We start from the raw sequence: 132,434 nt of genomic DNA, 5'->3' as shown, positions 1-132,434 counted from the left end.
TCAGGAATGTGCTGCCTGTCCACGGTGTGCCAGCTGTGTGTCAGACTGATTGAAAACCGTGCTGGCTGCCGATTGAAACAGTTGCGCCCTTTTAATCAGAGCGCGATCTTTGTGCTTTCCAGTTCGTTTACTAAACAAACAACCCACACAAAAGGCTGTTTACGGCTTGAACATGCACACTCTCTGGTCACGGAGGCCTTCTCTTTTGAGAGACGGAAAGTGAAACACAGCAGCAAAAGGTCCCAGGGGATGTAGGACTACAACAGAACAAAAGACTCTCTTTCACGGGTACCGCTATTCATCCATTCGAACACAGAAACTGTAAGAGACCTTTTATGTGGGGGTTGCTTCTAAAGTATCCTGTGATGAAACACTTGCATCATCTTCTGTAGATGAGAAGGAGGAGGCCTCTCAAACCTGAAGGGCTGTCAACTGAAAAATGAAATAGGTTCCCGACGATACAGCACCTATATAACTGCGTCGGTCGGTGATGTCACAAGGACCTCTGCGTGACCAACTGGGACACAGTTACCTGCTTCATCGTCTGGATGACGTATGTAGCAAATGAGAGGAAGCAGACAGCGCTTCCGGCTTCGGAGAGCAGATCCTACTCCATAATATCGGGTGCAGAAACCACCCTCAGAGACCCAGATGTCTTCAGAACGTGGCAGTTTCCTGTCATTTCCCCTAGAAAAATCATTTATTCCTTCGTCTTCTACCTCCTCTTGTAGGCGTGAAGCTTCGTTCTGCTGCAGCGGATGAGTTGTGTCAGTGACGCTCCGGCTGTCAAGAGTTCTGGAAGCAGTGCTGCTGCCGCGTGTCAGCACAACCACAAGGGTTACCGAAAGAATTACAACGAGGGCAGTTGCAAGGAGAGAAAGCACAATTTTCCCGAAGCGATTCATCTTCGAGAGACAGCTCCTGCCTGATTCCCGCTTCTGGCGGGGAACGATGCCTGCTCCGAATGGCAGCGAAAGAGCTGGTCACATGTGGGGAAGGGGAAGCGATTTCCGTGTTTCAAGTGTGTCTGGTATATAAGAACCGGGTTTGTGAGATTGCGCCTTCAAGACCCACCGTTGCTGCCATACACGTCTTGCATGGACTCGTTCCCTGGGGCAAACATTTCTTTTCTCTACGGTCACCCGAAGAGGAAATTCTTAGTGGACCGCGAAGCAGAGGAACAAAAGCATTCTCTGCTGGTATCACCGAAGGGGAAGTTAGAGGAGGGACCTGTCGAGGAATAAAAAGCGGTCCCAATTGCTGGCAAAAAAGCGAGGGTCTCATCCCGAAAAAATGAACGGGGAATATTTCCGACAAACCGTCTCCGTAGGACTTCGCTTGAACAGATTTGTAGAATTGCCAGGAGATACTGTCTTTTGAATAGAGTTTTACGGGACCGCGCTATTATGAATTTCACTGGACGCCATAAGCAGCAGTAGAAAGCATACAGATGAACACAAGCGGCCGTTAGCATCAAGGGATTCACGTATCAGCAGATCGACGCGTTGTTCAGCGAGGGTGGTCGTCGACCGTTTTTACTTTCACAGTCCTTCTGCCTTGAAGTACTGTTGCAACATGAGCAGGAACACAAGCAGACACACGTTACCGAGTGCAAAGTGCCAAGAAACCAACCGCCGGTGAAAGTGAAATTGTCTCCTGTGTGCCACATGGATCACCGTTCAAAATAAGGGAACTGAGACTGGGAATCGCACAATTTCGTCCTCTACTAGTTGCAGCTGGGAAGAGAATTAAACTAGTAGAGCATGGTACGAGCAAGCGGGGTAAAGTGGGAACGTCACATTAAATTTCCCAACCTCTGTTTAGAAAACGGTTGGTTCTTGGCACCGTTCTTAGGTTTGAACAGTCAGGGTCAAGCAGAGGAATACAGTACCTGCTTTTCTTTTAGATGAACACTGTTCGGTTGCTTCACCCGAAACTACAGCAAAAAAAGCCATCTTCGCCCGTAGCAGGCTGCTGAAGCATTTCTGTTGCTTCTTTTTCCCACTGGCGGATGTCCTTTTTTGGTGTGGCTTGTAGCGCGAGTGTGCTATCTGTTTCTGAGTGCGCACAAAACGCGTATGTTTAGCTGGGGATTTAGCCACCCTGGAGTTGAGGTACGAGGTACGTGCAAACATATGTCTTCTGAAAAAAGAGTTTTGTTGAACAGGAGTTTTAGGTAGACAACAGCTTTCCTTCTCGTTCACACACGGACTCACCATGGAACAACGTTAATATCAGCTACGCGATTGTGTGAGGGGCTAGGCGTTTGATAGCCATGACGCCAGACTCGTTGTGTTGAAAAATTTCGTTGTAAAACAGCATGAAAGGAGCGGGGACTTTCTGAGTGTGAAATCCGTGTACCTGATCACACACGTCAGTATTGTACTTGTATTTGCCTTGACGGTCTCATCTACGTTTGCTTCACGTCACAAGTAGCAATGAGTAGTCAGTATAGATGAATCGACGGATTTTGAGAGCACGATGTATCAGTTTCATAACTACAATCAGAAATGGTGTTGTAGGAGTAAAACACAGCAAAGAGCTTCACGCATCTTCAGTTGAACGAAATGAGTACCCGATAGGCAGCGGGAACGAACGAAAGCTGCTTTGTTGCCAAGCCCCGTGCAACACTACAACCTGCACTTGTGACCTCCAATGAACGGATGCGTTTCAAAGAAGACATTCGCATCAACTTTTCCGGTTCAATACCAAGAACTAGTCTGCATGTTTTAGGCCGCTCTTCGAAGTTCACTTGCCTTTCGTATGACCACTTCTTCTAGACGGTTCTCTAACGGTTTGCCCAGGTATCTGTCGGCAGAGAGAGCGGTGGCTACATGACGACACATCTTTAACAGAATTCGGTTGCAAGCTATCTGTGGTTCTCAGCTTTGACTAACGTAACTATCAGGAGTGTCCAGTGCTTGGAAGACACTACAGTATCACGGAATCGAAGGCAGCTGGCCCCATACTGCAGCTTCTTCAATGTGCACCAGAAGCTCAGGAACTGACAGCGGGACGGTATCTTGTATGCCAGTGTGCTTCCGACACAGATGCCCTCTCTGATTAGACGAGGTACTTCGGGCGGTTCATTCCGAACACAGGCTGGAGAATGTCGAGGCTTCTATCGCGGGTTCCGCAACTGAAGATCTAGATCGACCAGTCACCTGCCCCCAAAACCGACTTCTCGGCCATCGAAACGGAAGTGACTCGCACACTGTGCGAGCATCACATCACGGTGACATCGTTCGCTACAACTTCCCTGAATTTTCCCATTGATTTGTTTCAGATGTAGTCATCGAGTCAATCCGCAGGCTGTGTAAAAAGATTTTAAGCTTGCCTCTATCTCCAGGCGAAAACGGCCCCACGAACAAGCACGCATGCGCATTTTCCTGTCTCGGTGGGGAAGAGTGTTGTGAAGCTGGGGAACGCTTTGATTCTGAGCATCCAATTTCGGAGGCTTCCTTAGAGGAATGCCTGTTTGGGAAGAAAATGGAGCTCTGTTGTGGAGCTGGTTCTCAGTGAGCGTTGAGAAGCATTGCCATGGGGTCGGAGAAAACTATACATTCTCTCCCTTTCTGATGTGTAGCTTTCTTCGTATCAACAGAACGTTTCGTGAAGACGAGGCCGTCACAACAAAACGTGAGATACCAGAACAGTCGCTCACAGCACTGAAAGAAACAACAGCTTGGAGGGCTTTCTCAAAACAGCCATTTGCTCTAGGATTTGCAGAAAGTAGCGCAACACAGTCTCCATACGATACGGAATTGATTCTGTTTGAAATGAAGTCACTCTACTAGGTCAGATAGTTTGTCCCTCCAGTTCGCACCACGTTCCAAATTTTGAAAGCCGCAGAGCCAGAGGACCCCGGCAGCCCTCGTGTTTGCTAGAGTCGCCGCCTGACGGTCCAGGTCTCCCTCTAGTGCCTCGCGGTGTAAAAGAAGGTACTGAAAGCCATCAAAGAACTTCTACAGATTGATATCAGCGATTAGTCTTGTCGAAATACAACGCATGTTTCTTACGCAACATGCAGTGCACCGTTCGCCATGGAAACTTGTCAGATTGGAGACTCGGGTCGCCTCTCAGAGGATGATTCCTCTAGAGACATCACCACGTCGCATGGCTTTGTTACATCTGATTCTGGAAGCCGTCATGCAGACCCCCATCGCCTTGACTTACAGGATCTGACCACCGTCGCGCCTAACAGTGTTGACAGTGGCGGTGAGGTCTCCGGCAGGCCGGAGGAGAGTGAGAGCGCGACAGGAGCTGCAGAGAGACCTCAGTCGATTGCGGCAGCCGAGCCATCGTTGCCAGGTGCTAACCTTCCACATGTATACGCGCCGAAGATAAGCGTTGGGGCAGCCTACGATGGCATGGTCTGTCGCATGAGACAAACCGTCCTGACTGACGAGCAGGTGAGCGAAAAAACAGGATTTTGCGAGGGTCGTTCGATATAGGTCTATCAACAAAAAATGTCTGACTCAGCTGCTGCGCCCGTGCATCGTGATCACCTTTTCCGACAGGATCGGCTCTTTGGCATCTACGTTTCAGGTGGCCTCTACGCGTGCCCTTTTCAATGAGATTGATGTAGAAGCAAAAGGTCTGCTCGACCCGAACCAGATTTGTGCTCTGCTTAATACACTCGGGTGAGTCAACTGCAAGGCACCGACTGGATCGCACAAAGAAGACAACCGTAGAGAGGGGCGGGGTGGCCTCCCGTGACTGTTCAGAAATGATTGCGAACCACACTGCTAATGAGAGTGAATCCTGGAATTACGTGTGAGGAAACAGCTTGTATGGATACATAAAGTTCCTTCACACATGTCACAGACTACTTTTGTACGTGACCCCACGTACCAATAGGTAGGCAAACAGATAAAATCGTGGATATTTGGGTTCGCAGATATCTGAAACGATACGCCAAAGTAGTGCCACGCAGCAATTCCCAACGTAAGAGCTCATCTAGGAGAAAAAAGTGCGCGAGGTGTGTGTGTCACAACAGGAGCAGTATCGGAGTTCTTTGTAGTCCGATTCAGGAGAGGCATGGAAAAGACAAGGGCTCTGGATCCAAACGTGACACTTTTCACACCACTCCATCCACTCTCTACTGGTTACGCTTCACTCCTCCCATAAATGTTTCTACCAGATCCCATAGGGACTGGGAACAAGCACCTTTCAACTGCCATTCCTTTTTATAGGTTCCACAGATGGCTCCAGAGCCGCGCAAGCGGTTGTCGGTTCAGTCTTCCGTTTTCAAAGTGTTTCCCAAAGAAGCGACCGCTTGGTAAACGGTTTGTTCTTCGGTCAGGCACAAGAATTCCCCGATGAAGTTGCGGCTTCTTTGAGAATTATTCTGTTAGGTACCACCTCACGGAAGAAGAACTTCAACAAGCAATGGATGACTATGATGTCGACTATAAAAACGGTCTCAACGAGGACGACCTTATTCAGCTCGTCGAGGTACGTCGGAAGACTTTTTTGTCTGGAAAGCACGAACTGCTCTTCACACACAGGGAATGTATATCAGCACGTGAAAAAGTCTTCACGATTTGGACCAAACAACTGATCCTCTCAAGAGAATATATTTTCGACCGGGAATCTGTTTCTCCTGTTTCGACACCAACGGAGCAAGCAGTTAACTGTCTCTGGCTGTCAAGTTCGCTCGCAAGACCCGTTGCAACATCTCATAGAGATCCTGAGCCTTCTTTGCCCGTCCAGAGGCGGCAGGCAGCTCCGATCAAACAGTTGTGGTCACCACGGTGCCAGTGTCGCAGTCTGTTTGCACAATGTACATTTTTCTATTTTTTATACAATTACTTGAACTAAGTGGCACCGCAACCCCACCACCGAACAGCAGCTTGTGACTGTTCTTGCAGCTGCATGGTGTCATCGACACCGGTTTTGAGATTTGACAGTCCCCATTTGCATTATTATGTCTTTTGTCAGGAAGTGGAAGCTAGTACTGTGCAGAAAAGAAAAGTTGTTGAGGCCTTTGCTTTGATGGACGTGGACAGTAGCGGCATCGTTGATGTTGCCCGGCTACAGGCGTTGTTGTGTGGTACCGAGGGGGGAGGAGCTGAAGATGTACCTGACCCCCTGTCAGAGTCTGAGTTCGCGTACTTCATGCTCGAGGCACGAGCGATGAAAGACGGTAGATTTGACTACCGGAAGTTTGTCAACGACCTTCTGTTCTCCAAAGTACCAATTGAGCCCGTCGGAGGCAAGAAAAAACGCAAAGGGAAAAAGAAAAAGTGAGCAAAGCCGCGACGGCGTTTATCACAAACAGACGTCGAAGGGCGACTGTGACGCTGATCCTCCCCAGTCTCTCACGAAATACACAACTGGTTCCGCTTTCTGACGACCCCCTACGTCGCGATTACAGTTTCGTGAATCAGACGCCGCTCTGGAAGCAGCGCCTCACTCAAAGGCTTTTTAGCCTTCGTTCTCGTGTTGAGTCGATGGGACGGTGCATCCAAACATATTGCCAACATTTATGCGCCTGTTTTTAACTCTCTGGTTGCTTGAATCGGAGGTCGCAAGCGGTTGGCCGAGAGCCGTAAGTGATTAAGTCACCATCACTGTGGGTACTTGCGCTGGTCACTTGATTTGTGGCCGCACGGCACGGGCTGCTCGTCCACTAAACTAGCGCCCAGTGACAATACAACACCACCCCAAGCCTCAGATGTGTTGCTAGTTGCACAATTTTACCCTGATATGTGTTTCGTGTCCGCCCTCCTATTGAGATACATTATCGTAGAAGCCCTATCTCGTGCTGACCAACATGTCCATCGTACGCAATGTGCGCTGCTGTTTTACGGCAGTTTGCAAAGAATGGCCAAGTGCCATTTGGAAGTACGGCTCCACGCGTCATCACGGGCCGCCGTTTGCCTTCCTGTGAGGCGATGCTTGCAACAAACACCCTCCGGTCGCGGCCTTTGCTCCGCAGTTTTGTTGGTTTACCATGCAAGATTACTGTAGTTTGAAGAATGCTCTGTCATGCACCGCCAAGCGCACAAGCAAGGCATTGCGCCATTATCTCTGCTCGGCTTCGCCCGCAGCTAAGACTGTGAGGCATTCCCTAGCACGGAGCTGCGGCACATGGGGAAACAGGCACAAGCCTGCTGGGCTCTCGCTGTCTGTTGAGGAGTGTCTGCTCGGAACTTGGGCCACATCGGAAGACACCTACCGGCAAACAACGCAACTTCGATTCCCCTGGCACTCGACACTTGTACTTCACTCATACGTACCACGCTTGCCGATTCCGCAATGGGCTGAACCATGTGGCTCCAGACAGTTTTGGGCAACGGAGCTACACTCCCCCTAAGACAAGCGAGAAAAACTCTTCAGGTTTAATGCACAGATTCACACGTAAGACGTCTGGTGATTTTGACAGTAGAGCGGGCATCTGGCATGCGCCGGTTTAAGTAAACGTAGACCATCGGGGTGTTTTTCCTGACATCTACATCGTAATAGATAAACTTCACAGAGCACCGAGGAATGCGGCCCATCATCACTCTCACACACGGTCCTGTCTCCGGGGTGGTCAAGCGTGCTCGTCAGGCCCTCGATGGCGCAGACGAAACATGTGTAACTGACATGCATCTTCAATCCTAAATTGTGGCATCTCGGACCGCCAACCCCTCCCTTGAGATTGGCTGGATGAACTGTCTCAGACCTGTAGTGCGATGTTTCCTGCCCCACAAGAGGTTCTGTTTCGGGGGCACCGAAAAGCAGCAGGCTGCCACGGCGCCCGCCTTAGAGCTGGTTCAAGTGCAAAGTTGCCAGCCTATGCGGATTGTAGGCACGAAACTGCGAGAGCCTCGGGCTAAAAAAGACGATATTCTTTGCGGACATGGCGTGAGACACGCTCAGAAACGGCAATGGAGACGAGAACGAAGTCGGTGCCATTCTTCCTGTTCTCTGTGCATGTTTGCTCGTTGTCTTCACCTCGAAGACGACGATAAAGGCGGTTGGTGCTCGGCCACGAGTTTTTGGCTGTCGGGCGTTTCACTACGGCGTTGGCTGCTATATCTGCGCCCAATTGGGTCCAACAAGTTGTTTCCGCGTGCGGGTTAGGCTGCTGTTTCCACACACACTCGACTTCTCATTTAGTCTAGTCCAGCCGGGTTTCCCCGTCTCGGTCCCGCCACTCCAACGCCGATAGCCGGCTGTCTGCCTTGTGAGGCCCATCGCTACCGTAGGCTGCGGTCTCAGTTCGCTTTTCCGCGTTTTGTGTTTCTGTGTTTTTGAGCAGGGCGAACTCGGAGTGAAATTTGAATCTTTCACCCGTTGTGTTTGCCCAGGCTAGCCGGCGGTGCCGTTGTCCGTACCCTGACACGTCGCACCAGCAACCGCAACGGAAACGCGCAGTCGATCTTTCCGCCTCTAACTCCATGTTTTCTTTCCAGCCACCTTTTCTCTAACTGCACCGGCAACTGCTACCACCGGAGACAATTTGCCGTGCTGGAGAGAAACGGAAGCGCTTTTCGGGTGTTGGCTCGCCGCCGCAGACCCCGAGTTTGTGTGGCAAGAACCGTCGGGGGTTGTGGGGAGCCATGCAGCCTATTTCCCAAAAGAAAGGTGAACGCCTTCGCTTGCTTACTGCGTATTTTCCCATTGTCGCTTATCTACATCCGTAGCGGAGTGTTTGTTGTTCGCCGCCGGGCACAACGCACGAGGTGTCTCGTCGCACCGCCGCCTTGTTAGTACTCGCACAATCGCAGCAGCGAAAATTCTGGAGTTTTCACCGTTCAGCTCTCGATTCGCGATGGCACTTCTCACAGAAATCGCCGCCCTATGGGTGCGCGATTTGCTCCGAAGGACCCTAGGAGGGAGGCCCGAGCAGACAGCTTGGCTGCACCTGGGGTACTGGGAAGACCCCAGGCGCAGCTCCCAAGTCGCAGCATTCTGCTCTCGCTATCTCTGGGCAGGCGCTGTTGTCTACCTTGCAACTTTGGTCTCTCTTTCCCTTCTCTTCAAGTCTGCGAAACGGATGAAGAATGCTCACGGACAACAGGCTCACGCCGACGGCAAACGCGACAGCAAAAGGTGCTCGGCGCCGGGTTCCACCCCCTCTCTGGTCTACATGATCTGGAACGCCGTCGTTAGCTTCGTCGCTTTCCTGGCACTCTCCGCTCTGGTATGTTCCCCGACCTTCGAGACACCCCAAGGGGAAGGCAGAACGGAACAGCGCGTGCTACTGAGATGAAGATACACAAAGGAATCGCGAAGGAGGGCTAGCTGTCGACCCGCGCCTTCTCGAGCAGTTGTTGTTTGTGTGTGGACAGAGTGGCGTACTTCTATCACGCTAAAGCGCAGGACAGGCCGTCGTGTGCCTCATATTTGCAACAGGCGAGGGAAAGGGCAGAAAAAAACCAGACGAACGCATGCAGAGATCGACAGAGGGGTAATGCGTAGCTCAGTGCTTTAGATCCAGTACACAGAGCAAGCTAATCAAAGGAAGAAGTAAAAACTGTCGTGAAACGCAGGCAAAAACACCTGGAGAGGCATCCTCATTTCTCTGAAATTGGGTTTCGCGTTTCCCAGCTTGCAACACTAAGCTAGGATAGGCGAGGCAACCGTTCTTCAGCGATTATCTCAAACATGCATATCCCAGTCTATGTGTGTGCCTGATTTTCCTATTTCGATGTTTCTTCTCAGGTTAAAGAGGACGCGTCGACGTTCCTGTCGCCACTCTTTCGCCTGCCGTCCAATTACAGGCCTGTGACTCGGGCCGTGGTGTCTTTGGTGGCCCCGGGAACTTTCGCGTTCTTTTTCGCAGACACGCTTCTGTGTCTGGCTTTGGAGCGTTCACGTCTCACGTTCACCCACGTTGCAGGTCATCTGTATTTTCCGCTTTTCCTCAACTACTGTGTCGAGACGGGTCTGTCGGCAGTCCACACACTCGTGCTCCTCCATCTCGCAGGCCTCGCTCTTGGACGCGCCTTGGCTGTGTCCTCAGCTGCGGCCTTCTTCGTGGCTGCGCCATTTGCGCGTCGTGAAGGAGAGCCTCGCTCTGCTGCAAAGGGCGTCCTCGCCGAGCAAAGAAACCGCGCCTCAGAGTCGACCCACAAACACCAGAGAGGCGAGAGCAAACGCGCCTGTGAAGAGCGTGCAAGCTCGGAGAAGGGAGAAGTCAGCAGCGCTGCAGAAAAAGAACGAGAGACGTAAGCGGAGCGGAGAAAAACGACTGCCCGCCGAGAAAAGACCAGATGGCTGCAGCACACAGGACCCGAAGCTGCAGTTGATGCACTGTTTCTGCCCTATTATATTCGCAATTCCTTTTCGCAGGCAACTTGTAAATCCATTTATATAGTGGCTATTTAAATATGTGTGTGTGCAGATGTGCAGGTGGGGTATGTGTCTCAGCTGAAGTTATGTTCAGTTTCCAGATGCTGCAGTCTCTGTGTTCGACCTGAGTTTTCCAGTTTGTCATTGCGGAGCACTCGCCCGTTGAGACAAGATCTTTCTCTGTCTCACGTCATGGTGCTTCTCCATGTGTGACACTGTGTTTTCCGAATGACGTCAGAGATGAGAGCGGCTTGTGGGCCTTTTTCACATGGTGCGAACGCGTCCTGGAGGTCATGCAGTCGTGGGTCACTGCTGCCGTTTGCTGCTGTGCCTTGTACGATCCGACGACGGGTCTTCTCGCTGGAGCTTCTTCGATGTGGACTGCATGCAAATGGTAGGTCACCCGCCACACGCTCCTTCTTCGTTGCACATTCGCGTCTCCTCGTTAGAAGGGAATCCATCGCGCGATATCTGCATGTGTGATGTTCTTATTGATACGTCCGGGAGATCCCTCGGAGACGGTCCACTTTTGAATCTCGAGCTGTCTGGGTGTTGCCTTCACACTTTCAGCTTGCTGCAAAGTCCTGTTTCGAGCGCATATACAAATCTGTTTTTAGATGTGACCCTTGTTTGTACACTCTGTCTTCTCTTCGACTGCCTGTCTTCTTCTCTTCCTGAGTTTCGTTTCTTGGCTTTCGTGTCGTGGCTTCGGCGTCTCCACAGTTCTTGCTTCTCTGCCAGTGGAACGAGTGTCGTCGGTGCTCTCGGGATACACTCGCAGATATCCTGAGCACTGTCGAAACGACGCTAACCGAAGAGAACGTGAATCCGGCAAAACAGCGATTTCTCGATCCACACCAGTAGTCCAGCTCGTGGTATAGACTCCTGCGAAAGCAAGGTCGTTCATCGAAACGTGAGAGTCGCGTTCTTCATGGTGTAGCAGGGAAAATCTCGCTTTTCACATCTTCGGCGTGCCTCCTTTTTCTGCGAGGAGCTTCCCATCCACGACTGTCTCTCGTTTTCTGCTGTCCTGCGTTCAGGGGCGTCAGCATGGAGACTCTTCTCTCCTACTACTCCATCAGCATGTACTTGAGTCACTACCACAAGGAACTCCGGGCCTTCATGTTCACCTTCCTGGTGTACTTCCACATGTTTGCCTTCGTCGGCGTTCTCATGCTTCTGAGTCATCGATCAGCGTGGCATCTCTTCTTCGAAGTAGGCTCTCTGGAATTCGGTGAAGTCAAAGGAGGCTCGTATGTCGCATGGGGGAACGCTTTGACCCTGCGATAGATACATCCTGGAGGGTCGTGCACTAGCGGCGAAATGCCAGTCGCATGCGAAGTCTCGGACCCCGTAAACTGGAAGAGGAGGCCGAAAAGGAGATAACTCGCGACGAGACAGGGGGACGCGAACAAAGAACACCCCGCGCGAAACGGGAGGAGAGCCCCCACGCACAGGAGAGAGCGAGACACAGAGGAACAGGAGAGGGAGACACAGAGAAAGTGGAGAGCGAGAGAGAGAGGAACGAAGCGGATTGAAGAAGGGAGAAACATGGAGTAGACAGGGACGACTAAGAGGGAGTGAACAAGTGAGGTTCGCACGCGCCTCTCAAGTGTGTGATGGGTTCGAAGGAAAGCCAATGTCGGGACTTCTGCCGAGGAAAGCAGGAAACGGAGGCCTCTCCCCTTTCCAGATTTTCTATTTGTTCACATGTAGAAAATAGGAGTTTCCTCTCAAGCGTCTCCACTTGACCGTGACATTAAAATGCTCTCCTCTAATTTTGCCTAGAGGGACTTTCCAAAAGATGCCTGCGGAGTTCGCAGTCTCTCGCCGCCAACACGATGGACCGAAAAGTAAATGGAATACTTCAAAGCGAATACGTCTTTACCAAATTTCCAACACCCGAGGGATGAACGAACGAGCCTGCGTGTCTTGCGGTACTCCGTCTCTTGCCAGGTTATCGGATTCTACATGGTCGGTGGCCTGGGCATCACTTGCGGCGCTCATCGCTTGTGGGCGCACCGATCGTACAAGGCAGCCTTGCCGTGGCGAATCTCCATGTTGATTCTCAACTCCTTCGCCAACCAAGGCTCCATCTACCACTGGGTGAGAGGCGCTCACAAGGCCTGTTTCCACCTTCCTCCACTCTTCCTGTCACCTCTCGAAGTCCTCATATATACGTACATATATATACATATATATACCTACATATATATACATATATATACCTACATATATATATATATATATATGCACGCGCATGTGTTATGCATGTTCATATATATATATATATATATATATGTATGTATGCATAATTGCCTGTGTGGTGAGGTTTTAAAGCAGGCTTTAATACGGTGCTTTAGGCTAGGCGTCATCTGGCATGGAGTCTGTCTGGGTCTGAATACGGATGCAGCCCCGACTTAAATGCCGGCAACCTCCTTCTCTCTATGCAGACGGCTGTATGTTGCTGTTGGTCAGCGAAGGGAGCGTGTGTGCAAGTGTTTGCGTCTGTACATGTTTGAATGCCGAGTGGACGCGCGTCTTCGAGACGAAGAGAGATTGGGACTTCGCTCTGCTTCTCCTCTGTCCTTGCAGTCTCGCGACCACCGTGTCCACCACAAGAATTCAGACACAGCAAGCGATCCGTACGACTCGTCAAAGGGATTCTTCTACTGCCATATGGGTTGGCTGCTGTACAAGAAGCCCCAAGAAGTTCTAATTGCGGGTGAGCGACGCTGTGACGGTCTTGCCGCCTTCCTCTCGCTCTTTCGCTGCCTTCGTCGTCGAAGCTCCACATTTGTCACTTGTCAAGGGGATGCAAAGGCTTTGCGGGACCTTCGTGGCTTTCAACAGGATGCTCTCCGAGTTCTCTCAGGTTCTCACGCGCAACCCTTGCGGGGGAATGGAGCCGTGCGATTCGCATCTTTTCGCCAGTCGACGAAACCCAGAAACCTCTCTGTGTCCGTTTTTATCGTGGCTTACTCCTTGGTGCCTCAACAGCCTACTTCCTTGAAACCTGACATGTGTGGCCAGCATACACACTCCCTCTTCACATGCGTACCTATATATATATATATATATATATATATAACTCTATAAGTGTATTTGTATGCTTATATATGTGTATATGTAGGCATGCAGGAGAGAGAGAGACGCGACTGTGTGGTTCCCCTGGGCGGACTGTATTCCTTCGTGTGCGTATACATATATATATATACATATATATATATATATATATACATATGGAACTACATTTATTAATCCTTGTAGATATGTGTGCATGTGGGGACTTGCACTTCTGTGATGCTTTGTCTTGTTTAGGGAAAGACATTGACTGCAGCGACTTGTTGGAAGACCCGTGTGTCGTGATCCAGAGAAAACTCGATCCGTGGTGGAACCAGTTCTTCTGTTTCGTTCTCCCGGGGATCTACGGCTACTACGTCTACAACAGCTTCTGGCTCGGCTTCTTTGTCCACGGTAAGTGAAGATACTACTGGAATCTAGAAGAATCTCTTTTACAGTCTTTCAACACCCACGTAGATGCATGCAACGAGTTTCTTTCACCGTTGCCTTCGTCCAGCGTGAAGTGTGTCTGCTATACAGATACACGTCATATATATATATATATATATATATATATATATGCTTATACATGCATATATGTATGTGTTTGCATGTGTGTATGTGAACTTGTTTTATGTATACAAGACACAAGAATGAATGGTTTCAGAGCGGCAGTGGATGGGGTTGGACTGCAGGGACAGAACGTTGAGTCCTGGTGATTCATAGCTTCCAAAAGAACCTTTTTTTCGGTCTGCAAATGTGCACATGTCCTCACGTTTTCAGGAGCTCTTCGCTGGTGCATGACACTGCATGCAACTTGGACGGTGAACAGCGTCGCACACTTTTGGGGAGACCGGCCGTACGCTCCCAAGACGCGTCCCAGTGAATCGATTTTTACGTCCTTCGTTGCCGTCGGGGAAGGCTGGCACAACTGGCACCACATGTACCCCTATGACTACGCAGCTGCCGAGGGTGGCGTCTTCGAAAACTACAACCCGTCCAAACTGGTCAGGGGACAACCTCGATGGATCCACACGTTTTTCTTCTCGTCTCTTGGCTATCTGCACCATATGTCTGTATCGATTCTTGTATATCCATTCCTCTGTATCTCCATCTTTATATCTATCTATATATCTACCTTTCAATATCTATCCAAATATATATGTATATATATATATATGTGTATATATATATATATATATATATGTCAATCTACATCTCTCCATCTATATCTCTATCTATCTGTGTCTATCTGTATCTGTTTACACATATACAGTATTATATGTATATATATACGTATGGGGTTGAGTAGGAATGGAGCAGGAGCTTGGACAAGGATTTAGAGAGAGGTCTAGAGGAGACAGTTGTGGGGAGAGACACTTCAAGGAAGAACATCAGCATGTGTCGGGAGTTGCATGCGACCCTTTTTTTCTGCAGTGGCGCCACCACGCGTTCCCTGAGGCGCATAGAAAGAAAGGCATGTACTTGACACACTGGGATTTACCTCAAGTTTTTGAGCGAAGTCTTTTAACGGCAGTAGCGTTAAGCCTTTCGGCGGGGGGTGTGGCGTCCAGGGAGAAGGGAGAAGGTGAACTTGAAGTATTTCATGCGCTTTTACTGCGCCACAGTTGCATGTGTGTGTGTGTTAAAAAAAAGTGGAAGGTATGTGGGCAGGCCAACGCGCGGAGAACAGAATCGGTGCGTGGTAGACCCACTCGGAGCGCAAAAGCGCCGTCGATGAAAAAGACTGTCCAGACTTTTTTTCGAAGCGGCTGCTGTGCGCTGCAGGTCATCGATGCGGGAGCGCTTCTGGGGCTCGTGTGGAACCGGAGAAGAGCGACGACGGCCTGGCAGAGGGCGAGGGAAAGGCGGGATGAGATGAAGAGACAAGATGAGGAGAAGCTGCTGCAGCGAGCCGGTTCAGACAGGCAAATCATTTACATGGAGTCGATCAAACAGATGTTTCCGGCTCGCGTGTACCGCATCCACACTTTCGCGAACCTCGTAAGTGCAGGCGTGTGTCACGCGCTTGCCTTTTTCCATCTGCACTTGGTAGTTTTTTCCGATCTGCGTGGGCTTCGCCCGGTCTCGACAACCTGGATCGTTCTCTGTGGAAACAGCTGCGCGCCTGCGTGTTCCCGTCCTGTTTTCCGTACGCAGTTTCACCAGTTCTTCTGCCCACTCACTGCCTGTGGGCGCCCCTCCGACCTACCTCGAACGTCTCTCTAACGTCTCTCGACCGTCTCTCGACCGTCTCTCGTCTTCCTCTTTGTCTCTGCGGTCGTGCGTTGTCTGGGGTCTTCCCAGCCTGCTTCTGGTCTTTCTGGGTCTCGTTGCTCGTCGGTCTCACTTTTCCCTGGGCTCAAACTGCGCTTGCGCTTCAGGCTCTGCTTGCGCGAGATCTTCTTCTCCTCGTCGGCCTCTCGTTTGCCGCCTACCGCCTTTTGGGCATCGAGGCACTTCTCGACCGCCTCGACGTTCCTGCGCCGCCTTCGGCCTCGCCGCTGCTGCGGGCGAGTCTGTTCACGCTGCTCGTGGCTCTCGCTGTCGCCTACGCAGTCGGCTCCGGGACGCTGTGGTTCGCTCTCTTTGTACACGCGACGGAGGCGGCGAATGGAAAGTTTTCTGGAGCGTCTCTGCTCAATCATGCCGTCGCGTCTGTCCTCCAAGCTGCCATGCTCATCCCGTACAAACCTCGGCGCGCCGGGGCGCCCTACGAAGTCCCCGCCATCAGGCAAGTCACAACGCGAGGAGGAGGAAGCGCACACGAAACAACGTAGAACGAGGGAGAGAGAAGTAGACAAGACTGAGGAAGAAAGGAACGAACTGGAAAGGAAAGAAGCAAGCAGTGAGGTGGTGAACAAAGTGGAGGAAACGAAAACACGGAAGGAATGACATCGTGTTTTTTCCTTGCGTTTTCTTTCTTTGCTGAACCTTCTGTCCTCTGTATCTTCCTGGGACTTGTTGGCCTTCCCCGTTGACATGTTTGGACTGGTCGGTCGCTCTCGAGCAGACCCGTTCGCTCGGTTCTTCTCTCCTGCCTCGTGTTCAACCTGCAAAAGAAGCCGCGTTAGGAGGAGTATCATGCACAGACGCGGTGGCTGTTCTTAGTGTACACGCCTTGCCTTATTCATCCAGGACTCCTGTCTGCGATTCGAGACTTGAAGAAAGCGCTGAGAACCTCCTTCCTGTCTCCCGACTTTGCTGTCCCCACTGTACACCTCAGACCGTGCCTCTTCGACAGCTGCTTCCGCTTCGCGCACCTTGCAGGCGCGAACTGCTGGCAGACGAGTTTCTTTGCATGCATAGGCGTTTTTGCCTTCCTGGCCTGGCTAGCTGGGTCGTGTGGCTACAGTAGCCAGGTCTTGATCTTCTACGTCGGTCCCTACCTTGTCTGCAACGCGTGGATGGCGTACTACTACGGCCTTCTGGAGGGGGGTGGGCCGCGTAAGTGGAGACGAAGAAAACAGGACACAAATGGTGTTCACGACTCTTCTCCCCCAGTGCCTGCCTTCCGTATCGACTTTTGTCCTTCCACGTCAACATCTTCTGACTCAAAACATATCTATATATATATATATATATCTATATATATATATATATATATAAATATAAATGTAGATGCATGCAAATGTGTGTACACGTATATATATATATATGTATATATATTTGTATGAGGAGTGGAGTTTGTGAGTGCAGACACGCGCGACGGAGGCGGGGGGGGGTGTTGGTGGAGAGGGGGTCGAGGAGAGAGTCGTTTTAGGGTGTTAGGTGAGCCGGTGTGCTGAGGACGCGGAATGTTTTGAGCGGTATTCGTGGAAGGTGAGGAGTCGCTCGAGCGTGCAGAGATTCGCCTGTCTGCTTCTTCTCAGACGATGTGACAAACGAAGAAAACAACATGAACTTCGACTTTGCGGCGCCCTCGGCTCTCCAGTGGATGCGCAGTGTCAGCGAGGAGCGACGACGAGGACGCAAAGTCCATCGCGGCGGTCTCTTGTGGTCGTGGATCGACCGACTCCACCACGAGCTCCCCAAGAAACATCTCATGCAGGCTCTCACATACGAGTAAGACTTCTGGCACTCTTTTCCCTTGCATGCGCAAGACGCAAATACATCCACAGACATATATATATATATATATATATACAGATTGATAGATGTGTATGCGTGTTTGTGTAACCTGGGGAGGGGGAGGGGGCGGGAGTGACAGGCGGTTGCTGAGTTTCCTCTGCCGTCCTTGTAGGTGGTTCTGTCTCTGCTTCCATCCTTCACAAAAACGATTATGCCGGAAGAGCTCGACTCCATCCTCGTTCTCATGAGATCCAGCTCTTTCGAACATGACTTTTCTTTCGCGCCTCCTCAAACCTCTTTTCCGGTGCCTACCAAGCGAAAGCAGTCCTCTACAAATATATATATATATATATATATATATATATATATAGGTAGGGGTTTGTATCTGTCTCCAGGCGTCTGTGTTTAGGAATCCAAATATATATATGTATATATATATATATATGTCATTTTTTGGATGTAATTGTGTGGATGTAATTTGTGCAGTGTGTCTCGTCAAGGATTGGGAGAAGCGTCGCGAATTCTTCATCAGCGACTTGCAGTGGCTCCCGAGTTTTCGAGAGACTCTGAGACAGAGCTCGATCCAGACGCGACGCGTGCGTCGGTGCTGGAGGAAGAGCTTCTGTTAGGTCAGGACCAGAAGGGCAACGAGAATGTCTCTATGAAAACTGGAGAAGCCATCAAAAGAAAAACTCCTGTCCTCGCTCCCAGCGAGGAACTTAGGCGACGCGAAGCAGCCGCCGCCGCTCGCGCGTGTGGATGTTAAGAAGACGACAGGAGACACTAAAGGAGACAGAGAAGGGGACATCAAACGAGACGGGGAAGACGAGAGATGCCATGTCAAGGCGGAGGCCGGTGGAGGACACGAAGGGAGTCGAAGATGCTGAAAAAGAAGAAATCCGTTCTCGTAAAGAGACGCGGTTGGTGTCGCGTGTAAAAGACATTCGTGTGCATGTAAAAGACTCACTGGCAGGTGTTTTGTGTCCGTGTTGTCGCTTCTCCTCCCTCTTCTCGGATCTAGAAAGAACGGGTCTGAGGAAACAGAGGTGACAAGAATTTCGAGAGATGAACTGTTCTTCGAGTTGTTTCTCCGGAGTCCTTGAAGAGTGGAGCATGCTCCTGCTGGTGGCGAACCGCGAGAGCCGACGCTTCTGACTGCTGCCGGCCGGCCTCCCAGGGCGAGGTGCTTTGTGCAGCGAGCGTTTTCTGCTCTGGGAAGAGTTGTGTTTTTTGTGACCCAAGTCTTCGCAGGGTCCAGAGGCGGCTGTCTCCGAGCATGCAAATTTTGAGTTCGCCGCCTCGCGTGTGTCTCCTCGACAAATGGTCTTCAAGTGGACGCGAGGGAGTTGCCAGGGTGTCTCGACACCGCACAGCTGCACAGCTCTCGACGGCGATTGACCCAGTTCTTCTCGTTTGCCTGACGGCGGCGAGAGTCTCCGAGTTTTTCTCGAATGGATCCGCATGCGTTTTATCGGAACAATTCCTCGAGACTCTCTCCGGGATTCTTTTCTTTCGCGGGCAAACTCACGCGAAACGGATAGGGACGCAGAGGAGATGATGCACGGAGGCGGCGGGGTGGAGTTTGTTCCACCCACCTGAATTTCCACTTTATGCATTATTTTCGACTTCTTTAAAGAAAAGGGACAGACACAAGATGCATGTGAAGGTCCTGTGTTCATGTACGTGTATATAAATATATATGTATATATATATATATATATATATGTATATATAATATACATGTGTACACACGACGACATGCGCTGTGTGTGTCTCTGCATACGCGCGCACATATGTATATCTACGTGTATTTCTTTGGGGATCTGAGAGAGGGTAACGCGGAGTACGCTTCCCTGCTTATTTCCCCCTTCGGGACTTGTTGACAGAGAAAGTGTGATGCGCTCCCTCGTTGGGTTGACAGTCGGCGAAGCGTCGCTGTTGTCTCTGATGGAGATTGTTCTAGTTCGTGCAATTCCTGGGGAGGTTTGAAGGCGAGGACTTGACAGGAGCTAGAAGAAAAAGTTATGAAACGCGAAATTGTTGAGGGAGAAGACGCATTTTCAGCGTTTCTTTACGCGACAAATGCACGGCGAGGTCGCCCACGTTGCCGCTTGCTGCTTCGTGTGGGTCTCGTCCTGGCGTGTTGAGACGCCGCGTTTGTGTCGGGGAAAAAGGAATTTTTTCCAAAGTGAAGCGCCTGCAGTGGCGACAGAAGGCCACTGCCACGGGATGGGGGGTCCGCGACGCAAAGCTTCACCAATGTGTACATTCTTCCGTGTGTACATTATTTTTTGCGCCCGTCTGCTCTCTGCAGGCATGGGAAAGCAAGTTATTTTTCTGCGTTTGCAGAGTCTTGTTGCGTGGAAAAGAATCGGGTGGTGAAAAAAGCGTGGCAGCTCCGCACCTCAGTGCAACTCACTCGCCGGTCGCGCACCCGTGTCGTGCGTCTAGACAAAAAGACCTAGGATTCCTGCCTGTTCGCAGAGTTTATTTTTCCGGTGCGTTTCGATGCAAGCGCGCGCGCGTACCTTTGCACCTGGAGGCGAGCGAGTCGTCGCCTTCCGCCTACATGCAGTTTCTGTCTGTGCACTCTTCGTTTGAGTCTGCGCGCGTTTTCGACGAAACGGTGTGCCTTTTCTCAGGTTCCCAGTAGTGTAAGAAGAGTGCAGTCGCACATTCAAGGCATGTCGGTGCGTGCGTGGCTGCACCTACGAAGACGGCGACTGTTGCCGGTCTAGGCTTTGGAACTGACAGGCAGCGAAAGAGTACGATTCGGTTCTTCATATGCGTATGCACATATATATATGTCTGCATATAGTGTATATGCATATGTTTGTGTACATTCCGGCGTGCATGTGTTTGTGTTGCGAGGGGACGCGATAGGAGAGGGAGACGGGGGCGCGTCCAAACGTGCGGCTTCGCCCCCTCAGTCTTTGTTCGAAATGGGGTTTCGAACTCCAAAGACTTTCTGTCTTCCCGCCTCGCTTTCCCGATGGGTGTTGTTCTCCTCTCGTGCGAGAAAAGGCCTTCTTCACACACAAAGCGTCTGCAGGTGCAGGAGCTGTCACCTTCGTTTCTTCGTCGCCACTTCATCAGCTTGTCCCACACAAGTCGCCAAGAAAAACTCCACATGGTTGTCTACAGCGTCGGTGCAGAGAAGGCTGCAAGTCGAAGATACCATGACTTTCCCTTCCGAACATAATATAAACAAATATATATATATATATATATATAGGTTACAAGGATAGATCGTGCGACATATAGAGCGACATGGACGTAGCATGCAAGTCGCTTTCTGGAAGTCGTGCCTCATACGTTTTTCTTCGCCCATCCCTCATGATTCGTTTCTCTCTGCTTCCACGCCTCCGAGTTCAGCACCTCAGTTTCCTCTAGGAGCCTCAAGCTCCTGAGAGTGAAGGAGGCGGTGTTCGCTCCTTAACGAGCAGAAAAGGTTTTTCGTTTCTCTGCTTTGCAAGAGTGCGAGACGCTTCGACAGAAGCACCCGTTCTCAAGTGGCTGTTATACGGAGCACGTTGGAGAGTCTTCGGCAGGATGAAATCCGCGCAGCCTCAGAGAGCAAGAGGTGCAGGAAGTTCTGTAGAATAGTCCAAACTCCTTTTCTGGTAAACTGTTCTGTCTGTTGACGTGAATACAGACAATCACGAGCTGTAGGATTGCTTTCATTGTGCAGTCCCAATCAAATCATTGCACGTCCACTGCCGGTCACTCCTTATATAGAGTGGGACTTCTTGGCCGCTCGAAAGGACTTCTTCTGCGGGGGACGCAAAACTCAATGACAGCTGGAACCCACGGTTGTGTGGCAGTTCCTTGTGTCTACTTCCGAAATGCAGAAAGGTACTCTGGGTTTTCCTTCGATCTCGCCGGGCAGAAAGGTGTTTTCTTCATCGTCATGATTGATCTGCGCACAGCTCCCCACCTCGAAAGAAGTCATTTCGATATATATATATATATATATATACATATATTATACAATATTTAGGGTTTAGGGTATATATATATATAAATATATATATATATATATATAAATATATATGGGGGTGTATATGGTTTCATAACACAGGCGGGTGACTCGAGAAGAGAGAACCGAGTAAGCTGGCTTTCTAGAATGATTGTGCCGTTTGACACATGGGTCCTCGGTCGCCGCGTCCAGAAACGTGCGACGTTAAAAACAGTTGGAAACCGGTAGAGCGAAAACAGACCTTGAAGATATCAACAAGTAGTGGGTCCACCACCTCGTCTTCGAGACACTCTCCGCACACCGAGACGTGCAAGCAGAGAGGCCATTCATCCCACACCGAGGAAAACGAAACAAAAGGCGACAACACCCGGCTTGGCCCTCGCGCAGAAAGAGACTGTTTCGACTCGAGTCCCATGTCAAACTGTGACGACTTTGGCGTTTTTTCAGGACTCGCTGGGTGGCTGCCAGTCCTGAGGGTGTCTCTGCGGAGACCACGGACTCAGCGCCCCGGTGAGGAGGGACAGAAGACGCGCGAGAAGAAAAGGAAGAACTGGCTCTCTCTATATATATACGCGAGCGAGAGAGACACAAGAAAGCGAGAGGAAGAGAATCAGACAGAGCCTACCGGATAGAGGAGACAGAAGCGACGACAACGCCAGGAGAGAAGCTCGACGTAAACAGATCACACGATACGGGGCGGAAGCACTCGAGATGAGGAGAGAGGAAGAAATGAGGGGGAATGAGACAACGAAAGAGAAAAGAGTCGAGAAGGAGACGGAGGTAGCGAAGAGGAGAAATCGAAAAAGGGAGAAGGGCAACAGACAACAGAAAAGGAAAAGTGGAGAAGAAAAACGAGGACGCCAGCGGTCTCCCTGTGCACGTCGAGTCCCCATACAAGACCCCTGCCCTTCTGAAAAATCCCGCGAAAAATGTTTCTTCACGTTCAAGCCGCAGATTCTCCAGCCGGGGAGGCGGTAGCTGTACAAATATCATGATCCTCACTTTGGTAGTCTCCTTCCTAATGTTCCTCTGTACGGACTGCGCGGATCGGATTGTTGCTGGCCTGGTACCTGTTCAGTAGCTGGGTGCATGCTTTTTACGCCTTTTGGACTTTCCCGTCCGCAGGTGAGAGAGACACGCGACGCATGCATTCATCGAAAGAAGGCAACGTCAAACCGACCTCCTCGAAGCTCGAACGCAGCATGTCATACACAAGTTCCTGCACGACGAAAGTCCGGAAGGAAAAACGCAATCAAGGCTTTAATGGTTCAACCGAGCGATGAAAGACATGCCCGCCGACTCTTCATGAGAGTCACGGAAACGATAGAAAACATGAGATGAACATCCACATCAGTACCTATAGAGAGATACGTACATATGTCTAGACATATAGACATAGATCGATGAATATAGATATAGATAGGTGCGTAGGTAGATATAGGTAGATATAGATAGATAGAGGCATGTAGATAGACATATGTAGGTAGGTGGGTATAAAGATATAGGTAGACAGCTGCAGAATGATGTAGGTAGATATCACTGGATAGAGAGTTACACGCCAGCATGTCTGGGGAGAAAGCTGGAAGTTACAAAAAGATATCTCGTCTGCAGAAGCAAGGATCGAGAAGGTCACTGAAGTGTAGACACGTTGTCTCCGGAAGCTCAAGGTGGGGGTCCTTGAAGAAATTAACAGCCAGTCTATCAGCGAAGGCCGGTCTTTCGGGACTGGAGAGAAAGACCTGGCACCTGCCTGCATCAGAACGTCCCCACGATGAGCAGGTCGGTTGTAAGTTGGCAGTGAAACGCATCCTGTGTGAAGTTTGACCGCGGAGGAGTTGAATCTTCTGTGCATGGGGGGTAGGGGTATCCAGCGAATCTCTGCGAAACCTACACTTGAATACACGTTCAACAAACGCCGAATCTTCACTTAGGTGTTCCCGTCTTACATAAAAAGTCGTGGTCGGCTCCCAGCCCAGCAGTTTCTTCGCTTTGCTAGCGTCGCCAAGGAGACTCTCGACTTCTGCCGGGCGGAAGTAAACTGGAGAAACAGAGATAAGTTCCTTCCCTGTCTCCTTGTCCACACCCTTCTCATTCAAGCCTTCGCCCTCCCACCTGAAAGCAAACACAGAAATTATCTGCCAGTTACTGATGTGCACATACACATATGTACAGATGCATGTATACATATACATGCATATATATATATATATATATGTACGTGTAACTGGTCTTGGTCTGCCTCTGTCTATTATCTGTATAGAGTCATGCGGGTACAACAGGCAGAATCTGCATGAGCTTTTTCACCTACACAACGCACAAACTGTAGAGTTCGATGCATGCAGTCCTTTTGAACGTGTCACACGTCAGCCAGGTGCTCTCAACTTGTACGTTTGTCCATCGCGGAAAAACGAAACCAGGCAAGTGCGAAGACACACAGGGATGATACGAGAGTGTTTTTTCGCTCGTCGATCCTTCCGTCCTCAATTCACAAGACTCGAATGTTTTGCAGAACTGGAGTTTCAGTTCTTTTCTTTGCGTACCGCTTGAATCTCGAGTTTCGTTTTATATTTCGTTACTCTATCCACTGCCTTCGTAGGACGCGTCCTTGCACGCAGGGACGAATGCGTTTCTGAACTACGTCAAAGCCTAGGGCATTCACAGGTGAGAAGACGAGCCTGACACGAGCGAAGAAAGAAACTCCCTCGTTCCTTACGTAAAACGGCGAAGAGAAGCCTGGATATTCACATGGAATGGACTTACACACTCTCCAAACACACCTTTACCAGAAAAAAAACTGTTCGTTTCCCCTGTTTCTCTCACTTGATGTGGCGGCCGGCAAACGCGAAGGCGATCTCGCAGAATTCCCTGACGGAGTGCTGCTCCCCTGGATTTTCAAGAAAGCAAAGGGTGCACAAAGCGACCACAACCGCAAACTCGGTGGTGATCTGTGTTGGGCAGTGGACTCTCCGACTAGAAGTAGGTGGGGTATGGGCTCGTGAACTTCATCTCACAATTTCCGTTTCTCAGGCGGTACATACATGCAACAGAACTCCACCGTTCACACTCAGGGATTCAGTGTCCACGCCTGCTCGGTCAGACTCAGTATCCTACGTTAACACCGCAGCAAAGATGATCGAGATGAACTACGACTGTCCATCGCACTCACGAAAAAGAGTTCTAGGACAGACTGAACTGGCGCCAGGCGAACACGCATCCGATTCGGCGCAAACAAGCGACCAGCGTCACAGAAACAAACACACCAGGGGGGCCGTGTATCTACACCTGCATCCACGCATCTCACCGTAGGCATATACATATAAATATACATATATATATATATATATATATATATATGTAGGAAGAACTTGGGATGCACGCGATATGTGCAGGAGACAGAAAGTAGATACAGGTGGGTACATATATATATATACAAATGAAGAGGAGTAAAATGTTAAGTGAGGCAACAAGAGATTTACCTGTGGCGATAACGAAATCTTGAGGCGACTCTTGCTGAAGCATCATCCACATGACTTTCACGTAATCCTTTGCGTGACCCCAATCTCTCCAGCTGTCGAGGTGACCCAGGACGAGGCTATCTTGAACACCCTGGAGAAGAGCCAAGAAAAAGAAATCGAGAATTGTTCCTCACGCAGACTCGCTAGCATCATCTCTACGCTCTCATGTTGCCTCTGTCTTCTCGCTGTCCCGTTTTCTCATTCTCCGTTTCCTCTTCCCCCCTCTCAATTCGCTCTTTTACTTTTGCTTTATCTCTGCTTTTTCTTTCCGCTCCTCGCTCTCTCGTGCGTCGCCTCCATTCACAGCCGGCCTCCAGCTCCTAAAACACACATTCGTCGTCTGTGACCGAGAGTCCAGCTTCAGTTGTTTCGCGTTGCCCATTGAAATGTGGAGCGTTTCGTCCTCGTTCCTCAGGTGCACGGCTCCCTCACCTTGACGATCTGTGCGACGGCTCTTGTAATTTTTCTGGTGACGAACGTTTTGCCTCTTCGTGGACTTTCGTGGTTGAAGAGAATTCCATTGACGCAGAACATGCCGTAGCTCTCTCTGTAGTTCACAACCGTCCAGTACGCATACAGCTTCGCTATGCCTGTCAGAGAAACGCAACATAAAAACGCGCGTCTTTCAACGGAAGAAACACTGCCTGGCTGCCCTCCTTTGTGGCGAGCGCGAATGCTGTGGCTCTCAGACATCCAAATTGCTTGCTGGCGTACACAAAAAGACAGATGAGCCGAAGTCGAGAGAGACACAGAGCAACTGGTGTGAGCACGTAGCGAGATAGAGCGGTAAAGGTAGAAAGACAGAGAGAGACGCCTATGTGTTTGCCGGAGTGGATAGAGAGGGAAGTACAAAGAGGCACCCGGCAATCAACTCCCGTCGACAGGAATGTCTTCAAATGCGAAGGAAGAGAAATGTCTTGTGGGCGTTTTTGGCGCGACGTTCTGAGTCTTCGGTGCTAACAAGGGATAGACAACGCGGACTTCTACCGGCTTGCCGCCTGTCTGCGCCTCATGCTGCAAAGTCCTTTGCGTCCTCGAGGCTGTCTCCCAAGATGACAAGAAGAAACAGAGCATCCAGGCTGCTTTTCCCTGACTTGAAAGCACGCAGCTGGCAAGAACTCACCGTAGGGAGAGCGAGGATAGAAAGGAGTCGTCTCGGACTGGGGGCTCTCTTGGACGCGTCCAAACAGCTCTGAGGTCGAGGCTTGGTAGCTGCACAGAGGAAGAGGGACAAGCGTTCTTCCGTCTGTCCAGCCGCAAGCGGAGAGAAAAAGGAAACTGGCGTCTCTGTTCTCTCCTCAGATCCAGAGCAGCGCTTGAATCTGCATCTGCAAGTGGGTCTGCGAGACCCTATATCGCATCAAAAAGCCGATGCCTACACGGCGTCGCATGCATTTCACGGAAAACTGGGAAGGCACAGAGACGTTTTTGTGCGCCCGCAACACACCCAAATGCCTCTGCGCAGATTTCCACGCAGGGCCGTGTGTAAAAACCGCTCCAGAGACCGGCCACAAGGCAAGCAGCCGGTGCAGTGCGCTTCTGGCAGGACACCCAGACCTATCCTGATGTACGCAGAGACATAGAGAGAGCCAGGCGCGAACAAGACGCGTCGAGAGACACCGAGGCACCTCCAGAGGGAGGAAAGTCCCTATGGCCCTGCCTGAACTGAGGCGTTCTCCGTCGCTCTCAGATGACCGAGACATGGCACTGGCTCTGGCTGAGCACGATTCAGCGTTCCAAGCACTCGACAGAAAAAGAGAAAGAAGAAGCCTCTTCAAATGTCCGCTGCATTTCCACCCTCTCGTGGGCGATGGCCTCAAACGCGAGTCGTGTGGGACGCGGCGGAGCGATTGCGTCACATGTTGTCTTTTTCCAGGAAAAAACAAAGTCGTCGGAGGTAGAGGCTCGGACTCACATGCGCGTCTCCTTCGTAAGACCAGCAGAGCGCACTGCTTCCAAGAGTCGCAGGGTGCCCAAGCCTGTCACCTTGGAAGTGTATTCCGGCATCTCAAAGGAGACCTTCACATGGCTCTGCAGACATCCACACTCTCGGACAACGCCTCCCTTCAACACACAAAAGAACCGTACACACGGATGCATGCACTCAAACTCAAACACGCATGCATAAACACACACATACACATGTATGTATATACGCATATATATATATATATATTTATATATTTATATATATATTTATATATATTGGTATGTATGTGTGTGGAGGTGGAGGTGGGAGACTTCGAACGATGCATTGACGCAGGGGTCCAGATGCCTGTATTTCTTTCCACAGTGGACCGGCTCATGTGTGGTGCTCATTGAAAGAGAAAAAGCGTAAAGAGTTAGGGAGATTTACATGTATTTGCCTGTCAAGATGCGTACTTGGACCTTCGACTCTTCACATGTGTGTGTGTGTCTGTCTCCCCACAAAAACGAAAAACTCATGGTTTGACAACATGACTGCTCTTCCAAAGACCTCTTCACACGGCCACCGGTGTCTCCCTGTTTCGTTTGTCTTTCTTCCACGGGCGCGTTTCTGAATTTGTGCAGACACCATGGGTCGAAGTCGTCTTTCCTTGAAGAGTAGAATACTTTTGTCTGTGAAAGTCTGCTGTTCCCCTTTCAGTTTTACGCGTTCTTCGTTCTTTTAGCGGTGCGTCTCGAAGCGTCCAGCTAGCCACACGGGCATGGCAGGCGAGAACGCGGAAGACGAATACCTCCAGAGACAGATCACCTCGTCCGGTTCAAGTTTCTTGCTGTGCTGTTCTCGCCAGCCATGTTAAGCGCATGAAGTCTACTGGTCTCCAGCGTCTATCGACAATAACGACGTACTCCGGAGTGTGACCGAGCAACTTCTTCAGAGGCACCACCCAAAACTGGCGGTGATCCTCGCGCATGCAAGACTGTTTTCCATCGCATGAGGAGGTCGGACTCTTCTCGAAAAAAACAAGACCGGCGGGAGACTCAACAGAACACGCACCTGAGCCGCGAGGTTGTAGATCTCGTGGGGGCGAACTGACGCGATGATGTTGCAAAGGCAGGAGCTGTCCAGCAAGTCTCCGTGATGGAGTTTCAGCTCTGAGCGACACAAGACAAGTGCAGACATCGCAGGTGCAGCACAGCGCCAGACGGAAGTGGACCTTTCCTGAGGTCCACTGCCTGAACGCGAAACGCCGTCCCCCAAGTTGACAGAGAAGAAGGAAACGAATACGCGAAACAGCCAAAGAAACAAATATCTCCGTGGACGAAGCGGGGTAAAGCCGCAAAGATCCAGTGAAATACTTCCGAGCTCTTGTCCACATTGAAGCTACGCAAATGCATGCATATATATATATATATATGTATATATATATATGTATATGTATATATATATATATATATATATGTGAATGTGTGATTACGAGGCTACGTAGGACTATCCTTTGATTTAGGCAGCAATCGTGTATGTGGTGTGTGTAAAGTGAGTGGCGGGAGGTCAGTGAATCTGCGTCTCGTAGGTCTTTCGTCACGTTTCTCCAGGTCTTCCTGTGCACGCAGGCGTTTGGTGCGCGCGTGTCTTTGGGCGCATCGCCTCGCTTGCGAAACTGTCGAGACCGAGCGAGGATCAAAGGTCTGCGTTTTCTGCCCTCGGCGCAAGCCTGACGTAGCTTCCGGACTGGAAGAACCTTCTTCGGCCCCGCCTCTACTCCTGGACGCTATGGAACGCGATAGCTCCTCTGTGGTCACATTCTCCAGGCATTTCAAGGATTCTGTAAGAGAATCCGAGTTACCGAGTGTCTTCTAACTGCGTGTGCTCTCCAGCGAGAGCGTTCTCCACTAGATGCGACTGGGAAAACCCATGGCATGGAGATCTGAACGAAGAAGTCGAAATCCCGCGCCGTTGAAAACAGTCAAGACAGCCATTTGACCGGCGCCTGAGTCGCCTCGTCGAGCCTCCGCGCTCCGCCTACTGTCAAAAATGTGATCGATTCTCTCCGTGTTAAAGGTGCTGCATCGCCGCAAAATGCCATGAACTTCGTAGCCTTTTTCAAGGAGAAACTCGCTGAGGTACCTGAACATGACGAACACAAAAGAAACCGTGGAACACAGCGTCAGCAGCCGGCACCAACTCTCCAAAAAAAAGAGCGACAACGCATGCACTCACATCTCCACGCCTCCACAGACACCTACTCATACGTATCTGATCTCATATACATACATACAAACATACATACACGCATGCACATATAAATATATATATATATATATACATATGGATATGTCTGTGTAGGTACTTATAAGACATATATACACGCGTGCTTGAATGCCTACTGAATACGCCGTGCAAATAGAGATATGAGAAGATGGAGAGACGTACAGAGATATTGGTGAACGCAGAGATACAAACATTTAGAGAGGCCTACAGTCTGACTCGAGACCAACAGTGAATCTGCCTTCGTCCTTTTGCCAGAGAAAGAATTTTACTCACGATCCATCCTGGCCGGTGATTCCTGTAATAAGGGCGCGTCTGGGTTCGTTTTCGCCTTCCATTTTCTTCGTCGACCTCAATGCAGCTGTCCCCCGACTTTCTCTTCTCTCAGGCTTGCTCTGCAGCCTCTGTCTCTGCTTCTCCTCAGCTTTCTCAGAGACGGATTTGAAAGTGAAGTTTCCTGCTCTTCCCTCGTCCTCTGCCTCTCGACTCTCTGGACGGCGCAGCACACGGTCATTGCGCGACGGAGGTGGAAAAGGAGCAGCCGAGGAAGACTCAGCAGAGGAAAGTTCAGAAAAAAAGGCGAAGGGAAGGCAGGGTTCTCCCTCTGGGGGCGCTGCACACACGCCGAGACACGCAGCCCAAAAAACACAAGCACAAACATACATACATATATATACATATATACATATATATATATATATATATATATATATGTACATATGCGTAGATCTATACATATGTATATTTGTGCAGATGCCATATGTGTACGTGTGCATGTATCCAATCTATGAGAATATATATATATCTTCATTTATTCATGATTACCAAGTTAATGTGAGTCGAAAAAGGAGTTCTCTCAATGCGGAAAGTCGGCTGTTTGGATGTGAGAAGAGAATTCAGCTTTTGTCTCTGTCGAAGCAGTGGCATTCTTTTCTGTGTCTGTCTGTTGCCTGTTCTGTCAGTGCATGCATTTTGCTTCCTCCCTATGTTTGTCCTTTCTCACCTCTGTTCAAAAGAATGGGGAGCTTCCGAAACGTCGACTAGACAGATGGGAGAAAATGTGGGTGTGGATGTCTCTTGGGGGGCGCCACCATCCTGTGCTAAATCTCTTCCTTTTCTGTCTCCTTAGTGTGTCTGTCTTTCCCCCTTCTTGTCCTTTTCTCTGCTTTTCTTTTTCCTGTCTCTCGTCTTTCTTCATCCCCCTCCTTGTCCTCTCCACCCTCTCCGTCATCCGCCGGCTGTCTCTGTTGGCTATTCTCCGCAGGTACTTCTTCTTTCCTTCCTCCTGCGTCTCCCTTTTCGCGCTCGTCTCGATTCTCTTTCTCCCCACTTGCTGATTCCCTTTCTTCTCTCTTCAACGTTCTCTTTCTTCTCTCTTCTTTCTCCCTTCTTTTTCGCGTTCGTTTCTCCCTTCTGTTTCGTCGCTTCCGCGTAGAAGACCTCAGCAGACTGCGTGTCTGCAGAAGCACCGTCGAGAAACGTTTCCTTTTCCGAGAGGGAAGCAAGCTGAAGGCAGGTTTCCGTGTGAAGAGGCGAAGAACCTGGACAGAACTATCAAAAGTTTTTGCGCAGCAAAAGCTCTTGAAGAAACTTTCTCCCAAGCGCATGACACTCTCCTGCACACCGTTGATTCGCGGCGATCCTTCAGATGGAGGAACTTCGCCTCCGTTGCGATATCGAGGGGCGATTCAAAAGGCAGCAAACCCCGAAAAGAAGAAGGAGCAGGTGGGACGAGAAAGAGACAATTTGCGAAAGAAACGCCGGAGAAAGGGTGATACGTTACACAGCGATGTCTTGCACGGTGTGCCGCGAGCACACGGGGATCTCAAACAGAGAAAAAAAGTGGAATGACGTGGGCAGAAAGCCGCGCCTTTTAGTTTTTGCAAACATGGGAGAAGAAGTGTCAAATTTTCTCCTGGCTTTTCAGAACAGGAAAGAAATGCGGAGCGGCGTGTGCTGCCGAGTTTGCATGCAACGCTCCCGGTCAAGACACACACCGTGGAGAGAGCTTGCCGTGCTCGGAAAACGAAGGAACGCGATCCATTTGCGAGGCGAAAATGGAGACAACGACAAGGGAGAATTCATGTTTTTCGTGGAACAAACAACTGCCTCCGGCTATTTGTTTAGCCGTGGCGAGACTTAGAAAACGGAGTCAAGAGAAGGAACTGCTTTTTCGTGGAAAACCTTTTCTTTTGCTTGTGCATGCTCTAAAAATGGATGAAGAACCTCTTTCGTCATCTAGAGAAAGACAGAGAGACTTTAAGAGGCGCGTTTCGTCCAAGTTGCGGTTTCTCGCTCAGAACACCAGCAATGTGAAATATCCTCAGTGCGGCAGCACAGTGAACTCCTACACTTTTAGCGCTCGACAGCGGGCTCCACAGCCGAGCACACGCAAGGAAAGCGGAACAGTGGACGCTTCCTCGCAGGCGCTCTCTTCTTTTCCTTCTTTTCTCTGTTCGCCTCAAAGGCAAAGAAACGCCCAGCAGGCCTCAAGAGACGAGGCTCTGAAAAGGATTGCAACGACATGAGTCTTGCCGGCAACAGCGGCGCGGTGGCGTCAACAGAGCTCGAGGGAAAGCTGAGAGGTAAACGAACAAGAGAGGTGAGAGAGAGCAGACGGGGACCTAGTTCTTCAGCTGATTCTTTTTCTGTGTCGCTTCCGAATGAGTTTTTCTTCGCATCTGCTCGTTGTCTGCTGCGTGCAAGATGAAGAAGGCAAAGACGACGAACAGAGTGGGCGGCCGACGCGGACAGACGCGACCGTCCAGGAAGCCGGGAAGGACAGGTCGAGGCAACAGGACGCAGAGAGATGAACCGATGGAGAGAAAGCGGTCTGAAATCGCGTCGACTTCTCCACCAACGCAGAAGGCAAGAGGCAGTCCACAGGCTTCTTCAGCATCTGCGTGTCTCCCCCTTTTTCCTTGTTCTAGCTACTTTCGCGTGCTTCTTCTGGGCGTCTTTGACCGGCCGGTAGTTGATTTGCCTCCGCTCTTCGGAGCCCTTCACGACTCCTTGGGCGTTGCCTCAGAGACAGAGAGGGGAGAGAAAACGACAGAGAGTGGAATGAAAGAGCGAAACGAAGACGCGCAAACGGCAGGTGAAGAGTGTGTGCGAGGGGACGAGACACGAAGCGTGGAAGAGCCAGGCGCAGGATGGGAGGCAGAGACGAAGAAGCAACGCAGAGCAGCTCCTCTCTTCACTGACGCTGACGGCGATCTCGTGCTCGTCCGGAGACCCGTCGCTCGGTTGAGGGAGAGGAACGCAATGCAGGAGAAGGCGAAGAAAGCCAGGAGTTTCTCGACTGCATCTGGGAAGAAGAAGGCTGAGAAGATCGACGAGAGACTCGCCGGCGCTGACACAGAAGGCGCCAAGCTGCGAAGCCTGTCTCCGTCCCCGAGACAGACCCAGACAGGGGGAGAAGAAGGCGAGGAGACACGCGCGATGAGGGGACAGAGAGGCGAGATCGAGGAGAAGGAAGAGAGAGGGGAAAGATGCAGAGAAGCGATAAAAGAAGCGGAGACCACACCAGCACTCGAGGGAAGCAAACACGACGGACGTCTCTTTTCAAGGTCTTCTCTCTCGTCGCCGCCATCTGTAACAACCTCTTCTTCCCCGCCGTCTGCATCGCTTGCGCTGGTTTCCAGTCGTCCGTCTGGGTCTCCAAGGTTCTCCTGCTCTTCCCCTCAGTTGGTGGCAATGCCCTTCGCTGTGTGTCAGTGTGAGTCCCCCACAGCTGTCTCTCTCGTGGGGCGCCAGCTGTGGACGGGCGGCCTTCTTCTCGTGAATTTTCTCTTGGACCTTTTGCTGTCTGGAGCTGTCTCTTCCTGCTCGTCTCTCCTGACCCTGCCTGCCTCTGACCTCCCGGCGCGTCTCTCCGGGGCGCAGACACGCAGGCGGCTCGCTACGGGAGAAGAGACCTCTCGGTCGTCTCCCCTCTCGGTTCCTGTGAGGCTTCACGCAGGCGCCTGTGTCTCCACTCTGCAGTCCAAGAACGCAGAAGCAAGGCGGCACAGTCCATCATCCCGGCAGGGAGCGCCTGCGAAATGGAGACCTTCCAGAAGAGAAGAGGGGGAAGACATCCAGCGAGACAGAGGCGAAGGAGAGAAAGAAGATGGCGAAGAGGGGCAAGAGCGACAAGAAACAAAAGAGAGACAGGTGGCGAAAGGCGACGATCTTGTCGAGCGTGGAAGATCTTTGACGATACTGGAACTCGGCTGTGGCGTCGGTTTGCTCGGGGGTGCTTTACCCTCGATTCTTGAAGCCGTCGACCATCTGCGGTGGGCCAGCAAACAGCGTCAGCCGTGTACTGAGGAAACAGAGAAAGGTAAACAAAGCCTGGATCGTTCGGCCCGTTGTTCTGCTCGAGTCTTTTCTTCACTGTCTCCCCTCCATCCTCCCCTCTCCGTGGTTTCACTTCTGGGTCCTACAGTGCGACACTCCTCTGATTGCCCTCCTCTTCCGGCGGGTGGAGTCCGTCGTCTCCTCCCTCTTGCTCTCCTTTATAGACTTCTTCGTGGACTTCTTCCTCTCATTCTTGTTCTGTTGGATCCATTCGTTCTTGTTTCTCGGTTTCATTCCTCCTTCCCTTTCTGTGTCTTCCTCGCTGCCTTCTTACTCGGTTTCTTCGTCTCTTTTCTCTGTTGGTCCCTGTGTTTTTCTTCGCACCTGTCGCCTGCAGCTCCAGCTTCTTCTCATTCTCCATCTTCGCCTGCGTCCGAGTCTCGGTCGCCTTCTTCGGGTCCCTCCTCCGGCTTTGCCTCTGCGCCGCAGCCCCTCTGTTCTCCAGTTTCTGCTGATCCGTCGAGAAGCTGCTGCTCGCTGTGCGCTGTGAGTCCAGCACGCTGTTGCCGCGATGCCCCGACTGGAAACGAAACGCGAGGGGAGGAAGAAAGAAGGCCTGAAAAACAGGACAGACAGAGGTGTCTTGACGCAGTGAATCTCCTCCTGACCGACGCTGACGAAGGAGCCCTCGCTTTCGCGGCCGCCACGGTGTGTCTAAATGGCGGGAAGCTCTCGACTGCGGCAAGTGCAAAGGCCGAGGCTTCGGACGAGGAGGAGGACGACTCAGGCAAGAGAGGGGAAGGCAGACGAGACCAGGGAGAACGCGAGCAAAAGCACGAAGAAGGCAGGGAAGACGAGGACGGCAAGAGCGGGGTAGGGGAAGCTGACGAGGAACGAGGCGTCAGGAAACCTTCTCTTTCGTTGTGGCGATCGAGACATGGAATAGACAGATATTCAGAGGGGAGGCAGACGTCCACGTTGTCTCCGAGTTCGACCGACCGGGAGGGTGACACTCAGCAGGTGATTGAGAAGCTGCTTTCGCGTCCAAGGTTGTGGGGCGTTCCAACGTTCTCCTTCGGGGCCTCCGAGCGAAACAGAAGACTGAAGGTCACAGTGCGCAAGCTCGTGTGGGGATCCGGGCACAAGTCTGCAGCTTTTTCAGAAAGGCCAAAAGAGAGGCCCACAGTGACCACAAAGAGAAAAAAAGGAAATGCGCGCTGCCCAAGTACAGATGTGGCTGAGACGCGACAAGGGAGTCTGACTTCGTTGACGGAGTTAAAAGAAGGTAAGGAAAAGAGGGAGGACAAGAAAAAAGCTGAGAGGAGCTGAAGGTGTGCCTCCAGCGCGAACGGCGAAAGAAAAAAGGCAAGCGAAGGCGAGGGTCAGGGGCTGTCGAGAAAGAGGACCGGGGACGGGGAAGATTCGAGACACGCCAGAAAATGGGGGAGACGAGATTTCGAGGAGGAAAAGAGTGCGAAGCAGCGCTCAGAAGGACAGCACAGTCTGTGTCCTTTCTCTTCTCTCTTCGCTTCTGTAGAAGAAATCTCTACGCAGGCCTCGAGGCGTCTGCAGGCGCGGAGGCAAACGCCGGCAGATAACCAAGGCGAGACAGCATCGGGCGAAGACATGCGTGTCCAGAAGACAGAAGGGCAATTTTCGGAAGTCGCTTTTGCGGAGAAAGGGAATTTGCTGATTCTGGCTGCCGATGGTGAGCGAGAAGGTCCATCTCTGAATTCTCTTTTCTTGGGTGTAACCACCATGCCCTCTCCCCAGTTGTCCCAGTGTGCTTTGTCCTGCAGTTCTGCTCTCAGTTTTTCTCGTGACGAATTGTCTCTGCGCAGCGGTCATGTGTGCTGCTATTTTGGGTCGCTGCAGAGAGGCGGTGGAAGCATTCATCTGGTGCGATATTGGGGGTCCTTTGTTTACAGCTTGCATCGGTACATCCAGGAGCACACACCGTTATATTCGGTGATCGTGTTTTCACATTGATTCCAGAGCACAGATCTCTCTGAAACGTTTGCAGATCATCAAAGCCCTGTTTCCAGGGTAGACTCTTCTGTTCTGTTTTGTTGTTTTGTGCTTCACGGATTCCCTCTTTCTTCCTACTCTCTTTATGCGGTCTCGTGTCTTAGCTCCTCGGGCACACGGGGGACTTTGCAAAATAGATCTTCAGATAACTCTTGTGAAGATGATGGGTGTGCTTCCATTTCTCCTTGGCGTTCAGCTCTCTACGACTACAAGTCTTGTGACGGGTTTGCTGTTGAAGTGGCGTCTCTTTTGCGGAAGCACAGGCCAGTTCGCAAAGGGCGCATCCTTCGTTCTTCTTCTGGAGCATCTTGTGGTCGTTCCCCTTACCACTTAGTCGAATCCCCTCACCTCAGTTCGCCATCCAGATGGTCATATGGGGTCAAGAGTCGCGGTGCTTTTCTGTCCTCGCGAGAACAGCCAAGTGGCGCCGAGAAAAGGGCCAGAACGCTCTCGGCAGGCGACCAGCAACCGGGGAAAACACGAGCAGAGAAAACCAACAGATTTCAACAAGTAAGGTGTTTTCTCTGCCACACACGGCGTGTGGGCATCTCCTGCCCTACGAGCACCGTCCCCGTTGATGTCTTTGCAGAATATTTCCGCGAACGGTTTGTAAGAAATGTAGTTATCGCTGGCGAGGTGCGAGAGGGGGAAGTAGACGAAGGCGACGAAAAAGGTGATGCAGCTGGCGAAAGGGAAGAGAGGGGCAGGTGCAGGAGAAAGGAGGAGGAAACAGCATGCGAAACAAGAAGAGGAGGAGACTTCCGCGGAGACACGGAGATGAAGAGAAGAGGAAAGCCTCCAGAAGCGGGGGGGAGCGACCGAGACGAAATAGCGGAAGAAGAACGAGATGCCGGTTCAGCTTCTGATACGAGTGAAAACAGCAGATCGAAGATCCGAAAGCAGAGAGCCATCACGGATACGAATCCCAGTAGCGAACCAGAAGAACAAAATGTCCTTAGAAAACGCAGGGAGACGGTGAGACTCACAGACAAATTAGCTAGGTGTAGGAGACGCGATGGGAGCCCACAGAACCTCATAGCCAAAGCAGAAATAGAGCTGGGACCGCCTCCGTGGTTCGACCTGGTTCTTCATAAGCGCCCTCCTATTCGGATAGTGCCTCTAACTTCCGTCCTTCTCCCTCGAGGAGACAACGTAAGCACTTGCGTGCTTCAGCCCTGTTCTCAGACGAAGCTTTGCACCGCGCCGGAGAGCTGCTGCCGCCGGTCTCTATCACGAAAAGGGAGTAAGGGTGGGGGTCCGAAGAACGAACCAGCACAAGGGGCGGCAGAAAGGCAGAGTGGTCAGCAAACCAGAAGAAGTAAGAGAGAAAAAAGTGAAGAGGAATCTGGATGGAGGATATCTCAACACGACAAGGAAGAACACAGGAGAGGAGCGGAAATGAGGAGCCGCACAGTCTCTACTAACCAAAATTCTACCCAAACGGAAGGAACGTTTCAGAAAAGAAGCCACTCTTATCTTGGCAGAATCGCACGGAGACACCGTGAAACAGCAGTAGATGGTACTCAGCGCGTCGATTCGTTCGTTCCAGGTGACATACGGACATGCAGTGCGTCCGTCGAAACTCAACTACATATGACTCGGGATGGTGACCGCAAGAAAGTAGACGGCACTGCCGGCCGGAATGTGTCTTCTGATCTCGGCCAGTTCCTTCACGCAAATGAGTTGACGCTGCCCCAAATCGACAAGACACTTTTGTCAATGTTGCCATGCACATTGAAAGAGCTTCTGGACTCACAGTGGAAAAGAGTTACGCGTGTCTCTGTCAGCGTGGCGGGCACAGAGGGATACAGGAAAGAAGAGGATTGCTCTAACAATGACGTCAATCATCGCAGCACATCGATGGAACACATAGCTCAACACTCTGTGTTGGCTCGGGTCTTTGACAAGGATGAAGATGAAACTTCAGAATTTTGGTTGTTTCGCGAAGAGGAGAGCTGTTTGGAGAACAGGCATGACACCGAACACAGTAGTCAAGTGACGAGACATGTGAAAACGTCTTTTGATGAAAGTAGGGGCCTGTTGCAGTTCTCGCATATTGATCAGAACTGTGCAGATACCACAGGAGTGGTCTCTTCGTTTCTGGGGACGAAGGAAGACTTTGGAGGGTCACCCCGGGATTTGTCCACCAGTTCTGTTCAAATTGGACAGCCAAACAGGCTACAGGGATCTGACAGCGGCATGCCGCCAACGACATGGAGAAGTGCTAGCTGGTTGTCTGAGGCACTGAAAATGGCGGAAGTATGGGAACTCCGACTGTGTGAGGATAAGCGGTGAAAGGGGGGGGGGACAAAGTTACAGTGTTAAGTACGGAAGAAAGCCTGTAACAAATTCATCTCACTGCAGGAAGAGATCGAGTGAAATCAGTGAATTCCATCGTGGTAACGAACTGATTTCCTCCATTAAACTCGATGCTGTCTTCGAAAAATGCCGTGTGACCTCATGGGCCACGTTGTGTTTTTTCTCTGCCTCGGAGATTCGCAGGGTGGCAGAAACTGCGGTAGAGTTTTATCGCTGCATCAGTGATCTATCTGTGTTTCAGCATTATCCGCTCCCTGCTGTTTTTGCGTAAACAGTCGGAGCTGCTCTGAATCATAGCCGTCGTTGTAGGTGGTCGACTGCTCAGCACTGCCGTCCACTATTAAGCTTATAACCAAGAACTGGGCATCATAAAAAGTGAACGGCTCCATACCTAACCGCTTGATCCGGAAGCAAGGCTGAGACGCACTCAGCAAAAGCATCCGACTAATACTATGGGACAGGCAAGAATAACTCTGCAAAGCGAAGTTGCCAGAGGGGCAGCGGCCCCGTGTGGCACTTGTAATCTCCACAACCCACTTGCGTTCATCAAATGAGCCTTGCACATGCTCGAGGAAATGCAGCCACGAGCAGGACGTCCTGAGAAAAGTATCAGTCCCGGCCACGTGCACCACGTTGGGTTGACCACAGTCAGACATTGAGTATGATGTGCAAACTACCTAGAATCATGATTTGTGCATCTATCGTTTTCCTGTAGCGACTCTGTGTGCAGACGGGAAGATACGACGAAGGTGCCTAGAAGGGGCATTCTCCACTGATACACATATGTGAGCTCCTAGCTTTACATGCCCACGTGCGGCCACTCATCTGAGCCATTTTGTTTTTGCCTGGGCGGCTCGCACCTCTCTTTTGTGAGTGTTAAAATCCTGCAGGTAAGCTGCCATTCCGACATCCAATGGGGTCTTCCGGCTTCAGTCTCTTGTCGCTCATCACACTTTTGAAGAGAGGATAAACAATGGAAACAAGGCACAGGATCTTCGTCAGTTCTGTTCCACAGGAGTTGGGAAGCCCTGAAACCAGTTCCTTCAAATAACTGCAACATGCCTGGAACCTTGGGAGAAGGTCGACCGAAGGAAGACCCGTTTGACTCTCCAATGAAAAAGCCGTTGAACTCTTATTTTACGCGGCGAACTCGCTCGTCACCAGCTTTGTGAATCGAGTTTGTGTGTGTTTGCGTGACCGGCGGCCATGTATAACAACAAAAGGCGTCTTTCGATACGCGTATCCGGCGATGTGTTTGGTCTCAACAACTCAGAAAAACAGCTCGTTGCCCAGTGGCGAGCCTGTAAGAGCGGTGAGGTTCTTGAGAGCATCGCCAATCGGAAGTAGTCTACCAAACAATCCTGCAGTTGCTTCGGTAGAACCCGAACTCGCTCCAGCACGTCCGGCCAAGAAGCTCCCGCTGGTAGCAGCATTGGCGGCTGCAGCTGCCCTTTCAGTCAGATTTCCAACAAAAGCTGTGGCCCCCCCGCTAGGTCGGATTTTGTCTAATCCAGTCAGGGATAGCCACTCTCCGGAGACCGGGAGAAGCGTAACGGCTCCTCCTGGAAGACCGTTCGCCGAAAGAAGCTGGGGAAGTTGCCCTTGCCCCCCCGATATGCCTGCGGTGGCTCGGGCAATGTCGGGGATATCTAGTTTCAGAGGCATTGAAGTATGGTTAGCGAGAGACTCAAGAACAGGACGAAGACCCAGTGCATCACCCAGAGGATGTGCGAGGAGAGACGTCGCCGCTTCGCCTCCGGCAAGCACACTGCCAAGGGGCAGGTCGAGGATCTCCCGTCCCACGACCCCGTTACCGTCGACAAGCTGCGAGAGCGGTATGTGAAGCAGCTGGGGCGGTAGGAGGGCATTCATCTGAAGGTCTCCGACCGTCCGTGCCAGCAAACTGCTCCCGTCCTCGAAGAGCGTGCTCGGGAGGTCCAGCCCCATTGAAGCGGCGGCCGAACGAGCTCCTGGTAGAAGTTCGCCGAGGGGGAGGGCTTTCAACTGAGAAGCAGCAGCGTGGACGTCGAGCAGCTCTGGCAGTGTTCGCCCCGCAAAGTCAGCTGGTATAATCCCGGAAGAAGCCCACTGGCTGAGAGGAACGTTCAGCAACTGACCCGGGAACACTCCCGTCCGCAGAAGGTCGACCGTAGGAAAAGCCAGCGCTGGAAAGGACAGGGAGTTGTTGGCAAACAAGTCCTCGACGAGTGGAGACAAGGAAAAGAGTGGACGAGCCTGTTTGGAATGAAACATAACGACACAACGGTGACTGCTAAGAAAGACAAGACGTTGACCTTCGGTCCATGCGTCCATTTTTTATTGAAATGCAACGGACTCAACAGAAAACGAGCTGTGTTTTTTCGCTACAAAAAAGACTCCAGCATGGTCGCACCCCGGACTGAAGCCTCCCCCGTGTTCCGCCTCTTCGCTGAAAACTATGACTGATGAGGTGTTGTTGGCAACTCTTCTACTCTGAAGGTATCCTTAATAGCTTGGTTCTGTTTTGGAAAAAAAGAATGGATTACCTCTCCTGATCCATCGTCCAGTCCGTGAGTTGCCCGAGAAAGTACGTCCTTCAGGGCACCCCGAAGACCCGCACCATCTACACCACGCAGAGTATTGAGTAGGCTGCCAAAAAACAGAGGATCCACTAATACTAAGCCATCCTCTCTCGGCGCCAATGCTCCAAGGCCAGCTGACAACGCTGTCGGCGTCTGTCCTGTGGCTTGTAATCTGCGTCGTCGGACGTTGATGGTTGTCGCTTGCTGCTGCTCACTCTGCTGCGGCTCCTGCTCCCCCGCTGTAACCTTCAGTAGCTGGTTGTATACACTCCGAGGGACTGCGAGAAGGGGACTCCCTTCAATATTTGCGATGAAGGACCGCAACTGCGGTGAAGAACCACCAGATCCTCCTTGCTTGAGGAGATTTGCTGCGGAAGCTCCGAGGTCTTCAAGCAGAGCGCCATTCCTCAATCCGTCTTCGGCATGAGCACTGAATAGCTTCAGAGCCTTCACCTCCTTTTTAGTGAATTGGAGGGCAGCGTTCATAGTATTAGCCAGCTTCACAGTGGCGTCCATGGCCTGTCGGAGAGCCGCAGCGTCTTTGGTCTCCTCTTTTTTCTCTGTGGCTGGCTGACCTTGTACAGAGGGCTCGGTGACGGCTAGGGTGCGCATGATACGATCTTGCAGCTGTTCCACTGCTATCCGCAATTGCTCGGAGAGAGTCTCAACTCTCGAATACATGGTGTCGAGGCCCTCTTCGCCAAAAGGTGTTCCAAGAGGCAGTGTTGAAAAGCTTGGGAAGTTAAGAGGGCAAGAAGCTCCAGCTTCCCCTGTAGAAGCTTCACCGCAACGGGTGTTCAAGTTCTTCAACGATATGAAGAGGCCCGGAAGACTATCTCGGGGAATCGCTGTGAGGAAGCAGTTGCACACCATAAAAAGTTCCCAGAAACAATGTTTGTAAGCTGCGACCAGCACAGGAGAGTGGATAAGCTGAGTGTACAACGACGGTCGCATCCGGTGGCGGCCACGTCTGCTCCGTAACAGCGCAACCAGAAACATTGTCGACCATGGCGGCCCGCCACCAGTTCAGATAAAGTCGGTCCTCTATATCTCTTTTATGATAGATGAAGTATCCGGGTGGAGCCGTGTGCTCTGCTGACAGAGCCACATGAGCTGAGCGTGCCTGGAAGCCTGGAATAAGTTCTCTTCCCTCAACAGTAACCATTGCCTGCCACCGTTCCTTTGATGCTCGTCTACCCCCTGGGCGACGAACTTACGGAGGACATATTGTGTTTATCCGTGGTGACAGCCACTTATGTGTACCTCTCTTTCCTTACCGACGAAAGGCAGCTTCATGTCGAAGAAATCAAACATATTGTTCGATTCTGTGCCGTTGTTTGGTCTCAGAAAGGCTTCCACCGGTGACACGACTGACTCTTGCAGACGAGTGGCTCGATTCACGAACAGGTCCTTCAGTCCGTCATCGACTGCCACTCCGGATTCCAACGCCTCCATCACAGAAGATAGGAGATCAGCCGGGTTGCCTAGTGCTGGCAAGAAGTCCGCGTACAAAGCACCGACAATACCATAATCTTGACGCATGAGATTAGTCAGCTCTTCCTATGCGAAGTCGCTCTTCAGAGCGTGAGATGGCAGTACCAGGAACGCCTTTCCCCCCTCCTTGAGAGTGGATACCATTGAGCTCAAAAATTGAAACGCAGCTTACACGAGCTAAGGTTTAGAATGAAACGGAGCGCACACTCACACTGACAAGGAGTAAGCAGTCGAGTGGGTGGAAGACAGGTATGACGGGAAGCAATGTGCATGAGGCGGCATTCTAATGAGGAACCGTCTTACTTGAATTGAGCTTAAGAGGCATGGTAGAATCCGAGAGCCTTTGTATAAGTGGGGAAGAGGCCAGCTGCAATTTGGGAAGACTGTTGAGATTCAGCACAGGTCCAACAAGGAACGGTGCGTCGCCGTTGAGAACTGCCATTCTGGAAAGCATTGTCCCCTTCACGGAGCTCCACAGGGATGCCACTGAACCCAGCTGAAGCAAAATAATGTACAGGGATACAGCAGAACATGACGAAACTACGGTTCTGCTCACGCTTCGACATATTTCCAGAATCCCACAAGGTTATATCAACTGGATTCAGATTTTTGGTAATATACAAATAATCTAGTTACAGCAAGTTCAATTCTTGTCGTTTATCAAAAAATAAATGATACAGTTCATTTAGGTACAATAGATAATTGTCAATTCTTGAATTCACAGTTCGAATCTGGGTATCATTTTTAGAGTTTGTGTCTCAAGCAATGTGACCTTTAGTCTCGTTCTTGTTTCGCGATATCGCTGTTAGGCGGCCAACTTGCCCTGACAAAAACATCTATATGAGGGTAAGACTACGTCGAAGCGAACATCACAACGCACGAGTCCATGGTGTCGGTGCACTTTTCACTATTTTCAGCCCTCCTAATAAACGACTGCTAACCTCTTTGTTTTCAAGGGTGGCCAACGGTAAAATGTCGAGACTGTCAGGCAACTGGAAGTCCGGAAGGGCATCCTTCAGAGTCGCGTACAGCAAGCTGCCATCAGCTTGAGAAAGCGGGACCATAAGATCTTCCAGTCGCACACGCAGCGCTGAGAGTCCGTCGAAGTCCTTGATCTGCCACCCTGGCAGCGAACTTTCACCATCTTGTGATGATCGTGTGAGGACTGGCAGGAGCAGCTCGAGACGCTGTCGGCTAACTGGCCATGCCAGTTCCGATGGGACTGCAAAGATCTGGGAGATATGGTTTGTGTTGAGAAGGTCTAACTTTGGCAAGAGCCCAAAAGCATCTTCAACAGGATGCAGAGATGGAGAAGGATTTACATCGTCACCCTGAGATCCATGACGCAGAGGGAGTGCAGCGGCGAACTCCTTCAGAAGCAGGGGCAGGTTCCCTTGCACGTCGCCACTGAAGAACAACGGAAGTGAACTTCCTTTGTCGCTTCCCGCACTTTGCGTCAGGCTGCTGAGTATGTCACGTAGAGACGAAGTCCGATTGGAGATTTCTGCAGTGGTATTTGAGACTGCATCTCCAAGAGGAAAACGTTCTCGAATGCTCTTCGTCCACGCTTGGAGCTGGTTGAGCTCGGACGTCGTTGAAGAAGCAAATTTGGGGAGCGCCCATTGATTCGGAAGAGCCTCTAGAAATGCTTCTCGAAGAGAGGAGTCCTTCAAAGAGGCAACAAGCTGATCAAGCGTTACGAACCCAATCACATGGAGACCTTCAGCGCCTTCCAGTGATGCAGCAGGTGTTTTGAGCAACTCGGACGCTCCAAATGACAGCAAAGGGGAGATGAACAGAACGGCGGCCAGAGCAATCGAGGCTGCCGGCCGCCAGGGACAACCGAACGATATCATTTTATTGGGGCGACACACTGACACTCAAAGACGTTCAAGGAAAGAAAGAACTGAATTGGTTGTTGCTGTTGACCCACGAAGATGTCACTTTAACAGCGTAGACTCCTGTGCAGTGCTGAGACTCGTCTTTCACTGGCCAGCTTCACCACTGGTATTCCGTTTGAAAGGCAATGAAGATGACCTTCCTGCATAAAACGATGGAGCTGTCCTGGCTGTAGGACAACCTGTAGCCCTTTCAAAGGCTGTTGTCCTTGCAAAAAGTCTTCTGGATGAAACAGGGCAGCAGAGAACGCTAACTCTTGGCAGGGCGCACAGAAGTTAACATCGATGACACATGATTCCTGTTCAACCCTTATTACGGATGCTTTCCGTTTTGCATGGCAAAAAATGTGTTTTAGAGTGCTTTTCCTGGAGACGAGAAAATGGGTTTCACATACTATGCCACTGCAGTCTCTTGGTTCGCTGAAAACCTTTCGCGATACGACACCTGAGCCACACCCGTAGAACGGCTGACGGAGAGATGCGGGACCTGAGCGGTTCGGAAAAGTGCGTGCCTATCCTTGCTCCGCTATGGGCCCGCCCGGCCGCCTGAATATCCTTGTCGCGCCTCGCGAACAGCACACGTTAATGTTGATCTATCGAAATTAGGACGTTTTCCGTCACTTTTTGAACATCAGCGGTCGCATGTTGTGGGAACCTGACGCGCTCATCCCGTCGTATGTCACTCAATTATAAAGACATGAACGTAAAGTTATTCGATTCCGAACTGAGTGCCACGACTGGTGCTTCCAGAGACTCATGTGGACAGATTTTTACCCTCAAGGGGCCACGAGTCTTTTGGCTTCTTCTTGAACAGCGAAGGTTGTACAGTGAAGACAAACAGTCTCCTCGCCGAGTACTCCATTCGGGTCAGTTCCGTAACCTAGATCAACCAACGGAAGCTGGACGAGTGCTAAAGAAAAGATCGAATCGCCATGTACTCTCGCGTGGTTAGATCCGTTAAAGATTAGCTAATTCAAGCTGGGCCGGTGCTAGCGTGTGAATATGGACTTTTCTTCGAGTCTCTGGCTCGCAGTAACCGTAGGAACAACGTTTCTTCGAATTCATGATCTATCATACCCCATCACACGTAGCACTGGCATCTGAAAAGAAAGCACAAGGGTCACCGGGTACAGTTCTTCAGGATCTACTGCAAACTTTCACAGAAAAGTTCACTGTGGCCTGTCCACCTGCGTGGCCACAATCCGACTGTAACAACGAAAAGCAAGGCTCATAACAGAACCTCGTTCGGCGGATCAAACTGGGTCGTTCGCTCGAGCCACAGTGGAACGAAGTTCAAGAACGCTTCTGGGGATAGAAAAATCACGTAATTCCAGTCTTTGTACATGCCTCAGTTAACAAAATCATAAGGTTGGAAGGACCACCGTCAGTTGCCGCCCATACCAGTATCGACTCGACGCGCTTCCTTCAGCGTTACAGTCAGCGGTGAAGAAAATTCTGCCGTAGATACTCAACAAATCTAACAAATTTAGCATGGGGGCCCAGTTGGTTCCAGGGAGTAAGAGACAAAAGTAATATAGTCCGTTGTACGTGCCTGCAGGATGTGTAGACATCGATCAAGTAATATCGAGGAGAACTGGGAAATTGAAGACTGGAGCTCATCCGAATGACGGCTTTCCCCCCTCATTTCGGTGCCCCGTTCCGATAACCTCTGCAGTTTTTCGACTTTCTCGTGTACCCTGTTTTTTCCTGGGTGCCCTCCCTCTGCAACTATTGTTGGACAGAGCTCTGCCCCCCGCGGCGAGGCATATTAGCATGGCACACTGCACACCATTATAACGTCACGTTTCTTCCTTCGTTTACGACTAGAATGTTTACATATAGGTCTGGTGCCTGTGTGGGTCGCCTACCCACTGCTGCCTTGTGCAAACCTCACCAAGCCCTACAGACTCTCCAACTTGTGAAGGGGACACACCGGCGAGTGGACCACAGAAACAGAAGATGAACCGTCCAAACAGAGTTTCAGAAATCACCTAGCAACTCGGTACGTATGACTGGCCTTTGCTTATCAGCCTCTAGCATGGCACTGTACGCGTACACGCAACAGCATGCATATGAGCCTTCCTCACGACAGGAGCCAAGTGACGACGGTATCGTTTGCCAAGAGAAGTGTCGGCCTACCCCATCGATGGATACATAGTCAGGCCTGCAGAGGTATCGAAAATATCAAAAGACAAGCACACAAACCCCGTATACCCCCCTAAAGGACGGGTCCATAAGTTATCCTTGCACAGAGCGGTACTCTAGTACGCTGTGAGCCCGTAGTGGTCGTGATTTCCATCGCTAGATGGAAGCCTAACGCTCGGAGGGTGATACTTCGAGGCTAAGCAGGGCTTTTTCTGCTTGCTGTGACAATTTCACAACCGGGGCGGAGTTCGCCCCAAATTGTTCTCTGCCGGCTGGACGACACGTGAGACGTGACATCGATGTTGACGTCATTTCCCCTGACACGTGCACCGAGCGTTTCTGTCCAGTATTCGAGATAGTCACGCTACTCGATATAATATTAGGTACTGTGAGCGCCCCTGGTAACTCCAATCGACGATCTCCACACAGACACAGAACTTGCCACCTTCCATTTGCTACACTTATTCTCCCACACTAGAACAACTTTTCTGAAAGTCCGTTCGCCGCAAAACGCTGCCAACGTCCACCGCTATGGAACTTCTGCGTCCAACGACTGACGGATTGGCGCGTTGCCAGACGCGTGGCCATTACGCGAGGAGCGGAAAGACAGTGCCTGCGTACTGGTTTGTCTAAGAGGGGCGCACTCTTCTCGACTCCATATCTTCAGGAGGAAGCTTATCTCCTTCGCTCTGCGAATATGTGAAAAGTTTCGAGCTAGAAGAAGTATAATACCTGCCGTGTGACTGGTGTCTGCGAGACAGCATGTTTTCGAGTCGACTGTGCTCGCAGGACACAAAGCCAACAGGACACCCGCCAGCGTGCACGGACAGCCGGAGGCGGGATGCTGGTAAGGAGGATTGGCCGCTGACCCGCAAGACGACAAAGTTCCCATTATTTACGAAATGATAAATTTGCCGTCTAAAATACAAGCATTAGTTCGCAAATGAGTCACTTTCCCACTTTTTACGCACGATCCCTCATGATTTGGAGCCGCACCGCGGTGCAGTGGCTGGCCGTGAGGCAGTGTCTGAAGGCAGCGGAGAGCTTTTCCTTTCTGGTACATTTCACACCTCCTGGTGTTATATTTGAAAGACAACGCCGCGCATTTTTATCTCGTTCTTTGTTTTCAACAAGACAAGGCGTTTGACCCGCTTTCTTGGGCCCTGGGTCTCCGTCAACCGAACGACACCCGCACTGCCTCGGCAGGGCTGGCACAGGTCAAGTTCCGCTCACTGAGGCGTGCCTCTCCAAACTCGATATATATATGTACTTGCCCGTGTTTTTCTTCTGTATGACTTCGATTTTCTTCAGACACTGAACGAACAATCTTATGTCATCGCTGTTTTCCGTGGAGCTTCATAGAGTTGTCTGGCGGTGGGATGTGTAACATAGTCGGAAACCACACCTTTTGTGTTATTATCTGAAGATCTGGTAGTGTTTGGCTTGATGATGGATGTTCAGTCGTTTATCAGCGGGCTCGCTGGGGGTGTCCAGAAGCCCATTCCCACCCAAGAGATGCGATTGTTTATGCAGCAGCAACGCGCTGCGGGACCACCGGCAGCTGCGACCGTTCTCCAGGAACCGCGGGTATGGGCTCAGCAACACCACACGCAGGCCCAGAATTCCCTGCCCTTCCATGGTTGCACAAACGGAGCCGGGAGTTTTCAGCCCTTTTACCCGCAACATTCTGGTCTCTCGGGTGACCACGCATCATTTCACCTGAACCGCCAACCGGCGACGGCCATCGGTGTGCCCTGGATGTCTCAATGCGGCATGCCAAACGGCCAACGGGCAAACGGTTATTGCTTGCCCAACCACTACAATAATCCAATCGCTGATTCCAAACCTGCTGTTTCAAACGAGTGTAGACCGACACCACTTCCCGCGCCAGCTACCACGACGTCGCCGTGCGTTCAAGCGCGGTCAGTTGCCGGAGCAGGCGGTTCTCAAAGTTTTGAAGGACGGAAGAGCACAAGTCTCGAAAAGTGAGCCAAGGGACACACTCAGAGCCTCCGGAAATAGTTTTATTCGAAGTGCCTATTTCTCGTAATCCTTCCCCAACGATGTCTGCGTGTGCTGTCTTTCAGCCCTTGGCAAGACGCTCCCCGCACCACAAGTCAAATCCAGCGCGAGGCTTCGCCCTCTTTCCGCCACTTCGACTTGAAGGAACCCATGGCGATGATGGATGCGAATCAACCCTGTCAAGTGTACGCTTCGCAAAGCAGTACTCCTCCGTCGGTTACGCACATACGGCATGGTACGATTCCACGGGGGACTCCAGAGTATCAGGACCGGGAGGTGCAGTACCGGGAAGAACCGCATCAGCAGTTTCAGTACCCACATCCCTATCAGGCGCGGCCTCAGACAGGACAGCACCAGCAGTATCAGTACCTTCCCTCCTATCATATGCAAAACCAGCAGCTACGGTATCTTCCGTCGTATGAGATGCGTCCCGCGGATCAGATGCGGCATCACAGTCAGTTGCCTCACCAGAAGATTCACTATTTTCCCGCGTATCGGGTGCAACACCAGGCAGAGCAGTTTAGGCACCAGAATCAGACTCAACAACAGACAGGACAACCCCAACAGTTTCAGTATCAGCACCTGGCAGAGCAACATCAGACAGCTCAGAATCTGCATCAGACACTGAGGCATCGAAAGACTCAGAATACGCCTATGAATCAGACGCGATATCAGGCAGCGCAGCACCAGAATAAGAAACAGGCAGTGATGCGAGAACAGTTCCAGCTTCAGCGTCAATATCAGATGCAGCGCGGGCAGACAGCTGCCCCGCAAAGCTACCATGGGGTAATTCGCGGCGTTGTACCGATAGAATTGAGTCAGCTGCGGTGCCCGGCTGGCGTTCAAGGTCAGCATAGACAGGACACCCGGAAACCGAGAGGTACGCCTGTCAACAGGGCCCTTAAATAGTTACGGAGAGGGAGAAGGCTCAGGTTGGGGACGGGAAGCCACAGCAACGCACATTTAAATTGCAAACAATGTTTTCCCTGTCGTGTTACCTACAGAAGCAGATCCTGTGAACATGTCGTCTGTCGTGATCTGCAAGCCGACTCTGGCCGCTGACCGAACTCTGCCAAGAGCCCAACGAATTCCTGGAGTGCTCAATCAAACGGAATGTGGCAGGCCACAAGCACCAGACACCACGCCTCATAGAAGACTTCGGTCGTCTTCGGCTCTCCCTCTGCAGTCTTCAGGCTCGCCTGACACTCCGAATTCCGTTTTGGGAGCCAGTCGTCGTTCTCTGTCCTCTTCTGGGGCGAGAACGCGCATGAACCAAAACGATGGGTCGGACTGGACGGCCGCTCAGGGCGACGACAGTGTAAAGACGGCTGAGCAGGCGCCTAGCGGGCATGGCCGTCTAATAGAGTCGGCTGTCGAGACCTTGCCCAGTGTGAATCCTCCGCGACCGAACTTGTCGAGCAGTACACGACTACAATCATATGAACAGTGTGTCTCTGAAGAATCTGCAGGGGCTCTTGCAGCCGACACATCGGGAGTTACGGCCGGCAGTCGCAAGCCTACGATGAACGCACAGAGAATTGCCGGAAGTCGCCGGCCAGCCCCACGCACTTGTGCATCTGTGGGAACAATAAACCCGCGCAACGTGTCAAACATTGGAGAAAAGTACAAGGATCGACTTTTGAGCAGCAACGCGGAAAGAAAATGTTCTCGGCCCGAGATGCGAAAGTCGCTGTGGGAGGCGAACACCAAGACAAGGGTGTGTCCGACTACGTCTGCCTTGCCTCGCTCTGATATTGCAGCCCCGGTGACTGCCAACCCAACTCACAAGTCGAAAGCCTCACCGAATTCGACCGTCCGTGGTAGTGCTCTGAGTGGAGGCCGTTCCCGAGGAAATCGTGGCCTGAACGTCCGCTCAAGCTCTAAGGAGTCGGAGGCTTCTGACACCAAAATGTTGGGAGAGGTCAAACCCCCGACGGCGGGTGCTTTGAGTACAGATCAGAGTCGCCTGGCAGCGCTCTCACGGGCAGCAGTCGCCCCTGGCAAAGCCCTTCCTAGAGGGGTCCAAAAGAATCCTAGTAATCCACTACTTACCAGTGACAGTGGACGGGAAACTGCTCTGACGGAAAAAATTCCCCCGTCCCGGCGGGGCATTCCGACGCTGACCCGACTAGAGCTTGGAAAGCACAGTCGCAGCACCGACAGACGTCACAGTGATCTGTCAGCTAGCCACGGTCGCCTCCCGCCACTCAGTGGAAAGGTTGACGGAGACGAATGTGACATTGGTGAGTCGTACGCGCGCCGGCGCCGATACTCGATGCTTCGTCGTGGAACTGTCTCATCACCTGTATCGCGACTCGTCTCAGCTGAAGGGAACAGCCGCACCGCCGCCCGCTCTGGAACTGGCACTCGACCCCGACCAGAAACCGTGGCCGAGAGAGCTCCCAGACGTCCTGGCCTCAATTCCATTCTTCGCAACAGCAACGGAACAGACTCTCTGAAAACTCGCACATTTGGCGCCAGAAGTGGTGTATTGAGGGCAGCGGCATCTCGGAAACAGTCAGCCGGTGTTCCTTCAGGAAATGTGGAGGGAAACAGGTCACGCGAAATTTCAAGTACCGTGGGAGGACGCCGGCTCGAATCAGGAGATAGTAAAAGCACTGGAGGGACTTCGAGGTCGACATCTTCCCTCGAATCTGCCGTCCTCCCGGAAGTGTCACTGCCTCAAGATGACGACACGCACTCTGATCTTTGTGGGAAAGTTCGCGACGCACTTCTTCAGGGGTCTGGCATGGAGGAAAGCAGACTGGAAAACAGTGTTCGCTTTTCCAGGTTTGAGTCTGGGCTGGATGAGGAACCCAACATCGATGAGGACGAAGTGGTTCTCTCGGGACACAGTGACGTGACTACGGGACCGTTTTTGGGGATCGAAGTGCTTCACGAAGATCGCCGACATAGCAAACCTGCAAGTGACTCGCAAACAACGTGTCTGCATCCCGATTACAGAAGGACCCGAAGTCTCCCAGGCGAGGAGGAGATGAAAGGGGGGGCAGCGTTAAATGAGACGCGAATGATGCAGGCTTGTGGAACGGTGATGCCTCCAAACAGAAAGACTCAGAACTCCACCATGCCCGCCGTTATGAAAGATGAAACGACCGTCCAGAGCACGACACCGTCGGAAGGCGCGGCGATGTCGGAGAGATCCACATCTGTATCGCGGGGCGGATGCAGCACTCCTCCCCGAAGCGTCAGCGACGTCAGCGGTCCTCAAACTTGGGAAGTGAGCAGTGCCGCAGTCACACCTGTGGTTGAAGATGTGGTGCTCGACGACGCGTCGGTGACTGTTGTTCCCGGACGAACAGGGGCAGCTGCTGGCGTGGGTATCACCAAGCAGGGACTTCTGCGGGAAGCGCCTTTGGTCAGTGACCACGAGGCGATTTCCCAACCGGAGAGGGACTCTGCAACGATGAGTCTCGACAGAGAAGCGGCAGAATTCACGACAGGGGAACGACGCAGAGAGACTGTCTCTGCTGTCACTGAAGCAGCGCATATACTAACGAGCAACTCGTGTCACGTTCCGGGGCGAGAGAGTCGCGGAAAAATAAACCAAGCGGCCGGCAATCCGTGCCGCCCCGGGGCTGTGACACATCAGCAGCCAGGAGTCGAAGAATCAGCATATTACAGCCAGGCTCAATCAGATGTGTTGATTGCAAGCGGCGCACACCATTTAAGTGCTCCGCGAGAACAGATGTCGCTGCCGGTTGAGCAAAACACCGCAGAAATCACTGACCAGGCCTGTGCCAAAAGAAGCAAGACACCGAATGAGAAGGGCGAAGTCCGGCCTTCCACTTTGAGTGTCGAACCTTCTGCTGAATGTGCCAAGGACCAGCAGAATCCGGGCATCTTCCCACAGGCAGCTTCCAAAGCGCCTACAGGAGCATGCGTCTCACCGTTGGAAGCCTCAGCTTCCATCCCAGACAGTGCGTCCGCAGCAGCGCAACACGCACAAGCGGAGGAGCAGCTTCGGCAGCAAGTGCGAGCCAAAATCGAGCACAAATTTAGGCAACTGCAGGATGAACAGCTCCGTCAACATTGCCTAGCGCAACAGCAGCAACAATTATTGCAGCAAGTGAATCTGCGAAAGAAAGAGGCCCTCCAGCAGGCGGAGCAAAGGGCTCAGATGGTGCAACAACAAATTCATACGCAAAAATTGGGTCAAGGACTCGTGAAGGTCAGCCAAGTTCAACCAGGCACTTCAGTGACCGTGCCGGGTCCCGTCAATCACCAACACCCCAATCTCCAGCGACCTGCCGTTCACCACCTAGCTGGAATAGCCCAACCACAAGGGATAGGGGAAAGTGCCAAAAGTCTCACAGGATACCCCAATTTACGCCAACTTAGTGGAGTCCACCAGGAACCGCAGCAGCGAGTCGTTCTGCGCCCAGCCGTTAGTGAGCAGCAACTTCGCCGACCGACTCTGTCACATTCCCCTGCCCGGAGAGCGGTTCCGGAGCAAGAACGGCGTGTCGGTGGCGAAACACAGCAGAGTAATATCGCGTCCCACGAGGCCGCTGCCGGACAGGCGAGGGCTGCGGAACTTCAGCGACGTCTTGAGATCGTTCGTGAAACGAATATCTTGCGAGCTTTCTACTCCAGCGCCGAGGTTCGAACGCCGGCCTTCGCCGTCGCGGCAATGGAGGAAACACACCTCGACTGCCATGGTGACCGTGATCCACACCGTAAGTGCGAATTATGGTACTGCCGAGCAAAATTTTATGTTTCATGCGGCATTGTGGCTTCTAAGTGGTGTGCCAAGGCCTGTAGGTGACAAAAGGCTTCTTTTTGTTCCTTGGATGCGTTTGCCTCTCCCTTCAGGCCCTCTTCGTGCTCCATCAGCCAAGGGGGAACCTCTGTCGGCGTTGGCGAGGCGATATCTTCACTCTCAGAGGTACAGTTCGACTTAGAAATTCACGAGAATAGGAGACCAAAGTTGAATATGGTGTATTTTCGCTCGCCTTTCACCGTGGACAGAAACACAATGTAGGTAACTCATTCCGGCTGCACCAGAAACAGAGTTGCGAGCTGAGAGCCCTGGCGAGATACCACTTCATGATATATCGCTTCACTGTCCTGCTTCCCGTTGCGTTGTGTATGCTCTGTTTTTTAGCCTCACCGCGTCTGCTTGCCACCCAACTGGTAGACAGGAACACGAGGCGTTTGTTCGGGAGCTCTGGTCGGAGAAGCACCGCACCCAGCAAGACGAGCTGCGGCGCAATCTCGCCTTGTACCAGCAGGGCCGTCCAAACGGTCTGGCTGCTGCTGGAATCGACCCAGCCGCCGCATTCAACGCCCTCCGAGTGAGCGAGACTGCATTCCAGCAACCTACTGCAGTCTCATTCGTTGGTCCCTGTCCCACTGCTGGTGCACCCCTGCCGATGACCGGAGCCGGTTCAATTGAAGAACCGTTCCCCCTCGTGGCTCCGTCAAGCTTGGCGAGACCTGGACCATCTCCGCTTTCTGCGGGCATGTGCCACTTGCCTATGGGAGACAAAGGACGTGCAGATGTGTCTCCCATGGCAAATTTATCCCGTTTTGTACGGGAGCGACATGTGGTTGCTCATCCGGTTGTTGCGGTTGGGAACCACGTGCCTATGTGAGTCTCCGTTGTGCGTGCGTTCGAGCGAAGATTTCACCAAGAGGCAGGGGCGCCTGGGTACATCGAAGGGCCAGGGCCTCGTTCTGTCTATGCCTCACACCTTACCATGGCGGGGTAGCGAAGGCACCCCCCGAAACTTTTGGCTGCGTTGGTGAACACTCCTTCCGCTGAGGCTTTAATTCCTGAAAACCGATGACCTTTGCTGACGACAACCCGACAACGTAGATGACTGAACCGTCTGAATCGATACACGCACTTGCCCTCTTGCTCCTCCTCTGGGAGAGACACGATAGCGAAGGCCACTCGCTTATACATGAGTATGATTGACAGTCCAGCTCATGATCTTTACCGCCTAAAACAGACAATAGTCAGAAGAGAGCTTTCCTAGCTGGTCCGCACACAAATTCTGATAAAACACAAAGCTGTCGCGCGACACCCACATATATTCAGTGTAGGGCAGTAGGGACGACGAGTAACTGGAAGGTTGCATAGCCTGGCTGCAGAGTGACGCTGATTTGTCTGCATATCAGCTTTCGTCTCCTAGGTGATATGCCCTAGACACAGGTGACGCTATTATCCTGTCAGCAGATATCGAGTGCTGTCTGTGTGTTTCGCACTCTACACTGTACCTCGGAAACCCGTGGAGACTACATTCGAACATCTCAACAGTAGCTTCCTCGCCGACTGTGGTGCACAGAAATCGATGCTACGAACGATGATGGCACCGCTGCGGTGACAGCTGCATTTCTGCGTGTCAATACTTTCGCTTTTCTTGTCAGCTGTCTCTGGTGACAATGACACTCAACGAATCTTCACGTAGACCTAACTAGATTGTGGAGGGGCAACTGCTGATGCTGGATCGTTGCTCATCTGACGCATTCCTTGGGCTGAAGCGGAAGAGTCTATCAGTTCCTCTCTTTTTTCCTTCACTGTTTTTGCTTAGGCATCCAGCACGTTTGAGAAAACCCTACCAAACGCAATCAAGCTTGCTCCGCTTCGAGGTGACAAGAGAAACACGAAGGCAGCACCTTTTGCTTGTACGCAACCTGAACAATGGAGTATCCTCCCCGATCAAAAACTGCTCCTTCTCATTCCTCGATCCCCTGATTCACTGCCTAAATTGCTTGGACTATCTGCGTAACGGTTAGAAATGATCACCTTTCTCCGAACCCGCTGGACGCCGATTCGCCAGGCGGAAAAGACGCTTCTACCTGCTTTTCGACGCCAGGCTCAGACCTGTCCAATTTTTTCTCAATGTTTCTTCTTCCTCTGCTTGGCAAACTTAGCTTCCTTCGTCTTCGTAGGAGACAGGGATATTCTCTCGTCTTCCTCTACCTCTGTCTCTTCTTTCTCCTCCCTCATTCCGTGTTTATTATTTTATACCCTGAGTAACATTGCGCCATTTCTAGCTCTGCCCGCACGCGATGCTTGATCACTCGTTCTTCTCTTCCTACAAACTCTTCCTTCTTTGCTTCGGTGGTGGAACACAACTCGTGGTAACGGGAGGGGCATAAAACTCATCATACACGTTCTTCGTGCTTTCGTTTCTTCTTTAGCTGCTTCACCTTCTCCTTATCTCTTTCTGTTCCCTCTGCAGGGCTATTGGACGCGGCAGACGTATCCTGGTCCGCGACCGTAGCTGGTGTCCCTTCTTGAACTGCCCCTGTTTCCTCTCTCTTCCTCTTCTTTTTATTCTTCTTTTTCTGTTTCTCATTCATAATTGTTTCTTCCTCTAAAACCGGCGATGTTTCATAAGCCATCGGCGTGGCGTCCACTTCTTCGGCCGCCAGTTCTTGCGCCTTTGCTTCCTCGCCTGCCTCCATCAACGCTAGGCGAACTTTCTTCTTCTTCTTCTTCTTGCCGCTTTCGCCCTCACCGTGCAGAAGCTCTGAATTGGACTCCGCTTGCCTGCGGTCGTGTTCGGTTCCTCTTCTTTCTTCATCTAGTGTCACCTTTCCTCGCGCCGCCTCTTGGTTCGTGTAGGCAGCAGTTGTGCTCCCTTCACCACAGATTTCGGCGAATCGTCTCGCTTGAATTTTTCGTCCTTCTTTCCCACCCCCCTTTTGCTCTCCTCCCGTCTCGGTCGAGGCTCCTTCTCCTTCCTCCGCTTCACCAGACTGGCCGTTGTTCTGTCCGGCAACAGCTTTCTCCGCGTGTGTTCGTTTTCTCTTGGTCTTCGCTTTCTTCTCTCCGTCTTCCCCTTCCGGTTCTTCCTCTTCTCGTACTTCTCGTTTCTTTTTCTTCTTCCGTTTCTTCTTTCCTTCCTCGACGCCTGTGCAGCCTGACTCCGTCTCTCCTGCGGTTTCTTGTTCACCGCCAGCATCGAGAACCTCTTCCTCTCGCGAACGCGCCTCACCAGCGACGCGTGGCGCATTTCCTGCTTCTTCCTGCTTCTTGCCCTTGGATTTCTTCTTCTTCCGTTCCACACTCTCCTCTCCAATTCCTGTTGCTGAATCTACAGTCTGTCCCGTTCCTCTGAAATACACTTCTTCACTGGCCAAGGCAAGTTCCTCTGTTCTACAAACGGCAGACGCGGAGTCTTCGCCGGCAGGATCGCCTGCCACCTCCTCGACCTTTCCTTTCTTCTTTCTCTTCTTCTTCTCCGTCGCATTCTCTGACGTCGGCACGCCATGTGATGTTTCGACGACAGGGGCTGTCTCGTCTGTAACGTCGGGTCGATCTTCAGGGGGGGATCCCGGAGCTGTCTCCGTTGCCTGTTCTCCAGCAACCGCATCCTCCCGGAGGCATTTTGGTTTCCTTTTCCTTTTCTTCTTCCGTTCTGTTCCTTCTTCATTCGCCGACTCAAGGCCTCGGAGAGCATCGCGCAGCTCCAGTGTTCCTGCGGACGAATGGCCTTTTGCTTCGCTCGCCAATTTCCGCCCCTTCTGCTTCTTTTCCCCGGTTCTCCACTCTTCCTGTTCCAACAGAACCGGTCTGCTCTCTGGTGACACGCCTCTCTCGCTTCCAGATTCTGCCCTCTCAGCGATAGCCTCCACATTCTTGGACGAAGCTTTTCCCTCTTTCTCCTTCTTTTTCCGATATTTCTTCAAATCTTCTTCGGCCGCGTCTACCTGCTCATCCCCTGATCGTCTCTGTTCGCCTTCTGCTCGCTTTTTCCTGAGCTTCGGTTCCACTGGTTCTCCCGCCCCTATCTCAGCCAAATTGCCTCCGCTTACGCTTCCTTTTATCGCTTCTTCTTCCAAGTGCTCCCTCTCTTTCTTCTTCGACGTCTTCTTCTTTCCTCGTTCTGCAGTACCCGGCTGATCCACCGACGCGGTGGAGAGAACATGACCGTCGTTGTCGCTTGGCGCCTCACCTGTCTGTTTCTGTCCTGCACCGCGACAAACCGTCTTCTTTGACGCGCCGCCTGAAGCAGGCGATTCGCCCTCTCTTTCCTCTTCTTCCTCCGCCGCAGGCTCCACCTTTTTCAGGCCACTCTCGGAGACGCTCGGCTCTTCAGACTGGCGCCGCAAGTCCGTCTCCACATCGCTGTCCCCCTGCGTCTTGGCTGCTTCCTGTCTGCGTCTCTCCTTCTTCTTTCTGCGTTCCTCGCGTTTCTGTTTCTCGTGGAGAAGCATCTTCATCAGCGCCTCCTGCGTGCGCTGGACTTCCGCTTGCTGTGCCTTCAGCTGTTCTTCTCTCTCTCGCAGGGAATGCAGCACACGGTCAAGCTGGGAGACTTTCCGGTCTTCTGACCCCAAAGAGAACGGCGAGTCGCCACCCAGTTGCGTTCCTTGGACTCCACACTCTGAGCGATATGCCGTCGGGGAGGCCGAAGGGCGGGGAGGCTGGAGGTACGAAGAAGCGCTGAGCAAAGACGGAGAAAGAGCGGAGGGGGAGAACGACAGGGGAGACTGTGAGGAAGTCCCAGACGACGAGGAAACCGAAGAAGAACCCGGAGACGAGCTTCCGCCAGTTTCGCGGAGACACGGAAGGACACAGATGGACGGCAGTCTCTCCTCAACTTCCCTTTGCCCTGCCGAAGAAGAAGGAGCCATTTTCTGCTTGTGACCTGTTGTCGCTTTGCCGGCATCGCTCTTGTCTGCCGCTGGATGTGGGTGCTCCGCTTCTTCCGGTGCTTCTTGTTCGTGGTGCTCTGCGTCCCTGGCGCGCTTCTCCAACCCCTTCTCTGCTTTGTCTTTCTCTCCCTTTTTCTTTCGTCTCTTCTCTCCTTCGTTCTTTCCACGTTTCTCTCCTGTCACCGCAGCTGTTTGGTCCACTTCCGTCTCGTCGCTCTGATGCGTTCCTGCGTATCCACCGGCTTCCGTCTCCCTTTCGGCCTCTGCTTCGCCTCTGTCCCGCACCAGACATGCTTCTTCCTCTTCTGCGTCGCGGCTTGCTTCTCGCTCACTCGCCTCGCCTGAGGCTTCTGGACCGCCCTCCGGGCTTCTCGAAGGGCAAGTCCCTGAAGCCGCGACCTCAGCAAGCGCTTTCTTCTCCGGTTTCTCCCCGCTTGGCATGCCACGAATCCCGGAGGGTGGCCGAGAAGGAAACCCTGCGAAAGCGTCGACAGTGTGTCTTCGTTTCAAGCGAGTTTTAGTGACTTCTGTTTCCTGGCGAGTTGCTTCTCTCGCTTCTTCGCCATCCACGCTCTCGTCGACTGCATCTGCGCTTCTTCGCCTCCCATTCCTTTTCCCCGATTTCTCTCTGTCGCGAAAGCACTGAGCTTCCTCTGTCTCACCCTTCTCGCTCTCCTCGATCTTCTCGTTCGCGTCGTCCGCCCCCGCCTCGCCGTCGTGTTCCTGGATGACTCCGAGGGACAGCGATGGCATCGAGGTCGAGACGATGAGCAGGGAGGCGTCTGCGCCGCCTGTCCCTCGCTCCTCCGACCGAGCAGAACTCAGCTGCCGCTTCCATCTCTCTTCGCAGCCGTCAACGACCCTGTTCGCTTCGCTCTCCACTTCTGTGCCCTTGAATCCCGCACTCGAAAACGCGACAGACGGCGACACGAAGGAAGCCGCAGGTGTGAGAACAAAGTTAACTGGCACTGGCTCGGTAGGCTCGCCCACAATTGCGAGCGTCGGTGGGGACGCGAGAGGGTCGCGCTGTCTCTCCTGCGGCTTGGCCAGGTCCGTCAGAGGCGGAGACTGACTCGGCATCAAGAACGGAGACGCCGCTGCCGAGACAACCGGCGAAGCAGGCGCGGGCCGATACGCTTGAGAAGACAAGAAAATGTCGAGCATCGACGCCCGACTTAGACACGACTGGTGACGAAGAAGACAAAGATTCGATTGGGAGAGAGCTTCATCCTGAAAAAAAAAGACACAGCACTTCCGTGCCCATACATGTTGCCCATATATATATATATATATATATATGTATATATGTATATTTGTATATATGTGTGTGTGTATATGTTTATGTGTGTATATGTTTATCTGTGCATGTGCATGTCTCCGTCTGCTTGGCGTGCTTTCACTTTGCTCAAAACAGCGCAGCCTGTGAGCGTCTCGTCGTCCGTCGTGGGTGGCTCTGCCACAGCCACGCCATTTTTTGTGCATGCAATTAGAAGTGCATTTCTTCTCAGGTATTATCCCCAAACGCGTCAAAACGCTTTTTCGTGGAAGGACTCGGCCCTCCCTTCAGCACCCGAGAGGCTCGCGCATACATCTCAAAACGCCTGAAGTCTCTCATTTTGTCTCCTTGGATGTGTGCCGTTCCTCCTTCCCCGCATTTGCGCCGACGGCGCAGTTCTGTGTGTCCAGATCCAGATCGCTTCGGAGACTCGAGGCGAGTTCGCCTTTTCCTTTCCTGCTCTTTTCCTTACCCCGACTGCATCCACCTCCAGCTCGAGCTGGTCAGCTATGCTGGCAGCGACCCGCGGCGCCAGAAAGGAGAACTCGCGTTTGGCCTCTCGGACTCTGGAACGCCGCAGGGAAGGGCCGACGTTTTTTGGGATTTGTCCGGGACATGTTGACGAGGAGTCGCAGGACGACTGCGCATGAAGGTGTCTCCTTGCCTGCGTCTCTTGGTCGCCCGCTTCGTCCGCGGTCATGGTTTCTGGGTCTTCTCGCTCGGAAGACGGCACCGGCAAGGCTCGCTCAGTGCGACCGTCACTCTCTTCTTCTCTGTCTTCTTGGAAGTCTCTCTCCTCCAATTCGCGTTCTTCGTCTGAAAAAAGCGCCGAGAGACTGTCCCACTTGCCGTCTCCCCAGCCTTCGTCATCGCTCTCGTTTCCGATGCATCTTTCGTCGTCTCCTTCTTCCTCTTCGCCTTCTTCCTCTGCGTCTCCCCGTTCTCGCTCGCGGCCTTCACCGCAGCCCCCTTCTTCGCCCGTTGCCACAGCCGCTTCCCCAAGCTCTGGTGACCCAGAGGCGAAGACGCCGTCGCCTTCGTCTGTCCTGCCTGTCTCTGCTTCTTCGTCAAAGCCCTGTCTCTTCTTTTCGCGCACACCTGCCAGTGTCGCTCTGCGTTCTTCTCGGAGCTTCGCTGCGCCACTCGACGAGCCTGCGCGCTGTCGAACTTTCGCCTGCGTGAGACGAGAGAGCCGGGCAGAGGAAATCGAGGAACCCAAGTGAAAACCCACGGAGTGCCAAAGAGGACGGCAAGCAGCAGACAAAGCGCGGCAGCAACACAAGAGCAAACGAAATTAAAGGGGAGGAAAAAGATGTAACGCAGACAGCCACTACGTACACGCACAAGAGAAAACGTTGTGTCCTCTCTCGCGTCCTCTGTTCTAAAGCCCGATGACGCAGGATTGGCGCTCGACTTTGTCAGTCGCCTGGACGAGGGAACGGGACCCCGAGGCTGAAAAAACATTCTCTCGCTGTTCTCTCTTGTTCGCTTTCCCTCCTGTTCTCGGCTCCCTTCACCTGCCGACATGGCTGATTCCTAAGCTCCAAGGCTTACTTCCAGTTCTCTGCTGACGCTCGCGAAGCCGAGAGAATCCTGAACGAGCTGCTGGAGGGCACCCATCTCCGAGGTGGCAAGCTGCAGAAAAACAGAGACAGGGGCGGTAGCAGACAAGAACGGAAAAGGACTGGAGATTCTAGCGGGAGAGAGACTCACAGAGACGCCCAGGAAGAGACACGACTGCCGAAGCAATAACGCAGAGAAGTGAAGAAAACAGACGCAGAAGAGAGGGAGGAACGACGCGCCCATCAAAGTAGAACATCGCGAGGAAACGCACACACACACACACACACAAGCGAGAACCAATCCACGAAGGCACTCCGTGGGGGAGGTCACCAAGAAGTCCCCGAGAAAAAGCCGAGGCATGCAGAGTGTAGAAAAACGCACAACCTGGGGCTTGAAGTGGCAGGAAACCCAAACAAAAAACGAAGAACGTTCCACTGGATCCAGACGAACCTCGCGGCTCAAATTGTGCTGGGGCTGTTGTGTCACAATCGGAGGAGTGTGGTTTGCGGACTTCTCCGCAGTCAACGAGGGAGTTGGGTTTTCATCGTCCAGCTCGCCTTTCTCCTTCGTGCCGCTCGCCGCGTCTTCATCTCCACCTGCCGCGCATGAGGCTCCGGCGCCCTGCGTTTTCTTGTCCTCTGCTCCTGCGGGGACTGCAGGACCTGTTGCTTTCTCTCCTTGGTTTGCCTCCTCTTTTTCCGCGTCCGAGTCTGTGCCTTCCTCGTCAACGGTCAGGAACAGGACGCCTGCGTCGTCAAGATCCTCTTGTCCGTTTTCCTCCCCTTGAGAGCGACGCGAGGGTGCCTCTTCGTTCCTTAACTGCGCTTCCTCAGCCCTCCTCAGTTTTTCTCCCAAGTTCTGGGCGGCCGCTGTAGGCTCCAGAGACGGACTGCTCACACTGCGTGCGTCCTGTCTTTCCTCCTGGTCGGCAGGCGACTTCGCCGCACTCAGGCCTCTTTGTTTCTCTCTGTCTGGCTCTGCGCCTTTGTCGGTCTCGCCGTCGGGGTCTCTGCTGTCCGGGCCGTCGGTGCCCTTCTTCTTCTCTTCCTCGCGCTGCATGACGAAGGCGACGACGGCGCTCCAGTCCCGATATTTGTTGGCGATGAATCTCCCGGAGTGGCGAAGCAGGTAGCGGTCGAAGGGGAAGAAGGCGTCCAGAGGGTCGAAGAGCCACAGAACGTCGCTTAGAAGGTCGTTTGAGGACACCGCGTCAACCTGGGAGATGCGCTTCCCCCTCTCTTTTTCGTCTTCTCCTCTCTCAGCTTCTCTCTCTTCGCGTCCCTCCTCTTCCTCCTCGTTCTCTCCAGCGCTGGACCGGTAGCACGACGACGGCGGCGGGTCTCGTAGCTGAACTTCCTTCAAAGCGTTTTCGAAGTCGCTGCTCGAATCTAGACTTCCCACGCGTCTGCATGCAGCCACGAACTCGCGTGCAATACCGCGCTTGATGTGCATCAGGGGCCGCAGCGGGGAGGTCAGCAGAGCAGCCACCGACGTATTCCTCTCCTTCAGAAACGCCAGAGAGGGCGCCGACTTCGCCAGAGCATCCAGATGGTAACACAGGATGTAGCAGCAGCTCTGGCAAACCGTGTAAAACAGCGCCAAAGGCGACTCAGGGTTGTCTGGGGAACACAGGGGAGAGGACAGTCGCAAGAAAACACCTGTCTCAGTCGTGCAACGTTTCATCAACAAACAATGCGTCCCGACAGCTCTCCCCAAAACGCTCACAAACATATACACAGACGTGGTTACGTCTGCTTGTCCAAAGAACTGTTCATCTCTACACACAGAGCTATTCGTTCACTGGCTTCTCCAGCGACCTCTCAATGTACCTAGTCATACCTGTCGATATATCTGCTTCAAAGTCACGCCTCTCTCTGTGTCTACATATCCCCCTACGTACACATCTGTCGATGGATATATACACACAGAAAGTAACTTCTCTCTCTCTCAATATATATATATATATGTATACATGCGCAAACTTAGGATGTGAGAACGTTGTGTCGCCTTACAGACGGTTTGGTGTTGGGCTCTTAGAAGGCCAAGAAGTCTTTGTTGTTGTCTGGGTGCGTTCGGCGTTCCAGTCATGAGGAAGCCCCGATGAAGGAGCTGGAGAAAGTGGTGGAGAGCGAGACGGACGAAGCGCGGCGGAACGAGGAGCGCTCGACAGAGGAAGGAGGAAATGTACACCGCCGAAATGCGTCTCTGAGAAGAAGAGAAAGGAGCCAAGGCAAACGCGCAGCGCACCGGCACCGACATTGAAACGCGTTGCACCAGCGAACAAAGAAGAACCGTCAGGGGAGTTCGAGGAAGCGAGACAGGACAGAACAAAAGAATAGTCTGCGAGGCAGCTGCCTTCCTGCCAAGGTGTCGGCTCCCGCCGAACGTTGCCAACAGCAGGGAAACAACAAGCACGACTGTGCCAGCTTCTTTTTCGATCTGTTCTTTGTCTTGCCCAGGCAAAAGCACCTCACCAGGAGAAGAGCAGAAGGAGAGAGAAAGAAACCAAACTGAAAAGACGTCCGGTCACGCTTTCACGGCCGTTCCCTCCGGGTCCCGTCTGCACTGCGCGGTCTCTCTGTTCGGCGGGATTCGAAAAGCCGTTTTCTCTTTACCAGCAGCATGTGTTGTTGTCGGTCGAAGAGCATGCGGAAGAGAAGCGACATGAGGCGACCGGCCCACTCGACTCGCAGGTTGGCGAGGTAGAATACGAGGAACTGGACGTATTTGCACTTGTGGACAGGGAGCACGACTTCGACGAAGACATCCATCAACTCGTAGACGAGGACGTCTGCTTCAGTCAGCGGTTTCTTGTCCCTGCGAGTCTCGCGACTACGGTCGCGGAGCCCTGGTGGGCCTCGGGCCGCGTCCGGGGGCCATGCCGGCGCCGGAGACAGCGCCGGAGACAGGAGCCTCCGCGGATCTCTCGGCGCGAGCGTCGTGTGTCTGCTCGCTGGGAAAGCCGACGGTCCACCTCGAGGCGACGTTGACGCGAGCTGAGGAGACGTCACTGCCGGCTGGGGAGACAGAATGCTTTGTGGGGAGAAGGGCGAGGGACTGTCTCTGCGTTCCTCGCTGCAGCTGCGCCGCTCGGAGTCGCCCCGGGGGTCCTTCTCGCTCGTGCCTGTTCGCTTCTTCTCCTCCTTCGGCTCGTCATCGACACAGGGCGAGTAGTCCGCCACGGAGGAGCGCGAAGAAGGCGACCCCACACTCTCCCGCTCGTCTTCCTCCTCTCGATAAGCGCCCGGAGGCGCAGGCTTCCCTGAAAGCTGTGGAATGAAGCACTGCAGAAAGGAGAAGGAGACGCGCATGAGGCCGTCCAGCTTCGCCGCCATGATGTCGATGTCCTCTTCACTTCGGACCTTCTCGTACATCAAACAGAACCACTGCGGCTCACCCAAAATGCTCTGAACGACGCTTGGCGCAACTGCGCCCTTCTCCAGTTGACGTGCAAGAAGCGCCAACTGTTCGCGCTGAAAAAAGCACGCAACATATCCGGAAGCGAGCATTGCGCGGGGCCAGGCACTTCAACAAGGGTACCCGTGACACGCACATGCATACATATATATATATATATATGTATACATATATATATATATATATATTTATATATTTACATACGTGGAGAGACACATATGCGTATATCTACATGGGTGCGCGTATGTTAATGCAAACATATTCAGCTACGCATATAGGAAGTTGCCGAATGGAATTTCCCGGCAGGATGGAAGGGACGAAAAGCGAAGAAACACTCTGTCTGCTTCTCTCTTTCAGCAGCGGCGTATTGCCCATCCCTCCACGTATGAGAACAAACATGCAGACACCCCTAATCATACATGTATGTGTGTGCATCCACTCTTGCGGATGACACCTAGGGTCGTAGAAAGCTATCTCTCTTATCCGGTAAAAGCACAAGACATAGCAGCTATGAGCTATGAGTGCTTGCCTACCCATATATATATATATATATATGTATATATAGATATATACATACTAAGTCTACTCTGAAGAGCGAGAGAGGAACGGAGACACGCTTCAGTGTGTAGATTTCGCGTGCTTCCTCACCTTCCAGACTTGCATTTGTTCGAGGTCGATCGAGTTCGGGTCTGCCAGTTTAATTTCGACATCGATGCTCGTCATTTTGCTCACCAGCAGCTTCCACAGCAACGCTCGAATCTGTCGAAAACCGCAACCCAACACCACTCGAGAAAGGAAAAGCACAACTGAGAGACGAAAAATCCTGACCGCCATCTCAAGGCCGGCGCATGCAGAAAAACATGTTGTATTCTAGGGGAAAGATGGACTTGCCCACGACTATTGAACTAGACGTACACCTCTCCATCGATACGTCTCGACATCTGCACTTACCCATATATATATATATATATATATATCCCTATAGTTAGTTGTATCTCACCATCTCCATATACCTGTGCTCATCTATGTCTATCCCTACCGCCATATATATACGCATATATATGCATAAATATACATGTATATCTGCCAGTGTTCTGCTTTTCTGAGGGGTTATAGGTTCACACTGGGGAAACAGACAGGTAGGGATTCTGTGAGATCCTTGTTTGTGTCTCGATAAGAGTGGTAAATGAAGAGAGGACTCACACACGACACCCCAACCAAAAACAGAGAGACATGCCATCCACTAAGAGAACAACAGCGGAGATATCCGGGTACACCGAAAAATGGCCGTTTCTGTCATTTTTTAAAGCACACAAGACGCTCCGTCTCTCCCGAGGGTTCTCCTTTCGTTCCTGGCAAAGTGTTCAGGAACAGCCAAGATTGTGCAAGAACAAAGCGAAGAGAGAGCGCGGCTGACCTGTGGAACATGCTGGGAAATCCATAGAAGATTCTTTGTGTAGGCGACAAGGGCGTCGACTGAGAAACGCAACGGCGGAAAGTTGCGACGCAGCGCTTCGTGCAAATGGGCGACGCATCCTGGAAACGCCTCCGCGAGCTGAAGACATCGAACAACATCCACAGAGACACTGAGAAACATCGAGATATCCACACAGTTTCTTTCCACCTTGCATGCACACTCCCATACATGTAGAAGGACATATTCATTAATAGGCCATTGTGCCGACAGCAAGACGGAGCAGAGAGGATTCCAATGTCGGCAAATCGTAGAAAGAATTCAACCCCAAAACGCGGAAATCCTCCCCCAAAACAGAGCCACCAGCGACACGGCAACCACACACATGCATACACACATCCATGTATATATATATATATATAAATATAAATATACATACGTGCAGACATTGGTATTTGAGCACCTGCGTCTCTGCGCACTGTGTCTCGTTGTGTCTACATGCCTTTGTGTGGTTATGTCTACATGAATTCTTATGCGGTATTTGTTGCCGAGACGAGTATTTACCCCTCAGCACATATGCTGGAACCACACCCGTCCACGGGGATGCACACAAACACACATACACATACATGAATGCATGTGGAGGGTCTGTTCTCCTGTTTATGGATGAGGAGACTTGCCTTCAGTCCTTCAGTCTGCTCTCACCTGCTTCAGAATATGGCAGATAAGGCGATCAGCCTGCGAATCATCTTCCAGCATATTATCCACGCATCGCACGTAGCTGAAATCCTCGCATTCCTCTTGGACGTCTGTCTGTTCCTCTGCCTTGGTCTGCCCTTCTTCCCGTTCCTCTTGTTCTTCCCTCTTCTCGCCTGGCTTCTGATCGGATCCAGCCAGCGCCGCGGCTGCTCGCTCTCCCGCGTTCTCGTCTGCGGTCGCTACGCCCTCTGGGGTGACAGTCCCTGGGGGGGGAGACGCGGAAGACGAGGAGGAAGACGAGGAGGAAGACGAGGAGGGCGAAGCGTGGATTGTCCGCCGAATGAAGAAGCACCGTGTGGCGCGAAACTTCGGATTCGGGTGGGTGGAGACGAAGAGCCCAGAGAGGTCTGAAGGAAACAGGACAGCGAGAAAAAGACATGATCCGAGAACGAAGAGACACAAGAAACAGGCGTATGGCATGTAGCAGGGAGAGCGGGGAAGGAAAGCCACTCGAACCCCAGGGAGGCGAAACGGAAGCGAGGCACTACGCGAACGCTCTCCTCTTCTGCCGAGAGCTTCTCTCGCGAGAACAGCCGGCGAGGAAAAGCACAATCGCACTTTAAATCCAGGAAAGACAGACACGCAGGATCTAAGCCAGCAGGCCAGTAGCCGCGCCCCCCCCCCCGATCTTCCCTTGAGACAGTTCCAATGCCTCTGTCCGGTGCCGCACTCTTCTCTCATCTCTCTCCAACTCCAGGGGCGTACTTTGCATTTTTCGCTTCGCCTTTGGGTGGAATTCGAGGACGCCCTTCACCAGCTCGAAGTCGTCTCCACGCAGTTCTTCTTCGTCGTCTGCACCAATCACACAGTGAGCCAAAGTGTCTCCTTTCGAGGTGTGCATGCAGAACAAGGGGGAATTCCACGCAGTGCATGCAGCGACATCGACGTGGCGAGACACAGAGTTCGAGGCACCGGCAACGCTCGCCTTCCAAAAACAGAGACACCAAAAGAGAGACGCGGGGCACCAACAGACGCTGTGGACGCAGATTGGCTTAGGAGCCCAGCGGGAGGAGAGGGGACAGTTCGCCAGGCCGCAAAGACCGAGAAAACCGACGAAGGCCAACGCAGCAGAGCGACCTATTTAGGAAGCGGAAAAGAAGAAGCGAAACGAATGACACGCTTGTGGAAGGAGAGAGCCGCAAATGTGCAGAAGAAAGGGACAGGAAACGACACCATGGGAGAGAGGAACCACCACAAGTGAGGAAGCAGCGGCTTCCCAAAAGAACAGACTGACAAATCGGAGTAGACGAACAAATCAACGTCGACAATATTATTCACTCCAGAAACGTATCCACAGTTCACCCCTCTTCTCCAATCTATTTTCCCTCTCTTTTCTTTCTTCCCTCTGTTTCACTCTGTCTTCGACTTCTGTCCTCGTACCACATGCTTGCAAGATTTGGCGGAGACGAGACTTGAGGGCAACTTTGTCGGCGAAGAAAAACTTTTCGCCGATTCGTATTCCCCCTGTCGTGCCTCCTGCAGGCTCGCCGCCTCCCTCCTCTCCGGCGGCTTTGTGACGGTGAGGTCTGGCAGAAACAATCATCCGAAAAGCTACCACCAAATGCACTCGACTACATCAGCAGACAAGAAAGTAGACACCTTCACGTCTGCGCAGCGCTACTCCACATGCATACCTAGATGTACACAGATACATTCCCCCACGCATGCACGCACATATAATATATATATATATATATATAGATATAGATATAGAGATATCCACGCAGATGCGCCTGGAGAGACACAAACTCGAGGTTCGAGACACATGTATGTTCACGATCATCATAAGCATTCACGGATATATCTATATCTATATCTATCTATATATCTATATATATATGTATATATATATTTTGTGTCTGACCGCTTCCAGAGCTGTATATGGGTGTTTGGTGTGCCGTGTGTTTGTGCTGTTTACTTTTCTCGGAGTTGTCCGACGAGGATGTCGACGGAAGTGTCGACTCCGTTTCCGCCTCGTAGGCTGAGAATGTCCAGAAGGGTGGTTTCGAATTCCTCGAGTTGGTCGGTCTGCCCCTTCCTTTCCCGGTCCTCTTCTCGCTTGCCCGTACGCGTTTGTTCGCTTTTCTCGTCGGTGTGTCTCCCGACTGGACGGAAGAACGAGACTTCGCCTTCTTCGTCTTCGCCCAGTCGGAGATCTCTCTGGATCTGCTGGTCCTGCTGGATTCGCCTGGAAACTTTTCCCGCTGCGAGGAAGTCAAAGTGCAGCAGAAAACTCTCGAGAAGGGGAGTGAAGCGGTCGTCGTCGAGGCCTGGGCGCTCAGCTAGCCAGGCGCCCAGCCGCAGGACAGAGGCGTTTCCGCCGAATGGCGAAGGAGGCGGCGGGAAGAAGAAGGACGACGCCGCTGGCTTCTCCTGTCGCGTCGGACCTGACGTGAAGAGCTGCGGCGCATCGGAGACGCCTCTCGAGCTCCCAGACCTGTCGCCTTGGCCTCCTAGGCGGCCTCCAGGCGGCTTCTCGCTCTCTTTCAACAGAGGCGGGAGCGGACTGTACGGAGACAGAAGGTCCGGAGGCGGAGACAGCACGTCCGTGCATGCACTCGGCGGCGAGAAGGGGACAGAGCCTCGGCGTCCGGACCTGCGCTCCGCGGCCATGGGCGGAGACAGCAGGGAAAACGCGGGTGGGCGCTCCGCGCCCTTCAGACGCGGCGAAGGCCCACACGCCGGAGACAGCACGAGGTCTGGAGGCGGAGACAAAACGTCTGACGCTGTATTGGGAGGCGAGAAAGGCAGCAGCGAAGAGGCGCCTCGCGGCCGCTCCAGTGCAGAGACCGGCGGAGACGCCCCAGGAAACGAAGGGTGGACAGAGATCGCTCGCGTACGTCGCAGACCCACCGCCGGCCCCAGCGGATAAGAAGAAGAGAAGGGAGTCGAAGAAGGAAAAGCAGACGACGGCGGGTCTGCGGTTGGGCGCAAGAGAGGCGTCCCGCTGGTCTCGCCGGGAGGAGAGAGAGGGGGAGAAGAGCGCGAACAAGCCGAAGAAGAGAAGAGGCGCGCGTCGCCCACGGAGGCGCGAGAACGGGATGCGCTGGTAGAAGAGCAAGAAAGAGTGCGTCGTGCGAAGGGCAACTGCGTGTCAGGGGACCGACTCCGACGAGATGCTAACGAAGGCGAAGACGCCCGCGAAACGGTGAATCGAGCACCGGGAGAGCTGGGCGGATCTGGGAAAGACAACGCGGTGTCGTCGTCTTTCGGGGAGTCCTTCACCGTCGTTCGTCTCTCTCGAGAGGCCGCCGAAGCTCTCGACACTTTGGCGTCCTCTTCGTGAAAATCCACGTTCGGCGAATCTGCGCCTTGCTCTGGAATGGAAGAGACCGACATGTGCGACCTCGCGGCCTCCAGAGACCCCCGCCTTTGTTCGTCTTGTCCTTCGCAAGCAGATGCTAAACTGCCTGCTCCTCTTTCTCCCTCCTCGACCCCTTGCTTCTTTTGCAAGGGTACCGAGCTGCGGTCTGCGAGCGACTCAAGAGACGCTGGCCGAGGTGCAGAAGGGAGAGAAGAAGGAAGAGAAAAAAGGAGAGCAGAGAGGCGAGACTGAGAAGAAGAGAGCTGTGGAGAAGCAGGGAGAGAAGGACACATTCGACCCTGTGCGCTGTCTGCGGGTCCAGTGACAGGAGAGGGTGGGAAGAGGGAAAACGAGGAATCCAAAACTGTTTCGTTATCGCTACTCCGACGAGAGCGTCGCCCCCCGCGATCCTGCAGAAGAGTTCCCAAGGACTGCCGCGGCGCCCCCTCCATCTTGGCCGAGGAAGAAGACAAGAGACATGGAAGCACGAGATACGGAAGTAAGAAAAAGGAAAGGAGGAACTGACAACGAGAGGTCACGACGACGGGGACGACGAGGGTAAAGAGTAGGAAGGAAGGTTTGACGAAGAGAAGAGTCGGGACTGAGGACGGCAAGGAAGGACAAAAGGTGAGTCCTCAAAAGGGAGAAAAAGAAAAGAAAGGTTAAGAGAAAGGGTTATGGTGCCAACGAGGAAGCGGGAGAGTCTTGGACACTAGAAGGCTCTTTTTCTACCTCGCGCCCACCGTCCATCAAGGCGTCACTGTTGCACCACAGGGAACCGGCGAAGCCACGAGACAGAAGAGGAGAAAAACGCAGGAGAAGGGCAGAAGAAATCAAGGAGATACGAACGCTCGAGCACGCTGGACTGAGGAGCGTTGAGGGGAGCCGCAGCAAGGTACACTTTCTTTCAAGAGCCGACGAAGCAGCGAAAAGTCGCGGGAAAGGCAAGCAGGCGAGCAGACCGGCAGACGCGGGATGGACGACAGAGGAGCGAGAGAATCAGCGGAAAGGAAGGAGAGAAGTGGCGTGGAGATCAGGGCATCAGATCGAGAGCAAGCGAAGGAAGCAGGGAAACCTAAGATCTAAGACTATCGAGAAGTAAAAGCCAGAAAAGAAACTCAGGCCGTCCCACGAGGTGTCTCGATGGGGGGCCAGCGTCGGCATGCACGCGTAGGCTGGCAACAGGCGACGGGAGACACGAAGAAGAACAGGGGGAAGAAATTCACAGTTTCAATCTCCTGGCCTCTCTGGACTTCCCAAGGAGACATCGTCTCGCGAGTTAAGACGAAACAGTCGCGGAAAAGGTGACAGAACAGGGGAGACTTCGCTCTACACAGCCGCCTCGAAAAGCCGTCTCTCTGCATCTCGAAAAGCTCCCTCCATCTGCTAGGTCTGTTTTTCGACCCGACCATTTCCCTGCTCTCCGTGTGGCTGGGCGCGAGGCAGTCTCATTCACTTTCTCTCTACTTCTTGCAGAGCGCTTCGGCTTTCTGTCGGCGTTTCTCAGAGCTTCTATTTACTTTCGTTGGGTTTCCCCGCGGACCTCTTCTTCCTGCCACTGCACGCCTCGAGAGTTTCTCCCGTCTCTTTCCTCTCGGGTTCGTGCAGTGAGTTTCAGAGAGAAAGTAAGAGACGAAGAAGGAAAGCGCAAGGTGGGGAACAGAAGGGAAACAATTTTTGCCGGTTCCTCATCTGCACTTTGGGCGTGTCTATGGGCATCTTCTTCCTGTCTCATAGTCGATTACGGGGTGACCCTTAGTGTCTTTCTTCGTTCTTGCTGACGCACTCGGCTTTTGAGAGAGTTTGCAGAAAATAAGGGAAGGAAAGAACGGAGAACGCAAACCTGGACGGTCTCCGTTTAGGTTCCCCTCTTACTGTCTTCACCTCTGCCCCGACAATGAAAACAGAGAAGACAGCGCAACGTCTCTACCTGGCTGCGTGTACCTGGAAGAGAACCGGGAGGTCAAGCGTAGCGAAGAAGAGACAAGAGAAAGAGAAGACAAAGAGCTGTGCAGAGAGAGAGAAAAAAACAGAAAAACGGGGTAGAGGAGGGAAACCACCAGCGACAGGAGAAGAGAGACGAGAATTTGAGGGAAATGTCCACAGGCGCCAATGAAACGGCACTGTCGACGCGATCGAGATGTTAAAAAAGAGAGGAAAGCGGCAAATGACGCCGAAGAGGCAGCACGAGAAAAAGAAAGGGTTCAGACGAAGTGGAGACATCGACTGAAGGAGACAGACAAGAAGAGTCGCTGCGAGAGACTGGCACAGAATGCTGCTCCGCAAGACACGGAGTGGCAGATACAGAAAAGAGAGGAAAAAGAGAAGGCACAGACGCAGAGAACACGAGGAAGAACAACACAGGTTTATACAGAGCGAGATCAAAAGGGATATCAACGCAGGTGAACAGACAGAAACCAAGAGAGAGAATAAGAAAGAACTCACGAGAGTGGAACACGACAGAGAACGAAGACATCAAGAGGACGATCAAGAGACTGAGTGCAACGAAAAGACCAAGAGGGAGGTCACAAGAGAGAACAGGCGAGATACGCGAATGCACCGCGGGATTTTTCGATTTGAGCTAAAATAGTTTGTTTCGCATATGCCAGAATATTCGTGGCTTTGCCTACTTATACACATATACAAATACACCTTTGCAAGTATAAAGAGAAGTGGAACACGACTAAAGCCTGGCTTAGTTTCTGTTTGGATCTCGTCTCTCGATAAACTTCCTACATTAACGCTGACTTCTGCAGACTAACGGACTGCAACCAATACGTCATGTTCCAGCGAGCAACGCCTATATATATATATATATGTATATATATATATATATATGTAATTCCCAACACATAGGAACGCATATGTCTCTGCACGCAGACATGCATGTGTGTGAGTTGGTGTATCCGTGTAAACGCTACTTCTGGTCTACAGTATAAATGGTTTGAAAGGCGACACAGCGTGTGTCTTGCGCGTGAGCTTTGCCATTTTTCTTAAAACTGGAGAAGTAGGTAGGACCTGTAGACCGGCTCTCTCGGGGAGTCTTCCAGAGAACGAGGAAACTTGCAGCCTCAACTGACACAAAACCGCGAGAACAACCCGGTGCAGAAAAATGTACACACTCAGGGACAGACACCACTTAAAAAGCTCTTGCGACGCGCGGGTACAGACCGCGAGATAGAAGCTGGACACCAGATGACACGGAATCTACGAATCTGATCAAAGGAGTTCATCTTGTATATATGCATATATATTTGTATACATTTCTACATCTTTAAATGGTAGTTGGAGAGCCAGCTATCTAGGCAGAGGCGAGTCACATGGGAGGAGAGGCCGAGGACGTATGCGTCGGGACGGCAGGAGCAGGCCGGGGAAGAGCTGGAATGAGGTAGTTGTCATACGGGTTCTCCGGATTGAACATGAAGCCAGCAAGGGAGGAAATCATCAAGCTGTGTGTTGCCTCTGCTCTTCGCCTGCAAAGAAAACGAAGCGCACACGAGAGATCTCGAGACGCAAAAAACTTTAAAAACGGCACACCTTAAAATGGGAACTTACAAAGAGGTGTCTGTTTCAGCGCCTTGCCTGGGCACCGAGGCACTGCACTGTAGGTTTGTCAAAAATGTATTCGAAGGAGGAAAGCCGCACGCATGTAACTGCGACACAACGAATCCTCGGGATCCAATTCCAAGAACTGGAGAAAACAATTTAGACACAAGAGTATCAAGTCAGGTTGACCCATGCACTGCGGACGCTTGGAGAAAAAAAACCAGAGAACGCAAGATAATTCAAACCGAGTAAACAAAGACTTGACAGTACCTCTAAGGAAGTAGCTAATCTACCATAGACGATGTACAACAGAGTGGGTCGTGCAGTATCCGGATCCGTTAAACGACGACCTTCAAGCAAGAGTTTAAGAGATGCCGCTACGACGAAAGGACTTTCCCTGTGTCTATGCAGGGCAGTAGTCAGGCTGGAACTACGAGGACGCACGAATCCCTTTCGTTCGTGAATCTGTCTTCCCTCTCACTCTACGCTATCCGTCGCGACCTCTTTCCCCCTAAAGGTTTTTCTTTAGTGCCTCTCACCGTGTGAAGGCCTTTTCAGCCGAGAGCCTCGCAGCTTTCGTGTTTTCGTCTTCCTGGGCGCCGTCTTCGCCGTCGCGGTCGGCCCTCAGCGTCTCTCCCAAGCGCCCTGCCTCGTCCCTCGCCCGCGCAAACGTTTTTTCGTGGAAACCGAAGGCGCCACCTGTCTCGCCGAGCGCCCCAGCTCGCCGCGGGTCCGACACAAGAGAGCCGGATCTCCAGCCTTCTGTTTGTTTCAGCTGATCTGCAACCAAGGCCCCGGAAAGCAGATCTCTGAGGGGACTGTCGGTCCTTCTCCCTTCTCTCTCGCTCGTCCCCGTGTCGCCAGAAGCGGCTCTTTGTCTCTCTGCCTTCTCGTCTCTCTGCACGCTTCTCCTGTCGGTCCCGTGTCCCCCTCCAGAAGGGATAGAACTCCGACTGTCGAAGAACGCATCGCGCTCTGCCGGGGGTTCTTCCACGCTCGAGTCGTCCGCAATGCGCCCATGTGTAGGGTGTTTCTCTCGCCCTCTGTCTCCGCCAGAAACGCGTTCGCTGTCTTCCGCAAACAGCGACTGGGAGTGTGCCCCTGGCCGCGTGGCTAGGCCTCCCCTGCCTCGTTTTTGATCTTCCGACAGTCGGCTGTCGCCAGCTCGACCCGGCGCTTCCTGCTCCTTCTCGCTCTTCTCGCCCCCGCGCAGACGCTGCAGAGTGCCTTCGCTGTGGAGGAGCTGCATGGCGCGGGCGTTGCCTCGGAGCGCAGAAAGCTTGATTTTGTCTTCGCGGCTGAGCTGCAGGGGGTGGCTCCACGCAGTGTCTCCTGGGGCGGCAGAAAGAGCGTTGAACTCGTCGCTTCTTCTCTCAGCCTTCTTCGCCTCGCTTTCGCGCTCTTCTTCCCCGCCGCGACGCTCCAGGGGCAAGCCCTGAGCCTTCAGGCACCGCAGGGCATCTTGGAGATGTCGGAAACGAATCAGCAGCCGTTTGTCGCGCCGGTCACTTGGGAACGCGAGGCCGTCGCCAGGCCCGTGCAAGCTCCCAAAGCGCGAGAAAAACTCGACAATTTCTGGCCGCGAAAGGTGACTGGGCGTCCGCTGCGAGATCACCGTCGCCGAAGACAGCAGCAGCAGCCGGCGATCCGCAGCCGACAGAGCAAACGGCGCACTGGACGCGGCCGAAGCGGTCGGAGACACAGAAGGTCTCTCCTCTGAAGACGAAGGCCGCATCGTGGAGGAAGGAGAACAGAAAAGGGGAACGACGTACGCAACCGAGGCGAGAGAGAGACAGTGGAAGGAGGGCGCGCGAGCAAGGCGGCTGTGTGGGAGGAAAGTACGTGAAAGTACCACTGGTGTCCCCTGTGCCTTCTTGCTGTCCCTCCCGTTTCTGTTGTCTGCGCGCCTTGGACTCTAAAAAGCTCGGCTTTCCGGTGTCTGCTTTCGAGAAACAGACGAAACACGTCAGGCAAGAAATGCGTTGAAGGCCTCTCGTGTCATCTTTCGTTGTCGCCTCGCATGTTGGGCTCTTCTCCCGTTCGTCTCCTTGCTCTGCCTTCTTTCCTCCTCCGCCTCGCTTTTGCAGCGGTCGCTGCAGTGTATCTCCACAGCTGTCTCTAGAGGTTCTGCTGTGTCTTCCGTTGTTCAAGATCGTTTTGGAAATCCAGGTGCTCGGTTCCGAGGCTTGCCATGCCCGGCGAATGGCCGCTACCTCGAACGGAATACTTCAGCCGGTGAAGATACACCCCACCCGGCAGAGAGAGCCAGTTCGCATGCAGTGTCCGTCCAGCAGTCAACGTTCCCTCAGTTTGCTGCAGCGCCTCGAACGTGTCAATGGAGCTATACTGCACACAGATGGAGACAGAAACAACGAGCAAAGTCATTTCGGCGTCAAGCTCCTGTCTCGGAGAAAGCCACCCGCGTTCCTCGTCCGCCTATCGCGCTTCTCGCTGACGAAGCTCCTGTCAACTCTCTGGCGTGACTTGGACTGTCTTACTTGCATTCTCTCTATCCTGTAAAAACGTTTTTGAGGCGTCTCTCTTCCCAGAGACACCAGACGTCCACGGTCCCAGATTTGCCGTTGATTTGTTCCTTGTTTTCTAAAAAGGCAGAGATGCTGGCACAGCTGGGAAGAGCAACGAATCGACTTTTTTTGCACGGACGAAGAAGTCTCACCGCGTATTGCTTCTTCGGCTTCCGCTTCATCCACACGCTTCTTCGCGTCCGGGTCCGAGAGTGAGAAACGCGCTTTTTCGGCACAGCCCAAAGCTTCGGCTGTCTGTCGACGTCCTCAGTCCCGAGACGAAAGGGCGCAAACACACACGAAGAGAAAGGAGAAAAAGGCGCAGTCCACGCGGAACTCGCAGCAGGTCCAACAGGCTTGTGCGCGGGGCACAGTCGCCACGCAGACGACAGGAGAGCAGCGGAGAGACCAGAAAAAGCACGGCGAGACGAACAAAGGGGAGAAGAGAAGGGAGACAATCCAGAAGGCGCCGGCAAACTGGAGGCCACTGAAAGAGTCGAGAAAGGGCCGCGAGAAGTGGAAAGACACCCCACAGATCCACTGGAGAGGTTCTCTTGTCCCTTAGGTAAAGACAACGATACAGCCTGGGTGATGAATGAGGGAGGCTGAAAACCAGCAGGAGCTAGCGAAGAAGAAACGAGGCAATGCACCGAACAAGGTAAGTCTCCCTGAGACGAGAAAAGGGGAGAACCGGTAGAACTTCTTGGCAGGATGTGCATCCGACAGCCACCCAGAGCAGAAGATAAAACGTCGCAGCTGATGGACACCCCTTCGGTGGCTAACGACGTGAAGAGAACGATGAAAAAAAAGACAAGGAAGCTGAGAAGCGTTGGGAGACCCGACCTGGCATACCTCATGAATGTCAAGTTCTTCGCCTGTCTACGGGACGCAGCCCAGAAGGCGCACCCTCCTCTTGCACAACTGGTTTTAGTTGTCACACAGCCAATTCTTTGCCTGGAGCGGAAACGAGGAGTGAGGCAACAGAGGGGGGAGAGTGAAGAAGCGAGACAGGAAACCGATGAGTGCGACATGGAGACGGCGGGGCAGAACGAGCTTCCTTCGGAGTGTGGTTGCCGTGCTTTCGACAGATGGAAAGAACGCTACACTTTGTTCCCTTGTTGATCTCAGACAAGCGTGACAGCGGGTATTCCAGTCCAAGAAACGCAGTACACGCGGACGAGGGTGTCTCCGGTTCCTCAAGCGTTCTGCCTCTCCCACCCTTCTTTTCTTCGCCTCCCTAGCATGTCCGTCCTACATTGCTCTCGTCAACCTGAGCATTCTCCTTGTCTTCCGGAGTTCTTCACCCTCCATCGCTTTTCCCCTCCGGCCTTTCCCCTTGGCTCTTAGATCCTCTGGACTCCACACGGAAGTGGTGGGCGGATGAGGGCCCCCCGCCGACGGGGGTAACCCATGGACAGAAGCGAGGAAAACCTCTTTAAAATGGAGGAGAAAGCAGAAGATGACGGAAGGAGAACGAGCAAAAGGGAGGCGAATCAGAGGGAGAGAAAAGAACTGCATCTACGACACAGCAGGGTCGGGACGGCAGCTGAAATTTTCGCAGAACGCGGACTGAAGGTAAAACAGATGAACAAAAACACGGCTTGACGAGGAAGGAAACGAAGGCAAAACCAACACATAAGATGGAGAAATCAAAAAAGGTGAGAAAAGGCGAGCATAACGCGCCTTTCAAGAGGGAAGTCTGTTTTCACATCTTCAACTTCATCTATGGCTACTGCTCTACGCGGAGGAGCCGCGGGGGGGGGGGGTCACCGTGAGCTCTCACTGCTGCCGAAGGCAATCAGTTGCTTAGCTTTCGTCCTCGCCTATGCGCGCTGCTGGAGTCATCCGAGCTAATACAGTCTGCCTCTTTTCTACTAGTCTCATAAAAACGACGCTGAGCCTTCATCTGTGTAACTACGGGGCCGCATACATCAACTCAATACTCAAAAAGGTAGGAGCGTAGTCACTGCATACCAAGTGTGCTCTCAACGTTCTTCCCAGTGCTTCAGCGCTTCTCAGACATAGAGCTTCTCTTGTGTATACGTCATCATTTATGAAAGGAGAACTTCCCAACTATGTCCACCAGGAGACGTGTGTGCACCCCACGCCTATAGAAAAGAAACGGAGAGAGACGCCAGGCATAGACCGAACTTCAACGGAGATAGTGCACGTTCGATGTGCAAGGTAGGTAAGCCTCTTGGATATATGTCCTACGGTTCCCTTCTCTCCAGGACGGGAAACAAGACTCATCACCATCATTGTTGGAAATTTACGTCTGACTTGGAGCAGACCAGCACCGCTACATTGCAAAGCTCAGAAGCTGCCAGGTGTATGTATAGGCAATGTCAACCGTTCTGCCCAGCCAACTGCTGTGGTTGCTTCGCACGTGTTCCCGCAGCGGAAAATTCTACAAATGGGCAGGTAAGCCGTGTGCGGTAAAGCATGAGAAAACCGCGTTTTCTCGAGTGTCAAGAATCTCCTCCAGGACTCATTTCGCAGCGCTAAAGATTTCGTCAACGGCGGGCACGGTGGATTGGATGTTTCGGCAGAACAACGGTTGCTCGGATAGCAGAAGCTGTTGGTCGAGACTTCGATTCACCAAAATCGCGTGTGCGAAATCGTTCGACCTTCCTGCAGTCGAACAACTGCAAGATACCGTCCCGATATGTGTCCAGCTCGACACCTCTCGGCCGGTGTCGGAGCCTGTTTGCATCAATCGTCCCGCGGCTGGGTTCGCCTCTGCGAGGTAGCTCTCCTGCTTCCCAAGAGTCTGACAGGAAGGTGCGGCGGTTCCTAGCATCTCCTTTCTGCTTTTTCTCCCCCACTGTTTGTCTCGCCGCTTGTGAAAGGGGCCCATTCGTCACTACGACTCTCCTCTCTGTGCACTTTCCATGGATCTATACGCGTCCATTTTCCGTCTGACCCTGTAAGTCCCAGAGAGATGCCGATCCTGAATTTTCCTTGGAGGCTGGCGACCTAGATCCCTGCCGCTTCTCGCCCCCTAAGGGCCACATATGAGTTTCCCAAGGAAGCATGCATGCCGCCGTCTGTTGTGCTTTAGAAACAGGCGTTTGTTTTTTCCCTTATTATCTGTTTCTTCCCTGTCTACTTGTAGACAGCGTCCCTGGTTTCCTGTGGCCGAGGTTTACACGTACTCACCCCCCTTCCCCACCCCTTAGGCACTTGTTCTTCGGGCAAGTGGACGGATGACGAGAAAGGCAACGGGGGAGCCACTAGCGCTTGCAGACCGCAGACTATACTCATCAACACGGCATGTCTGTCTTCTAAACCACATATCAGCAAATACGGGATTACTACCAATTCTAGTGTGCGTAAAGAGACGTACAAATGGACGTGTTTTGCTGTCTCTGGAACGATAAATATGTACATGAAGACAGGGATGATTTTCCTCTATTCTTTGTCAAGTTCCAATGTTTTGAACGGAAGACGGTTCGCTTGCAAAGAATCGTGGTGGCTGACAAACAAGGCAAACAACAATGGCAGCTTTCGCGGGAGATCAGCACTAAACTCTTAAGATTCTTTCGTGAGAGCAGTCACTAGGCGCCCAACACGCGAACTGTATCAACCGGTGTATCGCTTCTTTTTTTGGCATCTTTTCACATTGTCTTGGCCCGGCTCTAAAGCGAGAAAGGAGGCGAGCCGAAAGAGGAAAACTGCACAGCATTTCTTGTTCGTTATTCTTCGTTTTCAGTCAATTCCAAGATCAAAGAGGAGGCGAATCCCCCGACTGGATCAATTAGGGAATTGCCAGGAGCACAGGGGTCTCTATCGATCCCCTTTCGCCCTTTCCTTTGAAGATGACTGTGTGTGACACGATCCGCAGAGAGACAGGAAAAAAGAAGGGATGAAAGAAGACGGGATAGACTCGCGGATAATTGAGGCACACTGGGGAACACAAATTTTTTTCGAAGGCAGTGCACCGAAGTACTCCCGGAGAATAACTAAGGAAGTGGAATGCTTTCTTGCCCTATCTCACCCTCATGACCTGTTGGAGTTAATGTTTTCCAACCGCTTCTGTCCTTCTCTCTTCGTCTTGTTTGCTCACCTATGATGCACCCATCTTACTAGTTTCTTCTCCGTAGTCTTTCTCCATTCTCTCGCTCTGTTCTGTATCTCGTCCCCTGCCGCTCGCCTTTGTCCCTGTTTTCTCCCTTATTGGCTCCCTGACATCAAGGGACTGCACTGTGCACACATTAACAAGTCTCCTACTTGTGTGCGAATATCGACAACTGGTGTAGGAATTTCTAAACAGGGGCCCCAGAACGGAAAACTTGACAGAACCAAGCACAGGTTTCTCTACCTGCTCCACGGTACAGAAAGTACACATTGTACCCCACACAGCGTGTACACGCCAACTCACTTGCTGTGTTCTATCCAGAACCTCTGCACAGCATAAATAGACATCTATGCGGCCCTGTCAACAGAATCTCATTCGTTCATCGGTATACCTGCATATATGTGATTGTGCGTAAAGAGAAACACGGATTTGGATTTACTCCAATACGGTGACAATCGATGCACGCCTCGATCCGCCTATGTCAAAAACATCTCCCCAATAAATACACATATCTTTTTCTACGGGTGAATATACCTGCAAATGAGATATCCATCTTTTAACACTGGTCAATCCGTGGTAGGTTCACTTTTCCCTCAGCCACTCTGTCACAAAAACCCATTGTTGGGCACGGCGCATGTCAAGAGTCGGCTGCGCACACCATCGAATCTGAATTAATCGCACCACATTTGTTGTCTGTCGTTTCTTGTCTGCCTCCTCTTCTCTGTATCACCCTTTCGCGTTTTGTTTGGTTACGCCCCCATGAGATGGTAAAACAGGTTCCTTTGGTAGGCCCGGTGAGTTTTTAACTCGACACGCGCGCCATCTGCACCCAGCTGGCGCCTTCGCTAGTTTCGCCTCTCTCCCAGCTAGCTCTGCTGCTTCCGGGGGTCAGACTGGATGGTACCGAAGTTCGAACGGTTAACCCCTTCATCTTTGTTACCTTCCCCTGCTGAAGCAGTTTCAACAGTCAACCCACGTTTTTCTTCCATCCACCATCGCGACCTCTGGGCGCCGCTCTCTCCATCTCAACTCGTAAGTTCCAGAGAGGCACCAACCTTAAAATTTCCTTGCGGGAGGCGGGACAGAACGGCAGTCCCTGCCGTTCTCGCCCCAGAACGTTCGCATGTCAGGTTGGACAATAAGCCCAGAATCCGCCTTTTAGAAGCAAGCGAATATTCTTTTCCTCCGATTCTCTGTTGCTTCAGTACATCACTGTAGACAGCATCACTGCTACTGCACGTCTGAGGCAGACGCGTAACCTCGCCTTTTCGGTTGGGTGGACGCACAGCGAGAAGACCCCCCGTTCAACCCCCCAGCGTTTGTAGACATTCTGAATTCCAGTATACGAGTGTCGCGAATCGATCTGATGCTGTCACGTTAGGCATTCACCGTAACTTCTTCGTCATGTCGCAGTCGGCGGCGTGGTTTATCCGTGTGCGACCTACTGCGTGTGCCGTTGCTGAAAGGCTACTTTGCCCTTCGGGATTCTCGAAAACCAAACACTCCAACATGTTCGCATTTTCATCCCTTTCAACTTTGTTAGTGGCTGGCTCTCCGGTGTGCTTTCAATTCATGTTCATGGATCGCCAGATGCCTTATTGCTTTTTGTCCGTGCAGTCTATCCAAGATGAAGTTCTCGCTCCTAACCCTCGGCGCCCTCGCCTTCTCTGCGCAGCAAGCATCTCTGGTGCGAGGTGAAGGAGACAACACCTCCGGTCAGCAGGCCAAAGATGGAGTTTGCAACCCGAATAGCTCACTCAGCTTCAATATTACACGAGCTGGTGAATCTGTCCTTTTCACCTGCAGTGAAACCGTCTCGAACCTGGACCCGGCGTTCAGCGACACCATCCCAGAAATGTATGAGGGGAACAGTAAAGTTAGAATTCTCGAATTCCTCCCTGGCGCGACTCTCCAAAAAGTCGAAACGACCGGGGAATCGCGCAGCAGTGGCAGTGGGAAGACTTTCAACTTCACAGTCCCCATCTTGCCCTCTGACGAGCATCAGCTCCATGTCAACTGCACGAAGACAACTGCTAGTACTTTCCGCAACGGCGATGAAAACAAAGACTGCAAAGTTACCTTCAACATCGCTTCCTCGGCTGTCCGCGCCGGTCTGGCCATGAGCGCCGTCGTCGGTGTCGTTGCATCTCTCCTTCAGTTCGCTTAAGCGCCTCACGTATCTCCAGTGCATCTGCCTGTTGTTGTAGCGGGTCTCTACTAATGAGACAGGGTTCGTACCCTGTTATTTATCTGCTGCTATGCACCGTAAGTTCAGTGGTGGGCGGCCAGCCGCCACATCACGTGATGAGTCTCTCTGAACCTTGTTTTCTCTATGGAATCCAAAAACTTGTTCCCACCTTAATTCGTGCAGTAGGCTTGGTCGCGGAGGAGACTCTGCGTTCTGGGTTTTCCGACCTCGTACAAAATCCCTCCTCGAGTCAGGCCGACAGCCAAACCGCTTTCCGCGAAAATTGCGGCCGCGGCACGATTATTCCTTCGACTCGCCCGTAAAGAGGCGGACTTCTTGAGTGGTGCACTTCGGCTGTTCACTCGTAGCGTCAACGTTTTTCGCTGCCAGACAACACGCAGAATTTCAAACCATATCTGTGTGCCCCCCGACAGGACACCTCTCTCACTCTGTACGCCAGATGCAACTGTCGACCTCAGCTCGTATTTTTTTGCACAGGGCTATCAATTGATCGATCAATTATGCAGTTCAGACAGGTTACCGTTCATGTGCTTACAAGAAGGCGTTTCGTCTAGAAGAAGCTTCTTCTACATGAGGAACTGGACGGACCTTGGTGGATGTTGAACATGGGACACTGACGTGAAATTACGGTACCGATAGGCGGTAGGCATGTTTCTGTGGCAACTCACCCGAAAGTGCCCATGGCGTCAAAACAACTGGTCTTGTTATCCCCGTTTCGACATTAGTGTTACACAAATCTCCAGAGGGAGGTGGTGAACAGACGACATATGAAAGATGATGTGACAGACCAGCTGGTGGATTGGCAGTGAAATCGAATCGCTGTCGAAGCCAGGTGCCTCTACGCGTTACATCGTAAATAAACGCCTCTACATCTGCCACCACCCTTGCTACAGTCTCTGCAGATACAGTGTGAAATCGTGTATACACACAGATGTATACGCACCCGAATTACTCGATACATATCTAGCACTCTGCAGCTAGTTCTGCATCCCTACCTCATTATCAAACCCACACTTCAATGGATCACTACCTTCGCTTGCACAATGGGGCAACCGAGGAGTGTACCGAGAGGCAAGAGGCACTCTTGTAGGAGAATCCCTGAAAAAAATGCCGTATCTCTACACACTTGTGCAGACCACTACGCATGTAACGCGGAATGCACACATCGAGTAGTATGGTGATTCTGACGTTCAATTGACCATATTCTTCTTTTGAGAGAATGCCTCTCAAAGAACTCCTTTAGTGGCAATCCTGTATGTGAAGCGTCGGACACGCCGATCGTCGAATCCGATTCGACGGCACTACCATTTGACCCGGTTATTGTCTGACGTTTCGTGTCTTGCCCCACATGCTCTCCACCTCCGTTTCCCTCTTCGTCTCGATGCTCCCTCGTAGAGAGGAAAGAGGGGTTCCTTTGTCGAGACAACACTAGACGCAGATTCACCTGACAGGGCGCAAGAACGGTGCTCGCGCATGGCTAGTGTTGCCTCCCGCTCCCAGCTAGCGTTCCCGTGTCCCGTGAGAGCGACAGCATAGTGCAGCGTTTCCCACCAACCTGAACGTTTCTCCATTGTCGTCGCTCTTTCTCTCTCTTGTGATGCTGTTTTTTATCATCAACTCTTGTTATATCTCATCACATCTGCGCTGACGTCTGGGCCCCGTTTTTTTCATCTCACCAGGTAGGTTCGGGGGGCAGACCGACCTCGAATGTCCTTTGGGGGGACGGGCTTTGGGACACAAGTCCCCGTCGGTCCTCGCTGTGGCAGAGTTCGCACCTGAGATTTGCCAAGGACGCAACCATGTCTGTCGTTCATGATTTGTTGAAGGAAGCGAGAGATTTTTCTGGTAATCGGTTTCATTTGTCTCGTGCTGAGACAGCGTCCCTGTTTCCTGGTGGCCGGGGCACGCACATACTCACCCACTCCCGTTGGGGTCCTTGTTCTTCGGGCGCGTGGTGGGATGAGGAAAAGGCCCAATGCAGACGATCCCCAGCGTTTGTAGACATTTGGAATTTTAGCGTGGGACAGTTGTGTCCGGAGCTGACACGTTTCCATCAAGCTGACATGGTTATTTCTTCGTGCCCCCGTAGCCTCGGCATGTGTTCATCGGAGTGCGTCTGAACTGTGTGCAAAAGACTCTCTGTGTTCCTTCTGAAATGTTATGCGGATACAGCGAAACACCACCGATCTGGAATTTCTTGATACTACACACTGCATCCGCGTTGTCCGCTCATTCCTCTGGATTGTTACTGCTTGCCTCTTGGGGTGCTGTCAGCTCTTGTTCACGGAGCTCTGGATGTGTTGTTGCTTCTTGTCTGTTCAGTCTATTCAAGATGAAGTTCTCGCTCCTGACCCTTGGCGCCCTCGCCTTCTCTGCGCAGCAGGCATCGATCGTTCGAGGCGATAATCAAGGCACTGGTCAGGACACTCAAAAGGACGTTTGCAGTGCGAATAAGTCACTCAGCTTCAATATTACCCAAGCTGGTCAGTCTGTCGTTTTCACGTGTGGTACTGACCGTCGCGACTCTGGATCCAACATTCAACTCCACCTTCCCAGAAATGTATGAGGGGAACAGTAAAGTCAGAATTCTCGAATTCCTTCCTGGCGCAACACTCCAAGAAGTCAAATCGGAACCGGAATCGGCGAGGAATAATGATAGTGAGAAGACGTACAACTTCACAGTCCCCATCTTGCCCTCTGACGAGCATCAGCTCCATGTCAACTGTACTGCCTCTGAAGCAAAAAGGCAAGGCGAGAGCACCAACAAGGACTGCAAGGTTAGCTTCTACATCGCTTCCTCGGCTGTCCGCGCCGGTCTGGCCATGAGCGCCGTCGTCGGTGTCGTTGCATCTCTCCTTCAGTTCGCTTAAGCGCCTCACGTATCTCCAGTGCATCTGCCTGTTGTTGTAGCGGGTCTCTACTAATGAGACAGGGTTCGTACCCTGTTATTTATCTGCTGCTATGCACCGTAAGTTCAGTGGTGGGCGGCCAGCCGCCACATCACGTGATGAGTCTCTCTGAACCTTGTTTTCTCTATGGAATCCAAAAACTTGTTCCCGCCTTAATTCGTGCAGTAGGCTTGGTCGCGGAGGAGACTCTGCGTTCTGGGTTTTCCGACCTCGTACAAAATCCCTCCTCGAGTCAGGCCGACAGCCAAACCGCTTTCCGCGAAAATTGCGGCCGCGGCACGATTATTCCTTCGACTCGCCCGTAAAGAGGCGGACTTCTTGAGTGGTGCACTTCGGCTGTTCACTCGTAGCGTCAACGTTTTTCGCTGCCAGACAACACGCAGAATTTCAAACCATATCTGTGTGCCCCCCGACAGGACACCTCTCTCACTCTGTACGCCAGATGCAACTGTCGACCTCAGCTCGTATTTTTTTGCACAGGGCTATCAATTGATCGATCAATTATGCAGTTCAGACAGGTTACCGTTCATGTGCTTACAAGAAGGCGTTTCGTCTAGAAGAAGCTTCTTCTACATGAGGAACTGGACGGACCTTGGTGGATGTTGAACATGGGACACTGACGTGAAATTACGGTACCGATAGGCGGTAGGCATGTCTCTGTGGCAACTCACCCGAAAGCGCCCATGGCGTCAAAACAACTGGTCTTGTTATCCCCGTTTCGACATTAGTGTTACACAAATCTCCAGAGGGAGGTGGTGAACAGACGACATATGAAAGATGATGTGACAGACCAGCTGGTGGATTGGCAGTGAAATCGAATCGCTGTCGAAGCCAGGTGCCTCTACGCGTTACATCGTAAATAAACGCCTCTACATCTGCCACCACCCTTGCTACGGTCTCTGCAGATACAGTGTGAAATCGTGTGTAGATGCATATATACGCACACACTTATACACACAGATGTATACGCACCCGAATTACTCGATACACATCTAGCACTCTGCAGCTAGTTCTGCATCCCTACCTCATTATCAAACCCACACTTCAATGGATCACTACCTTCGCTTGCACAATGGGGCAACCGAGGAGTGTACCGAGAGGCAAGAGGCACTCTTGTAGGAGAATCCCTGAAAAAAATGCCGTATCTCTACACACTTGTGCAGACCACTACGCATGTAACGCGGAATGCACACATCGAGTAGTATGGTGATTCTGACGTTCAATTGACCATATTCTTCTTTTGAGAGAATGCCTCTCAAAGAACTCCTTTAGTGGCAATCCTGTATGTGAAGCGTCGGACACGCCGATCGTCGAATCCGATTCGACGGCACTACCATTTGACCCGGTTATTGTCTGACGTTTCGTGTCTTGCCCCACATGCTCTCCACCTCCGTTTCCCTCTTCGTCTCGATGCTCCCTCGTAGAGAGGAAAGAGGGGTTCCTTTGTCGAGACAACACTAGACGCAGATTCACCTGACAGGGCGCAAGAACGGTGCTCGCGCATGGCTAGTGTTGCCTCCCGCTCCCAGCTAGCGTTCCCGTGTCCCGTGAGAGCGACAGCATAGTGCAGCGTTTCCCACCAACCTGAACGTTTCTCCATTGTCGTCGCTCTTTCTCTCTCTTGTGATGCTGTTTTTTATCATCAACTCTTGTTATATCTCATCACATCTGCGCTGACGTCTGGGCCCCGTTTTTTTCATCTCACCAGGTAGGTTCGGGGGGCAGACCGACCTCGAATGTCCTTTGGGGGGACGGGCTTTGGGACACAAGTCCCCGTCGGTCCTCGCTGTGGCAGAGTTCGCACCTGAGATTTGCCAAGGACGCAACCATGTCTGTCGTTCATGATTTGTTGAAGGAAGAGAGAGATTTTTCTGATAATCGGTTTCATTTGTCTCGTGCTGAGACAGCGTCCCTGTTTCCTGGTGGCCGGGGCACGCACATACTCACCCACTCCCGTTGGGGTCCTTGTTCTTCGGGCGCGTGGTGGGATGAGGAAAAGGCCCAATGCAGACGATCCCCAGCGTTTGTAGACATTTGGAATTTTAGCGTGGGACAGTTGTGTCCGGAGCTGACACGTTTCCATCAAGCTGACATGGTTATTTCTTCGTGCCCTCGTAGCCTCGGCATGTGTTCATCGGAGTGCGTCTGAACTGTGTGCAAAAGACTCTCTGTGTTCCTTCTGAAATGTTATGCGGATACAGCGAAACACCACCGATCTGGAATTTCTTGATACTACACACTGCATCCGCGTTGTCCGCTCATTCCTCTGGATTGTTACTGCTTGCCTCTTGGGGTGCTGTCAGCTCTTGTTCACGGAGCTCTGGATGTATTGTGGCTTCTTGTCTGTGCAGTCTATTCAAGATGAAGTTCTCGCTCCTGACCCTTGGCGCCCTCGCCTTCTCTGCACATCAGGCAGCCATCGTGCAAGGTGATGAGGAAACCACCGGTCAGCCGAAGCCAAATAACGTTTGCAGTGCGAATAGCTCACTCACCTTCAATCTTACGCGAGCCGGTGAGTCTGTCGTTTTCACCTGCGGTGAAACCGTCACGACTCTGGATCCGGAGTTCAATGCCACCTTCCCGGAAATGTACGAGGGAAACAGTAAAGTTAGAATTCTCGAATTCCTCCCTGACGCCAAACTCGAAGAAGTCAAAAACTCCGTGGACTCATCGCGCGCTAGTGTCTCGGGGAATACGTACAACTTCACAGTCCCCGTCTTGCCCTCTGACGAGCATCATCTCCATGTCAACTGCACGGCCGCTGGGGAGAAATCAAAAAGCACCGTCACGGACTGCCAGGTGTTCTTCCACATAGCGTCCTCTGCTATCCGCCCCGTCATGGCGGCGAGCGCCATTGTCAGTCTTGTTGCATCTCTTTTGCAATTTGCCTGACCACATGACTCACATTCACTAAAACATGCTTGCTTATTTACGTGAGCTTCTGTGGATGGAGGCTTCTTTCCGTGTTTTGCGGGTATGCAGCTGAAGGTTCAATGGTGGGCAACCAGTTGCCACATCGTCCAGTGTCTTCTGCCTCTCTGTGTTTGTGCGTTCTGCACGGCTTCTATGAGTTCGTTTGCTGTTATAAGCGAACTGTGTAGTATGTATCGCACATTCGCCTCGTTATCACTTCTTCGGTCCCTCCATTCCGCACAAGCGGCCTCCTCGAATCGGGCCGGCAGCTAAGCCAATGTCTTAGAAGATTCCTTTCATTCAAATGGTTCTCTTCCACCGTGCCCATTTACAAGCAGGCTACTTGAGCGTTAAGCCCTGACTATTCGCGTGTAGAATCCTTCCGTTGCTACCGGGCAGTACTCGCCTACACGACACATCTTTCTCCCCCCAACAATTCTCTCGGCGTACAACATAGGCATGTGCCAAATTCGGGTTTCACTATTGTGCACCACACTGGAGGTTGTTTGCTTGTTTTATGTCTACGTACAAAAAAGATGCCTTCTGTACACAAGACTGGACGGAGTGTATTGAGGCTTAAAAATTCGTCTCCAGGATCACTAACCGACGGGACACTTGTCACTTCCGCCGTCCTCAACATTCGGACTTTTCTGTGAGAACCCCCATGGGATCTCGATCTGAATTAGCCGTGTCGTTCGATATCTCCTATCTTCAGTAAAATGGAATCTCTTAAGTGAAGTAGATGTAACCATGAATGGTGACAGGTGGAAGAAGGCCCTGCACGATGTATCTGTTGGTAGTAGAAGCTGCGTGTGTGGGTTAGTATACGTCTGCTCCGGTAAACTCGTGGAGGGTTACAATCAGTGAGCCTTTTTGATAACGTTTTTGAGAGCTCTTTGTGAACCCACTCAGGGAACGGGCTGTTTCAGACCTATGATATTCACTGGAATACTGTGGTGTCTTTTGGAAAATAGATCGTTAGCTACTGTAGATTAGCTGTATTTCGAAGTGCAGTGCTTAGAAAACGATTTGTTCTATGGTGTAACATTCCCCCAAGTGTGGAACAAGAGATGCTACCGTTGCTGGTGTTCGTTTTAGCATCCTCTTCATGCAGTCGATACATGGACGCACGCAGAGAAAATTTCTCAGTACCGTCGCTTAAGGATTAAAGAGACCATAAGCAATACTGGTCGAAGAACACAATGCGTGCGAATCAGTCGTCGGACGGTGATATCAATGTATCATTGGACTCTCCCACATCACTGCCGCGCCTTAACTGCAGCCCATTCAGATTCTCGTCCCAGTGCTTAGAGCAGTTTAATACAAAGGAGGTGGCTGATGAACTTACAGTTCTCCCATATATCTGCCTTGAGTTTGCAACACTGTGGCAGGCGCTTTCCACATTTCTTTGTCTCTTCTATAGTGAACTCTAATCCCATACGGAATCTCTAACACAGTTCGCGTGTAAAAAGAGGCACGTATTAGTGGACTTTGCTGCTGAGGCTGGCGAGAACATGTGCCTGTCTTGGTTATGCGTACAACCGGAAGCGAAACAGTATGGGCATTGAACTCCTGTGCTTGTCTAGCTGACTAGTTGGAGGTTTTCCGGTGTTGCCTTTCTCTCCACAGCAGAGCACTTTTTCACACTGAAACCGTCTTCCTAAGATCACGGCTCCCTTGTAAACAAGATCTCTTTGCTGGTTTTCCTGAATTCATGCTCGAGTCGCCCCCGGAGGAACTGAAAAAGTCAGATGCCCCATATCGTGCTGCAGGCGTCTATCTGGCGAGAAAAGAGGCAGAATGCGGACGTCAGTTGTCTTCCCTTTTGCGTTCATTACCATTCTATGTCCCTCCTGGGGCGTCCAGCTGACACCTACTTTCCTCCTTTTCCAAAATGACAGCAAACTCGTTACTGTGTCGAAAAACCTCCTTTCTTGTTATCGATCAAGCCCCTCGAACACTTCAAACGAAGTAACGCAATCTACGTTATGCGCAAATTCATCTATATGGCATACATCTTGTACCTTTGCCGTCCTGACGAAACTATGGGTGATGAAGAAGTAAGGACAAAGGCTGCGTCGCGACACCGGACGAAAAAAATTGTACGGACACAACAAATGAGAGGTGCTAGAAGGGTTGAAAGGGACACTAATGAGAAGTTGAAGGGGAATGACGGGAAGCAGCGAAGAAAGGTACGAAGACGATACCCGAATGTCAGTGAGACGAAGAAACGTCGTGCAACGATATGAGGGTATGCTTCTGTTCAGTGCGAAGGGTGGCTTCGTAGCCACCAGCTGCAATGCATTCATTTCCTCCCTGGTAAAAAAAAGTCTTCGCATTCAGACAGCAGGGCATGCCAGCGTCTACCACCGAAAGAAACAGAAGGAAGTGTGAACGAAGGAACAGAAGAAATGGAATCGTAAAGAGGGGAGATTTGTATCTTTCTGTAGCAGGACAACAGTAATGACTTTGCCCAGCCGACCAAGTGACAGACGCCTTATCCCTTATCTATATAGCCTTCATGAGTCTCCAATCACTTTACGAGTGCAACTTTACTATCGGTCCCCCTGGTCCAATGTTACCTCTTCGTCACATTCTTCTTCAAATGGAGAGTGCCTCTGAGCTCACGATTCAACCACCTCCATATCCGCCCGATTCTCTTCTTTCCCCCTCTTTTCGATTTCCACGCATCCCTTCCTTGGACGTTCTCAGTTGTACCTTCCTTCACGGGAATAGCTCCGCATATTCAAATGGCCATCTGCCTGCTAACGAACCAGTTCGATACTCCCCTGTGTTGCTCTCCCCACATGCACCTGAGTCGTAAACTTCTTCCACCCCGACTTCAGTTATGCAAGCTGGAGCTGCAGGAGCTGCATAAGTTCGATTTCCTTTTTTCGCTTCTCTTCTCTTTTGTGTTGCGATTTTTTCTGTTCACTGACAAACCACGCGTGTAGTTTGCTCTTCGTCTCGTGCTCCAGCAGGCTGTCTTTTGACACGAATTTTCGCAGACACAAAAAGCAGAAAGCTTCCTTTTCTTGATCGTCTTCGCTCTTCACTCTGTCATCACGCGCGTCCTCCTTGGTCACTTTCTCTCCAGAGAAACCCGCCCTTCTGTCGTCTTTTCCGGCATCTCTTGTCCCCCGATCCTCCGCACCTTGTCCACCTGGGCGTGAAAGGCTCTCATCCTCGTCTTCCTCTGTGGGGCCCCCAGTTTCGAAAATTCCCGAGACCCCCAAAAGGCCCGACCGCGAGTCTTCAAAAACGCGTTCGTGGCCACCGAAGCCCCCACCTCTTCCTCCCCTTCCCCTTCCAGCCCCGTGTGCGTTTTCCCCGCCGAACTGATGAGGCACGAAAAACTGTTGGCCTTCCTTTCCGGGCACACCTTCACCTCTTCCGCCCGGTGGAGGAGGAGGCGGCGGTGGGGTGAAACCCATCGGCCCCCGGGAGACACCGCTAGTTGGGCTCGGAGACACACCCGAAGCGCCGGCTCCCCCCGAAGGAAAGCCATAGCCCGACGGCGCCACCGATCCGGGGAACCTCCCGGAGAAGTTCTGGGCCATCTCGGCCTCAGGGCCACCGTCTCCCATCTGCCGCGCCCCATAAGCCCCGCCGCTCCCCGCACTGTAGCCATTCTGCGTGAACATGTTCGGGTCTTGTCCATAACCCGCCTGGGTCTCGTCATAGATTGCATCACACCCTGCCTGTTTCTGCAGCTGTTTCTGCTTCATATTCTGGCGATGCTGGTCTTCGAGCTTCTGCAGCTCTTGCAGTCTTCGCTGTCTCTTTTGTTCCTCGTCGAGACCCCGCTGCTCCTTCGCTCTCTCCAGCGCATCCTTCGCCGCCTTGGCTGTTTTCTGCGCAGCGGCCAACAGCGACGCCACAGTGTCCGTGGAGTTCGACGGGCCATGCGACCCGCTTCCCCGCCCACCCTCCTGCCCAGTCGCCTCGCCTCCATTGTCCCCCGTCGCCCCATCCGCCTTGGCGCGGCCGCCTTCGCTGCCTTGCTCAAGCAGCTTCTGCTGATCTGCGTACGAGCAGACCCGCCTCAGAGCCGAGACACTCGAATCGTGGATGTAGTAGTCTCCCACGGAAGTCATGTAGTAGTTCGTGGTCGGGTCCAGGTACAAGTCAATGGACGCATCGTAGTAGTACCCACTCTTCTCGTCCAAAGACGTCAGAAGCGGCGGCTGATTCGTCGCCAGCGGGAGAAGCAAACCTTGCCACTGCTGCAGGAGCTGCTCATACACCGAGGACGACTCTGACGAAATACAAAGACAGACACATTGGAGAGAGGAGCCTTAAAAAACACTGACAGCAGGGAAAAACCGTCATATGGGGATCCCTCTTCTTTTTGTCACGCACTTTCTCCTGTATTCTAAACATGCGACACCATCCGTAGCATCCGTACGACTGCCGATCAATGAAGAAAACCGGAGACTATTTGTGTCACCTGTCTCGTTTGTTCTCGACTTGGTCGAGTGATTTCAAATGACTGTGTTCTCTTTCAACTCCCACTCTGCTCCGTCTCTTTGCCTGACCCCTCCCTCCACCCCGCTGCAGTTGCACAGTGTCTCCCTACTTGCGATGTCTTGCATGTCCTCCAGCTTGATTCGAAGGACGGAGATGTCTTTGCTGTCGTCTCGCGACCCGGTCTTCTCCACGATCTTCAGCATCTCTTGCATGGACTGCTTCTCCTTCCGCGTCAGGACTTGGGCCCGCGCCCCACAGAGTTGACTCGCGACTTCCTTGCCCACGAGACTCTTCACACACTTCCAGCCCTCAATGGAGGCTTCGGAGGAGCTGAAGCGTAGCAGCAGGAAGTGGTTCGGTCTCCCACCCCCCTCCTTTGCGATGTCTTCGACGTAGACGCATTTCTGGATCTCCAGGCGTCCCGAGGATCCCGAACCTGCTCCGTCGCCCTTGCTCTGGTCCGCGGACTTCTTCCCAGAGTCCGTCTCCCCAGTAACCTGAAACTTCCGGCTCGCGCGGCGGAAGGCCTTCAAGAAGTCCTCGACTTCGAGCCCGAGAACGTCCATGACAACCATCCACGCAGAGGGGTTTTCAACCGGGTCGAAGCCCCAGCCGCCGACCCCGGCCTCCGCCGCGCCCTTCGCGCACGAGCCCCTCGCGCCGCGACCGCGGGTGTCTCCAGTCCCCGCGGCTTGCGAAGGGTCCGCCTCCGGAACGCCCCCACAGTTGCCACACGCCGCCCGAGAGCCGACGTTGTACACGTTGCACCGGAAACAGGCCCAACTGTCGCTGCGCAGAGGCCCCGTGCCCCCCGCCGCGCTCTTCCCAACTCGCGCTGCCTGCGAGAGATCCGCGTCAGCCTCCAAGGCGGCGGTTCTGTCCGGGAGGTGGTGAACCGTACAGTGGCGATTGAAGAGGAAGAGAGAGCCCGTTCGACAAGACCGGCGGAACTTGGCAGCCGCGTCAACAGAGGGGAAGTCGACGTAGGCAACAGTCATCACGGACGGCACCTCGGGTGTCTCGGGAGCCTGCAGGGCCTTCCCCAGCTGGACCCGGAGATCCTGCGGGGTCATTTGGGCGAATGTGACTCCGTTCGGGACCGAGAACCCCTTGGAAATGGAGACAGATCGAACCCGCTCCTCAACGTCCTCCTCAGTGCAGTTCTCCGGAATGTTTTCGAGAACCGCAATAGAAGAGTAAAGAATCTCGTCTGAGGCTTTTCTGCGGCGACCAGCCTCCTGCTCAGAGTCGCTAGCACCCGCAGGGTTCGAGAGAGGATCTTTCTCTCGCGAGTCGCTGATTGCGCTTGTGCTGCGGCGGCCGCCTTCGCGGCTGCCACTCCGACTCCCGCGTCCGTACACCCGAGAAGACGACCCCTGGCGGCGGTCGTAGCGACGTTCGCGAGAACCCTCTCGGTCGCGACGCGACGGGGACCGGCTCTTGTCCCGACGGGAAGAGGAGCCGTAGCCCTGTTTGGAGCCTCGAGACCACGAAACAGATGCGTCACGCGTAGAAGGCCATGCAGACGAGGAAGAGGAAGAAGACATTCGAGAAGAAGATGAGGACGACGCGCGGTGACGAGGTGAAGAGGGCCGGTGAGCAGACGGAGAAGAAGACAGTCGCGCCGCTTTGTCTCCTGACGCGCCTCGCTCGGAATCGTGTCTCCGGGAAGACCGGTCAGAACTATGGCTGCATGAATACGAAACAGATGAGGAAGAGGAAGATGACATTCGCTTGCGACTGCTAGAGTACGATTCGGACTTCTCATTTGCGCTTCCGCCGCTGCGCCTCGTGTCTCCGCCTCGATCGCGGCGAGACGAAGAAGACGAAGCGCTTTCTCTCTCTCGACTTCTCCGACGCTCTGACCAGCCTTCGCGGCCAGAGTAGGACGCCTCCGTCCCCCCCCTGCTCGAAGAGGTGCCAGAGCGGCTGTTGCGAGACATCATTTCACCCTAGAGATACACGCGCGAAGCCGCACATGGAAATCAAGAGAACTTTCACCGATTGTATTTGTGAAACGTGATTAGTTTTCCTAGCCAACACCATCCAGTTGCTTGAGAACCAGTCCCTAAATATGAGAGAGACAATTCGGATACTGGGCAGTCTCCACGGGAGGCACAGAGGACAAATGCCTAGCAGACTGGGAGGCCCGGCGCTAGTGAGGGCTCCGGAGAAAAAGAAACAACGCAGCGACAGGGAAGAACAGAAGGTAGGAAGCTAACCGACGTGTCCAATGACGCAGGTGAGGGAAGTAAGTCCGAAACCGCGAGGGAGGACGAAGCGTATGACAAGTAACGCAGTTGACGAGAGAAGCCGGCTCCGCAAAGTGATACGGGGAAGGCTTCACAAGAGCAACACAGAAGAGTCAGAAGGGGTAAAGGCACAGGATTGCGAGGGGAGATCTGACGGACATAGGCGATATAATGAGAGAAAAGCGGTCTGTGGCACACGTGGAAAGAGAGATACTGGGTTAACAGTTGTAAGAAAGCGCTGTGAGAAAACTCCAGAACACCCCAAACAGATGGACCGCCGCGTGGAACACGAGACAGGGAGAAAAGGGAAGCGCCCGCCACACACAGAAAGGCAGCGAAATACAGATGAACCCCTTATCTGCGGTTCTAACCAAAAAACGAGGGCTAATGTAGAAGGAAGAGACGGCGGCCGACGAAGCTGTTCGACAGTAAAGGGGGGTGAGAATCCTGCTGGCGACTTGGGGAGAGGTGCACGAAGGACGGGAAAACGGAGAGAAATCAAAATTCATGTGGGAGCGGAAAAACAAGGGGGAAGGGAAACGGAATGCAAGCGCAGAGACTGATATTTTGAGAAAAAAAGTTCCGGAAAAAAGCAGATGGACCACTAAAGGCATGTAGACTCAGCTCGCGCATCGCATCCACTCTCCAGCAGAGGCCGCATTCGAGGCGCCCCAGGGGGTGTACGTACACCGGGATTCTCCGCCGACTGAAAAGCCGTTTTTCTTGTCTTCTCGGTTTCCACAGAAAACGGAGAACATGGAAGAGGAAGGCGGCGAAAGCATTTTGTCTTCAAACGCAAGATGCGCAAACGCCAATGGCGACGAAAAGGAATCGCAGCTCGTCCGTTCTCAGGGAACAGCGGACTCAGCTACGACTCTTCTCAGATGGAGACGGGGAGGCCTAGAGAAAAGATGCAAACACACCGTCGTGCATGTTCGACCGGGCAACTTCTCGGCTTATTTTCGGTAAGACTAGCCTTCGAGTTTTGTGGGTTCTCTCGGAATTTGGGGCTAAGTCACTTGGAAACACGACAATACAAATCCTTGGCTCCTTCCTCGGCGTTTTGTACAGGCACATTTTCTGCTTCTTCGCGAACACGGAAGTAGCACAGTCGCCCTGTCTTTCTCAGACAGGAACAGAGTCACAGCGGACAGCACAAGATGCACACAGTCGGCCGGGAAAGTCGGCATGCCTCATGTATCTATACGCAAATGCTTATTTGCATTCTTATGTACGCGTATGCATGAAGTCAAATACTCGTATACGCATGGTCTTTTATTGTCGTATCACACATTTCTTCATGCAGAGCAGATGCCTGCCGTCCATTTAAGGGTTTGAAAATGTGTACGAAAGGTTTGTCGCCTATCGTTTCCAGCTAAACCACCACGTGCATTTGCCTCTCCCTGCACAGGACTCTCGATATCTTAATCTGGTGAACATTTCAACGAAACTGTTTGTCACGTCTCCAGTGTCCGCTGTAGGACTAACAGTCCGGCGTAGAGACAAAGTCTTCATGCACATGGAACACTTGGATGCAGCGACAGCTAGTTGCTTTTCAATTGAACATCGGTTAACGCGAATTTGCGTTTTGTTCTGTGGCACTCTAGAGAAGACAAGGGGTGTTGCGGACTGCTGCCTTGGGTTCCTCAAACGGCACCGTTTCTCTTCTCGGCAATAACAACAACCGGACAATACAGGAAAAAGAGACTGCCGAAAGTCTTGACCCGAACCAAAGGCTTTTTGCACACCATGACGCTTCTACGGTTACAAACATCTGCCACAAATATATATATATATATACGTATATGTATTATATAGGTGGAGAAAGAGACATACCTATACATGCAAACATGCTGCATATCTAATATAGAGCCTTGCAAATAGGGGAGGGAAATGCTTGCGTTGTTCTTGTTCAAAGTCCTGAACGAAAAAGCTATGTCTGTTGCAAAGTACTGTCGATGCTGAAAAAACAGAAACGCAACAAAGACCGGTTTCTGACAGACTCGTGATTGAGATTTTCGGAGCCGTTCTGCCCCTTTTCCAAAACGACAGATCGAACACCAAGCCCCCGATACGCGAGCCACCGTCGTTGTTTCTGTGTCGGTCTTCCACCTGTCGCGGGTCCTCTAGGTCGTTGAGGGTAGGCGAACGGGAGGAGATCTCTGTACTCTTTCGCTGTTCCTTGACTCCCTTTTTTCGTCGGTTTTAGAAGGAAACAATCAACGAATCGCGCCTGGACAGAGTACACTATTGTCAAGAACAAGGGTCTTCCTGGCGATGGCAGTGAGCCTTTTTGCTTGCGAGTCCAGGTGTACAATCTCACAAGAGACGAAACAACAGAATAGGTGATACCAAAGGGGTAGACTCACGAATAACCGAGGTACACTGAGGATCACGAGCTTGTTTCTCGATAACTACAGAAGCAGTCTAGTAGAACTGTTAATGGACTGAAACTCTTCCCTTCCCTCTGTCTCCATAAATGCTTGCATAAGAGGAACAGCGGGAGATGGGACTAGTCGGACATTGGCGGAGGTCTCCGCTTTTTTTGTCCTTCTTTTGTCCCTGCTGTGTCTCGATTTCTGATCACCTGTCTCGCTGTCGCAGTGGCATTGCCACTCTTTCGTCTCCCCACCTCATTTGCTTCTTCGTTCTCTTGCTCCTGTCATCTCACATCTTCTTTTCACCTTGTCACGGTATGTACGAACATAAAAAAATGAAAGATCTTGTCCGTATGTCGTCATCCGTTGTTGCCTCTCTCCCCTGTTTTAGCCCTCATTGTTTCCCGTCTTGCAAAGCAGTGAAATATGTACAGTTTAGTACACTTTACTAACCTTGTTGCAAAAAAACGGTTTAAATTCCCTCCTGGACGAGTGCGCACGCTACCAGAAAATTCGATAAAAAATAATGGAGCGTCTCCAGCTGTTCCACTGTGCATAAAGAGACACACTGCTGCACAAACGCAGAGCTCTACACACGCTGCCATGCTTGTGATGCATTCCGCACATACCAGATTTATGGACTGTCATCTATCCATCTAGCTGAATGTCTGTGTACATGCATACACAATTATAATTACATAGTGAGGTTTATTTCTACTTGTATTCGCACCGGGTGACAATCGATGCGTGTCAACGAGGCACTTACGTGTGAAAGACTCACTCCACAAATACGCGTATCTCTAGATACTCGTAAGCATACTTATACGAAAAATGTCCACTTGATGTAAACGAATCCATGTGTATCTTCTTCCTTTTCCTTTTTGTCTTTGTGTACAAGTGATTTTTCCAGAGACCCTGTATTGGCATCCGCCTCAGAAACTAACTAGTCGGAGACGCACAACATTGAATCCAGGTTATCATCATCATTTGACCCAACTGTCACCTGTCGTTTCATAAGCCGCCTCGTCTACTCTTTATCTATCTCCACTTCTCACTTTGTCTTAACACAACCGCTGGAGAGGAGAAAGGGTTGATTGGAGGAAGCAGAGAAAGTCGGAATTTCACCTGAGAGGACAGATGCACTCTGCTCGTACCGTCGTCGGTCTCGCCGCTCTCGCCGCTCTCGCCCAGCTAGCTCGACGGTGTCCCGAGAGTGTGTGAGAGGATTGTTTCCGGGTTTCCCAGCATTGTTGTTCCCATCCTCATCGCTGCGATTCCTCCCACATTGAAACTCCCTCATTAGCCAGATCAACTTTTCTTGATCTTCATCTTAGCCGGCTAATGGGCTTCATTCCAATTTTAACATGTCAGTTCCATCGAGGGGAGCACCGACACTGAATTCACGTTGTGGGGGGACCGGATCCTACAAGGTTTGTACCTGAACGATAAAGAGAGCGGACATGTCGAGTTTTCTTGTTCTTTGAACGCAGGCGAATTTTTTTTGCCTCAATTTTAGTTGGTTTGCCCTCTCGTTGTAGACAACTCCTCTGCTGCCCTGCATCTGAGCCGGGTACACCAGTCCCCGATCCCTTCTGATTCCTTGGGCTCGTGGACGAATCACGAAAAAGACTCCCATGTGAACTCGGACGCTCCTGCAAACATGAACCCAATTTCCAAAATATAAGTGTTTTTTGGACTGATGAGCTGTGTTCATCAATCTTACACTGCAGTCTCTGTGTTGCTCCTGGCAGTGCCGTTCATCGCTGTGTTCGTAGCGTGTCGTTGGATGCTAGACGGTAACACGGAATTCTCAAATTTCTCTAGTTACCAAAGACGAGAGGATTCGTCCCGCTTGTATGTTTTTTCCATGGATCATGCCAGTGCGTGTTTCCTCCCGCGATTGCAGTTCTTTCTGATAGATGCTTCTATTGTGTTTGATACGTGTGTCCGCAGCGTATCCAAGATGAGGTTCTTCGTCCTCACACTCGGGGCCCTCGCCCTGTCTGCACATCAGGCCTCTGCCGATTCAGCGTCGACGCCCAGCAGCCCCTCTCAGGAGGCTGAAAGCAAAAACATTTGCACACAGAGTGGCTCACTCCGCTTCAACATCACCGAAGCCGGCCAGTCCGTCCAATTTACTTGCGACACAAAGCTCCCTAATTTGGACCCGACATTCAGCACAGAGACTCCGGAAATGTTCGAAGCAGGCAAACGCGTCAAAATTCTCGAATTCCTCCCTGACGCCACATTCAAAGAACTCACAGCGGACGTCACTCCCAAGGCAGAAGCGGCTGCAACTTCCGCGAAGAAGTACAGCTTCACAGTCCCCACCTTACCCAGTGGGGAGCACGATCTTCAAGTTTACTGCCGAGAGAATACTGTTCAAGCAAGTAGTGATGCCCAGCAGTCCAAGGACTGCCAGGTCACCTTTCACATCGCTTCTCCGGCTGTGCGCCCTGTCATGGCCGCTGCGGGCGCCGTCGCCGGTGTCGTTGCGTCTCTTCTGCACTTCGCCTAGGCCTCTCATTTACTTCCACTAAACCTGCCTGACTATTTGAGTGTTTTTTCAGCAAATCGGAGTCTTCCCGTGTTTATCTGCGTCGGTATTTAACTGTGCATCCAGCCGGTTCACCATGCCAAGCGTCCGTGTGAGTCTTGTCTTTTTTACAACACCTGAAACTGACATTGTTCAAATCACAACTGATTCTATTTTAGTCACGGAAATGTCTCCGCTTTGCGATTTTCTAATTCCACACAGGCCGTCTCCTTGAACCAGAGCAGCAGTTATATCGGTTTCCGGGGCACATGCCGACACATCTTTTTCCTCCCATCTTGTCTGCACGTGTACTAATTCTTACGCACTACACCTCAGACGTCCGCTTGCGGCGTCCTCCATTTGTCACCAGATCCTACTCAGCCACATGGCACCGTGCCTGTCTCCTCAACAACTCTCTCACCCTTTGTACCACTTAAACAGATGTCCAGCTCGACACAACACTAGATAGTTTTCTCGTTCTACAGATCACACATCTTACATCTCGTGTGCCCTGCTGAGAAAGAAGTCGCCTTCTGCAGACAGGTCTCAATGGAACGTAGAGAATCTTGAATATGCGTTTCCAGTAGCACGCTCCACGAGGAGGCGTTTGACGCTTCTGTCGTCAGAAGTAGGACCCGTCTGCGTGTAGCCCTAGGGGATAATTCCATCTGAAGTGGTCATGTCGGTCGCGTCATCTCCACTTTTATGAAAAGCTTACACATACGGGAATAAGATCTAGTCATGAATGATTGCGGTTGGGAAAGGCCTTGAATAAGATATCCCTTGTTAGCCGTAGACGTGTTGGTTCGGTCGATGTCCACCTCTGCAATGCAACACTTCTCTCCTCTGTGTCTTTCGTTATCTGAGCCTTGATAACGGTTTCGAGAAATCTTTGGGGTCCGTCCTCCGAGTGCAGCGTTCTACGACGATGGTGGTCAATGGCTTAACAGGGTTGCTGTGTAGAAAACCAGCATCAATTCACTGGACGGCAAATGGCCACGAATGGACACTGAGAGAGTGCAAAACATAGAATTCTTTTTTAATGTGGAACACTTTCACAAGCGTGGAAAGGGTAATGCTATCGTGGGTGTTGCACGCTCCGGAAGCTGTTCATGCGATTGGTGAGGATACTCGACGTATTAGACCTAGAGCACATCGAGTGCAAAAGACGTTGTCACATGGTGATATTAATATACCGCTGGGCTCTGTCACTTCAGTGGCGCGTGTTGTCTGAGCTCCGTTCACGTTCTCGTCCGAGGACTTGGTCGAACCTGGTGCACAAGAGGAGGCACAGCCGAGTCGGGATCCTCACAGCTCTCTACACATCTTTGCTATCAACTTCTGCCACAGTTGCATTCGCTTTTCACATTTCTTCTCATCTTCTGCACTGTGAACTCAATGTCCTCTGGGAAACTCTGTCACAGCTTGCCTTCTATTCAAGTTGACACTTCCTGCTGTAATGGATTTGGTTTTCTGTTGAAGCAGGCGCGTAACTGTGTTCGTCTGGGTTATGCAAACAATTGACAACGCCGACAGTTTGGACACCGAACGCCTATGGTTCGACGCTGCTTCTTTGGAGGTTCCTGCTGCCTGGTGCGACCCAGCAGAGCATCGTTCAGGAAAGAAGTCGTCAAGCGGTTGTTTCTCGATTTCAGGCAGTTTTCTAAAGTTATTAAGAGGGACTGAAGGACCACATAATCAACATCGAACTGCGGTGACTCTCTCTGGAGCAAAGCGACAGAATACGGATGCTAATTCTCCTCCAACTTTTGCTCCGCACAAGTCTCCGTCATTTTTGGGTCTCTCCGTTTTTTTGACATCCACTATTCTTTCCTCCCAAAAGGACCGGGAATTCTCCTCCCCTAAATTTAACATTATCTCTAAGTATTAACCAGTCTACGTGATCCACGAGTATACTCATATGCATATGCATATGATCCCTGATTGCCTTTTGACGCATTGTGTCCTTTAGGCGACCGGACATGAGTATCATGAAGCTTAGACCATGCACTGTGGCACGGTTAGCTGCCTTTTTTTTCCACTTAAAATCATGTTTACCTATTTAGCGTTTCTCCACAGAACTGTTCATATCTCGGCCGGAAGATCTTTTAAGCGAGCATTTTGTATAGTTTTCGATATCTGCCATCGGTTGGACACTTCCTCCGAGGCGAGGCAGTCTTTATTCACAAGAACGCTTGCACGCTGCGGCATTTAGTTGGTGTACATGTCCATGGAGATCTACGAGACTTCGTGCTTTTTGCTGTCACTATGAGAAGGACACGACGTGTTGGTGACTGCTACCTTCCGTCACTCAAACGGTGCCGTTTTTCTTCTCGGCAGTAGCATCAACTACACAGTACTGGGAGACAAGAGTGTCGAAAGTGCTCCCGTTCATGCCATGATGCTCCAGCAGATGGATCAAACAACCATATATGTATATGGATATATATATATATATATATATTGAGAGAGGTTGATAGATAGAGGTGGATGAAACGTGATAGATATGGACAAACTCTCAACACCAGGGTGCCAACGTAAATATGTAGAGCAAGTGACAAGAGATTGCTTACCTTTGTTTTTCCGAAAGTCGATCTCGGGGACCTTTCACCTCCGCAAACAGGACATGTTTTCGTATGTCTAATTTTTCTTCAAGCTTTCTGTCGTAGTGGTTTTCCCCATTTTTCCTGCTTCTCTCTCTTGGTCGCGCCACTTCATACATTATTTTCAACTCTCCACCATATCAAAAAAACACGGCAAGATAACTTCATCAGTGCCTCCTCTTTGTGCTCTACTCACCGTCCCCACCTTCTGAATAGGAGTGACAGTGAAATGTGTACACCTTCAACAAACTGTTCTTACCGTGAGAATGTGAAAGGACTCGTTCAATCACTCTCTAATCAAGGTGTCACGCTGCCGAAGAACTCCACAAAAAACACGGGTGTCTCTCTACCTTTTGCGCTGCACACGAAGATCCACGATGCATCACAGACACAGCATCACACCTGCCGCCATATTTGGAATCTACTATCCACTTTCTATGTATGTGCTTCCAGATCAATGAAATTTCACCTATCTGTCTGCGCCTATGTATACATATATATATATATATATATATATATGTATAATCACGCGTGTCTAGTTGTGTCAACATACATACGGGTTGAGGTATGGCTTCGACTTTCTCCATTCTTGATGACAATCGATGCACGCATCAAGGCACATATGTGCAAGAAAGTGAAGTAACGTTTACACAAATTCTGTATATAGTTTTATGCACGTCTACAAACGAAACATTCGCCTTTACACACACCTCGATTTGTGTCCTTCTTCGTTTTTTATCGATCAGTGCCTTCTTCGAAAACTCGTCTTTCACCGAGGCTTATTATTGTTACATGTGCTAGAGGAGAGTCGGTGACAAAAGATCATCGAATCCGATTTGGTAACACCACAATGGGACTCAGTTGTCGTCTGCCCTTCCGTTCGTCGACTCATCTACTCTCCACCTCCATTTCTCGATTTGTTTTGACACGTCCCCTGGAGAGAAAAAATGATTTTCAGAGACAGGAAAACTCGGAAGCTCACGTGACAGGACAGATTGACTCTGCTCTGCCGTTGCTGCTTTCGCCGCTCTCGTCCAGCTAGCTCTCCTCCCTCCCGCGATGGAGTGACAGATTCGGGTCGGGTTCCCCCACATCGGGTTTCGCACCTCGGCTCCGCGATTCCTTCTCTTCCATGTCTCTCTAAATTGTCGAAATACTTTGCTTCTCTTTCGCTTTACCGTCGCTGACTCCTGGGTAACGACCTCTCCATCTCAACCTGTAAGTTTCATACAAGCACTGTGACCCTGAATTCCCGTTGAGGGCCCCGGAGGCAAATTCTCGCGCTTTCTCGCCGCAGACGAGCTCGCGCCATAGTTTTGTCAAGATAGCAAGATGCGCGGCAGTTATTGTTCTTAGAACGCAGGTGAAAGTGATTTTCTTCAAATTTGCGGTTGGTTTTCTTTCTCGGTGTAGATCGCTTCTCGGCTAAGCTGTGGCCGACGCGGGCGCATATTTTCCGCTCCCCTTTGGCCTGTCACGCAGGCGCGTGGGCACACCACGAAAAAAACCCTGTGAAGACCCCCCGCATCGTGCGGCTATTCCGAAAAGCAGTGTAGAACGGTTGTGAGCGGATCTCAGTCCTTCAAACTAACTTTTTACAGCAATATCTCTGGCCTCTTGTAGCTCGGGCAGTGTGGTTTATCGGCGTGCGTCTCTTTTCTGTGTGTGATAGGTGCTTCCGCAGTTTACTCAAGATGAAATTCTCCCTCTTGACACTGGGTGCCCTCGCCCTCGCTGCCCAGCAAACCTCTGCCGTGGCAGCCGACAACACACTAGAGTCCGCTCAGCAGGCCAAAGATACCACTTGCTCGAAGAACAAATCGCTGAGCTTCAACATTACGCAAGCTGGTGAATTTATCCTCTTCACTTGCGGTGAAGACGTCCCCACCCTGGACCCGGCGTTCAACGCCAGCACTCCGGAAATGTTCGAGGGAGACAACCGCGTCAAAATTCGCGATTTCCTCCCCGGTGCGACACTAGAAAATGTCACGACGGCGGATGCTGCCACGGCAACTCTGGTTGCAAGTGCTACCGCGGCAAAGTACAACTTTACAGTCCCCAGTTTGCCCAGCGACGATCACAGCCTTCATGTCTACTGCCGAAAAGACGCTTCCAAAACTCGAGAGGAAGAAAAGAATGAATGCAAAGTCACCTTCCACATCGCTTCCTCGGCTGTCCGCCCCGTCATGGCCGCGAGCGCCGTCGCGGGAGTCGTTGCATCTCTGTTGCACTTCGCGTAAACTTCTCATTTACCGCCACTAAGGTCCCGTGCTTGTTTAAGTCCGATACTTTTACTGAAGTGGAGTTCACCTCTCAGTGTTTGCGTCGGTATTCAACTGTACATCCATTGGTGGGTGTCCAGTCGCCACACCATGCCACGCCTCAAGCTCTCTGAGAGGTGTGCTCTTGTACGGTTTTTAAACGGTACCTTTTCATGATGCAAATGGATTCCAGTATCGTTATACCGCGGAATTAATCCTGTGTCTGCTTCTTCGGTTGCTGCATTCCGTACTTGCCACCCCTGCGAGTCGGGCCGGTAACTACACGCATCTAATACGGTTTCAGACAAGCCTCTAGCCAATCTACGGGTTTCCTTCACTCTGTCCAACTATACGCAAGTTTGTTGGACGTTACTCCTTCGCTATTCTCAAACTGAGTGCTACCGTCAACGCCAGACAACCCTCGACTAGACGACTCATGTCTGGCTCCCCAAAAATTCCCTCGCTCGCGCCATAATCTGAGAATTCTGATTCGAATTCCAGTTTTTGCGCCGAACCCTCGAGGTCGTTTGTTCGTTTTTCAGATCACTCCACGTTATGCCTCGTGTGGTTGAGGAACCAGGTACTTCTGTGTTTACTTTTTAAAATTCGTCCTTCCACTAGCGGTCTTTCAACAAGATGCTTGTCATGTCTGTCTTTCGCTGCAGTTGTAGTTTTCTTTGTGCAGCCGTGGGGAACTTACATCAAAGGTAAAGACACGCCTTGCGTCCTGTCAGTTTTAGTCGAGCACTTTCCGTATGGCAACTTGCTGTAGCCATGAAGCACGGGGTCAGGCAGGACGCACTGCACGGAGTATCTGTTGTTGGCCGTAGGTGCGTGGGTGTATCACATGAGTGCATGTGCACACATCATGATGGCCTGTGTTTTTCCACGAATGTTAAAAGTATCGTTTACTCGCACCCTGAGCAACGGATCGCGCTATCCGAAGCCTCGGCACAAAAGGAACCAAGCGCCTGGACCTGCTCCACTGCACACAAAAATGCACTTCTCACAACAAGCAGGCAGTCCCAAACATGCAACCTTACAAGTAATGCACGAGACATCTCGTGTGTATGCATTTATAGATAAATGCACCCCGACCAGAAGACTGTCAACGATTCATGTGTATCTGTATATCCCTGTTTGTATATTCGCATAAATGGAAATAGGGATTTCGGCTCCGCCGAAATATATTCACAGGTTCTCCACATAGTTGCACACATATCAGGTACGAGACACTCACTTCTTTACATAGCTTGATTTGTGATCTCCCCTTTTTCCCGTCAATGTCTTCATCGTAAGAGCATCTTCCACAGAGGCTCAATACTGTCAACTGCTCAAGAATAGAGTCGGTGACGCAGATCATCGAATCCGATTTGGTAACACCACCATTTGGCCTAGTTGTTGCCGATCGTTTCTTAAATCGGCTCGTCTCCGAAACATCTCTCTCACGTTGTGTGGAGATACCCCTCTTGGATACGGAACAATCGTTGATATGGAGAGATAGGAAACGTCGGAAACTCACGTGACAGGACAGATTGACTCTGCTCTGCCGTTGCTGCTTTCGCCACTCTCGTCCAGCTAGCTCTCCTCCCTCCCGCGATGGAGTGACAGATTCGGGTCGGGTTCCCCCACATCGCGTCTCGCACCTCGGCTCCGCGATTCCTTCTCTTCCATGTCTCTCTAAATTGTCGAAATACTTTGCTTCTCTTTCGCTTTACCGTCGCTGACTCCTGGGTAACGACCTCTCCATCTCAACCTGTAAGTTTCATACAAGCACTGTGACCCTGAATTCCCGTTGAGGGCCCCGGAGGCAAATTCTCGCGCTTTCTCGCCGCAGACGAGCTCGCGCCACAGTTTTGTCAAGATAGCAAGATGCTCGACAGTTATTGTTCTTAGAACGCAGGTGAAAGTGATTTTCTTCAAATTTGCGGTTGGTTTTCTTTCTCGGTGTAGATCGCTTCTCGGCTAAGCTGTGGCCGACGCGGGCGCATATTTTCCGCTCCCCTTTGGCCTGTTTTTTTGGCGTGTGAGCAGACCACCAGAAAAGCGCTTGTGAAGGTCATCACGAGCAACACTAGTTAGAATTCCACTGTAGAGTGGACATGGACGGATTAAACTGCCACAGCAGTCTCTCCGTCTCCGGACAACGCCTGCCAGTAGCGTTCCTCGGTGTGCTTCCAATGGATATGCCACCCTGTGTTCCCACCGAAAAGCTTTACGGATACAGCGAAAGATAATTCGTCTATTATGCTCAAAAAGTGAGACTACTGCATTTTGGCACTTTCATCTCACCTTTTCCCTGTTGCTGGGTGTGCCCCTGGGCTCTCTGATTTCCTTTGATGGGTCCTTGTTTTTTGTGTGCGATGCTGGCCCCCCAGTCTACTCAAGATGAAGTTCTCCCTCTTGACCCTCGCCGCCATCGCCGTCCCTGCCTCTGCCCTGCAAGCTAAGAGCGACAACCCTACCGGTCAGCAACCTGATGTCACCATCCAGACTTGCCAGCAGGGCCACGCGCTCAGCTTCAACATCACCGAAGGTGGGCAGTCTGTCCACTTCAAGTGCGGTAAAGGACTCCAGTACCTGAACCCAAAGCTCGACGAAAACAACCCGCAAATGTACGATGGAGACAAGCCACGCCACATCCGTGAATTCCTGCCTAGCGCGACATTCAAAGAAGTCGAGGCAGCTGCTGCTATCAGTACTACCACGATGACCCAGCCTGCTGGTACTGAGAAGGAGTACAACTTCACGGTCCCCGTCTTGCCCAGTGAAGAATATCAGCTCCATGTCAACTGCACGGCCACTGGTACACCAGCGAGTAGCCGCGCTGACACCAATGACTGCCAGGTTAACTTCCACATCGCTTCCTCTGCTGTCCGCCCCGTCGTGACCGCGGGCACCGTTGCTGGTGTCGTTGCATCTCTGCTGCACTTCTCCTAAACCACTCATTTACCTCCAGTGATTCTGGCTGCCCATTTACATGGGCCACTTCAAATGAATTAGGGTTCTTGCCTCGTTGTTTCTGCGGTACGAAAGTTGGAGTTCAACGATGGGTGGTGGCCAGCCACCATACCATGTCGTGGCCCTCCAGTGAGGTTTGCTCCCCTCGTTTTTCGTCTTTTTCCTTAGCTCCCATTGCACCATATTTATGCTATAAGTTTGGTTGGTTACCTTTTTATCGGATACCTCTCATCTTCGCTGCATCGGGTTCCTCATCCGTCACAAACGGCCCCTTCGAGTCAGGTCGGTAGCTATACGAAGCTAAACAGATTTACGATAAGCTTCCTTTCATGCCACGGCTTTTTCTCGCCATGTCTTGGCACGCACACTCCTGCTGCACGCTACACCTTCGATATTATCGTACTTAATGCTGTTACCGTTAACGCGAGACCACACTCGTCTCCACCATTCATGATTGACCCCCCAATAATTATCTCGCTCTCGCCGCACTGTGCTTGCACGTAACGATTTGAGTCCTAGCGTTTGCGCCAGATCCTCACAGTTTTTTGTTGATTTTGCAAATCACACTCTTTACAATTCATGTGGCTAAGGAACCAGGTGGTGTCTTTTGTACACAGGGCTGGATGAAATGTACTGGTGATTTGATGTGCCGTTCCCGTAGCTCCCTCCGACATGGCGTTTGTCACTTCTGTCTTCCGGAACGGTTGCCGATTTTTTCTGGGAACACTTTCCCGTATAGCAACCTATAGACGCACGACAGGGTCTGGTAGAATGAGCTTCACGAGGTATCTGTTGTTCGCTTTTGCAGCGTGGCTTTTCAGTTGAGCAATGATGTACGCATTACGATGTCTTGTATTTCCCTACGCACGTCAACAGAATCGTTTAGTCCTCGCTACAGAAGGAACCGCGTCACCTGAAAACTCGACACCAAAGGAAACGATGTCTCTTCCTGCTCTCTTCTACATAAAGATACACATATTACCACAAACACCTAGCTGTTGATTTGAAGACACACTTGTTATACATTGTACACATCTCATGAGCATACATCTCTACGTAGATGCATGCCGAGGACTCGACTGTCATCTATCCATCTATCCCTTTAGATTCATATATATATATATATATATATGTATTCGCGTAGACATCAATGTGGATTTTGGCGGAGCTTCATTTTAATCTGCTGAGTGGCACCCGCTGCATGCACTGAGGAACTTACTTGCAAGAAAATTACTACAAGGATGCAAAAATGCCTTCCATACTTTTGTACACGCCTATGAAACGAAGCATTCAGTTATAACCGCGCCCCGATTTTGTGTCCTTCCTTTCTCTCTTTCCGGCAATTGCATTCATCGGAAGAATGCCTTTCGCAGAGATCCCTTACTGCCATTTCGTACAAGAAAAATCGGTGAGGCAGGTCATCGAGTCCGATCTGATAGCACCACCGCTTAACCCATTTGTCGCTTGCCGATTTGTAAGTTGTCTCCTCTCTCCTCCATCTCCACTTCTTCTTTAGTCTTGGCACACTCTCCTGAAAAGGAGAAAGGGTTGATTTGACGAAAGCTGAAGACGTCAGAACGCCGGACAGTACAAATGAACGCTACTCGCACCCACGCCGGTTTCGCCGCTCTCGCCCAGCTACCTCAACCGTTTTCCGAGAGGGTGTAGGAGGATCGCGCTGGGGTTCCCTCCGCCCGCGGTTCCACTTCCCATCTGTGCACTTCCTTTCGTTGCAGAGTTCCCCCATTTGTCTAAACAACCTTTCTTTCTCTTCACCTCCTCTTACCCCTGGGAAACGGCATTTCCGTTTCAACGTGTAAGTTTCATAGAGGCACCGATTTTGCCTTTCCGTTGCGGCGCCCTGCGGCAAGCCCTCGCCGTTGCCCGGTTCAACAAGGTTTGCACCTCAGTTTAGTCAAGAGCTCTGAGCATAAGAACTAATCATGTCCCCAAAAAAGCAAGACAAGCGTTGTGTTGTTCGAGTTTCGGTTGGTTTCTTCTCTCGCTGTTGACAGCTTCTCTGGTACCCTGTTGCTGATCCGGGCGCGTAATCCCCCCTCCCCTTTGACCTGGCCCTTGCGGGCGTGGGAAAAACCACGAGAAAGAGCCCCGTGCACACCCCCATGCCCTTTTAAGCACCAGTTCGAACTACAATTTATAGCATAACATGACGGATCTTGGTCATTTTCGTTGATTTTCCACGGTAGTGTCTCCGTGTGCGGATATCTCCTGGCAGTGCCGATAATCGGTGTGCCAGGCGGGTACGGCGAAACTCTCCCTCCAGAGGTTCTCAAAAGTGCGTAGTTCCCTCCAGTTTAACTTTTAATCCCCGTCGATCTTGCTACTGAATGCCCCTCCATGTTGCTTCACTTCTTCATTATGATGCTCTCTACTGTGTGATGCTTGTCGATGCAGCCTCTGCAAGATGAAGCTCTCGCTCCTGACACTCGCCGCTCTGATACTCTCGATCCAGCAGGCCTCCGCCCTGCGAGGCACCGAGTCCGGCAACGACCTTCAGCAAGATTCTCAAGGCGCAACGGATATCCCTATTTGCAAAGAGAATGCCCCTCTCACCTTCAACATTACCGAGGCAGGACAATCTGCCCAGTTCAAGTGCGATACAGGCGTCAACCACTTGCACCCGAAGTACAACGAAACGAACCCTCTGATGTACTCCGGAGAAACTGTGGTTCCCCTCACCGACCTCCTTCCCAGCGCAACATTCAAAACAGCGCCGGTGGCTGCTGAAAAGGACACACGAACCAAAGCGGAACCGTCATACACCCTCACAGTTCCCGCGTTGCCCACGGAAAAACACGACCTCCACGTTATCTGCTCGGACAAGGAAGTTGCTACTAAATCCCAGGGCAACCAAACTAAACAGTGCAAGGTTACTTTCCACATCGCTTCCTCTGCTGGCCGCCCCGTGCTGACCGCCATGATTGCTGTCATCGGTCTCGTTGCATCCCTTTCGCAATTAGCTTAAGCTGATTATGTACCTCCGCTAAATCTGGCTCTTCTTTTATGTGGGGGTATGCTCAATGAAGCAGGGTTATTCCTCGGTTCTTTCTGCTGGTATGCAAGGGTAAATGCAATGATGCGTGGCCAAGTGCCACATCATGTCCTGCCTCTAGTGAGTCTTGCTTATTTGCACGGCTTCTGTAACTTTCCTTCTGCTTTTAACCCAGTCCAGGGTCTCTGTCGCTGCCATGTCGTCGCTGTTTTGGTTTCCCGTTTCCGTGCAAACCGCCTGGAATCAGGCCGGGAGCTACACCGGCCTCCGAGAAGCATAGAGCAATGGCATAAATGAACGCTCACTGCGTCAATTTACACGCATGCGTTGATCACTTGTGGAATCCTTCAATAACCCTCAGGCCACACAGTCGACCACACAACGCCCATCTCCCCCACGACTTTCCATCTGTATACCGCCTAAAAATGTGCCGCATTACAACGGTACTTTTCGGCTCAACGGTGGAGGTTTGCTGTCGTTTTTGTACGGACAACGCGCCCTCCATCTCGTGCGTCTAAGATAGGAAGTCTCTTATGCACATAGCTTGACACCTGCCGCTATTCCAGATGAAGTTCTGCCTCTCAACCGTCCCCGCCCTGGCACTCTCTGCCCGGCAGGCCTCGGCCCTTCAAGGTAAGAAGGAATGATTGAACCTTTTCAGGAAGGCGGAAACAGAGACCATCCCTCTTTTCGAAAAACCATATCTCAAGTTCAGCATTACTGAGGCAGGACAATCTGCCCAGTTCAAGTGCGATACAGACGTGAAGCACCTGAACCCGATGTACGAAGCCGCAGATGTATGGCAGAGACGTGACAGTTAAAACGCTTACCGATCTCATCATCGGCATAACGTTCAGGGAATTGACGCAGACCGCTGATGGCGCTGCCCTGGGGCAGGAACCAACGAAAATTAGTCATCCCAAGTATAGGTTCCCACCTTTCCCCTGGTGAAGGAGGACCTGCATGTTATCTGCTCATCTCAGGGCACTGCTTCATCCCAGGACCCTTTTGAATTCCGCCGCATCAAAACCGCGAAAGCATGCAAGGTTTGCTTTGGCATCGCGTCCTCGGCTGTTCGCCCCGTAATGGCTGCGCCGTTTTCGGTGTCGTTGCATCTCCTCTGCAATTTGCGTCAACGTCTGACTTTTCTGTAGTAACCCTGCCTTCTTGTTCATGTGTTTGCGAGGGAAAATAAACAGATGAAGCGAAGGCAACAGTGGTAGAACTGCGGATAAGCGAGGCACAAAAACAACTCTCAAAAATACGCCACTAGAACTCCGAGAAATTGCATTTCCTACGTTACACAACTCACAGCTCTACAAATGCCACTATAGTTGTTATGCACTACCAATTTCTTTATAGCTATCTATACATACTGATCATCATTTGTGTGCAAGGAAGTATGAGCGATGGAAGCAGCCAGATGGCGTTAGTGTTGTACGTTATTTTCCCCTGTTCTTCTGGTCTCATGTTCATGTCTCACCATCATCTCGTCCTACTGGTTTCTTCCAGGTCGTTTCTCCTCACGTCCTCTTCCTCTCGCCCATGTCACCTCATGTCTTCATTCCATCCTCACACTTATCCAAAGACGCGGTAATAAACTCTTATATGAGTCTCTCCCCCAGCATTGTTCCATTTCCTCCCTGTTGCCTCCTTTCACCTGAAATCTGCACAGGATGGAGAATCTGAATTGCCTCTATGTCCCTAAATGCTCTGTGAACGAGACGCCGCACCGTCCGGGAAATCGACAAAAGCCAACTTTAGTTACTCCACGTGATCCTCTCGACACAAAAATATAGCTTACGACACAACGCACAGCTCTACAAGTGCCACCATAATTGTTACGCACTACAGTTTCCTTTAAAGAAATCCGTACATACAGCTGACTACCATCTATCTATCTGTATCTGTCTGAATATGTCTGTTTACGAATCGAAACGGATTTAGATATATTTTAATCCCTATTTACAGCGGGCGTCAATCGATGCATCGATCGACGAACAGATGTGGAAGGTATGACATCGAGTTCTCCTTACGTCACTTCATATATACATACCTATCGACAAGACACTTCCACTTCTTCACAAGCACGAACCAAGCTGTGTCAGCTCCACGTTTCCTCAGTCATTGTCGTCTCGGAAAAGTGTCGTTCACACAGACGTTGCACTGGCGGGTGCTTGAGCGAAGAAGCTGGAGACGCAAATCATCGCACCGCCCGATTTGATCGCACCACTACCTGAACCATTTGTCGTCTGTTGTTTTGCATCTCGCCCCTTTACTCTCCGCCTCCATTTCTCAAGTTGTCTTGAAACACCCCTCTGGAGAGGAAAGCGGCGTTGATTTAACAAAGGATGAACAGTCGAATTTCTCCCGACCACCCGCAGGCTGATCGCACGGCGCCCTGTCTCCCATCTGTCTCGCCGCTTGCTCTCCGGCTTCCCCCAGAGCCAGCATGGTGCCAGGTTCCCACCATCACCATTCACCAAAACGTCTGGATTGCCCCCTTTCTAATACATTTTTCAATTGTCAAGGCTACTTTTTTCCCTCTTACCTCCTCAGATCTCTGTGCGTCCTCCACCTTCCTTCCCAACCTGTAAGTTTCGGAGAGACACCATTTTAAAATTTCCCTTGGGGGCCGTGGGCCCCCGGACGGAAGTCCCCGCCGCTTCTGTCCCCAACACCAAAGGTCGCATTCAGCTTTGTCGATGAATTTAACATGTCCACCATTATTGTGGCTCACAGGGAAGCGAATTCATCTGTCTCATGTTTTCTGGTCTTTTCCTGTCTTGCTGTAGACACTGTCTTTGCTACCCCGCGGCCGAGGGGGGTACGTCCTCCTCCAATCAGCCCCTGTTTGTCGGGCGGGGGGCCTGACCACGAACCCAGCACACCCCCACTCCTTGTAGACACTCTAACTTCCAGTGCAGGAGCGGCGTGGCCGGATACGTGCTTTTTAGTCATCCTTCGACGGTCATTTGTGTTTTTGCTGGTGACACCAAGCAGTGCTGTTCATCAGTGTGCATTCCCATTGCGTCGCTCCCTCCGTGTGTTCATACTGAAAGGGTCGGCAATTACAGGGAAGCTCTCACCCCGCCAAATTTTCGATCACGATACGCTTCATCCGTTTGAGTTTTGTACCTCTCGACCTTCTTCCTCTGTATCCCTACGCACACCTGCGACCCTTTTACAGCCGTATTTTCCCTGTGTGTGTGGCCCTGGTCTCAGTTAATTCAAGATGAAGTTCTCCCTTCTGGCCCTCGGCGCCCTCGCCCTCTCTGCCCAGCAGGCCTGTGCCTCGGAAGGCGGGAGCGATAATGGTACCACTCAGCAAGGAGGCTCGGTGGCCCAACATACTTGCAAGGACAATCCGCTCAGCTTCAACATCACCGACGCCGGCCAGTCTGTGATCTTCACGTGCGATCCTTCCGTGAAGAACCTGGACCCGAAGCTCGAGGCCGAGCAGAAGATGTATAAGGGAACCGAGGCCGTCCCCATTATCAGCCTTCTCCCTGGTGCGACTCTTAAAGCAGTCAACTCCAATACTGTTGAGCAGCCTAAACAGCGTGATGCTACGGGGAACACGTTCAACTTCACAGTTCCCGCCTTGCCCAGTGAGCAGCTGGAGCTCCATGTCAACTGCACGGCCACTGGTACAGAAGCGAGTAGCCGTAGCCAAGGCACCGCCAACGATTGCCAGGTTAACTTTCACATCGCTTCCTCGGCTGTCCGCCCCGTCATGGCCGCGAGCGCCGTTGCTGGAGTCATTGCATCTCTTCTGCACTTCGTCTAAACGAGTTGAGAACCTATGGTGAATATGCCTGCTTGTTTAAGCGTTTAGAAATAAGGATCTAGTCTCGTTTTTGCTGGCGCGCAGCTGAATATTCACTGGTGGGTGGCCAGCCACCGCATCAACCAATTTCACTCAGGTGACCGTTTTCTGCGAAGCTGCTACAAATTTTTTCAATACTTTGTACGAACTTCATGGTCTCCCTGGCGGATTGGCTTCCGCTTCTTCGATTTACCGATCCGATACAAAATCCGCCTGGAATCAGGCCAACACCTACATCCAACTCCGAGAAGCTTCCCGCCACGTCACGTTTACCTTTCACCGTGTCCACTTAAACGCACGCTTCGTTAACGTTACACCTTCGCAATGCACATGCGAAATCCTTCCTGTTCCACCAGACACATTCGGCTCCACAGGCTTCTTCCTACGACAGCTCTCGTTGTCCCATTGAAGCGCATGTGGAATTCGAATTTGTTTTTCGATGCAACATTGGAAATTGTCTCTTCGCGCGGAACCACATACCTTACACCTCGTGTGCCTAAGAAAGGTGTCTTCCGCATATAGAACTCCCCGCCGCTCGCAGCACTGTAACAATCGTGAGTGAAGAGGTTGAGACCATACTCATAACCCGTCAGGGTAGCGTTGAAATATGTATATATATTATATATACTTCATTGTCTTTTGACACAGTCTTGCATGCCGACTAGGGACCACTCCCTAGTTTCAGGGTTCCCACGGTTAAAGACAAAGAAATTTATCGTTCTTCTTTCCACATACAACCATCACGTGGATCAGCCTCTCCCTCCTTTGGGCTTTCGATCGACGTCTTGGCCTTGTGGCGTCTTGACGAAAAAATGTGAAGCGTTTGCAAAATGTGGTATCGGATTGACACTCTGGAGCGTCGACAAAGTATTTTCTCACATGAGCACCTGGATGCTGCGGCAGGTAGTTGCTTTTCAGAGCGCCTCTGGTTCACGCATGTTTGCGCTGTGTCGTGACACTGGCGGAAAGGGGGAGCTCGTTGGTGGCTGTTGTTTTTGTTTTCTCAAGAAGCATTGTTCCTCCCTCGGCAATAGCAATAACGCTCAACCGCTGGAAGAAAGAGGTCGAGAAAGTTTCAACACGACCACAACGGCTGTCTCATACCGCGAGGCACTTCCAGACATGAACTGCTACAAATGTAAAATACATATACATGAAGAAGGATATTTATGGAGTTGTACATAGCATTCAGTCCTTGATGCCTAGAAAGAGATACACATCCAGACGTGCTTAATTGCCTATACATAAACCTCTACAATGGGCAAGTGCTTGAACGAACGATGGTTCGGTTGGAAAGCATTGCGACGATTGAAAAACAAGAGCAGCATCAAAGAGCGCTATTTGAGGAGATCGACACTGGGAGTCTTCGAGTATTTTGTCACGCTCCCCCCACGGGGATAGAACACACGAGGCCACCGACATGCGAAAGCCCCATTCGTCAGCTTCTGCTTTTTGCTTTTGTTTCTCTTCCATCTTTTCTGCGTCCTTCTGTACGACAGCTAAGGCAATCACTCAGGAGTGGAGCCGGAGAGCTCTGTACAACATTGTCCCCGTTCTACTCGATTCAGAAGAAAAAAAAAATACACAAAACGAATTATGTCAGCACTGAGTAAGGAATTGCCCAGAACGCCGGGGTGCCTGGCGATAACCACTGGCCTCCCGCATTTGCTAGTGGACGCACGGGCACGATCGCCGGAGAGGAGAAAAGAATTGAAATGGAAGGGGTAGAGTCTCTTAGAGTCGACGCACACTGAGGAACACGATCTTGTTTACAGAGACAATCTAGTAGAGCCGCGAAGGAATGTAATTCTTCCTTTCCCAGTTTACCCTCTATGACATACAAAAGAAGAGAGGGGAGACAGAAGAAGCCAGACGTCAGTATTTTCGACGCTTCTGGTCCTTCCTTTTTCTCGTCGTCGTCGTGTGTTCTCGTCTTCATTCTCCCCGTCATACTGGCTTTCTCTCTCTCCTTGTCTTCTTACCGTTTTTTCTGGTGCCTTTTCCTCTGGCCTGTGCATCTTCCTAACTGTTGTACACCGTTATACGGTATCCAATGACACGGAATACGCAACTCATCAGCTTTTCATCTGCTCACATTCCTGTCACCCGCTCTTCTCTGTCGTCCCCGTTTCTTTCGTCTTTGCCTCCAGCCATGCAAATGGGTGAAATGTGTGCCATCGCGAATTCCTGTTTCTCCCCAAGAGGGAGAAAGGAATCGTTTAATCGTTCGCTGGACAGGGCACCGTGCTACCGAGAAACTCGGCAAAACGGAATTCTGGGGTCTCTATCTGCGCATACGTAAGTAAGCATACACGAACATGCGGATTGAGTTGCATTTCGTACATTATTCTCATAGGCTGATAATCGATACATGTTTGTAGGCAACTATGTCTAGACAATCACTACAAAAATGCGCACATCTCTACGAACAGAGGTGCCCCACGCATATACACACCTCGATGTGTGCTCTTCTCCGTTCTTCTTGCGGTCATTTTCTTTCTCTGAAGATCGTCTTTCGCAATGTGCCTTTCTTTATTGGCAAGAACTGCATATACAGTGAAGAGTTGAAGGCATATCGTCAAATCCGATCTGATCGCATCACCGTTTGCTCCAGTTGTCGCCTGGAGTTTTGCCTCTCGCCTAATCTACTCAACTCTTTCTTCCGTATTTTCTCTGGAAACACCCACACGCAGAGGGAAATATGCTGATTTAGTGAGACAGGGAAAGATGCGGTTTCACCTGACCAGCCAGTGCACACGACTTGCTCCTTAGCTAGTTTCGCGTCTCTAGCCCAGCTAGCTTTCTTGCTTCCCGCGACGTTGGGACAGGATGGCGCCGGAATTTCCGGCCATCCTCGTCCGCCCGGTAATCTCCGTCGCTCCCTTTCTTCTAAAACACCTTCAATTTTCAGGCCGGCAGCTCTTTTCGTTCACTTCCACGGACTTCTGTGGAGCTCTCGCTTTCTCCTTCAGCTTGTAAGTTCCGGGAGAGACACCGGTCCTGAATTTCCTTGGGGGGCGGGGACCCGGACGCAAGTCCCTGCTGCTTTCTCGCCCCGGCAAAGTTTGCATCTCAGTTTTGTCGAGGAAGCAGCTATGACGAGTTTTTACTTGCTTTCAACGCAAAAAAGGCTTCTATGCTTTCTCTGACTCTCGGCTTCCACTTGTCACGTCGTATACAGCATCTCTTTCTTCCCCCCTCCTTTGAGACGGGCCCGTATAGTCCCCCCGTTAACCGGCGCTTTTCTGGCGCATGGGTACACCATGAGAAAGGAAATGGGTACACCATGAGAAAGGCTAGAAAGAGTAGAGACACCTCTGCCTCTTGGCATTCCGAATTCCTGAGTATAATCGTCTTGGACGAATCTGGGTCTCTCCCATTAGCCTTCTACAGTGGCTCCTCGTTTTGATATCCTCAGGCAGTGCCGTCCACCGTCGTCCGTCCCGTTTTGTGTGTGGTTCTGGTTCCCGCAGCCTAGCTTCAAAATGAAGTTCTCCCTTCTGACCCTCGGCGCTCTCGCCATCTCTGCCCAGCAGGCCTCCGCCTTGCGCGGCAACGATGGAAGGTCCTCCCGGGTTATTGAGAAAGAAGCCGAAGTCGCGAAGAACGTTTGCTTGACCACACCCCTCAGCTTCGACATTGCCGAGGCGGGCCAGTCTGTCACCTTCAAGTGCGATAAAACCCTCAAATACCTGGACCCAGCGCTCGACTCCAAGAATCCGAAGATGTATAAGGGATCCAATCCTGTCACCATTCACGATTTCCTTCCCAGCGCGTCACTCACAGAAGTCACGGCCGCTGCTGATGACCAGGTGTCCGAGACGCAACGGGGGTCCAACGGATCAGATTCTGAGAAGGAGAAGGAGTACAAGTTCACAGTTCCCACCTTGCCCAGTGAACAGCAAGACCTTCATGTCTATTGCAAAGCGGTGGACCCATCAACAGCTGAAAGAACCGAAAACCCAAATGCGTGCCAGGTTACCTTCCACATCGCTTCCTCGGCTGTCCGCCCCTTCCTGGCTGCGGGTGTTGTTGCTGGTGTCATTGCTTCTGTGTTGCAGTTCGCCTAAACCTGTCATTTACCTCCAGTAAACATGCCTGCTTATCCATGTGGGCTGCTTTACGAATCAGGATTTATTCCGTGTTTATTCGCGTGTGGGTATGCAAATGTAAGTGCAGCGATGGGTGGCTAGCCGCCACATCATGGTACGCCCCTATGATGAGGATTGGTTTCCGTACGGCTTCAGTAACTTTCCGTCCTCTGCTACAAACCAATTCCATCATTTTTTTGCCGGGCATATATCTCCGCTTTTTTGGCTACCCGACCCCGTACAATACGCCCCGTCGAATCATGTCGGCAGCTACACCGTTTTCCAAGAAGCGTCCCGGCATGACACGGCTTTCCTTTCGCTTGGTTCATTTACAGAAGAGATTCCTGTACGTTTCACTTCCGCTATTCTCGTGTAATGCCGTGCCTTCGCTACAAGCACTCGACCACACGCGCAGGGCTGTCTCCCGCAACGGCTGTTTCACTGTCTGTACCATTAGAGCATATGATGAACTCGGATGTTGCTTTTCCGTACAGCACTAGAACAAGTTTCGCCGTTTCGCAAAACACACTCTATTTGAGTTTCGTATGGCTACTACCACGTTTTTTACATCTAGGGTCCGCCGCGGCTCACATCACTAGTTACGCATGAACGAACATGCTGCGGTCGTGCGGAAAGCTCGCCTGCGACCCCTCGACGTCTTTTCCTATTATCCCTTGTCGACTTGTGATACACTTGCGCATGCAAGTGGAGAACGACATCCGCTAGTGACTTCGACCACAACGCAGAAACATCGTAAGTTACTTTTTCCCCCCTAAAATTACCTTGTTAATCTTCCTCCCTTCGCAGGTCTCGATAGCTTCGCTCGTGGATGTCCTTGAGGAAAGCCTTTGTAGCGTCTGAAATCTCTGCTGTTGAGTCGATCCTTTCGATGGCTAGACACTGTGATGTTGCGGATGAACCCTTGGAGATAGAAGAAGCACATATATATAGATAGATATTTTTAAATGGATAGCAGATTTGTAGACTATGACATACAGTCACTTGCAGCGCTCCTGGAGAGAGACGCGCATGCAGCCGTGTTGTGTCGCCTGTAAATATACACCTCGACGTGGAAAGAGGGAGGAGTTTCCTCTGTTCGTGTTAACAGTCAAAAGCTCGAAGGAACGACGGTTCGGTTGCAAAGCACTGTGGTGGTTGACAAAGAAAACACGTAACAAAATCCGATTCTTGCGGAAGTCGCCACGGGCGTTTTGAGTATGGTTCGATTTCATTCTCAGAGTGGGACAGCTAACACCAGGCCCCCGACACGTGAAAGCCCTATCCGCCAGCTTCTGCTTGTTTCTTTTGTTTCTCTTCCATCTTTTCTGCGTCCTTCTCTACGACAGCTAAGGCAGTCGAACAGGAGGAGAGCCGGAGAGCTCTATGCAACACTGTCGGTTACTTGAGTCCGTTCTACTCGACTTCAGAAGAAAACACGAAATGAATTATGTCGGCGTTGAGTAAGGCATTGCCAACAACCCCGGGATGCCGGGCAATATCTACTGGTCTTCCCCATTTTGCCAGTGAACGCACGGACACGATCGCCGGAGAGAAGAAAAAATATGAAAAGGGAAGAGGTGGTGTCGCGGATAAACGATACACACTGAAAAGCAAGACCTTTTGTTTATCAGAAAAAAACTGACAGAAACACTTTTAGAAAGCAGCAATGGAACTGGAATTCCTTTTTTTCTTTCGCGTCCCTGTGACATGTGAAAAGGACCACGAAGAGACACAAGCCGGATGACCTTGAAGTTTCCGACCTTTCTGCATCCTTTCTATTCCTTCTTTTCGTCTCGTGTTATCGTCTCCAGTGTCTCCGTCGCAGTAGTTTCTTCTTTTTTCTTTCCTCTCCCCTTCTGCTTCTTCTTTGTCTCACGTCCGTTGTCACCTCAAATCTCCTTTTCCAATTCCCGTGGTAGGTATCAAAACACGCAGATGAAAGCACTCGCCTGTTTCTAATCTCTCGTTGCTCGGTTTTCTTTTCGTTCGTGTTTCCTCCCTCATTGCTTTGTTTCTGGCGATGCAGTGGAATGCGTACCCTTCGCAAATTCGCGTTTTTCCGTAGAGTCTGAAACGTTGCATCTGATGGTTCCCTAAACAGAGCACCGCGCTATCGGAAAATTCCGACAAATCAAAAGAAGGCGTCTCTGTACCTGTTACACCATACCCAAAGAGATACCTCACAATGTCTCTGCACCTGCTACCTTAGCCGTTATGTGCCATCACCATCCCGTATGCATATCTATATATCTATATCTATATCTATATATATATATATACGAATATCTCTTCATCCCTGATAATGTAATATCACCTGGATTTCCGTAATGGAATTGCTATAGACATGTTTAAATGCGTAAACGACAAAATGGATTTAGGCATGCCCTGACCTAAATCCTCATAGCGTGACAATCGATGCTTCCTTCGAAGCACCTACATGAGTAGGATACCCCCTCGGAATATTCACGTATCTCCACCTGCATATGCATGTATACACGCCCTCGATACATCCCTGTACAAACACGAATGAACAAGTTGGGTGTCTTTGTATCCGGTCCCCGTGTCTGTCGTACAAGTGTGTTTATACAGACCCTTTGTTGGCGACCGCGTAAGTGAAGAGTCGGAGACGCAGGTCATCGAATCCGATTCGATCGCACCACCATTTAACCCAGTTGTCATCTGTCATTTCGTGTCTCCCATCGTCTCCTCTCCCTTGCTCTTTCGTGCTTGGTCTGCATGCACGACCACAACGCAACAGATGCCGATTTGACGTAACAGGCAAGAACGCGCTGTCCCCTGACAAGCCAAGTTCAGGCTGCCTTCTGTCGAGCCCAGGGAAGGAAGAGGAAACAGACGAAGGAGGCGGCTGGTTCCCGCGACTTCTCTCTGCTTGGAGGAGAGAGAGAAGAAGGATCTCTTGATTCTGCCACGAGGGTAGTGGGGGAGGCGCGACGAGTGGAGAGCACGAGGAAGACTCAACTGAGGAAGAGGACTGGTGCGGTAGGCTCTGCCAGTCACTTCGGCCATAGACAACAGGAAGCAGACCGTGTTTCTCGCGCCCCACAACTTGCAGCCACCGGTTTACCTGAGAGAGACAGGGGCGAGGACAGGCGAGAACGAAGAGAGACGAAAATGGACGACTGGAAATCGACGTATGCGGACGCAGGACACACAGAGCGAGGAGGGAAGAAGTTCAGGACACAAAACACATATCGACAGAGCAGATCTTGCAGGAAAAAGACGTGAAACAACCTGCGAGAAGGAGCATCACGGACAAAGTTGGAAAGACGGAGAAACGATGGAGTGAAAAACGACTGTGTTAGATGGGGGCAGGAAGTTAGAACAGAACGTAAAGAGATACACATAGGTTGATGTAGGCAGATCGGCACATAAATAGCCGTGGATACACATACATATTGATACAGATACATACAGATGGGAGAAACACTAGCCATACCAGTGGTAAGGGCCTTCCAGCCTCGGAGAGAAGAGCAACCGACGAGTGCTGCTGAAAGGATCGTCGGACTCTTTTCTCGCTTCTCTCTCCTTCCGTGGTCTCTGTCCAGCGAACTCTGTCAACATTCATTGTTCCTTCCTTCGTTTGTTCACTTTCCTCCGTGAAGAACCGTCTCCCTGTCTCTCTACCAGCCTTTCTGTCGCTCCCTCCCACGAGGCCCTGCTCCGCCCCACAGTGTCTCCTTCCGCAGTGCATGGGCTGGAGACAGTCGATCTCCCCGTCCCAAGCAGAGGCGGCTCTTGGACTAAACAGGTCTTGGCTGCCCTCTGGATTTCGGGTCGAACTTCTCGTTTCTGCGAGGCGACTTTCCACTCGCTCCTGACTGTTTTTTTCTCTTTTCGCACAGCAGCATGCAATCCCCCGACGGCCGCAGCACTCCACGAAGGAGCAGCACCGACTAGCTGTACGTGCATCCGAGAAGGCCTCTTTGCCGACACCTGCGGAGACATGGCGCGGAGACATCTCGCTAGCAGAGGCAGACGAGAGAGCGGCGAATCGACACGGCGAGAGAAAAAGTTGGAGGGGGCTCGAGGAGGGGAGGAATGCATCGGGGCGAGGGTGTGGGGTGAGGAATGGAAGGAGACATTTTTGCGTTTTGAAGAGACCGAGAGGCACCCGCGAGCGCCTTGACCAGACCCCAGAAGAGACCTGGCTCTGCAGAGAGGACAGGAGCGTCTGCTCCTCTTGGTGAGGGAGGTAGAGAGAAGAACAGAGAGAACAAGAAGACAGATGACATGAAGAAGAACGACACGGAGGATAAAGGAAAAGATTGATCGCTTCAGCCCACATGCGAAGCTCGCGGCTGCCGGCCTCCTCGCAGCAGCTGCTGGAACAGCCTTCGTGGGCGTCCTCCGGAGAGTCACTTTTTTTATTGTCAAAGACATCTTGAAAACGAAAACGCATGTTCTCGTCTTGTGAGAAAGCGACACTTCGACACTCCCCAGTCGGCCGTTCTCCTTTTTCTTCCACTTCTCTCTTTTCCGCCTTCACCTCTGGCGGTCTGTCTCCTGGCCACAAACTCTGTAGTTGAAGCAAACATGTCACTACCTCCTCTTCTCCACTCTCCTCTCCACCTGGTTCTCTCCTATTACGTGTCTCTCTTTCTTTTCCAAGAGTCTCTCTTCTGTCGCCTTCCTCCTCGATTCGTTCTCCTCCGCGTTCGTGAGCGGCGCTCTGTCTCCCCGTTGCGACCCCTGTCTCCGTCGAGTTCCACGGGCCTCGGAGAGAAGACAGGAGCGAATGTCTCCCTTCCGCAGGCATATCCCCACATCTACTCTGGTGTCCCTCTTTACGCCGAGCTGCAGAGACACTGCATCCTTCGCTATCGTCAAAGGGAGAAAAAGAGAGAGAAGAAGAGGTTCTTGGGGTGGAGGCCGGCGGGGCTCTTCTCAGGCTCTCCGGAGCCTCGCTTGTCTGCAGAAGGCGTGGCGAGGAGTGAGAGGAAGAGGAGACGGAGGAGATGTTCCCCATCTGGAGAGAAGAGCAGACGAAAGAAGGAGACCGACACGACGCAGAGGAAGCAGAAGAAGAGAAAGAAGAAGGATACGACGAGAAACGAGACGGCGGCGCGGTTGTGTCGCTGCTGTTAGACTGAGAGCGGGGATCCTGGGGCAGCTGCGCGGCTTGGAGAGGAAGCCCGACAGCTGTCGCCTGCAGTTGGCGACGCGGAGACGAGGAACGAGAAGAAGGAGAGAGAGAGCGGATCCGGAGAGAAGAGGGAAGAGACTGGTGGCCTGCCTTCGCGAGCAGAGAACAAGGCGCTAACCGGAGGAGACGATCGGTCCCCACGCCGCGGAGCAGCTGCAGAGAGAAGGAAGAACGTAGAACCGCAAGCGAGACGAGGGACGATAGATGAGAGAGCAAGAAGTGTAGAAAACGAAGGCAAAAGGAACTCGAAAGAGACTAGGGAAGGGCATACAAGGAAAAACACCTGAGAGAGGAGAAGAAGCGTTGAAAGTGAAGGTGAGTGGAAGTTACAAGCGACTATGAGGAGGGGGGGGGGGCGTCGGAACAAGTGAGAGAGAGATGAGAGACAAGCAGCAGGGAATGAGGAGACGACAGCGAGCCGGGCGGAGAGCAAGGAAACGAAGAGTGACCAGACAGACGCTGAGAAAGAGAAATGGAACCGAATCGCATTGTGAATCAAAGGAGAGCAAAAAGGATACGAGAAAAGAGAAAACTCTCAAAGATGCGCCAACATCGTGACACTTCTCCCAAACTCACAAGAGTTTCGCATGCGACGCGATCCACCTGGCCGTCGCCTCTGTCTGTCTCTTCGAGGCACTCCCACTTTGCGTCGTCTTCTTCTTCAAGTGTATGGAAAAACCATGGAGATTTTTCCGGACATAAATCCCCCCCCATTCTGTCGTTGAGAACAGCCTCCTGTCCGACTTCTCGCTTTTCACTTCGGCTCCGCCGCAAGCGAGAAGAGACTGTCGCCCAGGGAGACGGCAAAGCAGCAGAAGAAAAAGGAGACGGAGACGAAAGAGAAGCAGAGCTGTCTCGCCCTGAAGGCCGACGCGGAGCGTGGATGCGCGACCGCCGCAACACAGCAGGAACAATCTGGACAGGCTGGAGCAGAAGCAAAGAGAGAAATACAGAAAGACCCTCTTGAATGTTTTTAGGAATGAGACAGGCAGTGGATCCGAAGGACACAGATTGCCTACTTTCTTGCACGGCTGTCAAACAGTCGTGTACTTTCCAAAGAGAGGAAACGCTCCAGACACAGATTTCGCTTCTGCTTCTGTCGGAGCGACGACGCGCTGCTCATCGAAAGAGAAAAAATTGTGGAGCGACGTGCTCTTAGTCCTGTGACGAAATCCCCCTCCTCGTACAAAAAGCAGTGAGCCATCCTCCCCTCCCCGTTTCTCTCCCTCCCTCTCTCTCTGTCGACATTTCAGTCTCTCTACCTAGCTGCACTCCTCTCCACCTGTCTATAAAATCGCACACAGACGTACACTTGCATGTGTACACACACAAACATATATATATATATATATATATCCATATATATATCTATATACATATACATATATATACATATATATAAATGTATACATATACATATAAATATGCGCTTTGGAATTTTCTCTTTGGTTTTTCCGTACCGTTTCCAAGTTGAGGGGGATGATCTCCGTGGGCGGCGGGCCTCTGGGGCCGAGCAGGTCGACGAGAGCCTCTTTTTCTTCATCGCCCGATGGTCCCGCGTTCGCCTCGGATTCAGCTCCGTGAGTGTCTGGACACCTCGAGAGACTTGATGAAGAGGACGGAGCCGAGCCAGCAGCAGCTTCACTTGTTCCACTTGCTCTATTCTTCCCACATCTCGGATTGACTTCATACGCAGCGAGAAACAGCTGGCAACGAGCGCAGGCCTTGCAGAGGCGACCAGTCTCCTTCTGTGTTTCTTTCTTGCGCGAGTCTCTTGGTCCTATCGTGCCTCTCTCCTGGGCTGAGATACGTCTGCTCTCTCTCCATTTCTTCCATAAAGACGTTCCCTCTTCTCCACTATTTCCAAAGAGCGAAGCAACAAGCCTCTGAACTCCAGTCGGCTCCTGGCCTCGGGTCTCGACTTGAGCGCTGTTCGCTCTCGAGAACAACGGAGACAGAAGGCCCTGAAGGCGCGCGCCTGGCGTCGGGGCAGACTTCTGTCTTCCCGCCTCCGGGGAGGTCATTCGAGGCTCTCCAACGTCGACGACTTCTTCCTCTCTTCGACCCTCGTTCTTTTGAAGCGAACGAGACACGGAGGAAGAATGGGGCGCAGAGAGACTTTCGGAGAAGACAGGCTCGAGTTGGCCAGACTCCGGCGCAGCGGCCCGGTGCGAAAGACACCACGAGTTGTTGAAATGAGAAGGAGAGTCTGATTCTGCCTTTGAATCCGAAAGACGTCGCTTTCTTGCCCGGCCTTCTGCTCGCTGCAGCGCCTCGCAAGGACCTCTGAAAACGGCAAACAACATCAGATATCGCGGTCTCCACACGCGTCGCCATTTGCTTTCCTTCATCAGCCACCCCTCGTAGAGCAGCGCGACGCGAGCCCCAGGCTTCGCGAAGAAGCGCTCTTTCTCCTTCAGAGAAGCGAATGGCAAATGCGGGTGCAGACCCGCGAAGAGAGGAGACTGTGCCGAGCAGGCACAGCACGCGCGCGGTGCCTCGCTGCTCTCGCAACACAGACTGAGCGACGCAGAGCCGACAGCCGGGCGGCGACCCACAGGAGAGTTGGGAGGCTGCAGAAACGAGAGAGAACGGGGGTCGAGAGAGAAGCCTTCATCGACTGAGGTCCCTGGCTCCAAGGCGGAGGACGACACTGTCTGGCCGGCGTAGGGAGACGAAGACGAGGAAGAAAGAGGAGAGCAAGACGAAGAGGAGGAAAGGGAGAAGCGGGAGGCAGCTCGTAGGGTGGGGTGTTGCTCTTCATGTCGTGCGAGAGGCCAAGGCAACGGAAGAGACAGAAGAATCGACGTGGCGACAGAGAAGGAAGAACGCGGATACGACGACTGACGCGGTGAGAAAGAACATGGACTCGGCAGCGAAGGGAGAGGAAGCCCCAAGAGGGTGAAGAGCTGAGAAAAACACGAGACAAGGAGAACTGCGCAAAAACTGTAAAGCCAGAACCTTCCTCACTTCGTTCGCGACCGTTTCACGAACTTATTCCCCTTTTTCAGATGAGAAAAAGGAACCGTTAAAAAAGAGAAGACAACTGAGGACATACGTGCAACGAAGCATCCATCGCTCGACGTAGAGATTGGTGACACAGCACACGCGCATGTGCCTACAAATCTGAGAAAACATGTATTTCTTTCAAGAGGGCCTCATACGAACACCAGATCATATGAACACCGGAACCAACGAAACCTAAGCTCACACAATCTCTGCCTCTAAAATGGCTGTCCTCTCCTATACCTGTAAACGTATGCATATGTATAGATATCTGTGCACATCCATTTATATATATATATATATATATGTATATGTATATATGTGTATATATGTACGTATACATACGTATAGATAGATAAAAGATAAATGCACCCTCTTATGCGGGTCTACCGTCTTTCACTTGATTCACAATTGTGTCGAGCTAGGGAGTTTGACGAGGACGACTGAGATCTCACCTGCTGTCTCTTGGCTGCTCCACATTTTTTTCGGGATGCCTCGCCTCCAAGTTGTCTCGTTACGGCCGCGGCAGCTGCTAGGGCGAGACTCGCGAGCATGTAGATGCCCCATGCACTTCCACTTTCGATTTCGTCTGCTCTCGCGATGTCGCGTGCATGCGCGGATTCCTCTGCCTCAGGTCGGAGAGCGAGAACAAGCTGCTGCTCTGGTCGCGGTGTCCCGCCGTCCTCGTCGCTGGCTTCTCCGCAAGGAGCCGTCTCCATCTGCTCGCTTCGTTGCGCTGAGGGCAAGAGGATCTCTGGAGGAAAGAGAGAAGAAGGCGACGAAGGACAGGAAGGAGAAGCGGCAGGAACAGATGCAAAGGACGGCCAGGGGCGCCGCCATTGAGACGCAGAGGGGAGAGGCTCTTCACTGACAGACATCGTCACCGCAGCTGGCAGATCTTCGAAGGCGAAGAAACGATGACGCGCGGAGACAGAAAACGCGGGAGAGGCGCACTCGCTGGGGGCGCAGGGCGTCTCCGCGGAGGAGACAGAAGACTGCAGGCGAGGTGACGCTGCTGACGCTGTCATGCTCCTCGATTTCAAAGCAGAAAGGGGGATCCTACTAGGACTCGAAGAAGCATAGAGAGCTCAAAGGCATGCTTGCTAAAGAAGGAAAGGAGAAGTGAGAGAAGTGAGACGAGAGAAAGTCGAGCGGGACGAGGCAAGACCAAGGACGAGGCAAGACCAAGGACGAGGAAGGAACGGCGGAGGGAAGAATCCACTTGGAGCGAAGGGGAAAGAGGGGGAAGGCAGGCAGGGCCGTGGCGGAACTCGTAGCAAGCTCGCTCGGCCAGACGCGGGAGTAACGCGGGAGGAAACTGCTTCGGCAACAAAAAAAAACCGAAGAACATAGATTGTGAAGGGTGCCAAGATCTCAGATTTATAGACCGACCTTTGTTGTTTGACTCAAAGGTTTCCTGTAACGGTGTGGAGCTCGAGAGTTGTCTCTCGACCGACAGACGCCACGAAGCAACGCACAAGAAGGCAGGTGCTTTCTTTTCTTTGAGTTTCATTGACAAGGCGAAAACGCCATGAAAAAGAGACAGAAAGACACTGAGATGGGAACTGCTCGAAGGTCCCCTGGGTTCCTTTGCTGAAGCAGAGAGACCCAGCAGCCCTGAGACTCCACAAGAGGGAGCACAGACACAGAAACGATCGTTCCTCAACTCGGGGCCATGTGCCGTGCAGCCACGACGAAGTTTGTGGAACGTAAACGGTTTGTCAGAGTTTTGCTGGCGTTGCCAGCTCCGTTGTGCCACACATCGTTCTTAGGAACTCGTCAGAAGTCAGTCAAACGGCTAAGAGAGTCGCTCGCTGGTGGAAACGGAAGGTCATTTTGATGAAGAATTCCAGTGACGTTACAAAATGAGGAGAGAAGGCCATTCTTCGGAGCGGTAGAACGGGCGACTGGGGGGATAAAGTTGCGTTTTGCTTGCCAGCAGAATCGCTGTTTGCTCACAATGGAAACTCGCGGGTGAAACAATGGCGCTGCGAGAGATCTGAGAAGTGAGAAAGGAGTTGTCTCGCGTTGTTTTAACACGAGTGAGGACGATAATTCACACACTGCGCATAGAGCCTCACCGACGTTGAGTAGCGCTGGTGTCGCAGGACAAGGAAGTCCAACACCGTCAGCTCTTGTTTGTACAGGATAACTACAGAAAACGAAGCCGGAACTGCTGGATCGAGACCGAGTTGGATTCCTGAGCTGGCGCGCCGAAACGACTCGTGTCGAGTCGTGGAGGAGCTGTTTGAGGCTTGGTTTGCGGACACTGTCGCAAAAATAGACTACAACAGTCGAGAACGACAAAGAAACTTGACAAATCCCGAGTTAGTTGGAGCAGAAGGCCACAAAAAGAGATAAAATCGGCGCTGTTGCTGTCGCGAGACTCAGCTGTCTACTCGGCACGCAGCATTGGCTCAGACCTACTTGAGCAGGCGCTGGTTTGGATTCAAGTTTGTTTTTTTCTGCGAAAAAAGCGATTTCTAAGTCTGTTGGACAGCCTCAGAAAAATGCGGGACCAAAGGTCGCCGTCTTCCTGTCCGGAGAAGGGAAAACTCGAAAGGTTTGCGGCTCTTGAGTGACACGGACGGTGTTCACACACGCGATGACTCTGCATGGGCACTGCACATGCGATTTTTCTCGAGACCAGGCACGATTCCGCCGAACAGAAAGAAGGCGCTTGCCACAGACTTCACCCTGGCGTTTGTGACAGTCGACTTGCCTTTCGAGCGGTTCCGTACACCAATCGAAGGAAAGACTCCAGAAGACGCTTCCAGTGCACTTTGTCATAAGAACGCGACAAAAAAGTAAGGTCTAGGAACTGGCAGCAAGACACCACGCCGCTGTGGCATCTTCTGCTAGAAAGCCGAGCTCCAGAAAAGTAGGGGCAAATGGAAAACGCCTTGTTGGTACTAAAGAAGGTTCTCTGAAGTGGATTATAGGCGAAAGCATGCATGTAAACGGCTGACACGGAGAGAGGGGAAAGAAGAGAGAATGCACGTGGATGAGCTCGCAGGCGTACCCGTAAACCTTGCTGACGAAAATAAAACGAAAGCCACGTACTGGTTTGAAAAGAAGAACCCAACCAGAGGGGAGACACATGATGAAAAAGAAGACGAAGGAAACTTGAGCCTTTTGTCTGCATAGAAATGTCGTGATTCACGGACACATGTGACACAAGTGGGCACTCTTGAATCCGTCATCAGCAGTGCCACTCAAGGACTGGATAAAAACGCGAGATCTACACCTGTTCTTCAGACTTGTTGAATTGATTCGAGGGAGTTCCTTTAGCATGTCAGGGAAAGGAAGGACCAATGAGATTGCGTTAACAGTAGAAGAAACTCGGTCAACTTCGGTCGGGGAAACCAGTATCCGTGTTTCCAATACTCAAGACAAAATTGCGATTAGACTTGTCTGCTTCTCTCTTTTAATGGAGAAACGAAAAATTGAAGACGGGCGGATCTAACATCGTCATTTAGCCCTCTTCGTCACCTGCTATGTTTTGTCTAGCGTGTTTTCCGTCAGAAAAGGGTGGTCCTAACGTCCAAGTGCACCCTAAGAAAAGGATGTGATGGTTTAAAGCGAAAATGCCACTTACAAACAGACACCCACGTTCGTGTTTCTTTTAGAATGGTAACACCGTGCACAGCCTCAGTCGTGCCTTTCTTCTAGAGTGCCTCCTTTTTCTGAAGAACATAAGTCTGGGGGAAATGTGTAAACTTCCAAAATACACCACTGGACCCATCAGTCCCAGAAAAAGCAATTACGACACTAAGAGGAAGACAAAGTTTCGCCCAGCTTCAAATTCGAGTACCAGCAAGAAGCGAGAGTGGAGAGCGGATAAACAAGCAGAGAGGGAGCTGAGGAAATTAACTGTGGTGTCTTTGAGTCTTTAGCAGATTTTTCAGAGAGTTAAGGTCCTGTCGAGCGAAGCAGTGAATGCTGCTCGTCTGGAGTTCCGCGACATAGATGAGTTTCTCAAACTTGACGGAGTCTGTTTGTCCCCGTTCACAAGAAAACACACAAAAGAGCGAGTGAGAGAGTCGGCCTCTTTACACAGTCACCTAAAAATAAGATCACTGATACCAGCCAGAAATCTCGCGCTGTGTTTCTGTTTACACCAGGCAACAAGTTGAGAGAAAGTGTACGAGAAAAGAAGATTGTAAATCGAGAAAGCCTTACGTTCTGGGCACCTAAGGCTCACGCCTAAGCAACAGACGCAACGGACGATGTCTGCTCTCTTTTAATGAGGAAGTCTCCCCCATCCCATCCTATACTCAGATAATCGTAGGACTACATGTACGTATTCATATCTATCTTTGTATGTATATGTATTTGCATATATATATATATATATATATATATATATGCATGTATGCACTCAACATAGGCCTGGAAATGTGCAGTTTGACGATCTTTCGTTGGGTTTGCCGTCTACGCTTGCAACTCCCACGAGCAATGAAGTCCACTTTTTCCAGGAGTTAAAACTGCATAGACAATTTAGAACAATTTAGAAGAAGTGACCTAGGCTTCCTCTTTGGCAGACACCTCTCTACGGGGGTCGCTCTCCATGTGTCTTCAGTTTTATGTGTGTTTGCGTTGGGCCGATGGGGGGAATCAGGAGAGAGACCCGCAAAGGTGCTGGTACTCTGGTGAGCACCATGAATCCTTGTTCTATGCACCTCTGTTTTGCTCATTTTCAGCAAAGCAGGCTACTCTGTTGGGAAGCCGACTCTAAATTCCAAGGCTCTTGAATCCCCGCAGGCAGGACGGGAATCGTCGGGCTGTGCGTTTTCTTCACCATTTGGAAGACGAACAGCAGGCGACAAGAGCATCGAAGAGCTGAAAAATAAAAAGACTCCTTCTCACGTGAAACAGAGAAGCGCTTCTACTAAACAGTACACCCCTTTGAATTGAGGAAGCCACTCACGGCTGCAGCCCCGAAATTTTCGCATGTATCAAAAAACACGAAAGCCTTTGAACGCCTACGTATAAAGACCCATGCAGAATTCCTCCAGCGTCTCCTTTCACTTTCCACGTGGAGAACAGAACGCCTGTTTTTTCTCTCATCCTTGCCGTTTTTTCCCGCGGCATTCAGGGTCAGACCCCCCAGTCACATGCCCTTTCCGGACTCGTCTGCCTGTACCCCGTAGATATCGCGTTTCTTCTTTGACTTGGCTTTGTTGGGGACTTTAGCTCCTACCCGGTCTGTGTTTATCAAACGTTACTCGGTTTTGATTTCTTCCAGGAAAAAGCGTCTACAAGCGGCCGATCACAGAGATCTGGAACAAGTGGAAAATACTTAATAATGTTCGCCTGATCGTTCTCCACAGTACCGGCTGTCGTTTCCCCTCCTTGCCTCCTGCTTTCTATCGCAGACAACATGTGGTCAGATCGGATTTGTTCCTTCTGGACAAGTTGAAGAAACGGCTGTTGTTCAAAAGACGAGCGATTTCTTTGTGTTTGTTTCTTCCAGAACAAAGACGGGGTTTTCCCGGCTTCTCCAAAACGCCGTTGCAGAAAGAAAAAACAGTTACCGTATTTCCGTTTTTAAGGACTTCTGAGGCAAAGCCCTTCCCCTGGCTCACATACGTTTCAAAGGTGGAATAACTCTTCACTTTTTTCAGGGATCTTGAGTCTGGTACCCTAGTCTTCGTCTCTGCCCCGCTTTCAACAGTCATTGCACATGCTCCGTTTGGGGCAACCTATGACAAATCCGCCAGGTATTTGGATTTCCTCGTCGGGAATGTCTCACTGTTACTGTGTCTCCTGCCAGATGCCAACGTGTCCTCTTTCGCGTTTCTGGCGAGTGCGTTATCGTTTTCTGTTTTCGCTTCATGTCATCCCGCTTGAAGAAGCAGCCGAACGGTGTGGGCGTCCAGAGCACTAGGGGGCGATTCTTCCCGAAAAAACCATGCTCGGGTGGATTTCAACCTCATTTTCTTTGAAGGAAAAATGTACACGCCCTACCAGCACCGTCAAAATCTCCCTTACCGGGAGGCTCTAGAAAAATCTCGGCTGAAAGACAGACGCGAAAAATTTACGAGGTTCGCTGTAGTCACCGATCCGGTGCAGCCTGCATCGGATCTCCCGCACGTAGCGTCTTACGAAAATGGTACGCGTCTATACGTATGCGCGGATTATCCAGAAAGATGGAGGAAAACAGAAGACAACCAATCACTGCATCTGCCTCTTTCCTCTGTACATGCACATGCATATTATCCATCACTCAGTCTATTCACATGTGTAACCTCTCAACAGATGTCTCTAGATACATCTAGGAAAAAGACAACGTATATAACGACATGGGACCTTCGGGTAGTAGAGAGCTCGTGCATGGGGGTATAGTGGAGTATATATTTGAGAATTAGCTTCCCTGCGCAGATGGACATGATCGATCGCTGCATCTATATTCGTAAGGACATAAATGCATATAGCTGTAAACAGTTAGTTCTTCCCTGAAAAAAAC

General features: G+C 51.7%; 22 protein-coding genes across 22 annotated transcripts; 15 read left to right on the top strand and 7 right to left on the bottom strand.

The window, feature by feature from the left end:
• Window positions 1-4,043: 4,043 nt before the first annotated feature.
• Window positions 4,044-6,400, top strand: TGME49_238960 (EF hand domain-containing protein; the record flags this gene model as incomplete). The annotated part of the gene is made up of 4 exons (XM_002366507.2): window positions 4,044-4,412; window positions 4,549-4,643; window positions 5,358-5,457; window positions 5,944-6,400. The coding sequence occupies 4 exons, from the start codon at window positions 4,044-4,046 to the stop codon at window positions 6,250-6,252; spliced, it is 873 nt and encodes a 290-aa protein (XP_002366548.1). The 3' UTR covers window positions 6,253-6,400.
• A 1,261-nt stretch (window positions 6,401-7,661) lies between these two features.
• TGME49_238950 (fatty acyl-CoA desaturase, putative) lies at window positions 7,662-20,507 on the top strand. Its single transcript, XM_018780536.1, has 13 exons — window positions 7,662-9,136; window positions 9,658-10,163; window positions 10,526-10,681; window positions 11,328-11,502; window positions 12,244-12,393; window positions 12,883-13,012; window positions 13,609-13,764; window positions 14,134-14,357; window positions 15,139-15,354; window positions 15,735-16,084; window positions 16,577-16,797; window positions 17,223-17,415; window positions 17,908-20,507. The coding sequence occupies exons 1-13, from the start codon at window positions 8,765-8,767 to the stop codon at window positions 18,185-18,187; spliced, it is 3,129 nt and encodes a 1,042-aa protein (XP_018637681.1). The 5' UTR covers window positions 7,662-8,764; the 3' UTR covers window positions 18,188-20,507.
• Window positions 20,508-22,496: 1,989 nt separating this feature from the next.
• TGME49_238940 (GDP mannose 4,6-dehydratase, putative) lies at window positions 22,497-29,445 on the bottom strand (the record flags this gene model as incomplete). Its single annotated transcript, XM_002366505.1, has 10 exons — window positions 22,497-22,619; window positions 23,347-23,512; window positions 24,221-24,284; window positions 24,877-25,006; window positions 25,348-25,505; window positions 26,039-26,127; window positions 26,831-26,946; window positions 27,896-27,993; window positions 28,866-28,966; window positions 29,384-29,445. The coding sequence occupies 10 exons, from the start codon at window positions 29,443-29,445 to the stop codon at window positions 22,497-22,499; spliced, it is 1,107 nt and encodes a 368-aa protein (XP_002366546.1).
• Window positions 29,446-31,813: 2,368 nt separating this feature from the next.
• Window positions 31,814-37,711, top strand: TGME49_238930 (hypothetical protein; the record flags this gene model as incomplete). The annotated part of the gene is made up of 4 exons (XM_018780535.1): window positions 31,814-33,431; window positions 33,786-34,673; window positions 34,926-35,096; window positions 35,613-37,711. The coding sequence occupies 4 exons, from the start codon at window positions 31,814-31,816 to the stop codon at window positions 37,709-37,711; spliced, it is 4,776 nt and encodes a 1,591-aa protein (XP_018637682.1).
• Window positions 37,712-38,638: 927 nt separating this feature from the next.
• Window positions 38,639-43,646, bottom strand: TGME49_238915 (hypothetical protein; the record flags this gene model as incomplete). The annotated part of the gene is made up of 5 exons (XM_018780534.1): window positions 38,639-39,970; window positions 40,261-41,144; window positions 41,574-41,786; window positions 42,094-42,286; window positions 42,732-43,646. The coding sequence occupies 5 exons, from the start codon at window positions 43,644-43,646 to the stop codon at window positions 39,005-39,007; spliced, it is 3,171 nt and encodes a 1,056-aa protein (XP_018637683.1). The 3' UTR covers window positions 38,639-39,004.
• Window positions 43,647-46,740: 3,094 nt separating this feature from the next.
• On the top strand, window positions 46,741-53,642 carry TGME49_238895 (hypothetical protein). The gene is made up of 5 exons (XM_018780533.1): window positions 46,741-47,818; window positions 47,921-48,090; window positions 48,860-52,552; window positions 52,689-52,761; window positions 52,981-53,642. The coding sequence occupies exons 1-5, from the start codon at window positions 47,280-47,282 to the stop codon at window positions 53,468-53,470; spliced, it is 4,965 nt and encodes a 1,654-aa protein (XP_018637684.1). The 5' UTR covers window positions 46,741-47,279; the 3' UTR covers window positions 53,471-53,642.
• Window positions 53,643-54,333: 691 nt separating this feature from the next.
• On the bottom strand, window positions 54,334-70,306 carry TGME49_238880 (hypothetical protein). Its single transcript, XM_002366499.2, has 12 exons — window positions 67,836-70,306; window positions 67,298-67,443; window positions 66,623-66,709; window positions 65,864-66,264; window positions 65,162-65,299; window positions 64,393-64,503; window positions 62,943-63,800; window positions 62,340-62,532; window positions 60,778-61,946; window positions 60,319-60,399; window positions 59,237-59,938; window positions 54,334-58,718 (listed from the first exon to the last, which is right to left on the bottom strand). Exons 1-12 carry the CDS (start codon window positions 69,671-69,673, stop codon window positions 54,990-54,992), a joined length of 9,453 nt encoding a protein of 3,150 aa, XP_002366540.2. The 5' UTR covers window positions 69,674-70,306; the 3' UTR covers window positions 54,334-54,989.
• A 1,897-nt stretch (window positions 70,307-72,203) lies between these two features.
• TGME49_238870 (hypothetical protein) lies at window positions 72,204-76,974 on the bottom strand. Its single transcript, XM_018780532.1, has 3 exons — window positions 75,445-76,974; window positions 73,307-75,113; window positions 72,204-72,694 (listed from the first exon to the last, which is right to left on the bottom strand). Exons 2-3 carry the CDS (start codon window positions 74,500-74,502, stop codon window positions 72,538-72,540), a joined length of 1,353 nt encoding a protein of 450 aa, XP_018637685.1. The 5' UTR covers window positions 74,503-75,113; window positions 75,445-76,974; the 3' UTR covers window positions 72,204-72,537.
• Window positions 76,975-77,530: 556 nt separating this feature from the next.
• TGME49_238860 (hypothetical protein) lies at window positions 77,531-78,305 on the bottom strand. Its single transcript, XM_002366497.2, has one exon. The coding sequence runs from the start codon at window positions 78,147-78,149 to the stop codon at window positions 77,781-77,783; it is 369 nt and encodes a 122-aa protein (XP_002366538.1). The 5' UTR covers window positions 78,150-78,305; the 3' UTR covers window positions 77,531-77,780.
• Window positions 78,306-80,987: 2,682 nt separating this feature from the next.
• On the top strand, window positions 80,988-81,727 carry SRS22I (SAG-related sequence SRS22I). Its single transcript, XM_002366496.2, has one exon. It carries the CDS (start codon window positions 80,998-81,000, stop codon window positions 81,535-81,537), a length of 540 nt encoding a protein of 179 aa, XP_002366537.1. The 5' UTR covers window positions 80,988-80,997; the 3' UTR covers window positions 81,538-81,727.
• A 1,494-nt stretch (window positions 81,728-83,221) lies between these two features.
• On the top strand, window positions 83,222-84,449 carry TGME49_238530 (hypothetical protein; the record flags this gene model as incomplete). The annotated part of the gene is made up of 2 exons (XM_018780531.1): window positions 83,222-83,258; window positions 83,902-84,449. Exon 2 carries the CDS (start codon window positions 84,138-84,140, stop codon window positions 84,447-84,449), a length of 312 nt encoding a protein of 103 aa, XP_018637686.1. The 5' UTR covers window positions 83,222-83,258; window positions 83,902-84,137.
• Window positions 84,450-86,849: 2,400 nt separating this feature from the next.
• SRS22G (SAG-related sequence SRS22G) lies at window positions 86,850-87,517 on the top strand (the record flags this gene model as incomplete). Its single annotated transcript, XM_002366493.2, has 1 exon — window positions 86,850-87,517. One exon carries the CDS (start codon window positions 86,850-86,852, stop codon window positions 87,378-87,380), a length of 531 nt encoding a protein of 176 aa, XP_002366534.1. The 3' UTR covers window positions 87,381-87,517.
• Window positions 87,518-89,610: 2,093 nt separating this feature from the next.
• Window positions 89,611-93,817, bottom strand: TGME49_238510 (hypothetical protein; the record flags this gene model as incomplete). The annotated part of the gene is made up of 2 exons (XM_002366492.2): window positions 89,611-91,659; window positions 91,981-93,817. The coding sequence occupies 2 exons, from the start codon at window positions 93,815-93,817 to the stop codon at window positions 90,248-90,250; spliced, it is 3,249 nt and encodes a 1,082-aa protein (XP_002366533.1). The 3' UTR covers window positions 89,611-90,247.
• Window positions 93,818-94,834: 1,017 nt separating this feature from the next.
• Window positions 94,835-95,595, top strand: TGME49_238505 (hypothetical protein). The gene is made up of 2 exons (XM_018780530.1): window positions 94,835-95,088; window positions 95,139-95,595. Exons 1-2 carry the CDS (start codon window positions 94,924-94,926, stop codon window positions 95,451-95,453), a joined length of 480 nt encoding a protein of 159 aa, XP_018637687.1. The 5' UTR covers window positions 94,835-94,923; the 3' UTR covers window positions 95,454-95,595.
• A 2,869-nt stretch (window positions 95,596-98,464) lies between these two features.
• Window positions 98,465-99,019, top strand: SRS22F (SAG-related sequence SRS22F; the record flags this gene model as incomplete). Its single annotated transcript, XM_002366491.1, has 1 exon — window positions 98,465-99,019. The coding sequence occupies one exon, from the start codon at window positions 98,465-98,467 to the stop codon at window positions 99,017-99,019; it is 555 nt and encodes a 184-aa protein (XP_002366532.1).
• A 3,922-nt stretch (window positions 99,020-102,941) lies between these two features.
• On the top strand, window positions 102,942-104,022 carry SRS22E (SAG-related sequence SRS22E). Its single transcript, XM_002366490.2, has one exon. The coding sequence runs from the start codon at window positions 103,335-103,337 to the stop codon at window positions 103,878-103,880; it is 546 nt and encodes a 181-aa protein (XP_002366531.1). The 5' UTR covers window positions 102,942-103,334; the 3' UTR covers window positions 103,881-104,022.
• Window positions 104,023-105,988: 1,966 nt separating this feature from the next.
• Window positions 105,989-107,007, top strand: SRS22D (SAG-related sequence SRS22D). Its single transcript, XM_018780529.1, has 2 exons — window positions 105,989-106,159; window positions 106,280-107,007. Exons 1-2 carry the CDS (start codon window positions 106,149-106,151, stop codon window positions 106,839-106,841), a joined length of 573 nt encoding a protein of 190 aa, XP_018637688.1. The 5' UTR covers window positions 105,989-106,148; the 3' UTR covers window positions 106,842-107,007.
• A 2,280-nt stretch (window positions 107,008-109,287) lies between these two features.
• On the top strand, window positions 109,288-109,937 carry SRS22C (SAG-related sequence SRS22C; the record flags this gene model as incomplete). The annotated part of the gene is made up of 1 exon (XM_002366488.2): window positions 109,288-109,937. One exon carries the CDS (start codon window positions 109,288-109,290, stop codon window positions 109,846-109,848), a length of 561 nt encoding a protein of 186 aa, XP_002366529.1. The 3' UTR covers window positions 109,849-109,937.
• A 3,114-nt stretch (window positions 109,938-113,051) lies between these two features.
• On the top strand, window positions 113,052-114,258 carry SRS22B (SAG-related sequence SRS22B). Its single transcript, XM_002366487.2, has one exon. The coding sequence runs from the start codon at window positions 113,111-113,113 to the stop codon at window positions 113,663-113,665; it is 555 nt and encodes a 184-aa protein (XP_002366528.1). The 5' UTR covers window positions 113,052-113,110; the 3' UTR covers window positions 113,666-114,258.
• A 100-nt stretch (window positions 114,259-114,358) lies between these two features.
• Window positions 114,359-115,254, top strand: TGME49_238450 (hypothetical protein; the record flags this gene model as incomplete). Its single annotated transcript, XM_002366486.2, has 1 exon — window positions 114,359-115,254. One exon carries the CDS (start codon window positions 114,359-114,361, stop codon window positions 114,887-114,889), a length of 531 nt encoding a protein of 176 aa, XP_002366527.1. The 3' UTR covers window positions 114,890-115,254.
• Window positions 115,255-116,600: 1,346 nt separating this feature from the next.
• Window positions 116,601-118,764, top strand: SRS22A (SAG-related sequence SRS22A). The gene is made up of 2 exons (XM_002366485.2): window positions 116,601-116,679; window positions 117,178-118,764. The coding sequence occupies exon 2, from the start codon at window positions 117,190-117,192 to the stop codon at window positions 117,772-117,774; it is 585 nt and encodes a 194-aa protein (XP_002366526.1). The 5' UTR covers window positions 116,601-116,679; window positions 117,178-117,189; the 3' UTR covers window positions 117,775-118,764.
• A 156-nt stretch (window positions 118,765-118,920) lies between these two features.
• Window positions 118,921-128,389, bottom strand: TGME49_238420 (hypothetical protein). The gene is made up of 5 exons (XM_018780528.1): window positions 126,421-128,389; window positions 124,420-125,868; window positions 123,536-123,883; window positions 121,253-123,112; window positions 118,921-120,880 (listed from the first exon to the last, which is right to left on the bottom strand). Exons 1-5 carry the CDS (start codon window positions 126,991-126,993, stop codon window positions 120,377-120,379), a joined length of 4,734 nt encoding a protein of 1,577 aa, XP_018637689.1. The 5' UTR covers window positions 126,994-128,389; the 3' UTR covers window positions 118,921-120,376.
• Window positions 128,390-132,434: the final 4,045 nt, after the last annotated feature.

The sequence above is a fragment of the Toxoplasma gondii genome, chromosome VI, assembly GCF_000006565.2.
Source record: "Toxoplasma gondii ME49 chromosome VI, whole genome shotgun sequence".
NCBI classification, from domain to species: Eukaryota; Apicomplexa; class Conoidasida; order Eucoccidiorida; family Sarcocystidae; genus Toxoplasma; species Toxoplasma gondii.
Note: the sequence above shows the minus strand (reverse complement) of the source record. Positions and strands in the feature narration are given on the sequence as shown.

Coding starts and splice junctions, on each gene's coding strand:
- SRS22B (XM_002366487.2), top strand. CDS start 113,111: ATGAAGTTCTCCCTTCTGGCCCTCGGCGCCCTCGCCCTCTCTGCCCAG.
- TGME49_238505 (XM_018780530.1), top strand. CDS start 94,924: ATGCGCAAACGCCAATGGCGACGAAAAGGAATCGCAGCTCGTCCGTTC. Junction 95,089..95,138: donor AACTTCTCGGCTTATTTTCG/GTAAGACTAGCC, acceptor TTTGGGGCTAAG/TCACTTGGAAACACGACAAT.
- TGME49_238950 (XM_018780536.1), top strand. CDS start 8,765: ATGGCACTTCTCACAGAAATCGCCGCCCTATGGGTGCGCGATTTGCTC. Junction 10,164..10,525: donor GCAGAAAAAGAACGAGAGAC/GTAAGCGGAGCG, acceptor GAATGACGTCAG/AGATGAGAGCGGCTTGTGGG. Junction 11,503..12,243: donor CGTGGCATCTCTTCTTCGAA/GTAGGCTCTCTG, acceptor GTCTCTTGCCAG/GTTATCGGATTCTACATGGT.
- SRS22A (XM_002366485.2), top strand. CDS start 117,190: ATGAAGTTCTCCCTTCTGACCCTCGGCGCTCTCGCCATCTCTGCCCAG.
- SRS22E (XM_002366490.2), top strand. CDS start 103,335: ATGAAATTCTCCCTCTTGACACTGGGTGCCCTCGCCCTCGCTGCCCAG.
- TGME49_238895 (XM_018780533.1), top strand. CDS start 47,280: ATGATGGATGTTCAGTCGTTTATCAGCGGGCTCGCTGGGGGTGTCCAG. Junction 47,819..47,920: donor AAGAGCACAAGTCTCGAAAA/GTGAGCCAAGGG, acceptor GCTGTCTTTCAG/CCCTTGGCAAGACGCTCCCC. Junction 52,762..52,980: donor CGATATCTTCACTCTCAGAG/GTACAGTTCGAC, acceptor TCTGTTTTTTAG/CCTCACCGCGTCTGCTTGCC.
- SRS22I (XM_002366496.2), top strand. CDS start 80,998: ATGAAGTTCTCGCTCCTAACCCTCGGCGCCCTCGCCTTCTCTGCGCAG.
- TGME49_238420 (XM_018780528.1), bottom strand. CDS start 126,993: ATGACAGCGTCAGCAGCGTCACCTCGCCTGCAGTCTTCTGTCTCCTCC. Junction 123,113..123,535: donor GCGTCGCATGCGAAACTCTT/GTGAGTTTGGGA, acceptor TTCTCTCTGCAG/CTGCTCCGCGGCGTGGGGAC. Junction 120,881..121,252: donor CTGGAAGGCCCTTACCACTG/GTATGGCTAGTG, acceptor TGTCTCTCTCAG/GTAAACCGGTGGCTGCAAGT.
- TGME49_238860 (XM_002366497.2), bottom strand. CDS start 78,149: ATGGGCCCCTTTCACAAGCGGCGAGACAAACAGTGGGGGAGAAAAAGC.
- TGME49_238870 (XM_018780532.1), bottom strand. CDS start 74,502: ATGCGGCCTTCGTCTTCAGAGGAGAGACCTTCTGTGTCTCCGACCGCT. Junction 72,695..73,306: donor GCTGAAAAGGCCTTCACACG/GTGAGAGGCACT, acceptor TTTTCTTTGCAG/GCGAAGAGCAGAGGCAACAC.
- TGME49_238880 (XM_002366499.2), bottom strand. CDS start 69,673: ATGGAGGGGGCGCCGCGGCAGTCCTTGGGAACTCTTCTGCAGGATCGC. Junction 61,947..62,339: donor AGCCCAACACCAAACCGTCT/GTAAGGCGACAC, acceptor TGTGTTCCCCAG/ACAACCCTGAGTCGCCTTTG. Junction 59,939..60,318: donor GCGTCAGCAGAGAACTGGAA/GTAAGCCTTGGA, acceptor CGTCTCACGCAG/GCGAAAGTTCGACAGCGCGC.